The sequence below is a fragment of the Equus caballus genome, unplaced genomic scaffold, assembly GCF_041296265.1.
Source record: "Equus caballus isolate H_3958 breed thoroughbred unplaced genomic scaffold, TB-T2T haplotype2-0000440, whole genome shotgun sequence".
Lineage (NCBI taxonomy): Eukaryota > Metazoa > Chordata > Mammalia > Perissodactyla > Equidae > Equus > Equus caballus.
In genome coordinates, this window is record NW_027222395.1 from 5293146 (window position 1) to 5429326 (window position 136181).

A 136181-nucleotide genomic window follows, 5' to 3' on the forward strand; every position below is an offset into this window, starting at 1 on the left:
TGCTTGCGGTTTCATTGGCATGTGGTTCCGGCATGTCTGAGAGGTGGTTCCGCCATGCCCGGCAGGTGATTCTGGAGTGTTCGCCAAGTGGTTCTGGCGTAGCCGGCAGGTGATTTTGCATGTCCGGCAATGGTTCCGGCGAGTCGAGCCGGTGGTTCCGGCATGTCCGGCAGGTGATTCCGGCATGTCCAGCAGTTGGTTCTGAGAAGTGGATCAGGTGGTTCCGGCAGGCACGGCAGGTGATTCCGGAGTGTCCGGCATGTGATTCTGTCACCTCTGAGAGGTTGTTCTGGAATGCCCGGCAGGTGATACCACAGTGTCCGCCATTTGGTTCCGGCACCTCTGACACGTGGTTCCGGGATGCCTGGCATGTGATTCCGGAGTGTCTGCCGAGTGGTTCTGGCGTGTCCAGCAGGTGTTTCCGGTCTTTCCGGCAGGTGGTTCTGGCGTGTCCGGCACGAGGTTCTGGCACGTCTGAGAGTTGGTTCTGGCATGCCCGACAGGTGATTCCGGAGTGTCCGCCACGTGGTTCTGGCGTACCCGGCAGGTGATTTTGGCGTGTCTGGCAGGTTTTTCTTGCAAGTCGAGCATGTGGCTCAGGCATGCTCAGCAGGTGCTTCCGGCGTGTCTGGCACGTGGTTCTGGTGTGTCTGAGAGCTGGTTCTGGCATGTCCGGCAGATGATTCCGGAGTGTCCACCAAGTGGTTGTGGCACACCCGGCAGGTGATTTTAGCGTGTCAGGTAGGTCGTTCCGGCGAGTCGAGTTGGTGGTTCCGGCGTGCTCGGCAGGTGGTTCAGGCGGGTCTGGCAGGTGGTTTCGGTCTGTTCAGTGTCTGGTTCCGGCATCTCAGGCACATGGTTCTGGCACGCCTGATAGGTGGTTCCGGCCGGCCCAACAGGTGTTTCCATGGTGTCCGCCAAGTGGTTCTGGCATAGCTGGCAGGTGATGATGGCGTGACCGGCAGGTGGTTCCAGTCAGCCCGGCAGGTGATTCCGAAGTGTTCACCAAATGCTTGTGGAGTAGCCGGAAGTTGATTTTGGCATGTCCAGCAGGTGGTTTTGGCGAGTCGAGCAGGTGGTTCTGGCGTGCTCGGCAGGTGCTTCCGGTGTCATCGGCATGTGGTTCCGGCATGTCTGAGAGGTGGTTCCGCCATGCCCGGCAGGTGATTCCGGAGTGTTCCCCAAGTGGTTCTGGCATAGCCGGCAGGTGATTTTGCATGTCCGGCAATGGTTCCGGCGAGTCGAGCCGCTGGTTCCGGCATGTCCGGCAGGTGGTTCCGGCATGCCCGGCAGGTGATTCCGGAGTGTCCGGCATGTGGTTCTGGCACCTCTGAGAGGTGGTTCCGGCATGCCCGGCAGGTGGTTCCGGCGTGTCTGCCGAGTGGTTCTGGCGTAGTCGGCAGGTGATTGTGGCGTGTCCAGCAGGTGGTTCTGAGAAGTGGATCAGGTGGTTCCGGCAGGCACGGCAGGTGATTCCGGAGTGTCCGGCATGTGATTCTGTCACCTCTGAGAGTTTGTTCTGGCATGCCCGGCAGGTGATACCACAGTGACCGCATTTGGTTCTGGCACCTCTGACAGGTGGTTCCGGGATGCCTGGCATGTGATTCCGGAGTGTCTGCCGAGTGGTTCTGGCGTGTCCAGCAGGTGTTTCCGGTCTTTCCGGCAGGTGGTTCTGGCGTGTCCGGCACGAGGTTCTGGCACGTCTGAGAGTTGGTTCCGGCATGCCCGACAGGTGATTCCGGAGTGTCCGCCACGTGGTTCTGGCGTACCCGGCAGGTGATTTTGGCGTGTCTGGCAGGTGTTTCTTGCAAGTCGAGCATGTGGCTCAGGCATGATCAGCAGGTGCTTCCGGCCTGTCCGGCACGTGGTTCTGGTGTGTCTGAGAGCTGGTTCTGGCATGTCCGGCAGATGATTCCGGAGTGTCCACCAAGTGGTTGTGGCATACCCGGCAGGTGATTTTAGCGTGTCAGGTAGGTGGTTCCGGCGAGTCGAGTTGATGGTTCCGGCGTGCTCGGCAGGTGGTTCAGGCGGGTCTGGCAGGTGGTTTCGGTCTGTTCATTGTGTGGTTCCGGCATCTCAGGCACATGGTTCTGGCACGTCAGATAGGTGGTTCCGGCCGGCACGACAGGTGTTTCCATGGTGTCCGCCAAGTGGTTCTGGCATAGCAGGCAGGTGACTTTGGCGTGACCGGCAGGTGGTTCCAGCCAGCCCGGCAGGTGATTCCGAAGTTTTCACCAAATGGTTGTGGCGTAGCCGGAATCTGATTTTTGCATGTCCATCAGGTGGTTCCGGCGAGTCGAGTTGGTGGTTCTGGCGTGCTCAGCAGGTGCTTCCGGTGTCATTGGCATGTGGTTCTGGCATGTCTGAGAGGTGGTTCCGCCATGCCCGGCAGGTGATTCCGGAGTGTTCGCCAAGTGGTTCTGGCGTAGCCGGCAGGTGATTTTGCATGGCCGGCAATGGTTCCGGCGAGTCGAGCCGGTGGTTCCGGCATGTCCGGCAGGTGGTTCCGGCATGCCCGGCAGGTGATTCCGCAGTCTCCGTCATTTGGTCCTGACACCTCTGAGAGGTGGTTCAGGCATGCCCGACAGGTGATTCCGGAGTGTTCGCCAAGTGGTTCTGGCGTAGCCGGCAGGTCATTTTGCATGTCCAGCGGTGGTTCCGGCGAGTCGAGCCGGTGGTTCCGGCGTAGCCGGCAGTTGCTCTTGGCGTGTCCACTAGGTGGTTCTGGGGAGTGGATCAGCTGGTTCCGGCATACTCGGCAGGTGGTACCGGCGTGTCCAGAACATGGTTCTGGCAAGTCTGAGTGGTGGTTCCGGCACGCCCGACAGGTGATTCCGGAGCATCCGCCAAGTGTTTCTGGCGTACCCGGCAGGTGATTTTGGCACGTCCGACAGGTGTTTCTTGCGAGTCGAGCAGGTGGCTCAGGCATGCTCAGCTGGTGCTTCCGGCGTCTCTGGCACGTGGTTCTGGTGTGTCTGAGAGCTGGTTCTGGCATGTCCGGCAGATGATTCCGGAGTGTCCACCTAGTGGTTCGGGCATACCTGGCAGGTGATTTTGGCGTGTCAGGAAGGTGGTTCCGGCTAGTTGAGCAGGTGGATCAGGCGTGCTCGCCAGGGGGTTCATGCGGGTCTGGCAGGTGGTTTCGGTCTGTTCGGGGAGTGGTTCCGGCATCTCAGGCACATGGTTCTGGCACGTCTGAGAGGTGGTTCCGGCCGGCCGGAGAGGTGTTTCCGGAGTGTCCGCCAAGTGGTTCTGGCGTAGGTGAAAGTCGACGTTGGCGTGACCGGTAGGTGGTTCCAGCCAGCCCGGCAGGTGATTCCAGAGTGTGTGCCGTGTGGTTCTGGCGTAGCTGGCAGGTGATTTTGGCGTGTCCAGCAGGTGGTTCCGGCGATATCGGCAGGTGGTACCAGCGTGTCCGGAACATGGTTCTGGCACGGCTGAGAGATGGTTCCGTCATGCCCGGCAGGTGAATCCGGAGTGTCCGGCATGTGGTTCTGGCACCTCTGAGATGTGGTTCCCCCATGCCCGGCAGGTGATTCCGGAGTGTTCGGCATGTGGTTCTGGCACCTCTGAGAGGTGGTTCCGGCATGCCCGGCAGGTGGTTCCGGAGTGTCTGCCTAGTGGTTCTGGCGTAGTCAGCAGGTGATTCTGGCGTGTCCAGCAGGTGGTTCTGGGGAGTGGATCAGGTGGTTCCGGCATTCTCGGCGGGTGGTACCGGCGTGTCCGGAACATGGTTCTGGCAAGTCTGAGAGGCGGTTCCAGCATGCCCGACAGGTGATTCCGGAGTGTTCGCCAAGTGGTTCCGGCGTAGCCGGCAGGTCATTTTGCATGTCCGGCGGTGGTTCCGCGAGTCGAGCTGGTGGTTCCGGTGTGTCTGGCAGGTGGTTCTGGCGTGACCGGCACGAGGTTCTGGCACGTCTGAGAGTTGGTTCCGGCATGCCCAATAGGTGATTCCGGAGTGTCCGCCACGTGGTTCTGGCGTACCCGGCAGGTGATTTTGGCGTGTCTGGCAGGTGTTTCTTGCAAGTCGAGCATTTGGCTCAGGCATGCTCAGCAGGTGCTTCCGGCGTGTCTGGCAGGTGGTTCTGGTGTGTCTGAGAGCTGGTTCTGGCATGTCTGGCAGATGATTCCGGAGTGTCCACCAAGTGGTTGTGGCATACCCGGCAGGTGATTTTAGCGTGTCAGCTAGGTGGTTCCAGCGAGTCGAGTAGGTGGTTCCGGTGTGCTCGGCAGTTGGTTCAGGCGGGTCTGGCAGGTGGTTTCGGTCTGTTCGGGGAGTGGTTCCGGCATCTCAGGCACATGGTTCTGGCACGCCTGATAGGTGGTTCCGGCCGGCCCAACAGGTGTTTCCATGGTGTCCGCCAAGTGGTTCTGGCATAGCTGGCAGGTGATGCTGGCGTGACCGGCAGGTGGTTCCAGTCAGCCCGGCAGGTGATTCCGAAGTGTTCACCAAATGCTTGTGGAGTAGCCGGAAGTTGATTTTGGCATGTCCAGCAGGTGGTTTTGGCGAGTCGAGCAGGTGGTTCTGGCGTGCTCGGCAGGTGCTTCTGGTGTCATCGGCATGTGGTTCCGGCATGTCTGAGAGGTGGTTCCGCCATGCCCGGCAGGTGATTCCGGAGTGTTCCCCAAGTGGTTCTGGCATAGCCGGCAGGTGATTTTGCATGTCCGGCAATGGTTCCGGCGAGTCGAGCCGCTGGTTCCGGCATGTCCGGCAGGTGGTTCCGGCATGCCCGGCATGTGATTCCTTAGTGTCCGGCATGTGGTTCTGGCACCTCTGAGAGGTGGTTCCGGCATGCCCGGCAGGTGGTTCCGGCGTGTCTGCCGAGTGGTTCTGGCGTAGTCGGCCGGTGATTGTGGCGTGTCCAGCAGGTGGTTCTGAGGAGTGCATCAGGTGGTTCCGGCATACTCTGCAGGTGGTACCGGCGTGTCCGGAACATGGTTCTGGCAAGTCTGAGAGGTGGTTCCGGCATGCCCGACAGGTGATTCCGGAGTGTTCGCCAAGTGGTTCTGGCGTAGCCGGCAGGTCATTTTGCATGTCCGGCGGTGGTTCCGGCGAGTCGAGCCGGTGGTTCTGGCGTGTCCGGCAGGTGGTTCTGGCGTGACCGGCACGAGGTTCTGGCACGTCTGAGAGTTGGTTCCGGCATGCCCGACAGGTGATTCCGGAGTGTCCGCCACGTGGTTCTGGCGTACCCGGCAGGTGATTTTGGCGTGTCTGGCAGGTGTTTCTTGCAAGTCGAGCATTTGGCTCAGGCATGCTCAGCAGGTGCTTCCGGCGTGTCTGGCACATGGTTCTGGTGTGTCTGAGAGCTGGTTCTGGCATGTCTGTCAGATGATTCCAGAGTGTCCAGCTAGTGGTTGTGGCATACCTGGCAGGTGATTTTAGCGTGTCAGGTATGTGGTTCCAGCGAGTCGAGTAGGTGGTTCCGGAGTGCTCGGCAGGTGGTTCAGGCGGGTCTGGCAGGTGGTTTCGGTCTGTTCGGGGTGTGGTTCCGGCGTCTCAGGCACATGGTTCTGGCACGTCTGATAGGTGGTTCCGGCCGGCCCGACAGGTGTTTCCATGGTGTCCGCCAAGTGGTTCTGGCATAGCTGGCAGGTGATGTTTGTGTGACCGGCACGTGGTTCCAGAAAGCCCGGCAGGTGATTCCGAAGAGTTCACCAAATGGTTGTGGCCTAGCCGTCAGGTGATTTCGGCGTGTCCTGCAGGTGGTTTTGGCGAGTCAAGCAGGTCGTTCTGGCGTGCTCGGCAGGTGCTTCCGGTGTCATTGGCATGTGGTTCCGGCATGTCTGAGAGGTGGTTCCGCCATGCCCGGCAGGTGATTCTGGAGTGTTCGCCAAGTGGTTCTGGCGTAGCCGGCAGGTGATTTTGCATGTCCGGCAATGGTTCCGGCGAGTCGAGCCGGTGGTTCCGGCATGTCCGGCATGTGATTCCGGCATGTCCAGCAGGTGGTTCTGAGAAGTGGATCAGGTGGTTCCGGCAGGCACGGCAGGTGATTCCGGAGTGTCCGGCATGTGATTCTGTCACCTCTGAGAGGTTGTTCTGGCATGCCCGGCAGGTGATACCACAGTGTCCGCCATTTGGTTCTGGCACCTCTGACAGGTGGTTCCGGGATGCCTGGCATGTGATTCCGGAGTGTCTGCCGAGTGGTTCTGGCGTGTCCAGCAGGTGTTTCCGGTCTTTCCGGCAGGTGGTTCTGGCGTGTCCGGCACGAGGTTCTGGCACGTCTGAGAGTTGGTTCTGGCATGCCCGACAGGTGATTCCGGAGTGTCCGCCACGTGGTTCTGGCGTACCCGGCAGGTGATTTTGGCGTGTCTGGCAGGTTTTTCTTGCAAGTCGAGCATGTGGCTCAGGCATGCTCAGCACGTGCTTCTGGCGTGTCTGGCACGTGGTTCTGGTGTGTCTGAGAGCTGGTTCTGGCATGTCCGGCAGATGATTCCGGAGTGTCCACCAAGTGGTTGTGGCACACCCGGCAGGTGATTTTAGCGTGTCAGGTAGGTGGTTCCGGCGAGTCGAGTTGGTGGTTCCGGCGTGCTCGGCAGGTGGTTCAGGCGGGTCTGGCAGGTGGTTTCGGTCTGTTCATTGTGTGGTTCCGGCATCTCAGGCACATGGTTCTGGCACGTCAGATAGGTGCTTCCGGCCGGCACGACAGGTGTTTCCATGGTGTCCGCCAAGTGGTTCTGGCATAGCAGGCAGGTGACTTTGGCGTGACCCGCAGGTGGTTCCAGCCAGCCCGGCAGGTGATTCCGAAGTTTTCACCAAATGGTTGTGGCGTAGCCGGAATCTGATTTTTGCATGTCCATCAGGTGGTTCCGGCGAGTCGAGTTGGTGGTTCTGGCGTGCTCGGCAGGTGCTTCCGGTGTCATTGGCATGTGGTTCTGGCATGTCTGAGAGGTGGTTCCGCCATGCCCGGCAGGTGATTCCGGAGTGTTCGCCAAGTGGTTCTGGCGTAGCCGGCAGGTGATTTTGCATGGCCGGCAATGGTTCCGGCGAGTCGAGCCGGTGGTTCCGGCATGTCCGGCAGGTGGTTCCGGCATGCCCGGCAGGTGATTCCGCAGTCTCCGTCATTTGGTCCTGGCACCTCTGAGAGGTGGTTCAGGCATGCCCGACAGGTGATTCCGGAGTGTTCGCCAAGTGGTTCTGGCGTAGCCGGCAGGTCATTTTGCATGTCCAGCGGTGGTTCCGGCGAGTCGAGCCGGTGGTTCCGGCGTAGCCGGCAGTTGCTCTTGGCGTGTCCACTAGGTGGTTCTGGGGAGTGGATCAGCTGGTTCCGGCATACTCGGCAGGTGGTACCGGCGTGTCCAGAACATGGTTCTGGCAAGTCTGAGTGGTGGTTCCGGCACGCCCGACAGGTGATTCCGGAGCGTCCGCCAAGTGTTTCTGGCGTACCCGGCAGGTGATTTTGGCACGTCCGACAGGTGTTTCTTGCGAGTCGAGCAGGTGGCTCAGGCATGCTCAGCTGGTGCTTCCGGCGTCTCTGGCACGTGGTTCTGGTGTGTCTGAGAGCTGGTTCTGGCATGTCCGGCAGATGATTCCGGAGTGTCCACCTAGTGGTTCGGGCATACCTGGCAGGTGATTTTGGCGTGTCAGGAAGGTGGTTCCGGCTAGTTGAGCAGGTGGATCAGGCGTGCTCGCCAGGGGGTTCATGCGGGTCTGGCAGGTGGTTTCGGTCTGTTCGGGGAGTGGTTCCGGCATCTCAGGCACATGGTTCTGGCACGTCTGAGAGGTGGTTCCGGCCGGCCGGAGAGGTGTTTCCGGAGTGTCCGCCAAGTGGTTCTGGCGTAGGTGAAAGGCGACGTTGGCGTGACCGGTAGGTGGTTCCAGCCAGCCCGGCAGGTGATTCCAGAGTGTGTGCCGTGTGGTTCTGGCGTAGCTGGCAGGTGATTTTGGCGTGTCCAGCAGGTGGTTCCGGCGAGATCGGCAGGTGGTACCAGCGTGTCCGGAACATGGTTCTGGCACGGCTGAGAGATGGTTCCGTCATGCCCGGCAGGTGAATCCGGAGTGTCCGGCATGTGGTTCTGGCACCTCTGAGATGTGGTTCCCCCATGCCCGGCAGGTGATTCCGGAGTGTTCGGCATGTGGTTCTGGCACCTCTGAGATGTGGTTCCGGCATGCCCGGCAGGTGGTTCCGGAGTGTCTGCCTAGTGGTTCTGGCGTAGTCAGCAGGTGATTCTGGCGTGTCCAGCAGGTGGTTCTGGGGAGTGGATCAGGTGGTTCCGGCATTCTCGGCGGGTGGTACCGGCGTGTCCGGAACATGGTTCTGGCAAGTCTGAGAGGCGGTTCCAGCATGCCCGACAGGTGATTCCGGAGTGTTCGCCAAGTGGTTCTGGCGTAGCCGGCAGGTCATTTTGCATGTCCGGCGGTGGTTCCGCGAGTCGAGCTGGTGGTTCCGGTGTGTCCGGCAGGTGGTTCTGGCGTGACCGGCACGAGGTTCTGGCACGTCTGAGAGTTGGTTCCGGCATGCCCGAAAGGTGATTCCGGAGTGTCCGCCACGTGGTTCTGGTGTAGCCGGCAGGTGATTTTGGTGTGTCTGGCAGGTGTTTCTTGCAAGTCGAGCATTTGGCTCAGGCATGCTCAGCAGGTGCTTCCGGCGTGTCTTGCACGTGGTTCTGGTGTGTCTGAGATCTGGTTCTGGCATGTCCGGCAGATGATTCCGGATTGTCCACCAAGTGGTTGTGGCATACCCGGCCGGTGATTTTAGCGTGTCAGGTAGGTGGCTCCAGCGAGTCGAGAAGGTGGTTCCAGTGTGCTCGGCAGGTGGTTCAGGCGGGTCTGGCAGGTGGTTTCGGTCTGTTCGGGGTGTGGTTCCAGCATCTCAGGCACATGGTTCTGGCACGTCAGATAGGTGGTTCCGGCCTGCCCGACAGGTGTTTCCATGGTGTCCGCCAAGTGGTTCTGGCATAGCTGGCAGGTGATGTTGGCGTGACCGGCAGGTGGTTCCAGCCAGCCCGGCAGGTGATTCCGAAGTGTTCACCAAATGGTTGTGGCGTAGCCGGAAGGTGATTTTGGCGTGTCCAGAAGGTGGTTTTGGCGAGTCGAGCAGGTGATTCTGGAGTGCTCGGCAGGTGCTTCCGGTGTCATTGGCATGTGGTTCCGGCATGTGTGAGAGGTGGTTCCGCCATGCCCGGCAGGTGATTCCGGAGTGTTCCCCAAGTGGTTCTGGCATAGCCGGCAGGTGATTTTGCATGTCCGGCAATGGTTCCGGCGAGTCGAGCCGGTGGTTCCGGCAAGTCCGGCAGGTGATTCCGGCATGTCCAGCAGGTTGTTCCGGCATGCCCGGCAGGTGATACCGGAGTGTCCGGCATTTGGTTCTGGCTCCTCTGAGAGGTGGTTCCGGATGCCTGGCATGTGATTCCGGAGTGTCTGCCGATTGGTTCTGGCATAACCGGCAGTTGATTTTGGCGTGTCCAGGAGGTGGTTCTCGGGAGTGGATCAGGCGGTTCCGGCATACTCGGCAGGTGGTACCGGCGTGTCACGAACATGGTTCTGGCAAGTCTGAGAGGTGGTTCTGGGATGCCCGACAGGTGATTCTGGAGTGTTCGCCAAGTGCTTCTGGCGTAGACGACATGTCATTTTGCATGTCCGGCGGTGGTTCCGGCGAGTCGAGCCGGTGGTGCCGGCGTGTCCAGCAGGTGTTTCTGGTCTGTCCGGCAAGTGGTTCTGGCGTGTCCGGCACGAGGTTCTGGCACGTCTGAGAGTTGCTTCCAGCAAACCCGGCAGGTGATTCCGAAGAGTTCACCAAATGGTTGTGGCGTAGCCGGCAGGTGATTTTGGCGTGTCCAGCAGGTGGTTTTGGCGAGTCGAGCAGGTGGTTCTGGCATGCACGGCCGGTGCTTCCGGTGTCATTGACATGTGGTTCCGGCATGTCTGAGAGGTGGTTCCGGCATGCCCGGCAGGTGGTTCCGGAGAGTCTGCCGAGTGGTTCTGGAGCCAGCCCAGCAGGTGATTCTGAAGAGTTCACCAAATGGTTGTGGCGTAGCCGGCAGGTGATTTTGGCATGTCAGGAAGGTGGTTCCAGCTAGTTGAGCAGGTGGATCAGGCGTGCTCGCCAGTGGGTTCAGGCGGGTCTGGCAGGTGGTTTCGGTCTGTTCGGGGAGTGGTTCCGGCATCTCAGGCACATGGTTCTGACATGTCTGAGAGGTGTTTCCGGCCGGCCGGAGAGGTGTTTCCGGAGTGTCCGCCATGTCGTTCTGGCGTAGCTGAAAGGTGATGTTGGCGTGACCGGCAGGTGGTTCCAGCCAGCCCGGCAGGTGATTCCGGAGTGTCTGCCTTGAGGTTCTGGCGTAGCTGGCAGGTGATTTTGGCGTGTCCAGCAGGTGGTTCTGGCGAGCTCGGCAGGTGGTACCAGCCTGTCCGGAACATGGTTCTGGCACGTCTGAGAGATGGTTCTGGCATGCCTGGCAGGTGATTCCGGAGTGTCCGGCATGTGGTTCTGGCACCTCTGAGAGGTGGTTCCGGCATGCCCGGCAGGTGGTTCCGGAGTGTCTGCCGAGTGGTTCTGGCGTAGTCGGCAGGTGATTCTGGCGTGTCCTGCAGGTGGTTCTGGGGAGAGGATCAGGTGGTTCCGGCATATTCGGCAGGTGGTACCAGCGTGTCCGGAACATGGTTCTGGCAAGTCTGAGAGGCGGTTCCGGCACGCCCGACAGGTGATTCCGGAGTGTTCGCCAAGTGGTTCTGGCGTAGCCGGCAAATCATTTTGCATGTCCGGCGGTGGTTCCGGCGAGTCGATCCGGTGGTTCCGTCATGCCCGGCAGGTGCTTCCGGCGTGTCCGGCACGTGGTTCTGGTGTGTCACAGGGCTGGTTCTGGCATTTCCGGCAGATGATTCCGGAGTGTCCAGCATGTGGTTCTGGCACCTCTGAGAGGTGGTTCCGGCATGCCCGGCAGGTGATACCGGAGTGTCCGGAATGTGGTTCTGGCACCTCTGAGAGGTGGTTCCGGCATGCCCGACAGGTGATGCCGGAGTGTTCGCCAAGTGGTTCTGGCGTAGCCGGCAGGTCATTTTGCATGTCCGGCGGTGGTTCCGGCGAGTCGAGCCGGTGGTTCCGGCGTGTCCAGCAGGTGTTTCCGGGGTGTCCAGCAGGTGGTTCTGGCGTGTCCGGCACGAGGTTCTGGCACGTCTGAGAGTTGGTTCCGGCATGCCCGAAAGGTGATTCCGGAGTGTCCGCCACGTGGTCCTGGCGTACCCGGCAGGTGATTTTGGCGTGTCTGGCAGGTGTTTCTGGCAAGTCGAGCATTTGGCTCAGGCATGATCAGTAGGTGCATCCGGCGTGTCTGGCACGTGGTTCTGGTGTGTCTGAGAGCTGGTTCTGGCATGTCCGGCAGATGATTCCGGAGTGTCCACCAAGTGGTTGTGGCATACCCGGCAGGTGATTTTTGCGTGTCAGGTAGGTGGTTCCGGCGAGTCGAGTAGGTGGTTCCGCCGTGCTCGTCAGGTGGTTCAGGCGGGTCTGGCAGGAGGTTTCGGTCTTTTCAGTGTGTGGTTCCGGCATCTCAGGCACATGATTCTGGCACGTCTGAGAGGTGGTTCCGGCATGCCCGGCAGGTGATTCCGGAGTGTCCGGCATGCGGTTCTGGCAAATCTGAGAGGCTGTTCCGGCATGCCCGACAGGTGATTCCAGAGTGTTCGCCAAGTGGTTCTGGCGTAGCCGGCAGGTCAATTTGCGTGTCCGGCGGTGGTTCCGGCGAGTCGAGGCGGTGGTTCCGGAGTGTCCGGCAGGTGGTTCTGGCGTGACCGGCACGAGGTTCTGGCACGTCTGAGAGTTGTTTCCTGCATGCCCGACAGGTGATTCCGGAGTGTTCGCCAAGTGGTTCTGGCGTAGCCGGCAGGTGATTTTGCATGTCCGGCAATGGTTCCGGCGAGTCGAGCCGGTGGTTCCGGCATGTCCAGCAGGTGGTTCCGGTATGACCGGCAGGTGATTCCGGAGTGTCCGGCATGTGGTTTTGGTACCTCTGAGACGTGGTTCCGGCATGCCCGGCAGGTGATTCCGGAGTGTCCGGAATGTGGTTCTGGCACCTCTGAGAGGTGGTTCCGGCAAGCCCGGCAGTCGGTTACGGAGTTTCTGCCGAGTGGTTCTGGAGTAGCCGGCAGGTGATTCTGGCGTATCCAGCAGGTGGTTCTGGGGAGTGGATCAGGTGTTTCCGGCATACTCGGCAGGTGGTACCGGCGTGTCCGGAACATGGTTCTGGCAAGTCTGAGACGTGGTACCGGCATGCCCGACAGGTGATTCCGGAGTGTTCGCCAAGTGGTTCTGGCGTAGCCGGCAGGTCATTTTGCATGTCCGGCGGAGGTTCCGGCGAGTCGAGCCGGTGGTTGCGGCGTATCCAGCAGGTGTTTCCGGACTGTCCGGCAGGTGATTCTGGCGTGACCGGCACGAGGTTCTGGCACGTCTGAGAGTTGGTTCCGGCATGCCCGACAGGTGATTCCAGAGTGTCCGCCACGTGGTTCTGGCATACCCGGCAGGTGATTTTGGCGTGTCTGGCAGGTGTTTCAGGCAAGTCGAGCATTTGGCTCAGGCATGCACAGCAGGTGCTTCCGGCGTGTCTGGCACGTGGTTCTGGTGTTTCTGAGAGCTGGTTGTGGCATGTCCGGCAGATGATTCCGGAGTGTCCACCAAGTGGTTGTGGCATACCCGGCAGATGATTTTAGCGTGTCATGTAGCTGGATCCGGCGAGTCGAGTAGGTGGTTCCGGCGTGCTCGGCAGGTGGTTCAGGCGGGTCTGGCAGGTGGTTTCGGTCTCTTCGGGGTGTGGTTCCGGCATCTCAGGAACATGGTTCTGGCACGTCTGATAGGTGGTTCCGGCCGGCCCGACAGGTGTTTCCATGGTGTCCGCCAAGTGGTTCTGGCATAGCTGGCAGGTGATGTTGGCGTGACCGGCAGGTGGTTCCAGCAAGCAAAGCAGGTGATTCCAAAGTGTTCACCAAATGGTCGTGGCGTAGCCGGAAGGTGATTTTGGCGTGTCCAGCAGGTGGTTTTGGCGAGTCGAGCAGGTGGTTCTGGCGTGCTCGGCAGGTGCTTCCGGTGTCATTGTCATGCGGTTCCGGCATGTCTGAGAGGTGGTTCCGCCATGTCCGGCAGGTGATTCCGGATTGTTCGCCAAGTGGTTCAGGAGTAGCCGGCAGGTGATTTTGCATGTCCGGCAATGGTTCCGGCGAGTCGAGCCGGTGGTTCCGGAATGTCCGGCAGGTGGTTCCGGCATGTCCGGCAGGTGGTTCCGGCATGCCCGGCAGGTGATTCCGGAGTGTCCGGCATGTGGTTGTGGCACCTCTGAGAGGTGGCTCCGGCAGGCCCGGCAGGTGATACCGGACTGTTCGCCAAGTGGTTCTGGCATAGCCGGCTGGTGATTTTGCATGTCCGGCAATGGTTCCGGCGCGTCGAGCCGGTGGTTCCGGAATGTCCGGCAGGTGGTTCCGGCATATCCGGCAGGTGGTTCCGGCATGTCCAGCACGTGGTTCCAGCATGCCCGGAAGGTGATACCAGACTCTCCGGCATTTGGTTCTGGCACCTCTGAGAGGTGGTTCCGGAATGCCTGGCCTGTGATTCTGGAGTGTCTGCCGAGTGGTTCTGGCGTAGCCGGCAGTTGATCTTGGCGTGTCCACTAGGTGGTTCTGGGGAGTGGATCAGCTGGTTCCGGCATACTCGGCAGGTGGTACCGGCGTCTCCAGAACATGGTTCTGGCAAGTCTGAGAGGTGGTTCCGGCACGCCCGACAGGTGATTCCGGAGCGACCGCCAAGTGTTTCTGGCGTACCCGGCAGGTGATTTTGGCATGTCCGACAGGTGTTTCTTGCGAGTCGAGCAGGTGGATCAGGCATGGTCAGCTGGTGCTTCCGGCGTCTCTGGCACGTGGTTCTTTTGTGTCTGAGAGCTGGTTCTGGCATGTGCGCCAGATGATTCCGGAGTGTCCACCAAGTCGTTCTGGTATACCTGGCAGGTGATTGTGGCGTGTCAGGAAGGTGGTTCCGGCTAGTTGAGCAGGTGGATCAGGCGTGCTCGCCAGGGGGTTCAGGCGGGTCTGGCAGGTGGTTTCGGTCTCTTTGGGGAGTGGTTCCGGCATCTCAGGCACATGGTTCTGGGACGTCTGAGAGGTGGTTCCGGTCGGCCCGACAGGTGTTTCCGGAGTGTCTGCCAAGTGGTTCTGGTGTAGCTGAAAGTGATGTTGGCATGACCGGCAGGTGGTTCCAGCCAGCTCGGCAGGTGATTCCGGAGTGTCTGCCACGTGGTTCTGGCGTAGCCGGCAGGTGATTTTGGCGTGTCCAGCAGGTGGTTCCGGCGAGCTCGGCAGGTGGTACCAGCGTGTCCGGAACATGGTTCTGGCACGTCTTAGAGATGGTTCCGGCATGCCCGGCAGGTGATTCTGGGGTGTCCGGCATGTGGATCTGGCGTAGGTGAAAGGCCACGTTGGCGTGACCGGTAGGTGGTTCCAGTCAGCCCGGCAGGTGATTCCGGAGTGTCTGCCGTGTGGTTCTGGCGTAGCTGGCAGGTGATTTTGGCGTGTCCAGCAGGTGGTTCCGGCGAGATCGGCAGGTGGTACCAGCGTGTCCGGAACATGGTTCTGGCACGGCTGAGAGATGGTTCCGTCATGCCCGGCAGGTGAATCCAGAGTGTCCGGCATGTGGTTCTGGCACCTCTGAGATGTGGTTCCCCCATGCCCGGCAGGTGATTCCGGAGTGTTCGGCATTTGGTTCTGGCACCTCTGAGAGGTGGTTCCGGCATGCCCGGCAGGTGGTTCCGGAGTGTGTGCCTAGTGGTTCTGGCGTAGTCGGCAGGTGATTCTGGCGTGTCCAGCAGGTGGTTTTGGCGAGTCGAGCAGGTGGTTCTGGCGTGCTCGGCAGGTGCTTCCGGTGTCATCGGCATGTGGTTCCGGCATGTCTGAGAGGTGGTTCCGCCATGCCCGGCAGGTGATTCCGGAGTGTTCCCCAAGTGGTTCTGGCATAGCCGGCAGGTGATTTTGCATGTCCGGCAATGGTTCCGGCGAGTCGAGCTGCTGGTTCCGGCATGTCCGGCAGGTTGTTCCGGCATGCCCGGCAGGTGATTCCGGAGTGTCCGGCATGTGGTTCTGGCACCTCTGAGAGGTGGTTCCGGCATGCCCGGCAGGTGGTTCCGGCGTGTCTGCCGAGTGGTTCTGGCGTAGTCGGCAGGTGATTGTGGCGTGTCCAGCAGGTGGTTCTGAGGAGTGGATCTGGTGGTTCCGGCATACTCTGCAGGTGGTACCGGCGTGTCCGGAACATGGTTCTGGCAAGTCTGAGTGGTGGTTCCGGCATGCCCGACAGGTGATTCCGGAGTGTTCGCCAAGTGGTTCTGGCGTAGCCGGCAGGTCATTTTGCATGTCCGGCGGTGGTTCCGGCGAGTCGAGCCGGTGGTTCTGGCGTGTCCGGCAGGTGGTTCTGGCGTGACCGGCACGAGGTTCTGGCACGTCTGAGAGTTGGTTCCGGCATGCCCGACAGGTGATTCCGGAGTGTCCGCCACGTGGTTCTGGCGTACCCGGCAGGTGATTTTGGCGTGTCTGGCAGGTGTTTCTTGCAAGTCGAGCATTTGGCTCAGGCATGCTCAGCAGGTGCTTCCGGCGTGTCTGGCACATGGGTCTGGTGTGTCTGAGAGCTGGTTCTGGCATGTCCGGCAGATGATTCCGGAGTGTCCACCAAGTGGTTGTGGCATACCGGGCAGGTGATTTTAGCGTGTCAGGTAGGTGGTTCCAGCGAGTCGAGTAGGTGGTTCCGGCGTGCTCGGCAGGTGGTTCAGGCGGGTCTGGCAGGTGGTTTCGGTCTGTTCGGGGTGTGGTTCCGGCGTCTCAGGCACATCGTTCTGGCACGTCTGATAGGTGGTTCCGGCCGGCCCGACAGGTGTTTCCATGGTGTCCGCCAAGTGGTTCTGGCATAGCTGGCAGGTGATGTTTGTGTGACCGGCACGTGGTTCCAGAAAGCCCGGCAGGTGATTCCAAAGAGTTCACCAAATGGTTGTGGCCTAGCCGGCAGGTGATTTCGGCGTGTCCTGCAGGTGGTTTTGGCGAGTCAAGCAGGTCGTTCTGGCGTGCTCGGCAGGTGCTTGCGGTTTCATTGGCATGTGGTTCGGGCATGTCTGAGAGGTGGTTCCGCCATGCCCGGCAGGTGATTCCGGAGTGTTCGCCAAGTGGTTCTGGCGTAGCCGGCAGGTGATTTTGCATGTCCGGCAATGGTTCCGGCGAGTCGAGCCGGTGGTTCCGGCATGTCCGGCAGGTGATTCCGGCATGTCCAGCAGGTGGTTCTGAGAAGTGGATCAGGTGGTTCCGGCAGGCACGGCAGGTGATTCCGGAGTGTCCGGCATGTGATTCTGTCACCTCTGAGAGGTTGTTCTGGCATGCCCGGCAGGTGATACCACAGTGTCCGGCATTTGGTTCTGGCACCTCTGACAGGTGGTTCCGGGATGCCTGGCATGTGATTCCGGAGTGTCTGCCGGGTGGTTCTGGCGTGTCCAGCAGGTGTTTCCGGTCTTTCCGGCAGGTGGCTCTGGCGTGTCCGGCACGAGGTTCTGGCACGTCTGAGAGTTGGTTCCGGCATGCCCGACAGGTGATTCCGGAGTGTCCGCCACGTGGTTCTGGCGTACCCGGCAGGTGATTTTGGCGTGTCTGGCAGGTGTTTCTTGCAAGTCGAGCATGTGGCTCAGGCATGATAAGCAGGTGCTTCCGGCCTGTCCGGCACGTGGTTCTGGTGTGTCTGAGAGCTGGTTCTGGCATGTCCGGCAGATTATTCCGGAGTGTCCACCAAGTGGCTGTGGCATACCCGGCAGGTGATTTTAGCGTGTCAGGTAGGTGGTTCCGGCGAGTCGAGTTGGTGGTTCCGGCGTGCTCGGCAGGTGGTTCAGGCGGGTCTGCCAGGTGGTTTCGGTCTGTTCGGTGTGTGGTTCCGGCATCTCAGGCACATGGTTCTGGCACGTCTGATAGGTGGTTCCGGCCGGCCCGACAGGTGTTTCCTTGGTGTCCGCCAAGTAGTTCTGGCATAGCAGGCAGGTGGCGTTGGCGTGACCGGCAGGTGGTTCCAGCCAGCCCGGCAGGTGATTCCGAAGTTTTCACCAAATGGTTGTGGCGTAGCCGGAATCTGATTTTTGCATGTCCAGCAGGTGGTTTTGGCGAGTCGAGCAGGTGGTTCTGGCGTGCTCGGCAGGTGCTTCCGGTGTCATTGGCATGTGGTTCCGGCATGTCTGAGAGGTGGTTCCGCCATGCCCGGCAGGTGATTCCGGAGTGTTCGCCAAGTGGTTCTGGCGTAGCCGGCAGGTGATTTTGCATGGCCGGCAATGGTTCCGGCGAGTCGAGCCGGTGGTTCCGGCATGTCCGGCAGGTGGTTCCGGCATGCCCGGCAGGTGATTCCGCAGTCTCCGTCATTTGGTCCTGGCACCTCTGAGAGGTGGTTCAGGCATGCCCGACAGGTGATTCCGGAGTGTTCGCCAAGTGGTTCTGGCGTAGCCGGGAGGTCATTTTGCATGTCCAGCGGTGGTTCCGGCGAGTCGAGCCGGTGGTTCCGGCGTAGCCGGCAGTTGCTCTTGGCGTGTCCACTAGGTGGTTCTGGGGAGTGGATCAGCTGGTTCCGGCATACTCGGCAGGTGGTACCGGCGTGTCCAGAACATGGTTCTGGCAAGTCTGAGAGGTGGTTCCGGCACGCCCGACAGTGATTCCGGAGCGTCCGCCAAGTGTTTCTGGCGTACCCGGCAGGTGATTTTGGCATGTCCGACAGGTGTTTCTTGCGAGTCGAGCAGGTGGCTCAGGCATGCTCATCTGGTGCTTCCGGCGTCTCTGGCACGTGGTTCTGCTGTGTCTGAGAGCTGGTTCTGGCATGTCCGGCAGATGATTCCGGAGTGTCCACCAAGTGGTTCTGGTATACCTGGCAGGTGATTTTGGCGTGTCAGGAAGGTGGTTCCGGCTAGTTGAGCAGGTGGATCAGGCGTGCTCGCCAGGGTGTTCATGCGGGTCTGGCAGGTGGTTTCGGTCTGTTCGGGGAGTGGTTCCGGCATCTCAGGCACATGGTTCTGGCACGTCTGAGAGGTGGTTCCGGCCGGCCGGAGAGGTGTTTCCGGAGTGTCCGCCAAGTGGTTCTGGCGTAGGTGAAAGGCGACTTTGGCGTGACCGGTAGGTGGTTCCAGCCAATCCGGCAGGTGATTCCGGAGTGTCTGCCGTGTGGTTCTGGCGTAGCTGGCAGGTGGTTTTGGCGTGTCCAGCATGTGGTTCCGGCGAGATCGGCAGGTGGTACCAGCGTGTCCGGAACATGGTTCTGGCACGGCTGAGAGATGGTTCCGTCATGCCCGGCAGGTGAATCCGGAGTGTCCGGCATGTGGTTCTGGCACCTCTGAGATGTGGTTCCCCCATGCCCGGCAGGTGATTCCGGAGTGTTCGGCATGTGGTTCTGGCACCTCTGAGAGGTGGTTCCAGCATGCCCGGCAGGTGGTTCCGGAGTGTCTGCCTAGTGGTTCTGGCGTAGCCGGCAGGTGATTCTGGCGTGTCCAGCAGGTGGTTCTGGGGAGTGGATCAGGTGGTTCCGGCATTCTCGGCAGGTGGTACCGGCGTGTCCGGAACATGGTTCTGGCAAGTCTGAGATGCGGTTCCGGCATGCCCGACAGGTGATTCCGGAGTGTTCGCAAAGTGGTTCTGGCGTAGCCGGCAGGTCATTTTGCATGTCCGGCGGTGGTTCCACGAGTCGAGCCGGTGGATCCGGTGTGTCCGGCAGGTGGTTCTGGCGTGACCGGCACGAGGTTCTGGCACGTCTGAGAGTTGGTTCCGGCGTGCCCGACAGGTGATTCCGGAGTGTCCGCCACGTGGTTCTGGCGTGCTCGGCAGGTGCTTCCGGTGTCATCGGCATGTGGTTCCGGCATGTCTGAGAGGTGGTTCCGCCATGCCCGGCAGGTGATTCCGGAGTGTTCCCCAAGTGGTTCTGGCACCTCTGAGAGGTGGTTCCAGCATGCCCGGCAGGTGGTTCCGGCGTGTCTGCCGAGTGGTTCTGGCGTAGTCGGCAGGTGATTGTGGCGTGTCCAGCAGGTGGTTGTGAGGAGTGGATCAGGTGGTTCCGGCATACTCTGCAGGTGGTACCGGCGTGTCCGGAACATGGTTCTGGCAAGTCTGAGAGGTGGTTCCGGCATGCCTGACAGGTGATTCCGGAGTGTTCGCCAAGTGGTTCTGGCGTAGCCGGCAGGTCATTTTGCATGTCCGGTGGTGGTTCCGCGAGTCGAGCCGGTGGTTCTGGTGTGTCCGGCAGGTGGTTCTGGCGTGACCGGCACGAGGTTCTGGCACGTCTGAGAGTTGGTTCCGGCGTGCCCGACAGGTGATTCCGGAGTGTCCGGCATTTGGTTCTGGCACCTCTGAGAGGTGGTTCCGGCATGCCCGGCAGGTGGTTCCGGCGTGTCTGCCGAGTAGTTCTGGCGTAGTCGGCAGGTGATTGTGGCGTGTCCAGCAGGTGGTTCTGAGGAGTGGATCAGGTGGTTCCGGCATACTCTGCAGGTGGTACCGGCGTGTCCGGAACATGGTTCTGGCAAGTCTGAGAGGTGGTTCCGGCATGCCCGACAGGTGATTCCGGAGTGTTCGCCAAGTGGTTCTGGCGTAGCCGGCAGGTCATTTTGCATGTCCGGCGGTGGTTCCGGCGAGTCGAGCCGGTGGTTCTGGCGTGTCCGACAGGTGGTTCTGGCGTGACCGGCACGAGGTTCTGGCACGTCTGAGAGTTGGTTCCGGCATGCCCGACAGGTGATTCCGGAGTGTCCGCCACCCGGTTCTGGCATACCCGGCAGGTGATTTTGGCGTGTCTGGCAGGTGTTTCTTCCAAGTCGAGCATTTGGTTCAGGCATGCTCAGCAGGTGCTTCCGGCGTGTCTGGCACGTGGTTCTGGTGTGTCTGAGAGCTGGTTCTGGCATGTCCGGCAGATGATTCCGGAGTGTCCACCAAGTGGTTGTGGCATACCCGGCAGGCGATTTTAGCGTGTCAGGTAGGTGGTTCCGGCGAGTCGAGTAGGTGGTTCTGGCGGGCACGGCAGGTGGTTCAGGCGGGTCTGGCAGGTGGTTTCAGTCTGTTCGGGGTGTGGTTCCGGCATCTCAGGCACATGGTTCTGGCACGTCTGAGAGGTGGTTCCGGCCGGCCCTACAGGTGTTTCCGGAGTGTCCGCCAAGTGGTTCCGGCGTAGCTGAAAGGTCATGTTGGTGTGACCGGCATGTGGTTCCAGCCAGCCCAGCAGGTGATTCCGGAGTGTCTGCTGAATGGTTCTGGAGTAGCCGGCAGCTGATTTTGGCGTGTCCAGCAGGTCGTTCCGGCGAGCTCGGCAGGTGCTTCCGGTGTCATTGGCATGTGGTTCCGGCATGTCTGAGAGGTGGTTCCGCCATGCCCGGCAGGTGATTCCGGAGTGTTCGCCAAGTGGTTCTGGCGTAGCCGGGAGGTGATTTTGCATGTCCGGCAATGGTTCCGGCGAGTCGAGCCGGTGGTTCCGGCATGTCCAGCAGGTGGTTCCGGCATGCCCGGCATGTGATTCCGGAGTGTCCGGCATGTGGTTCTGGCACCTCTGAGACGTGGTTCCGGCATGCCCGGCAGGTGATACAGGAGTGTCCGGCATTTGGTTCTGGCACCTCTGAGAGGTGGTTCCGGAATGCCTGGCATGTGATTCCCGAGTGACTGCCGAGTGGTTCTGGCGTAGCCGGCAGGTGATTTTGGCGTGTCCAGCAGGTGGTTCCCCCGAGCTCGGCAGGTGGTTCCGGCATTTCCGGAACATGGTTCTGGCAAATCTGAGAGATGGTTCCGGCATGCCCGGCAGGTGATTCCGGAGTGTCTGCTGAATGGTTCTGGCGTACCCGGCAGGTGATTTTGGCGTGTCTGACAGACGTTTCTTGCAAGTCGAGCATTAGGCTCAGGCATGCTCAGCAGGTGCTTCCGGCGTGTCTGGCACGTGGTTCTGCTGTGTCTGAGAGCTGGTTCTGGCATGTCCGGCAGATGATCCCGGAGTGTCCAACAAGTGGTTGTGGCATACCCGGCAGGTGATTTTAGCGTGTCAGGTAGGTGGTTCCGGCGAGTCGAGTAGGCGGTTCCGGCGTGCTCGGCAGGTGGTTCAGGCGGGTCTGGCAGGAGGTTTCGGTCTGTTCGGGGAGTGGTTCCGGCATCTCAGGCACATGGTTCTGGCACGTCTGAGAGTTGGTTCCGGCATGCCGACAGGTGATTCCGGCGTGTCCGCCACGTGGTTCTTGCGTACCCGGCCGGTGATTTTGGCGTGTCCACTAGGTGGTTCTGGGGAGTGGATCAGCTGGTTCTGGCATTCTCGGCAGGTGGTACCGGCGTGTCCAGAACATGGTTCTGGCAAGTCTGAGAGGTGGTTCCGGCACGCCCGACAGGTGATTCCGGAGCGTCCGCCAAGTGTTTCTGTCGTGCCCGGTAAGTGATTTACGCCTGTCCGAGAGGTGTATCTTGCGAGTCGAGCAGGTGGCTCAGGCATGCTCAGCTGGTGCTTCCGGCGTCTCTGGCACGTGGTTCTGCTGTGTCTGAGAGCTGGTTCTGGCATGTCCGGCAGAGGATTCCGGAGTGTCCACCAAGTGGTTCTGGTATACCTGGCAGGTGATTTTGGCGTGTCAGGAAGGTGGTTCCGGGTAGTTGAGCAGGTGGATCAGGCGTGCTCGCCAGGGTGTTCATGCGGGTCTGGCAGGTGGTTTCGGTCTGTTCGGGGAGTGGTTCCGGCATCTCAGGCACATGGTTCTGGCACGTCTGAGAGGTGGTTCCGGCACGCCCGACAGGTGATTCCGGAGCGTCCGCCAAGTGTTTCTGTCGTGCCCGGTAGGTGATTTACGCCTGTCCGAGAGGTGTATCTTGCGAGTCGAGCAGGTGGCTCAGGCATGCTCAGCTGGTGCTTCCGGCGTCTCTGGCACGTGGTTCTGCTGTGTCTGAGAGCTGGTTCTGGCATGTCCGGCAGAGGATTCCGGAGTGTCCACCAAGTGGTTCTGGTATACCTGGCAGGTGATTTTGGCGTGTCAGGAAGGTGGTTCCGGCTAGTTGAGCAGGTGGATCAGGCGTGCTCGCCAGGGTGTTCATGCGGGTCTGGCAGGTGGTTTCGGTCTGTTCGGGGAGTGGTTCCGGCATCTCAGGCACATGGTTCTGGCACGTCTGAGAGGTGGTTCCGGCCGGCCGGAGAGGTGTTTCCGGAGTGTCCGCCAAGTGGTTCTGGCGTAGGTGAAAGCCGACGTTGGCGTGACCGGTAGGTGGTTCCAGCCAATCCGGCAGGTGATTCCGGAGTGTCTGCCGTGTGGTTCTGGCGTAGCTGGCAGGTGGTTTTGGCGTGTCCAGCATGTGGTTCCGGCGAGATCGGCAGGTGGTACCAGCGTGTCCGGAACATGGTTCTGGCACGGCTGAGAGATGGTTCCGTCATGCCCGGCAGGTGAATCCGGAGTGTCCGGCATGTGGTTCTGGCACCTCTGAGATGTGGTTCCCCCATGCCCGGCAGGTGATTCCGGAGTGTTCGGCATGTGGTTCTGGCACCTCTGAGAGGTGGTTCCAGCATGCCCGGCAGGTGGTTCCGGAGTGTCTGCCTAGTGGTTCTGGCGTAGCCGGCAGGTGATTCTGGCGTGTCCAGCAGGTGGTTCTGGGGAGTGGATCAGGTGGTTCCGGCATTCTCGGCAGGTGGTACCGGCGTGTCCGGAACATGGTTCTGGCAAGTCTGAGATGCAGTTCCGGCATGCCCGACAGGTGATTCCGGAGTGTTCGCCAAGTGGTTCTGGCGTAGCCGGCAGGTCATTTTGCATGTCCGGCGGTGGTTCCGCGAGTCGAGCCGGTGGATCCGGTGTGTCCGGCAGGTGGTTCTGGCGTGACCGGCACGAGGTTCTGGCACGTCTGAGAGTTGGTTCCGGCGTGCCCGACAGGTGATTCCGGAGTGTCCGCCACGTGGTTCTGGCGTGCTCGGCAGGTGCTTCCGGTGTCATCGGCATGTGGTTCCGGCATGTCTGAGAGGTGGTTCCGCCATGCCCGGCAGGTGATTCCGGAGTGTTCCCCAAGTGGTTCTGGCATAGCCGGCAGGTGATTTTGCATGTCCGGCAATGGTTCCGGCGAGTCGAGCCGCTGGTTCCGGCATGTCCGGCAGGTGGTTCCCGCATGCCCGGCAGGTGATTCCGGAGTGTCCGGCATGTGGTTCTGGCACCTCTGAGAGGTGGTTCCAGCATGCCCGGCAGGTGGTTCCGGCGTGTCTGCCGAGTAGTTCTGGCGTAGTCGGCAGGTGATTGTGGCGTGTCCAGCAGGTGGTTCTGAGGAGTGGATCAGGTGGTTCCGGCATACTCTGCAGGTGGTACCGGCGTGTCCGGAACATGGTTCTGGCAAGTCTGAGAGGTGGTTCCGGCACGCCCGACAGGTGATTCCGGAGCGTCCGCCAAGTGTTTCTGTCGTGCCCGGTAGGTGATTTACGCCTGTCCGAGAGGTGTATCTTGCGAGTCGAGCAGGTGGCTCAGGCATGCTCAGCTGGTGCTTCCGGCGTCTCTGGCACGTGGTTCTGATGTGTCTCAGAGCTGGTTCTGGCATCTCCGGCAGATGATTCCGGAGTGTCCACCAAGTGGTTCTTGTATAACTGGCAGGTGATTTTGGCGTGTCAGGAAGTTGGTTCCGGCTAGTTGAGCAGGTGGATCAGGCGTGCTCACCAGGGGGTTCAGGCGGGTCTGGCAGGTGGTTTTGGTCTGTTCGGGGAGTGGTTCTGGCATCTCAGGCTCATGGTTCTGGCATGTCTGAGAGGTGGTTCCGGCCGGCCCGACAGGTGTTTCCATCGTGTCCGCCAAGTGGTTCTGGCATAGCTGGCAGGTGATGTTGGCGTGACCGGCAGGTGGTTCCAGCAAGCCCGGCAGGTGACTCCGAAGTGTTCACCAAATGGTTGTGGCGTAGCCGGCAGGTGATTTTGGCGTGTCCAGCAGGTGGTTTTGGCGAGTCGAGTAGGTGGTTCTCGGGTGCTCTGCAGGTGCTTCCGGTGTCATTGGCATGTGGTTCCGGCATGTCTGAGAGGTGGTTCCGGCATGCCCGGTAGGTGGTTCCGAAGTGTCTGCCGAGTGGTTCTGGAGCCAGCCCGGCAGGTGATTCCTAAGAGTTCACCAAATGGTTGAGACGTAGCCGGCAGGTTATTTTGGCGTGTCAGGAAGGTGGTTCCGGCTAGTTGAGCAGATGGATCAGGCGTGCTCTCCAGGCGGTTCAGGTGGGTCTGGCAGGTGGTTTCGGTCTGTTCGGGGAGTGGTTCCGGCATCTCAGGCACATGGTTCTGGCACGTCTGGGAGGTGGTTACGGCCGGCCCGACAGGTGTTTCCGGAGTGTCCGCCAAGTGGTTCTGGCGAAGCCGGCAGGTGATTTTGCATGTCCGGCAATGGTTCCGGCGAGTCGAGCCGGTGGTTCCGGCATGTCCGGCAGGTGGTTCCGGCATGCCCGGCAGGTGATACCGGAGTCCGGCATTTGGTTCTGGCACCTCTGAGAGGTGGTTCCGGCATGCCCGGCAGGTGGTTCCGGAGTGTCTGCCGAGTGGTTCTGGAGCTAGCCCGTCAGGTGATTCCGAAGAGTTCACCAAATGGTTGCCGCGTAGCAGGCAGTTGCTTTTGGCGTGTCAGGAAGGTGGTTCCGGCTAGTTGAGCAGGTGGATCAGGCGTGCTCGCCAGGTGGTTCATGCGGGTCTGGCAGGTGGTTCCGGTCTGTTCGGGGAGTGGTTCCGGCATCTCAGGCACATGGTTCTGGCACGTCTGGGAGGTGGTTACGGCCGGCCCGACAGGTGTTTCCGGAGTGTCCGCCAAGTGGTTCTGGCGAAGCCGGCAGGTGATTTTGCATGTCCGGCAATGGTTCCGGCGAGTCGAGCCGGTGGTTCCGGCATGTCCGGCAGGTGGTTCCGGCATGCCCGGCAGGTGATACCGGAGTCCGGCATTTGGTTCTGGCACCTCTGAGAGGTGGTTCCGGCATGCCCGGCAGGTGGTTCCGGAGTGTCTGCCGAGTGGTTCTGGAGCCAGCCCGTCAGGTGATTCCGAAGAGTTCACCAAATGGTTGCCGCGTAGCAGGCAGTTGCTTTTGGCGTGTCAGGAAGGTGGTTCCGGCTAGTTGAGCAGGTGGATCAGGCGTGCTCGCCAGGTGGTTCATGCGGGTCTGGCAGGTGGTTCCGGTCTGTTCGGGGAGTGGTTCCGGCATCTCAGGCACATGGTTCTGGCACGTCTGAGAGGTGGTTCCGGCCGGCCGGAGAGGTGTTTCCGGAGTGTCCGCCAAGTGGTTCTGGCGTAGGTGAAAGGCGACGTTGGCGTGACCGGCAGGTGGTTCCAGCCAGCACGGCAGGTGATTCCGGAGTGTCTGCCGTGTGGTTCTGGCGTAGCTGGCAGGTGATTTTGGCGTGTCCAGCAGGTGGTTCCGGCGAGATCGGCAGGTGGTACCAGCGTGTCCGGAACATGGTTCTGGCACGGCTGAGAGATGGTTCCGTCATGCCCGGCAGGTGAATCCGGAGTGTCCGGCATGTGGTTCTGGCACCTCTGAGATGTGGTTCCCCCATGCCCGGCAGGTGATTCCGGAGTGTTCAGCATGTGGTTCTGGCACCTCTGAGAGGTGGTTCCGGCATGCCCGGCAGGTGATTCCGGAGTGTCCGGCATGTGGTTCTGGCACCTCTGAGAGGTGGTTCCGGCAAGCCCGGCAGTTGGTTACGGAGTGTCTGCCGAGTGGTTCTGCAGTAGCCGGCATGTGATTCTGGCGTATCCAGCAGGTGGTTCTGTGGAGTGGATCAGGTGGTTCCGGCATACTCGGCAGGTGGTACCGGCGTGTCCGGAACATGGTTCTGGCAAGTCTGAGAGGTGGTACCGGCATGCCCGACAGGTGATTCCGGAGTGTTCGCCAAGTGGTTCTTGCGTAGCCGGCAGGTCATTTTGCATGTCCGGCGGTGGTTCCGCGAGTCGAGCCGGTGGTTCCGGTGTGTCCGGCAGGTGGTTCTGGCGTGACCGGCACGAGGTTCTGGCACGTCTGAGAGTTGGTTCCGGCATGCCTGACAGGTGATTCCGGAGTGTCCGCCACGTGGTTCTGGCGTACCCGGCAGGTGATTTTGGCGTGTCTGGCAGGTGTTTCTTGCAAGTCGAGCATTTGGCTCAGGCATGCTCAGCAGGTGCTTCCGGCGTGTCTGGCAGGTGGTTCTGGTGTGTCTGAGAGCTGGTTCTGGCGTGTCTGGCAGATGATTCCGGAGTGTCCACCAAGTGGTTGTGGCATACCCGGCAGGTGATTTTAGCGTGTCAGGTAGGTGGTTCCGGCGAGTAGAGTAGGTGGTTCCGGCGTGCTCGGCAGGTGGTTCAGGTGGGTCTGGCAGGTGGTTTCGGTCTGTTCGGGGAGTGGTTCAGGCATCTCAGGCACACGGTTCTGGCACGTCTGATAGGTGGTTCCGGCCGGCCCGACAGGTGTTTCCATGGTGTCCGCCAAGTGGTTCTGGCATAGCTGGCAGGTGATGTTGGCGTGACCGGCAGGTGGTTCCAGTCAGCCCGGCATGTGATTCCGAATGTTCACCAAATGCTTGTGGAGTAGCCGGAAGTTGATTTTGGCATGTCCAGCAGGTGGTTTTGGCGAGTCGAGCAGGTGGTTCTGGCGTGCTCGGCAGGTGCTTCCTGTGTCATCGGCATGTGGTTCCGGCATGTCTGAGAGGTGGTTCCGCCATGCCCGGCAGGTGATTCCGGAGTGTTCCCCAAGTGGTTCTGGCATAGCCGGCAGGTGATTTTGCATGTCCGGCAATGGTTCCGGCGAGTCGAGCCGCTGGTTCCGGCATGTCCGGCAGGTGGTTCCGGCATGCCCGGCAGGTGATTCCGGAGTGTCCGGCATGTGGTTCTGGCACCTCTGAGAGGTGGTTCCGGAATGCCCGGCAGGTGGTTCCGGCGTGTCTGCCGAGTGGTTCTGGCGAGGCCGGCAGGTGATTTTGCATGTCCGGCAATGGATCCGGCGAGTCGAGCTGGTGGTTCCGGAATGTCCGGCAGGTGGTTCCGGCATGTCCGGCAGGTGGTTCCGGCATGTCCAGAACGTGGTTCCAGCATGCCCGGCAGGTGATTCCGGAGTGTCCGGCATTTGGTTCTGGCACCTCTGAGAGGTGGTTCCGGAATGCCTGTCATGTGATTCCGGAGTGTCTGCCGAGTGGTTCTGGCGTAGCCGGCAGTTGATTTTGGCGTGTCCAAGAGTTGGTTCTGGGGAGTGGATCAGCTGGTTCTGGCATACTCGGCAGGTGGTACCGGCGTGTCCAGAACTTGGTTCTGGCAAGTCTGAGAGGTGGTTCCGGCCGGCCCGACAGGTGTTTCCGGAGTGTCCTCCAAGTGGTTCTGGCGTAGGTGAAATGTGATGTTGGCGTGACCGACAGGTGGTTCCAGCCAGACGGGCAGGTGATTCCGGAGTGTCTGCCGAGTGGTTCTGGCGTAGCCGGCGAGTGATTTTGGCGTGTCCAGCGGGTGGTTTTGGCGAGTCAAGCAGGTGGTTCTGTCGTGCTCGGCAGGTGCTTCCGGTGTCATTGGCATGCGGTTCCGGCATGTCTGAGAGGTGGTTCCGCCATGCCCGGCAGGTGATTCCGGAGTGTTCGCCAAGTGGTTCTGGCGTAGCCGGCAGGTTCTTTTGCCTGTCCGGCACTGGTTCCGGCGAGTCGAGCCGGTGGTTCTGGCATTTCCAGCAGGTGGTTCCGGTATGCCCGGCAGGTGATTCCGGATTGTCCGGCATGTGGTTTTGGCACCTCTGAGAGGTGGTTCCGGCATCCCCGGCAGGTGATTCCGGAGTGTCCGGCATGTGGTTCTGGCACCTCTGAGAGTTGGTTCCGGCAAGCCCGGCAGTTGGTTACGGAGTGTCTGCCGAGTGGTTCTGGAGTAGCCGGCAGGTGATTCTGGCGTATCCAGCAGGTGGTTCTGTGGAGTGGATCAGGTGGTTCCGGCATACTCGGCAGGTGGTACTGGCGTGTCCGGAACATGGTTCTGGCCAGTCTGAGAGGTGGTACCGGCATGCCCGACAGGTGATTCCGGAGTGTTCGCCAAGTGGTTCTGGCGTAGCCGGCAGGTCATTTTGCATGTCCGGCGGTGGTTCCGGCGAGTCGAGCCTGTGGTTGCGGCGTATCCAGCAGGTGTTTCCGGTCTGTCCGGCAGGTGATTCTGGTGTGACCGGCACGAGGTTCTGGCACGTCGGAGAGCTGGTTCCGGCATGCCCGACAGGTGATTCCAGAGTGTCCGACATGTGGTTCTGGCGTACCCGGCAGGTGATTTTGGCGTGTCTGGCAGGTGTTTCTGGCAAGTCGAGCATTTGGCTCAGGCATGCTCAGCAGGTGCTTCCGGCGTGTCTGGCACGTGGTTCTGGTGTGTCTGAAAGCTGGTTCTGGCATGTCCGGCAGATGATTCCGGAGTGTCCACCAAGTGGTTGTGGCATACCCGGCAGGTGATTTTAGCGTGTCATGTAGCTGGATCCGGCGAGTCGAGTAGGTGGTTCCGGCGTGCTCGGCAGGTGGTTCAGGCGGGTCTGGCAGGTGGTTTCGGTCTGTTCAGGGTGTGGTTCCGGCATCTCAGGCACATGGTTCTGGCACGTCTGATAGGTGGTTCCGGCCGGCCCGACAGGTGTTTCCATGGTGTCCGCCAAGTGGTTCTGGCATAGCTGGCAGGTGATGTTGGCGTGACCCGCAGGTGGTTCCAGCCAGCCAAGCAGGTGATTCCAAAGAGTTCACCAAATGTTTGTGGCGTAGCCGGCAGGTGATTTTGGCGTGTCCAGCAGGTGGTTTTGGCGAGTCGAGCAGGTGGTTCTGGCGTGCTCGGCAGGTGCTTCCGGTGTCATTGGCATGAGGTTCTGGCATGTCTGAGAGGTGGTTCCGCCATGCCCGGCAGGTGATTCCGGAGTGTTCGCCAAGTGGTTCTGGCGTAGCCGGCAGGTGATTTTGCATGTCCGGCAATGGTTCCGGCGAGTCGAGCCGGTGGTTCTGGAATGTCCGGCAGGTGGTTCCGGCATGTCCGGCAGGTGGTTCCGGCATGTCCAGCACGTGGTTCCAGCATGCCTGGCAGGTGATTCCGGAGTGTCCGGCATGTGGTTCTGGCACCTCTGAGAGGTGGTTCCGGCATGCCCGGCAGGTGATACCAGAGTGTCCGGCATTTGGTTCTGGCACCTCTGAGAGGTGGTTCCGGAATACCTGGCCTGTGATTCCGGAGTGTCTGCCGAGTGGTTCTGGCGTAGCCGGCAGTTGATTTTGGCGTGTCCACTAGTTGGTTCTGGGGAGTGGATCAGCTGGTTCCGGCATACTCGGCAGCTGGTACCGGCGTGTCCACAACATGGTTCTGGCAAGTCTGAGAGGTGGTTCCGGCACGCCCGACAGGTGATTCCGGAGCGTCTGCCAAGTGTTTCTGGCGTACCCGGCGGGTGATTTACGCCTGTCCGACAGGTGTATCTTGCGAGTCGAGCAGGTGGCTCAGGCATGCTCAGCTGGTGCTTCCGGCGTCTCTGGCACGTGGTTCTGGTGTGTCTGAGAGCTGGTTCTGGCATGTCCGGCAGATGATTCCGGAGTGTCCACCAAGTGGTTGTGGCATACCTGGCAGGTGATTTTAGCGTGTCAGGTAGGTGGTTCCAGCGAGTCGAGTAGGTGGTTCCGGCGTGCTCGGCAGGTGGTTCAGGCGGGTCTGGCAGGTGGTTTCGGTCTGTTCGGGGTGTGGTTCCGGCGTCTCAGGCACATGGTTCTGGCACGTCTGATAGGTGGTTCCGGCCGGCCCGACAGGTGTTTCCATGGTGTCCGCCAAGTGGTTCTGGCATAGCTGGCAGGTGATGTTTGTGTGACCGGCACGTTGTTCCAGAAAGCCCGGCAGGTGATTCCGAACAGTTCACCAAATTGTTGTGGCCTAGCCGGCAGGTGATTTTGGCGTGTCCAGCAGGTGGTTTTGGCAAGTCAAGCAGGTTGTTCTGGCGTGCTCGGCGGGTGCTTCAGGTGTCATTAGCATGTGGTTCCGGCATGTCTGAGAGGTGGTTCCGCCATGCCCGGCAGGTGATTCCGGAGTGTTCGCCAAGTGGTTCTGGCGTAGCCGGCAGGTGATTTTGCATGTCCGGTAATGGTTCCGGTGAGTCGAGCCGGTGGTTCCGGCATGTCCGGCAGGTGGTTCCGGCATGACCGGCAGGTGATACCGGAGTGTTCGCCAAGTGGTTCTGGCGTAGCCGGCAGGTGATTTTGCATGTCCGGCAATGGATCCGGCGAGTCGATCCGGTGGTTCCGGAATGTCCGGCAGGTGGTTCCGGCATGTCCGGCAGGTGGTTCCGGCATGTCCAGAACGTGGTTCCAGCATGCCCGGCAGGTGATTCCGGAGTGTCCGGCATGTGGTTCTGGAACCTCTGAGAGGTGGTTCCGGCATGCACGGCAGGTGATACCGGAGTCTCCGGCATTTGGTTCTGGCACCTCCGAGAGGTGGTTCCGGAATGCCTGTCATGTGATTCCGGAGTGTCTGCCGAGTGGTTCTGGCGTAGCCGGCAGTTGATTTTGGCGTGTCCACTAGCTGGTTATGGGGAGTGGATCAGCTGGTTCTGGCATACTCGGCAGGTGGTACCGGCGTGTCCAGAACTTGGTTCTGGCAAGTCTGAGAGGTGGTTCCGGCACGCCCGACAGGTGATTCCGGAGCGTCCGCCAAGTGTTTCTGGCATACCCGGCGGGTGATTTTCGCCTGTCCGACAGGTGTATCTTGCGAGTCAAGCAGGTGGGTGAGGCATGCTCAGCTGGTGCTTCCGGCGTCTCTGGCACGTGGTTCTGGTGTGTCTGAGAGCTGGTTCTGGCATGTCCGGCAGATGATTCCGGAGTGTCCACCAAGTGGTTCTGGTATACCTGGAAGGTGATTTTGGCGTGTCAGGAAGGTGGTTCCGGCTAGTTGAGCAGGTGGATCAGGCGTGCTCGACAGGGGGTTCAGGCGGGTCTGGCAGGTGGTTTCGGTCTGTTCGGGGAGTGGTTCCGGCATCTCAGGCACATGGTTCTGGCACGTCTGAGAGGTGGTTCTGGCCGGCCCGACAGGTGTTTCCGGAGTGTCCTCCAAGTGGTTCTGGCGTAGGTGAAAGGTGATGTTGGCGTGACCGACAGGTGGTTCCAGCCAGACCGGCAGGTGATTCCGGAGTGTCTGACGAGTGGTTCTGGCGTAGCCGGCAGATGATTTTGGCGTGTCCAGCGGGTGGTTTTGGCGAGTCAAGCAGGTGGTTCTGTCGTGCTCGGCAAGTGCTTCCGGTGTCATTGGCATGCGGTTCCGGCATGTCTGAGAGGTGGTTCCGCCATGCCCGGCAGGTGATTCCGGAGTGTTCGCCAAGTGGTTCTGGCGTAGCCGGCAGGTTCTTTTGCCTGTCCGGCACTGGTTCCGGCGAGTCCAGCCGGTGGTTCTGGCATGTCCAGCAGGTGGTTCCGGTATGCCCGGCAGGTGATTCCGGATTGTCCGGCATGTGGTTTTGGCACCTCTGAGAGGTGGTTCCGGCATCCCCGGCAGGTGATTCCGGAGTGTCCGGCATGTGGTTCTGGCACCTCTGAGAGGTGGTTCCGGCAAGCCCGGCAGTTGGTTACGGAGTGTCTGCCGAGTGGTTCTGGAGTAGCCTGCAGGTGATTCTGGCGTATCCAGCAGGTGGTTCTGTGGAGTGGATCGGGTGGTTCCGGCATACTCGGCAGGTGGTACCGGCGTGTCCGGAACATGGTTCTGGCAAGTCTGAGAGGTGGTTCCGGCACGCCCGACAGGTGATTCCGGAGCGTCTGCCAAGTGTTTCTGGCGTACCCGGCGGGTGATTTACGCCTGTCCGACAGGTGTATCTTGCGAGTCGAGCAGGTGGCTCAGGCATGCTCAGCTGGTGCTTCCGGCGTCTCTGGCACGTGGTTCTGGTGTGTCTGAAAGCTGGTTCTGGCATGTCCGGCAGATGATTCCGGAGTGTCCACCAAGTGGTTGTGGCATACCTGGCAGGTGATTTTAGCGTGTCAGGTAGGTGGTTCCAGCGAGTAGAGTAGGTGGTTCCGGCGTGCTCGGCAGGTGGTTCAGGCGGGTCTGGCAGGTGGTTTCGGTCTGTTCGGGGTGTGGTTCCGGCGTCTCAGGCACATGGTTCTGGCACGTCTGATAGGTGGTTCCGGCCGGCCCGACAGGTGTTTCCATGGTGTCCGCCAAGTGGTTCTGGCATAGCTGGCAGGTGATGTTTGTGTGACCGGCACGTGGTTCCAGAAAGCCCGGCAGGTGATTCCGAAGAGTTCACCAAATGGTTGTGGCCTAGCCGGCATGTGATTTTGGCGTGTCCAGCAGGTGGTTTTGGCGAGTCAAGCAGGTTGTTCTGGCGTGCTCGGCGGGTGCTTCAGGTGTCATTAGCATGTGGTTCCGGCATGTCTGAGAGGTGGTTCCGCCATGCCCAGCAGGTGATTCCGGAGTGTTCGCCAAGTGGTTCTGGCGTAGCCGGCAGGTGATTTTGCATGTCCGGCAATGGTTCCGGCGAGTCGAGCCGGTGGTTCCGGCATGTCCGGCAGGTGGTTCCGGCATGACCGGCAGGTGATACCGGAGTGTTCGCCAAGTGGTTCTGGCGTAGCCGGCAGGTGATTTTGCATGTCCGGCAATGGATCCGGCGAGTCGATCCGGTGGTTCCGGAATGTCCGGCAGGTGGTTCCGGCATGACCGGCAGGTGGTTCCGGCATGTCCAGAACGTGGTTCCAGCATGCCCGGCAGGTGATTCCGGAGTGTCCGGCATGTGGTTCTGGAACCTCTGAGAGGTGGTTCCGGCATGCACGGCAGGTGATACCGGAGTCTCCGGCATTTGGTTCTGGCACCTCCGAGAGGTGGTTCCGGAATGCCTGTCATGTGATTCCGGAGTGTCTGCCGAGTGGTTCTGGCGTAGCCGGCAGTTGATTCTGGCGTATCCAGCAGGTGGTTCTGTGGAGTGGATCAGGTGGTTCCGGCATACTCGGCAGGTGGTACCGGCGTGTCCGGAACATGGTTCTGGCAAGTCTGAGAGGTGGTACCGGCATGCCCGACAGGTGATTCCGGAGTGTTCGCCAAGTGGTTCTGGCGTAGCCGGCAGGTCATTTTGCATGTCCGGCGGTGGTTCCGGCGAGTCGAGCCGGTGGTTGCAGCGTATCCAGCAGGTGTTTCCGGTCTGTCCGGCAGGTGATTCTGGTGTGACCGGCACGAGGTTCTGGCACGTCGGAGAGCTGGTTCCGGCATGCCCGACAGGTGATTCCAGAGTGTCCGACATGTGGTTCTGGCGTACCCGGCAGGTGATTTTGGCGTGTCTGGCAGGTGTTTCTTGCAAGTCGAGCATTTGGCTCAGGCATGCTCAGCAGGTGCTTCCGGCGTGTCTGGCACGTGGTTCTGGTGTGTCTGAAAGCTGGTTCTGGCATGTCCGGCAGATGATTCCGGAGTGTCCACCAAGTGGTTGTGGCATACCCGGCAGGTGATTTTAGCGTGTCATGTAGCTGGATCCGGCGAGTCGAGTAGGTGGTTCCGGCGTGCTCGACAGGTGGTTCAGGCGGGTCTGGCAGGTGGTTTCGGTCTGTTCAGGGTGTGGTTCCGGCATCTCAGGCACATGGTTCTGGCACGTCTGATAGGTGGTTCCGGCCGGCCCGACAGGTGTTTCCATGGTGTCCGCCAAGTGGTTCTGGCATAGCTGGCAGGTGATGTTTGTGTGACCGGCACGTTGCTCCAGAAAGCCCGGCAGGTGATTCCGAAGAGTTCACCAAATGGTTGTGGCCTAGCTGGCAGGTGATTTCGGCGTGTCCTGCAGGTGGTTTTGGCGAGTCAAGCAGGTCGTTCTGGCGTGCTCGGCAGGTGCTTGCGGTTTCATTGGCATGTGGTTCCGGCATGTCTGAGAGGTGGTTCCGGCATGTCCGGCAGGTGATTCCGGCATGTCCAGCAGGTGGTTCTGAGATGTGGATCAGGTGGTTCCGGCAGGCACGGCAGGTGATTCCGGAGTGTCCGGCATGTGATTCTGTCACCTCTGAGAGGTTGTTCTGGCATGCCGGGCAGGTGATACCACAGTGTCCGGCATTTGGTTCTGGCACCTCTGACAGGTGGTTCCGGGATGCCTGGCATGTGATTCCGGAGTGTCTGCCGAGTGGTTCTGGCGTGTCCAGCAGGTGTTTCCGGTCTTTCCGGCAGGTGGTTCTGGCGTGTCCGACACGTGGTTCTGGTGTGTCTGAGAGCTGGTTCTGGCATGTCCGGCAGATGATTCCGGAGTGTCCACCAAGTGGTTGTGGCATACCCGGCAGGTGATTTTAGCGTGTCAGGTAGGTGGTTCCGGCGAGTCGAATTGGTGGTTCCGGCGTGCTCGGCAGGTGGTTCAGGCGGTTCTGGCAGGTGGTTTCGGTCTGTTCGGTGTGTGGTTCCGGCATCTCAGGCACATGGTTCTGGCACGTCTGATAGGTGGTTCCGGCCGGCCCGACAGGTGTTTCCATGGTGTCCGCCAAGTGGTTCTGGCATAGCAGGCAGGTGACGTTGGCGTGACCGGCAGGTGGTTCCAGCCAGCCCGGCAGGTGATTCCGAAGTTTTCACCAAATGGTTGTGGCGTAGCCGGAATCTGATTTTTGCATGTCCAGCAGGTGGTTTTGGCGAGTCGAGCAGGTGGTTCTGGCGTGCTCGGCAGGTGCTTCCGGTGTCATTGGCATGTGGTTCCGGCATGTCTGAGAGGTGGTTCCGCCATGCCCGGCAGGTGATTCCGGAGTGTTCGCCAAGTGGTTCTGGCGTAGCTGGCAGGTGATTTTGCATGGCCGGCAATGGTTCCGGCGAGTCGAGCCGGTGGTTCCGGCATGTCCGGCAGGTGGTTCCGGCATGCCGGCAGGTGATTCCGCAGTGTCCGGCATTTGGTCCTGGCACCTCTGAGAGGTGGTTCCGGCATGCCCGACAGGTGATTCCGGAGTGTTCGCCAAGTGGTTCTGGCGTAGCCGGCAGGTCATTTTGCATGTCCAGCGGTGGTTCCGGCGAGTCGAGCCGGTGGTTCCGGCGTAGCCAGCAGTTGCTCTTGGCGTGTCCACTAGGTGGTTCTGGGGAGTGGATCAGCTGGTTCCGGCATACACGGCAGGTGGTACCTGTGTGTCCAGAACATGGTTCTGGCAAGTCTGAGAGGTGGTTCCGGCACGCCCGACAGGTGATTCCGGAGCGTCCGCCAAGTGTTTCTGGCGTACCCGGCAGGTGATTTTGGCATGTCCGACAGGTGTTTCTTGTGAGTCGAGCAGGGGGCTAAGGCATGCTCAGCAGGTGCTTCCGGCGTCTCTGGCACGTGGTTCTGGTGTGTCTGAGAGCTGGTTCTGGCATGTCCGGCAGATGATTCCGGAGTGTCCACCAAGTGGTTCTTGTATACCTGGCAGGTGATTTTGGCGTGTCAAGAAGGTGGTTCCGGCTAGTTGAGCAGGTGGATCAGGCGTGCTCGCCACGGGGTTCATGCGGGTCTGGCAGGTGGTTTCGGTCTGTTCGGGGAGTGGTTCCGGCAGCTCAGGCACATGGTTCTGGCACGTCTGAGAGGTGGTTCCGGCCGGCCGGAGAGGTGTTTCCGGAGTGTCCGCCAAGTGGTTCTGGCGTAGGTGAAAGGCGCCGTTTGCGTGACCTGTAGGTGGTTCCAGCCAGCCCGGCAGGTGATTCCAGAGTGTCTGCCGTGTGGTTCTGGCGTAGCTGGCAGGTGATTTTGTCGTGTCCAGCAGGTGGTTCCGGCGAGATCGGCAGGTGGTACCAGCGTGTCCGGAACATGGTTCTGGCACGGCTGAGAGATGGTTCCGTCATGCCCGGCAGGTGAATCCGGAGTGTCCGGCATGTGGTTCTGGCACTTCTGAGATGTGGTTCCCCCATGCCCGGCAGGTTATTCCGGAGTGTTCGGCATGTGGTTCTGGCACCTCAGAGAGGTGGTTCCGGCATGCACGGCAGGTGGTTCCGGAGTGTCTGCCTAGTGGTTCTGGCGTAGTCGGCAGGTGATTCTGGCGTGTCCAGCAGGTGGTTCTGGGGAGTGGATCAGGTGGTTCCGGCATTCTCGGCAGGTGGTACCGGCGTGTCCGAAACATGGTTCTGGCAAGTCTGAGAGGCGGTTCCGGCATGCCCGACAGGTGATTCCGGAGTGTTCGCCAAGTGGTTCTGGCGTAGCCGGCAGGTCATTTTGCATGTCCGGCGGTGGTTCCGCGAGTCGAGCTGGTGTTCCGGTGTGTCCGGCAGGTGGTTCTGGCGTGACCGGCACGAGGTTCTGGCACGTCTGAGAGTTGGTTCCGGCGTGCCCGACAGGTGATTCTGGAGTGTCCGCCACGTGGTTCTGACGTACCCGGCAGGTGATTTTGGCGTGTCTGGCAGGTGTTTCTTGCAAGTCGAGCATTTGGCTCAGGCATGCTCAGCAGGTGCTTCCGGCGTGTCTTGCAGGTGGTTCTGGTGTGTCTGAGAGCTGGTTCTGGCATCTTTGGCATATGATTCCGGAGTGTCCACCAAGTGGTTGTGGCATACCCGGCAGGTGATTTTAGCATGTCAGGTAGGTGGTTCCAGCGAGTCGAGTAGGTGGTTCCGGCGTGCTCGGCAGGAGGTTCAGGCGGGTCTGGCAGGTGGTTTCGGTCTGTTCGGGGTGTGGTTCCGGCGTCTCAGGCACATGGTTCTGGCACGTCTGATAGGTGGTTCCGGCCGGCCCGACAGGTGTTTCCATGGTGTCCGCCAAGTGGTTCTGGCATAGCTGGCAGGTGATGTTTGTGTGACCGGCACGTTGCTCCAGAAAGCCCGGCAGGTGATTCCGATGAGTTCACCAAATGGTTGTGGCCTAGCTGGCAGGTGATTTCGGCGTGTCCTGCAGGTGGTTTTGGCGAGTCAAGCAGGTCGTTCTGGCGTGCTCGGCAGGTGCTTGCGGTTTCATTGGCATGTGGTTCCGGCATGTCTGAGAGGTGGTTCCGGCATGTCCGGCAGGTGATTCCGGCATGTCCAGCAGGTGGTTCTGAGATGTGGATCAGGTGGTTCCGGCAGGCACGGCAGGTGATTCCGGAGTGTCCGGCATGTGATTCTGTCACCTCTGAGAGGTTGTTCTGGCATGCCCGGAAGGTGATACCACAGTGTCCGGCATTTGGTTCTGGCACCTCTGACAGGTGGTTCCGGGATGCCTGGCATGTGATTCCGGAGTGTCTGCCGAGTGGTTCTGGCGTGTCCAGCAGGTGTTTCCGGTCTTTCCGGCAGGTGGTTCTGGCGTGTCCGGCACGTGGTTCTGGTGTGTCTGAGAGCTGGTTCTGGCATGTCCGGCAGATGATTCCGGAGTGTCCACCAAGTGGTTGTGGCATACCCGGCAGGTGATTTTAGCGTGTCAGGTAGGTGGTTCCGGCGAGTCGAGTTGGTGGTTCCGGCGTGCTCGGCAGGTGGTTCAGGCGGTTCTGGCAGGTGGTTTCGGTCTGTTCGGGGAGTGGTTCCGGCATCTCAGGCACATGGTTCTGGCATGTCTGATAGGTGGTTCCGGCCGGCCCGACAGGTGTTTCCATGGTGTCCGCCAAGTGGTTCTGGCATAGCTGGCAGGTGATGTTGGCGTGACCGGCAGGTGGTTCCAGTCAGCCCGGCAGGTGATTCCGAAGTGTTCACCAAATGCTTGTGGAGTAGCCGGAAGTTGATTTTGGCATGTCCAGTAGTTGGTTTTGGCGAGTCGAGCAGGTGGTTCTGGCGTGCTCGGCAGGGGCTTCCGTTGTCATCGGCATGTGGTTCCGGCATGTCTGAGAGGTGGTTCCGCCATGCCCGGCAGGTGATTCCGGAGTGTTCCCCAAGTGGTTCTGGCATAGCCGGCAGGTGATTTTGCATGTCCGGCAATGGTTCCGGCGAGTCGAGCCGCTGGTTCCGGCATGTCCGACAGGTGGTTCCGGCATGCCCGGCAGGTGATTCCGGAGTGTCCGGCATGTGGTTCTGGCACCTCTGAGAGGTGGTTCCGGCATGCCCGGCAGGTGGTTCCGGCGTGTCTGCCGAGTGGTTCTGGCATAGTCGGCAGGTGATTGTGGCGTGTCCAGCAGGTGGTTCTGAGGAGTGGATCAGGTGGTTCCGGCATACTCTGCAGGTGGTACCGGCGTGTCCGGAACATGGTTCTGGCAAGTCTGAGAGGTGGTTGCGGCATGCCTGACAGGTGATTCCGGAGTGTTCGCCAAGTGGTTCTGGCGTAGCCTGCAGGTCATTTTGCATGTCCGGCGGTGGTTCCGGCGAGTCGAGCCGGTGGTTCTGGCGTGTCCGGAAGGTGGTTCTGGCGTGACCGGCACGAGGTTCTGGCACGTCTGAGAGTTGGTTCCGGCATGCCCGACAGGTGATTCCGGAGTGTCCGCCACGTGGTTCTGGCGTACCCGGCAGGTGATTTTGGCGTGTCTGGCAGGTGTTTCTTGCAAGTCGAGCATTTGGCTCAGGCATGCTCAGCAGGTGCTTCCGGCGTGTCTGGCACATGGTTCTGGTGGTTCTGAGAGCTGGTTCTGGCATGTCCGGCAGATTACTCCGGAGTGTCCACCAAGTGGTTGTGGCATGCCCGGCAGGTGATTTTAGCGTGTCACGTAGGTGGTTCCGGCGAGTCGAGTTGGTGGTTCCGGCGTGCTCGGCAGGTGGTTCAGGCGAGTCTGGCAGGGGGTTTCGGTCTGTTCGGTGTGTGGTTCCGGCCTCTCAAGCACATGGTTCTGGCACGTCTGATAGGTGGTTCCGGCCGGCCCGACAGGTGTTTCCATGGTGTCCGCCAAGTGGTTCTGGCATAGCAGGCAGGTGACGTTGGCGTGACCGGCAGGTGGTTCCAGCCAGCCCGGCAGGTGATTCCGAAGTTTTCACCAAATGGTTGTGGCGTAGCCGGAATCTGATTTTTACATGTCCAGCAGGTGGTTTTGGCGAGTCGAGCAGGTGGTTCTGGCGTGCTCGGCAGGTGCTTCCGGTGTCATTGGCATGTGGTTCCGGCATGTCTGAGAGGTGGTTCCGCCATGCCCGGCAGGTGATTCCGGAGTGTTCGCCAAGTGGTTCTGGCGTAGCCGGCAGGTCATTTTGCATGTCCGGCGGTGGTTCCGGCGAGTCGAGCCGGTGGTTCCGGCGTGTCCGGCAGGTATTTCCGGGCTGTCCGGCAGGTGGTTCTGGCGTGTCCGGCATGAGGTTCTGGCACGTCTGAGAGTTGGTTCCGGCATGCCCGAATGGTGATTCCGGAGTGTCTGGCATGTGGTTCTGGCACGTCTGAGAGGTGGTCCTGGCATGCCCGGCAGGTGATACCGGAGTGTTCGCCAAGTGGTTCTGGCGTAGCCGGCAGGTGATTTTGGCGTGTCCAGCAGGTGGTTTTGGCGAGTCGAGCAGGTGGTTCTGGCATGCTCGGCTGGTGCTTCCGGTGTCATTGGCATGTGGTAACGGCATGTCTGAGAGGTGGTTCCGGCATGCCCGGCAGGTGGTTCCGAAGAGTTCACCAAATGGTTGCGGCGTAGCAGGCAGTTGCTTTTGGCGTGTCAGGAAGGTGGTTCCGGCTAGTTGAGCAGGTGGATCAGGCGTGCTCGCCAGGGGGTTCATGCGGGTCTGGCAGGTGGTTTCGGTCTGTTCGGGGAGTGGTTCCGACATCTCAGGCACATGGTTCTGGCACGTCTGAGAGGTGGTTCCGGCCGGCCGGAGAGGTGTTTCCGGAGTGTCCGCCAAGTGGTTCTGGCGTAGGTGAAAGGCGACGTTGGCGTGACCGGTAGGTGGTTCCAGCCAGCCCGGCAGGTGATGCCGGAGTGTCTGCCGTGTGGTTCTGGCGTAGCTGGCAGGTGATTTTGGCGTGTCCAGCAGGTGGTTCCGGCGAGATCGGCAGGTGGTACCAGCGTGTCCGGAACATGGTTCTGGCACGGCTGAGAGATGGTTCCGTCATGCCCGGCAGGTGAATCCGGAGTGTCCGGCATGTGGTTCTGGCACCTCTGAGATGTGGTTCCCCCATGCCCGGCAGGTGATTCCGGAGTGTTCGGCATGTGTTTCTGGCACCTCTGCGAGGTGGTTCCAGCATGCCCGGCAGGTGGTTCCGGAGTGTCTGCCTAGTGGTTCTGGCGTAGTCGGCAGGTGATTCTGGCGTGTCCAGCAGGTGGTTCTGGGGAGTGGATCAGGTGGTTCCGGCATTCTCGGCAGGTGGTACCGGCGTGTCCGGAACATGGTTCTGGCAAGTCTGAGATGCGGTTCCGGCATGCCCGACAGGTGATTCCGGAGTGTTCGCCAAGTGGTTCTGGCGTAGCCGGCAGGTCATTTTGCATGTCCGGCGGTGGTTCCGCGAGTCGAGCCGGTGGTTCCGGTGTGTCCGGCAGGTGGTTCTGGCGTGACCGGCACGAGGTTCTGGCACGTCTGAGAGTTGGTTCCGGCATGCCCGACAGGTGATTCCGGAGTGTCCGCCACGTGGTTCTGGCGTACCCGGCAGGTGATTTTGGCGTGTCTGGCAGGTGTTTCTTGCAAGTCGAGCATTTGGCTCAGGCATGCTCAGCAGGTGCTTCCGGCGTGTCTGGCAGGTGGTTCTGGTGTGTCTGAGAGCTGGTTCTGGCGTGTCTGGCAGATGATTCCGGAGTGTCCACCAAGTGGTTGTGGCATACCCGGCAGATGATTTTAGCGTGTCAGGTAGGTGGTTCCAGCGAGTCGAGTAGGTGGTTCCGGCGTGCTCGGCAGGTGGTTCAGGTGGGTCTGGCAGGTGGTTTCGGTCTGTTCGGGGAGTGGTTCCGGCATCTCAGGCACATGGTTCTGGCACGTCTGATAGGTGGTTCCGGCCGGCCCGACAGGTGTTTCCATGGTGTCCGCCAAGTGGTTCTGGCATAGCTGGCAGGTGATGTTGGCGTGACCGGCAGGTGGTTCCAGTCAGCCCGGCATGTGATTCCGAATGTTCACCAAATGCTTGTGGAGTAGCCGGAAGTTGATTTTGGCATGTCCAGCAGGTGGTTTTGGCGAGTCGAGCAGGTGGTTCTGGCGTGCTCGGCAGGTGCTTCCTGTGTCATCGGCATGTGGTTCCGGCATGTCTGAGAGGTGGTTCCGCCATGCCCGGCAGGTGATTCCGGAGTGTTCCCCAAGTGGTTCTGGCATAGCCGGCAGGTGATTTTGCATGTCCGGCAATGGGTCCGGCGAGTCGAGCCGCTGGTTCCGGCATGTCCGGCAGGTGGTTCCGGCATGCCCGGCAGGTGATTCCGGAGTGTCCGGCATGTGGTTCTGGCACCTCTGAGAGGTGGTTCCGGCATGCCCGGGAGGTGGTTCCGGCGTGTCTGCCGAGTGGTCCTGGCGTAGTCGGCAGGTGATTGTGGCGTGTCCAGCAGGTGGTTCTGAGGAGTGGATCAGGTGGTTCCGGCATACTCTGCAGGTGGTACCGGCGTGTCCGGAACATGGTTCTGGCAAGTCTGAGAGGTGGTTCCGGCATGCCTGACAGGTGATTCCGGAGTGTTCGCCAAGTGGTTCTGGCGTAGCCGGCAGGTCATTTTGCATGTCCGGCGGTGGTTCCGCGAGTCGAGCCGGTGGTTCCGGTGTGTCCGGCAGGTGGTTCTGGCGTGACCGGCACGAGGTTCTGGCACGTCTGAGAGTTGGTTCCGGCATGCCCGACAGGTGATTCCGGAGTGTCCGCCACGTGGTTCTGGCGTACCCGGCAGGTGATTTTGGCGTGTCTGGCAGGTGTTTCTTGCAAGTCGAGCATTTGGCTCAGGCATGCTCAGCAGGTGCTTCCGGCGTGTCTGGCACGTGGTTCTGGTGTGTCTGAGAGCTGGTTCTGGCATGTCTGGCAGATGATTATTGAGTGTCCACCAAGTGGTTGTGGCATACCCGGCAGGTGATTTTAGCGTGTCAGGTAGGTGGTTCCAGCGAGTCGAGTTGGTGGTTCCGGCGTGCTCGGCAGGTGGTTCAGGCGGGTCTGGCAGGTGGTTTCGGACTGTTCGGGGAGTGGTTCCGGCTTCTCAGGCACATGGTTCTGGCACGTCTGATAGGTGGTTACGGCCGGCCCGACAGGTGTTTCCATGGTGTCCGCCAAGTGGTTCTGGCATAGCAGGCAGGTGACGTTGGCGTGACCGGCAGGTGGTTCCAGCCAGCCCGGCAGGTGATTCCGAAGTTTTCACCAAATGGTTGTGGCGTAGCCGGAATCTGATTTTTGCATGTCCAGCAGGTGGTTCTGGCGTGCTCGGCAGGTGCTTCCGGTGTCATTGGCATGTGGTTCCGGCATGTCTGAGAGGTGGTTCCGCCATGCCCGACAGGTGATTCCGGAGTGTTCGCCAAGTGGTTCTGGCGTAGCCGGCAGGTCATTTTGCATGTCCAGCTGTGGTTCCGGCGAGTCGAGCCGGTGGTTCCGGCGTAGCCGGCAGTTGCTCTTGGCGTGTCCACTAGGTGGTTCTGGGGAGTGGATCAGCTGGTTCCGGGATACTCGGCAGGTGGTACCGGCGTGTCCAGAACATGGTTCTGGCAAGTCTGAGAGGTGGTTCCGGCACGCCCGACAGTGATTCCGGAGCGTCCGCCAAGTGTTTCTGGCGTACCCGGCAGGTGATTTTGGCATGTCCGACAGGTGTTTCTTGCGAGTCGAGCAGGTGGCTCAGGCATGCTCAGCTGGTGCTTCCGGCGTCTCTGGCACGTGGTTCTGGTGTGTCTGAGAGCTGGTTCTGGCATGTCCGGCAGATGATTCCGGAGTGTCCACCAAGTGGTTCTGGTATACCTGGCAGGTGATTTTGGCGTGTCAGGAAGGTGGTTCCGGCTAGTTGAGCAAGTGGATCAGGCGTGCTCGCCAGGGGGTTCATGCGGGTCTGGCAGGTGGTTTCGGTCTGTTCGGGGAGTGGTTCCGGCATCTCAGGCACATGGTTCTGGCACGTCTGAGAGGTGGTTCCGGCCGGCCGGAGAGGTGTTTCCAGAGTGTCCGCCAAGTGGTTCTGGCGTAGGTGAAAGGCGACGTTGGCGTGACCGGTAGGTGGTTCCAGCCAGCCCGAAGGTGATTCCAGAGTGTCTGCGGTGTGGTTCTGGCGTAGCTGGCAGGTGATTTTGGCGTGTCCAGCAGGTGGTTCCGGCGAGATCGGCAGGTGGTACCAGCGTGTCCGGAACATGGTTCTGGCACGGCTGAGAGATGGTTCCGTCATGCCCGGCAGGTGAATCCGGAGTGTCCGGCATGTGGTTCTGGCACCTCTGAGATGTGGTTCCCCCATGCCCGGCAGGTGATTCCGGAGTGTTCGGCATGTGGTTCTGGCACCTCTGAGAGGTGGTTCCAGCATGCCCGGCAGGTGTTTCCGGAGTGTCTGCCTAGTGGTTCTGGCGTAGTCGGCAGGTGATTCTGGCGTGTCCAGCAGGTGGTTCTGTGGAGTGGATCAGGTGGTTCCGGCATTCTCGGCAGGTGGTACCGGCGTGTCCGGAACATGGTTCTGGCAAGTCTGAGATGCGGTTCCGGCATGCCCGACAGGTGATTCCGGAGTGTTCGCCAAGTGGTTCTGGCGTAGCCGGCAGGTCATTTTGCATGTCCGGCGGTGGTTCCGCGAGTCGAGCCGGTGGTTCCGGTGTGTCCGGCAGGTGGTTCTGGCGTGACCGGCACGAGGTTCTGGCACGTCTGAGAGTTGGTTCCGGCGTGCCCGACAGGTGATTCCGGAGTGTCCGCCACGTGGTTCTGGCGTACCCGGCAGGTGATTTTGGCGTGTCTGGCAGGTGTTTCTTGCAAGTCGAGCATTTGGCTCAGGCATGCTCAGCAGGTGCTTCCGGCGTGTCTGGCAGGTGGTTCTGGTGTGTCTGAGAGCTGGTTCTGGCATGTCTGGCAGATGATTCCGGAGTGTCCACCAAGTGGTTGTGGCATACCCGGCAGGTGATTTTAGCGTGTCAGGTAGGTGGTTCCAGCGAGTCGAGTAGGTGGTTCCGGCGTGCTCGGCAGGTGGTTCAGGCGGGTCTAGCAAGTGGTTTCGGTCTGTTCGGGGAGTGGTTCCGGCATCTCAGGCACATGGTTCTGGCACGTGTGATAGGTGGTTCCGGCCGGCCTGACAGGTGTTTCCATGGTGTCCGCCAAGTGGTTCTGGCATAGCTGGCAGGTGATTTTGGCGTGACCGGCAGGTGGTTCCAGACAGCCCGGCAGGTGATTCCGAAGTGTTCACCAAATGCTTGTGGAGTAGCCGGAAGTTGATTTTGGCATGTCCAGCAGGTGGTTTTGGCGAGTCGAGCAGGTGGTTCTGGCGTGCTCGGCAGGTGCTTCCTGTGTCATCGGCATGTGGTTCCGGCATGTCTGAGAGGTGGTTCCGCCATGCCCGGCAGGTGATTCCGGAGTGTTCCCCAAGTGGTTCTGGCATAGCCGGCAGGTGATTTTGCATGTCCGGCAATGGTTCCGGCGAGTCGAGCCGCTGGTTCCGGCATGTCCGGCAGGTGGTTCCGGCATGCCCGGCAGGTGATTCCGGAGTGTCCGGCATGTGGTTCTGGCACCTCTGAGAGGTGGTTCCGGCATGCCCGGCAGGTGGTTCCGGCGTGTCTGCCGAGTGGTTCTGGCGTAGTCGGCAGGTGATTGTGGCGTGTCCAGCAGGTGGTTCTGAGGAGTGGATCAGGTGGTTCCGGCATACTCTGCAGGTGGTACCGGCGTGTCCGGAACATGGTTCTGGCAAGTCTGAGAGGTGGTTCCGGCATGCCCGACAGGTGATTCCGGAGTGTTCGCCAAGTGGTTCTGGCGTAGCCGGCAGGTCATTTTGCATGTCCGGCGGTGGTTCCGCGAGTCGAGCCGGTGGTTCCGGTGTGTCCGGCAGGTGGTTCTGGCGTGACCGGCACGAGGTTCTGGCACGTCTGAGAGTTGGTTCCGGCATGCCCGACAGGTGATTCCGGAGTGTCCGGCATGTGGTTTTGGCACCTCTGAGAGGTGGTTCCGGCATGCCCGGCAGGTGATACCGGAGTGTCCGGCATGTGGTTCTGGCACCTCTGAGAGGTGGTTCTTGCAAGCCCGGCAGTTGGTTACGGAGTGTCTGCCGAGTGGTTCTGGAGTAGCCGGCAGGTGATTCTGGCGTATCTAGCAGGTGGTCCTGTGGAGTGGATCAGGTGGTTCCGGCATACTCGGCAGGTGGTACCGGCGTGTCCGGAACATGGTTCTGGCAAGTCTGAGAGGTGGTACCGGCATGCCCGACAGGTGATTCCGGAGTGTTCGCCAAGTGGTTCTGGCGTAGCCGGCAGGTCATTTTGCATGTCCGGCGGTGGTTCCGGCGAGTCGAGCCGGTTGTTGCGGCGTATCCAGCAGGTGTTTCCGGTGTGTCCGGCAGGTGATTCTGGCGTGACCGGCACGAGGTTCTGGCACGTCGGAGAGCTGGTTCCGGCATGCCCGACAGGTGATTCCGGAGCGTCCGCCAAGTGTTTCTGGCGTACCCGGCGGGTGATTTACGCCTGTCCGACAGGTGTATCTTGCGAGTCGAGCAGGTGGCTCAGGCATGCTCAGCAGGTGCTTCCGGCGTGTCTGGCACATGGTTCTGGTGTGTCTGAGAGCTGGTTCTGGCATGTCCGGCAGATGATTCCGGAGTGTCCACCAAGTGGTTGTGGCATACCCGGCAGGTGATTTTAGCGTGTCATGTAGCTGGATCCGGCGAGTCGAGTAGGTGGTTCCGGCGTGCTTGGCAGGTGGTTCAGGCGGGTCTGGCAGGTGGTTTCGGTCTGTTCGGGGTGTGGTTCCGGCATCTCAGGCACATGGTTCTGGCACGTCTGATAGGTGGTTCCGGCCGGCCCGACAGGTGTTTCCATGGTGTCCGACAAGTGGTTCTGGCATAGCTGGCAGGTGATGTTGGCGTGACACGCAGGTGGTTCCAGCCAGCCAAGCAGGTGATTCCAAAGAGTTCACCAAATGTTTGTGGCGTAGCCGGCTGGTGATTTTGGCGTGTCCAGCAGGTGGTTTTGGCGAGTCGAGCAGGTGGATCTGGCGGGCTCGGCAGGTGCTTCCGGTGTCATTGGCATGTGGTTCTGGCATGTCTGAGAGGTGGTTCCGCCATGCCCGGCAGGTGATTACGGAGTGTTCGCCAAGTGGTTCTGGCGTAGCCGGCAGGTGATTTTGCATGTCCGGCAATAGTTCCGGCGAGGCGAGCCGGTGGTTCTGGAATGTCCGGCAGGTGGTTCCGGCATGTCCGGCAGGTGGTTCCGGCATGTCCAGCACGTGGTTCCAGCATGCCTGGCAGGTGATTCCGGAGTGTCCGGCATGTGGTTCTGGCACCTCTGAGAGGTGGTTCCGGCATGCCCGGCAGGTGATACCGGAGTGTCCGGCATTTGGTTCTGGCACCTCTGAGAGGTGGCTCCGGAATGCGTGGCCTGTGATTCCGGAGTGTCTGCCGAGTGGTTCTGGCGTAGCCGGCAGTTGATTTTGGCGTGTCCACTAGGTGGTTCTGGGGAGTGGATCAGCTGGTTCCGGCATACTCGGCAGGTGGTACCGGCGTGTCCAGAACATGGTTCTGGCAAGTCTGAGAGGTGGTTCCGGCACGCCCGACAGGTGATTCCGGAGCGTCCGCCAAGTGTTTCTGGCGTACCCGGCGGGTGATTTACGCCTGTCCGACAGGTGTATCTTGCGAGTCGAGCAGGTGGCTCAGGCATGCTCAGCTGGTGCTTCCGGCGTCTCTGGCACGTGGTTCTGGTGTGTCTGAGAGCTGGTTCTGGCATCTCCGGCAGATGATTCCGGAGTGTCCACCAAGTGGTTCTTGTATACCTGGCAGGTGATTTTGGCGTGTCAGGAAGGTGGTTCCGGCTAGTTGAGCAGGTGGATAAGGCGTGCTCGCCAGGGGGTTCAGGCGGGTCTGGCAGGTGGTTTTGGTCTGTTCGGGGAGTGGTTCCGGCATCTCAGGCACATGGTTCTGGCACGTCTGAGAGGTGGTTCCGGCCGGCCCGACAGGTGTTTCCATGGTGTCCGCCAAGTGGTTCTGGCATAGCTGGCAGGTGGTGTTGGCGTGTAAAGCAGGTGGTTTTGGCGAGTCGAGCAGGTGGTTCTGGCGTGCTCGGCAGGTGCTTCCGGTGTCATTGGCATGTGGTAACGGCATGTCTGAGAGGTGGTTCCGGCATGCCCGGCAGGTGGTTCCGAAGAGTTCACCAAATGGTTGCGGCATAGCAGGCAGTTGCTTTTGGCGTGTCAGGAAGGTGGTTCCGGCTAGTTGAGCAGGTGGATCAGGCGTGCTCGCCAGGGGGTTCATGCGGGTCTGGCAGGTGGTTTCGGTCTGTTCGGGGAGTGGTTCCGGCATCTCAGGCACATGGTTCTGGCACGTCTGAGAGGTGGTTCCGGCCGGCCGGAGAGGTGTTTCCGGAGTGTCCGCCAAGGGGTTCTGGCGTAGGTGAAATGTGACGGTGGCGTGACCGGTAGGTGGTTCCAGCCAGCCCGGCAGGTGATTCCGGAGTGTCTGCCGTGTGGTTCTGGCGTAGCTGGCAGGTGATTTTGGCGTGTCCAGCAGGTGGTTCCGGCGAGATCGGCAGGTGGTACCAGCGTGTCCGGAACATGGTTCTGGCACGGCTGAGAGATGGTTCCGTCATGCCCGGCAGGTGAATCCGGAGTGTCCGGCATGTGGTTCTGGCACCTCTGAGATGTGGTTCCCCCATGCCCGGCAGGTGATTCCGGAGTGTTCGGCATGTGGTTCTGGCACCTCTGAGAGTTGGTTCCAGAATGCCCGGCAGGTGTTTCCGGAGTGTCTGCCTAGTGGTTCTGGCGTAGTATGCAGGTGATTCTGGCGTGTCCAGCAGGTGGTACTGGGGAGTGGATCAGGTGGTTCCGGCATTCTCGGCAGGTGGTACCGGCGTGTCCGCAACATGGTTCTGGCAAGTCTGAGAGGCGGTTCCGGCATGCCCGACAGGTGATTCCGGAGTGTTCGCCAAGTGGTTCTGGCGTAGCCGGCAGGTCATTTTGCATGTCCGGCGGTGGTTCCGCGAGTCGAGCCGGTGGTTCCGGTGTGTCGGGCAGGTGGTTCTGGCGTGACCGGCACGAGGTTCTGGCACGTCTGAGAGTTGGTTCCGGCATGCCCGACAGGTGATTCCGGAGTGTCCGCCACGTGGTTCTGGCGTACCCGGCAGGTGATTTTGGCGTGTCTGGCAGGTGTTTCTTGCAAGTCGAGCATTTGGCTCAGGCATGCTCAGCAGGTGCTTCCGGCGTGTCTGGCAGGTGGTTCTGGTGTGTCTGAGAGCTGGTTCTGGCGTGTCTGGCAGATGATTCCGGAGTGTCCACCAAGTGGTTGTGGCATACCCGGCAGGTGATTTTAGCGTGTCAGGTAGGTGGTTCCAGCGAGTCGAGTAGGTGGTTCCGGCGTGCTCAGCAGATGGTTCAGGTGGGTCTGGCAGGTGGTTTCGGTCTGTTCGGGGAGTGGTTCCGGCATCTCAGGCACATGGTTCTGGCACGTCTGATAGGTGGTTCCGGCCGGCCCGACAGGTGTTTCCATGGTGTCCGCCAAGTGGTTCTGGCATAGCTGGCAGGTGATGTTGGCGTGACCGGCAGGTGGTTCCAGTCAGCCCGGCATGTGATTCCGAATGTTCACCAAATGCTTGTGGAGTAGCCGGAAGTTGATTTTGGCATGTCCAGCAGGTGGTTTTGGCGAGTCGAGCAGGTGGTTCTGGCGTGCTCGGCAGGTGCTTCCTGTGTCATCGGCATGTGGTTCCGGCATGTCTGAGAGGTGGTTCCGCCATGCCCGGCAGGTGATTCCGGAGTGTTCCCCAAGTGGTTCTGGCATAGCCGGCAGGTGATTTTGCATGTCCGGCAATGGTTCCGGCGAGTCGAGCCGGTGGTTCCGGCATGTCCGGCAGGTGGTTCCGGCATGCCCGGCAGGTGATTCCGGAGTGTCCGGCATGTGGTTCTGGCACCTCTGAGAGGTGGTTCCGGCATGCCCGGCAGGTGGTTCCGGCGTGTCTGCCGAGTGGTTCTGGCGTAGTCGGCAGGTGATTGTGGCGTGTCCAGCAGGTGGTTCTGAGGAGTGGATCAGGTGGTTCCGGCATACTCTGCAGGTGGTACCGGCGTGTCCGGAACATGGTTCTGGCAAGTCTGAGAGGTGGTTCCGGCATGCCCGACAGGTGATTCCGGAGTGTTCGCCAAGTGGTTCTGGCGTAGCCGGCAGGTCATTTTGCATGTCCGGCGGTGGTTCCGGCGAGTCGAGCCGGTGGTTCTGGCGTGTCCGGCAGGTGGTTCTGGCGTGACCGGCAGGTGGTTCCAGCCAGCCCGGCAGGTGATTCCGAAGTTTTCACCAAATGGTTGTGGCGTAGCCGGAATCTGATTTTTGCATGTCCAGCAGGTGGTTTTGGCGAGTCGAGCAGGTGGTTCTGGCGTGCTCGGCAGGTGCTTCCGGTGTCATTGGCATGTGGTTCCGGCATGTCTGAGAGGTGGTTCCGCCATGCCCGGCAGGTGATTCCGGAGTGTTCGCCAAGTGGTTCTGGCGTAGCCGGCAGGTGAATTGCATGGCCGGCATTGGTTCCGGCGAGTCGAGCCGGTGGTTCCGGCATGTCCGGCAGGTGGTTCCGGCATGCCCGGCAGGTGATTCCGCAGTCTCCGTCATTTGGTCCTGGCACCTCTGAGAGGTGGTTGAGGCATGCCCGACAGGTGATTCCGGAGTGTTCGCCAAGTGGTTCTGGCGTAGCCGGCAGGTCATTTTGCATGTCCAGCGGTGGTTCCGGCGAGTCGAGCCGGTGGTTCCGGCGTAGCCGGCAGTTGCTCTTGGCGTGTCCACTAGGTGGTTCTGGGGAGTGGATCAGCTGGTTCCGGCATACTCGGCAGGTGGTACCGGCGTGTCCAGAACATGGTTCTGGCAAGTCTGAGAGGTGGTTCCGGCACGCCCGACAGTGATTCCGGAGCGTCCGCCAAGTGTTTCTGGCGTACCCGGCAGGTGATTTTGGCATGTCCGACAGGTGTTTCTTGCGAGTCGATCAGGTGGCTCAGGCATGCTCAGCTGGTGCTTCCGGCGTCTCTGGCACGTGGTTCTGGTGTGTCTGAGAGCTGGTTCTGGCATGTCCGGCAGATGATTCCGGAGTGTCCACCAAGTGGTTCTGGTATACCTGGCAGGTGATTTTGGCGTGTCAGGAAGGTGGTTCCGGCTAGTTGAGCAGGTGGATCGGGCGTGCTCGCCAGGGGGTTCATGCGGGTCTGGCAGGTGGTTTCGGTCTTTTCGGGGAGTGGTTCCGGCATCTCAGGCACATGGTTCTGGCACGTCTGAGAGGTGGTTCCGGCCGGCCGGAGAGGTGTTTCCAGAGTGTCCGCCAAGTGGTTCTGGCGTAGGTGAAAGGCGACGTTGGCGTGAGCGGTAGATGGTTCCAGCCAGCCCGAAGGTGATTCCAGAGTGTCTGCGGTGTGGTTCTGGCGTAGCTGGCAGGTGATTTTGGGGTGTCCAGCAGGTGGTTCCGGCGAGAACGGCAGGTGGTACCAGCGTGTCCGGAACATGGTTCTGGCACGGCTGAGAGATGGTTCCGTCATGCCCGGCAGGTGAATCCGGAGTGTCCGGCATGTGGTTCTGGCACCTCTGAGTTGTGGTTCCCCCATGTCCGGCAGGTGATTCCGGAGTGTTCGGCATGTGGTTCTGGCACCTCTGAGAGGTGGTTCCAGCATGCCCGGCAGGTGTTTCCGGAGTGTCTGCCTAGTGGTTCTGGCGTAGTCGGCAGGTGATTCTGGCGTGTCCAGCAGGTGGTTCTGTGGAGTGGATCAGGTGGTTCAGGCATTCTCAGCAGGTGGTACCGGCGTGTCCGGAACATGGTTCTGGCAAGTCTGAGATGCGGTTCCGGCATGCCCGACAGGTGATTCCGGAGTGTTCGCCAAGTGGTTCTGGCGTAGCCGGCAGGTCATTTTGCATGTCCAGCGGTGGTTCCGCGAGTCGAGCCGGTGGTTCCGGTGTGTCCGGCAGGTGGTTCTGGCGTGACCGGCACGAGGTTCTGGGACGTCTGAGAGTTGGTTCCGGCGTGCCCGACAGGTGATTCCGGAGTGTCCGCCACGTGGTTCTGGCATACCCGGCAGGTGATTTTGGCGTGTCTGGCAGGTGTTTCTTGCAAGTCGAGCATTTGGCTCAGGCATGCTCAGCAGGTGCTTCCGGCGTGTCTGGCACGTGGTTCTGGTGTGTCTGAGAGCTGGTTCTGGCATGTCCGGCAGATGATTCCGGAGTGTCCACCAAGTGGTTGTGGCACACCCGGCAGGTGATTTTAGCGTGTCAGGTAGGTGGTTCCGGCGAGTCGAGTTGGTGGTTCCGGCGTGCTCGGCAGGTGGTTCAGGCGGGTCTGGCAGGTGGTTTCGGTCTGTTCGGTGTCTGGTTCCGGCATCTCAGGCACATGGTTCTGGCACGCCTGATAGGTGGTTCCGGCCGGCCCGACAGGTGTTTCCATGGTGTCCGCCAAGTGGTTCTGGCATAGCTGGCAGGTGATGTTGGCGTGACCGGCAGGTGGTTCCAGACAGCCCGGCAGGTGATTCCGAAGTGTTCACCAAATGCTTGTGGAGTACCCGGAAGTTGATTTTGGCATGTCCAGCAGGTGGTTTTGGCGAGTCGAGCAGGTGGTTCTGGCGTGCTCGGCAGGTGCTTCCGGTGTCATCGGCATGTGGTTCCGGCATGTCTGAGAGGTGGTTCTGCCATGCCCGGCAGGTGATTCCGGAGTGTTCCCCAAGTGGTTCTGGCATAGCCGGCAGGTGATTTTGCATGTCCGGCAATGGTTCCGGCGAGTCGAGCCGCTGGTTCCGGCATGTCCGGCAGGTGGTTCCGGCATGCCCGGCAGGTGATTCCGGAGTGTCCGGCATGTGGTTCTGGCACCTCTGAGAGGTGGTTCCGGCATGCCCGGCAGGTGGTTCCGGCGTGTCTGCCGAGTGGTTCTGGCGTAGTCGGCAGGTGATTGTGGCGTGTCCAGCAGGTGGTTCTGAGGAGTGGATCAGGTGGTTCCGGCATACTCTGCAGGTGGTACCGGCGTGTCCGGAACATGGTTCTGGCAAGTCTGAGAGGTGGTTCCGGCATGCCCGACAGGTGATTCCGGAGTGTTCGCCAAGTGGTTCTGGCGTAGCCGGCAGGTCATTTTGCATGTCCGGCGGTGGTTCCGGCGAGTCGAGCCGGTGGTTCTGGCGTGTCCGGCAGGTGGTTCTGGCGTGACCGGCACGAGGTTCTGGCACGTCTGAGAGTTGGTTCCGGCATGCCCGACAGGTGATTCCGGAGTGTCCGCCACGTGGTTCTGGCGTACCCGGCAGGTGATTTTGGCGTGTCTGGCAGGTGTTTCTTGCAAGTCGAGCATTTGGCTCAGGCATGCTCAGCAGGTGCTTCCGGCGTGTCTGGCAGGTGGTTCTGGTGTGTCTGAGAGCTGGTTCTGGCATGTCTGGCAGATGATTCCGGAGTGTCCACCAAGTGGTTGTGGCATACCCGGCAGGTGATTTTGGCATGTCCGACAGGTGTTTCTTGCGAGTCGAGCAGGTGGCTCAGGCATGCTCAGCTGGTGCTTCCGGCGTCTCTGGCACGTGGTTCTGGTGTGTCTGAGAGCTGGTTCTGGCATGTCCGGCAGATGATTCCGGAGTGTCCACCAAGTGGTTCTGGTATACCTGGCAGGTGATTTTGGCGTGTCAGGAAGGTGGTTCCGGCTAGTTGAGCAGGTGGATCGGGCGTGCTCGCCAGGGGGTTCATGCGGGTCTGGCAGGTGGTTTCGGTCTTTTCGGGGAGTGGTTCCGGCATCTCAGGCACATGGTTCTGGCACGTCTGAGAGGTGGTTCCGGCCGGCCGGAGAGGTGTTTCCAGAGTGTCCGCCAAGTGGTTCTGGCGTAGGTGAAAGGCGACGTTGGCGTGAGCGGTAGATGGTTCCAGCCAGCCCGAAGGTGATTCCAGAGTGTCTGCGGTGTGGTTCTGGCGTAGCTGGCAGGTGATTTTGGGGTGTCCAGCAGGTGGTTCCGGCGAGAACGGCAGGTGGTACCAGCGTGTCCGGAACATGGTTCTGGCACGGCTGAGAGATGGTTCCGTCATGCCCGGCAGGTGAATCCGGAGTGTCCGGCATGTGGTTCTGGCACCTCTGAGTTGTGGTTCCCCCATGTCCGGCTTGTGATTCCGGAGTGTTCGGCATGTGGTTCTGGCACCTCTGAGAGGTGGTTCCAGCATGCCCGGCAGGTGTTTCCGGAGTGTCTGCCTAGTGGTTCTGGCGTAGTCGGCAGGTGATTCTGGCGTGTCCAGCAGGTGGTTCTGTGGAGTGGATCAGGTGGTTCCGGCATTCTCAGCAGGTGGTACCGGCGTGTCCGGAACATGGTTCTGGCAAGTCTGAGATGCGGTTCCGGCATGCCCGACAGCTGATTCCGGAGTGTTCGCCAAGTGGTTCTGGCGTAGCCGGCAGGTCATTTTGCATGTCCAGCGGTGGTTCCGCGAGTCGAGCCGGTGGTTCCGGTGTGTCCGGCAGGTGGTTCTGGCGTGACCGGCACGAGGTTCTGGCACGTCTGAGAGTTGGTTCCGGCGTGCCCGACAGGTGATTCCGGAGTGTCCGCCACGTGGTTCTGGCGTACCCGGCAGGTGATTTTGGCGTGTCTGGCAGGTGTTTCTTGCAAGTCGAGCATGCGGCTCAGGCATGATCAGCAGGTGCTTCCGGCCTGTCCGGCACGTGGTTCTGGTGTGTCTGAGAGCTGGTTCTGGCATGTCCGGCAGATTATTCCGGAGTGTCCACCAAGTGGTTGTGGCACACCCGGCAGGTGATTTTAGCGTGTCAGGTAGGTGGTTCCGGCAAGTCGAGTTGGTGGTTCCGGCGTGCTCGGCAGGTGGTTCAGGCGGGTCTGGCAGGTGGTTTCGGTCTGTTCGGTGTCTGGTTCCGGCATCTCAGGCACATGGTTCTGGCACGCCTGATAGGTGGTTCCGGCCGGCCCGACAGGTGTTTCCATGGTGTCCGCCAAGTGGTTCTGGCATAGCTGGCAGGTGATGTTGGCGTGACCGGCAGGTGGTTCCAGACAGCCCGGCAGGTGATTCCGAAGTGTTCACCAAATGCTTGTGGAGTAGCCGGAAGTTGATTTTGGCATGTCCAGCAGGTGGTTTTGGCGAGTCGAGCAGGTGGTTCTGGCGTGCTCGGCAGGTGCTTCCGGTGTCATCGGCATGTGGTTCCGGCATGTCTGAGAGGTGGTTCTGCCATGCCCGGCAGGTGATTCCGGAGTGTTCCCCAAGTGGTTCTGGCATAGCCGGCAGGTGATTTTGCATGTCCGGCAATGGTTCCGGCGAGTCGAGCCGCTGGTTCCGGCATGTCCGGCAGGTGGTTCCGGCATGCCCGGCAGGTGATTCCGGAGTGTCCGGCATGTGGTTCTGGCACCTCTGAGAGGTGGTTCCGGCATGCCCGGCAGGTGGTTCCGGCGTGTCTGCCGAGTGGTTCTGGCGTAGTCGGCAGGTGATTGTGGCGTGTCCAGCAGGTGGTTCTGAGGAGTGGATCAGGTGGTTCCGGCATACTCTGCAGGTGGTACCGGCGTGTCCGGAACATGGTTCTGGCAAGTCTGAGAGGTGGTTCCGGCATGCCCGACAGGTGATTCCGGAGTGTTCGCCAAGTGGTTCTGGCGTAGCCGGCAGGTCATTTTGCATGTCCGGCGGTGGTTCCGGCGAGTCGAGCCGGTGGTTCTGGCGTGTCCGGCAGGTGGTTCTGGCGTGACCGGCACGAGGTTCTGGCACGTCTGAGAGTTGGTTCCGGCATGCCCGACAGGTGATTCCGGAGTGTCCGCCACGTGGTTCTGGCGTACCCGGCAGGTGATTTTGGCGTGTCTGGCAGGTGTTTCTTGCAAGTCGAGCATTTGGCTCAGGCATGCTCAGCAGGTGCTTCCGGCGTGTCTGGCAGGTGGTTCTGGTGTGTCTGAGAGCTGGTTCTGGCATGTCTGGCAGATGATTCCGGAGTGTCCACCAAGTGGTTGTGGCATACCGGGCAGGTGATTTTAGCGTGTCAGGTAGGTGGTTCCAGCGAGTCGAGTAGGTGGTTCCGGCGTGCTCGGCAGGTGGTTCAGGCGGGTCTGGCAGGTGGTTTCGGTCTGTTCGGGGTGTGGTTCCGGCGTCTCAGGCACATGGTTCTGGCACGTCTGATAGGTGGTTCCGGCCGGCCCGACAGGTGTTTCCATGGTGTCCGCCAAGTGGTTCTGGCATAGCTGGCAGGTGATGTTTGTGTGACCGGCACGTGGTTCCAGAAAGCCCGGGAGGTGATTCCGAAGAGTTCACCAAATGGTTGTGGCCTAGCCGGCAGGTGATTTCGGCGTGTCCTGCATGTGGTTTTGGCGAGTCAAGCAGGTCGTTCTGGCGTGCTCGGCAGGTGCTTGCGGTTTCATTGGCATGTGGTTCCGGCATGTCTGAGAGGTGGTTCCGCCATGCCCGGCAGGTGATTCCGGAGTGTTCCCCAAGTGGTTCTGGCGTAGCCGGCAGATGATTTTGCATGTCCGGCAATGGTTCCGGCGAGTCGAGCCGGTGGTTCCGGCATGTCCGGCAGGTGATTCCGGCATGTCCAGCAGGTGGTTCTGAGAAGTGGATCAGGTGGTTCCGGCAGGCACGGCAGGTGATTCCGGAGTGTCCGGCATGTGATTCTGTCACCTCTGAGAGTTTGTTCTGGCATGCCCGGCAGGTGATACCACAGTGTCCGGCATTTGGTTCTGGCACCTCTGACAGGTGGTTCCGGGATGCCTGGCATGTGATTCCGGAGTGTCTGCCGAGTGGTTCTGGCGTGTCCAGCAGGTGTTTCCGGTCTTTCCGGCAGGTGGTTCTGGCGTGTCCGGCACGAGGTTCTGGCACGTCTGAGAGTTGGTTCCGGCATGCCCGACAGGTGATTCCGGAGTGTCCGCCACGTGGTTCTGGCGTACCCGGCAGGTGATTTTGGCGTGTCTGGCAGGTGTTTCTTGCAAGTCGAGCATGTGGCTCAGGCATGATCAGCAGGTGCTTCCGGCCTGTCTGGCACGTGGTTCTGGTGTGTCTGAGAGCTGGTTCTGGCATGTCCGGCAGATTATTCCGGAGTGTCCACCAAGTGGTTGTGGCATACCCGGCAGGTGATTTTAGCGTGTCAGGTAGGTGGTTCCGGCGAGTCGAGTTGGTGGTTCCGGCGTGCTCGGCAGGTGGTTCAGGCGGGTCTGGCAGGTGGTTTCGGTCTGTTCGGGGAGTGGTTCCGGCATCTCAGGCACATGGTTCTGGCACGTCTGATAGGTGGTTCCGGCCGGCCCGACAGGTGTTTCCATGGTGTCCGCCAAGTGGTTCTGGCATAGCAGGCAGGTGACGTTGGCGTGACCAGCAGGTGGTTCCAGCCAGCCCGGCAGGTGATTCCGAAGTTTTCACCAAATGATTGTGGCGTAGCCGGAATCTGATTTTTGCATGTCCAGCAGGTGGTTTTGGCGAGTCGAGCAGGTGGTCCTGGCGTGCTCGGCAGGTGCTTCCGGTGTCATTGGCATGTGGTTCCGGCATGTCTGAGAGGTGGTTCCGCCATTCCCGGCAGGTGATTCCGGAGTGTTCGCCAAGTGGTTCTGGCGTAGCCGGCAGGTGATTTTGCATGGCCGGCAATGGTTCCGGCGAGTCGAGCCGGTGGTTCCGGCATGTCCGGCAGGTGGTTCCGGCATGCCCGGCAGGTGATTCCGCAGTCTCCGTCATTTGGTCCTGGCACCTCTGAGAGGTGGTTCCGGCATGCCCGACAGGTGATTCCGGAGTGTTCGCCAAGTGGTTCTGGCGTAGCCGGCAGGTCATTTTGCATGTCCAGCGGTGGTTCCGGCGACTCGATCCTGTGGTGCCGGCGTAGCCGGCAGTTGCTCTTGGCGTGTCAACTAGGTGGTTCTGGGGAGTGGATCAGCTGGTTCCGGCATACTCGGCAGGTGGTACCGGCGTGTCCAGAACATGGTTCTGGCAAGTCTGAGAGGTGGTTCCGGCACGCCAGACAGTGATTCCGGAGCGTCCGCCAAGTGTTTCTGGCGAACCCGGCAGGTGATTTTGGCATGTCCGACAGGTGTTTCTTGCGAGTCGAGCAGGTGGCTCAGGCATGCTCAGCTGGTGCTTCCGGCGTCTCTGGCACGTGGTTCTGGGGTGTCTGAGAGCTGGTTCTGGCATGTCCGGCAGATGATTCCGGAGTGTCCAGCAAGTGGTTCTGGTATACCTGGCAGGTGATTTTGGCGTGTCAGGAAGGTGGTTCCGGCTAGTTGATCAGGTGGATCAGGCGTGCTCGCCAGGGGGTTCATGCGGGTCTGGAAGGTGGTTTCGGTCTGTTCGGGGAGTGGTTCCGGCATCTCAGGCACATGGTTCTGGCACGTCTGAGAGGTGGTTCCGGCCGGCCGGAGAGGTGTTTCCGGAATCTCCTCCAAGTGGTTCTGGCGTAGGTGAAAGGCCACGTTGGCGTGACCGGTAGGTGGTTCCAGCCAGCCCGGCAGGTGATTCCAGAGTGTCTGCGGTGTGGTTCTGGCGTAGCTGGCAGGTGATTATGGCGTGTCCAGCAGGTGGTTCCGGCGAGATCGGCAGGTGGTACCAGCGTGTCCGGAACATGGTTCTGGCACGGCTGATGGATGGTTCCGTCATGTCCGGCAGGTGAATCCGGAGTGTCCGGCATGTGGTTCTGGCACCTCTGAGATGTGGTTCCCCCATGCCCGGCAGGTGATTCCGGAGTGTTCGGCATGTGGTTCTGGCACCTCTGAGAGGTGGTTCCGGCATGCCCGGCAGGTGTTTGCGGAGTGTCTGCCTAGTGGTTCTGGCGTAGTCGGCAGGTGATTCTGGCGTGTCCAGCAGGTGGTTCTGGGGAGTGGATCAGGTGGTTCCGGCATTCTCGGCAGGTGGTACCGGCGTGTCCCGAACATGGTTCTGGCAAGTCTGAGAGGCGGTTCCGGCATGCCCGACGGCTGATTCCGGAGTGTTCACCAAGTGGTTATGGCGTAGCAGGCAGGTCATTTTGCATGTCCGGCGGTGGTTCCGCGAGTCGAGCTGGTGGTTCCGGTGTGTCCGGCAGGTGGTTCTGGCGTGACCGGCACGAGGTTCTGGCACCTCTGAGAGTTGGTTCTGGCATGCCCGACAGGTGATTCCGGAGTGTCCGCCACGTGGTTCTGGCGTACCCGGCAGGTGATTTTGGCGTGTCTGGCAGGTTTTTCTTGCAAGTCGAGCATGTGGCTCAGGCATGCTCAGCAGGTGCTTCCGGCGTGTCTGGCACGTGGTTCTGGTGTGTCTGAGAGCTGGTTCTGGCATGTCCGGCAGATGATTCCGGAGTGTCCACCAAGTGGTTGTGGCATACGTGGCAGGTGATTTTAGCGTGTCAGGTAGGTGGTTCCAGCGAGTCGAGTAGGTGGTTCCGGCGTGCTCGGCAGGTGGTTCAGGCGGGTCTGGCAGGTGGTTTCGGTCTGTTCGGGGTGTGGTTCCGGCGTCTCAGGCACATGGTTCTGGCACGTCTGATAGGTGGTTCCGGCCGGCCCGACAGGTGTTTCCATGGTGTCCGCCAAGTGGTTCTGGCATAGCTGGCAGGTGATGTTTGTGTGACCGGCACGTGGTTCCAGAAAGCCCGGCAGGTGATTCCGAAGAGTTCACCAAATGGTTGTGGCCTAGCCGGCAGGTGATTTCGGCGTGTCCTGCAGGTGGTTTTGGCGAGTCAAGCAGGTCGTTCTGGCGTGCTCGGCAGGTGCTTGCGGTTTCATTGGCATGTGGTTCCGGCATGTCTGAGAGGTGGTTCCGCAATGCCCGGCAGGTGATTCCGGAGTGTTCGCCAAGTGGTTCTGGCGTAGCCGGCAGGTGATTTTGCATGTCCGGCTATGGTTCCGGCGAGTCGAGCCGGTGGTTCCGGCATGTCCGGCAGGTGATTCCGGCATGTCCAGCAGGTGGTTCTGAGAAGTGGATCAGGTGGTTCCGGCAGGCACGGCAGGTGATTCCGGAGTGTCCGGCATGTGATTCTGTCACCTCTGAGAGTTTGTTCTGGCATGCCCGGCAGGTGATACCACAGTGTCCGGCATTTGGTTCTGGCACCTCTGACAGGTGGTTCCGGGATGCCTGGCATGTGATTCCGGAGTGTCTGCCGAGTGGTTCTGGCGTGTCCAGCAGGTGTTTCCGGTCTTTCCGGCAGGTGGTTCTGGCGTGTCCGGCACGAGGTTCTGGCACGTCTGAGAGTTGGTTCCGGCATGCCCGACAGGTGATTCCGGAGTGTCCGCCACGTGGTTCTGGCGTACCCGGCAGGTGATTTTGGCGTGTCTGGCAGGTGTTTCTTGCAAGTCGAGCATGCGGCTCAGGCATGATCAGCAGGTGCTTCCGGCCTGTCCGGCACGTGGTTCTGGTGTGTCTGAGAGCTGGTTCTGGCATGTCCGGCAGATTATTCCGGAGTGTCCACCAAGTGGTTGTGGCATACCCGGCAGGTGATTTTAGCGTGTCAGGTAGGTGGTTCCGGCGAGTCGAGTTGGTGGTTCCGGCGTTCTCGGCAGGTGGTTCAGGCGGGTCTGGCAGGTGGTTTCGGTCTGTTCGGTGTGTGGTTCCGGCATCTCAGGCACATGGTTCTGGCACGTCTGATAGGTGGTTCCGGCCGGCCCGACAGGTGTTTCCATGGTGTCCGCCAAGTGGTTCTGGCATAGCAGGCAGGTGACGTTGGCGTGACCGGCAGGTGGTTCCAGCCAGCCCGGCAGGTGATTCCGAAGTTTTCACCAAATGGTTGTGGCGTAGCCGGAATCTGATTTTTGCATGTCCAGCAGGTGGTTTTGGCGAGTCGAGCAGGTGGTTCTGGCGTGCTCGGCAGGTGCTTCCGGTGTCATTGGCATGTGGTTCCGGCATGTCTGAGAGGTGGTTCCGCCATGCCCGGCAGGTGATTCCGGAGTGTTCGCCAAGTGGTTCTGGCGTAGCCGGCAGGTGATTTTGCATGTCCGGCAATGGTTCCGGCGAGTCGAGCCGGTGGTTCCGGCATGTCCGGCAGGTGGTTCCGGCATGCCCGGCAGGTGATTCCGGAGTGTCCGGCATGTGGTTCTGGCACCTCTGAGAGGTGGTTCCGGCATGCCCGGCAGGTGATACCGGAGTGTTCGCCAAGTGGTTCTGGCATAGCCGGTAGGTGATTTTGCATGTCCAGCAATGGTTCCGGCGAGTCGAGCCGGTGGTTCCGGAATGTCCGGCAGGTGGTTCCGGCATGTCCGTCAGGTGGTTCCGGCATGTCCAGCACGTGTTTCCAGCATGCCCGGCAGGTGATTCCAGAGTGTCCGGCATGTGGTTCTGGCACCTCTGAGAGGTGGTTCCGGCATGCCCGGCAGGTGATACCGGAGTCTCCGGCATTTGGTTCTGGCATCTCTGAGAGGTGGTTCCGGAATGCCAGGCCTGTGATTCCGGAGTGTCTGCCGAGTGGTTCTGGCGTAGCCGGCAGTTGATTTTGGCGTGTGCAGCAGGTGGTTTTGGCGAGTCGAGCAGGTGGTTCTGGCGTGCTTGGCAGGTGCTTCAGGTGTCATTGGCATGTGGTTCCGGCATGTCTGAGAGGTGGTTCCGGCATGCCCGGCAGATGGTTCTGGAGAGTCTTCCGAGTGGTTCTGGAGCCAGCACGGCAGGTGATTCCGAAGAGTTCACCAAATGGTTGTGGCGTACCGGCAGGTTATTTTGGCCTGTCAGGAAGTTGGTTCGGGCTAGTTGAGCAGGTGGATCAGGCGTTCTCGCCAGGGGGTTCAGGCGGGTCTGGCAGGTGGTTTCGGTCTGTTCGGGGAGTGGTTCCGGCATCTCAGGCACATGGTTCTGGCACGTCTGACAGGTGGTTCCGGCCAACCGGAGAGGTGTTTCCGGAGTGTCCGCCATGTGGTTCTGGCGTAGCTGAAAGGTGATGTTGGCGTGAGTGGCAGGTGGTTCCAGCCAGCCCGGCATGTGATTCCGGAGTGTCTGCCGTGTGGTTCTGGCGTAGCCGGCAGGTGATTTTGGCGTGTCCAGCAGGTGGTTCCGGCGAGCTCGGCAGGTGGTAGCGGCGCGTCCGGAACATGGTTCTGGCACATCTGAGAGATGGTTCCGGCATGCCCGGCAGGTGATTCCGGAGTGTCCGGCATGTGGTTCTGGCACCTCTGAGAGGTGGTTCCGGCATGCCCGGCAGGTGGTTCCGGAGTGTCTGCCGAGTGGTTCTGGCGTAGCCGGCAGGTGATTCTGGCGTGTCCAGAAGGTGGTTCTGGGGAGTGGATCAGCTGGTTCCGGCATACTCGGCAGGTGGTACCGGCGTGTCCGGAACATGGTTCTGGCAAGTCTGAGAGGTGGTTCCGGCACGCCCGACAGGTGATTCCGGAGCGTCCGCCAGGTGTTTCTGGCGTACCCGTCAGGTGATTTTCGCCTGTCGGACAGGTGTATCTTGCGAGTCGAGCAGGTGGCTCAGGCATGCTCAGCTGGTGCTTCCGGCGTCTCTGGCACGTGGTTCTGGTGTGTCTGAGAGCTGGTTCTGGCATCTCCGGCAGATGATTCCGGAGTGTCCACCAAGTGGTTCTGGTATACCTGGCAGGTGATTTTGGCGTGTCAGGAAGGTGGTTCCGGCTAGTTGAGCAGGTGGATCAGGCGTGCACGCCAGGGGGTTCAGGCGGGTCTGGCAGGTGGTTTCGGTCTGTTCTGGGAGTGGTTCCGGCATCTCAGGCTCATGGTTCTGGCACGTCTGAGAGGTGGTTCCGGCCGGCCCGACAGGTGTTTCCATGGTGTCCGCCAAGTGGTTCTGGCGTAGCCGGCAGTTGATTTTGGCGTGTCCACTGGGTGGTTCTGGGGAGTGGATCAGCTGGTTCCGGCATACTCTGCAGGTGGTACCGGCGTGTCCAGAACATGGTTCTGGCAAGTCTGAGAGGAGGTTCCGGCACGCCCGACAGGTGATTCCAAGCGTCGGCCAAGTGTCTCTGGCATACCCGGCAGGTGATTATGGCATGTCCGACAGGTGATTCTTGCGAGTAGAGCAGGTGGCTCAGGCATGCTCAGCTGGTGCTTCCGGTGTCTCTGGCACGTGGTTCCGGTGTGTCTGAGAGCTGGTTCTGGCATGTCCGGCAGATGATTCCGGAGTGTCCACAAAGTGGTTCTGGTATACCTGGCAGGTGATTTTGGCGTGTCAGGAAGTTGGTTCCAGCTAGTTGAGCAGGTGGATCAGGCGTGCTCGCCAGGGGGTTCAGTCGGGTCTGGCAGGTGGTTTCGGTGTGTTCGGGGTGTGGTTCCGGCATCTCAGGCTCATGGTTCTGGCACGTCTGAGAGGTGGTTCCGGCCGACCCGACAGCTGTTTCCATGGTGTCCACCAAGTGGTTCTGGCATAGCTGGCAGGTGATGTTGGCGTGACCGGCAGGTGGTTCCAGCAAGCCCGGCAGGTGATTCCGAAGAGTTCACCAAATGGTTGTGGCGTAGCCGGCAGGTGATTATGGCGTGTCAGGAAGTTGGTTCCGGCTAGTTGAGCAGGTGGATCAGGCGTGCTTGCCAGGGGGTTCAGGCGGGTCTGGCAGGTGGTTTCGGTCTGTTCGGGGAGTGGTTCCGGCATCTCAGGCACATGGATCTGGCACATCTGAGACGTGGTTCCGGCCGGCCGGAGAGGTGTTTCCGGAGTGTCCTCCAAGTGGTTCTGGCGTAGGTGAAAGGCGACGTTGGCGTGACCGGTAGGTGGTTCCAGCCAGCCCGGCAGGTGATTCCAGAGTGTCTGCGGTGTGGTTCTGGCGTAGCTGGCAGGTGATTATGGCGTGTCCAGCAGGTGGTTCCGGCGAGATCGGCAGGTGGTACCAGCGTTTCCGGAACATGGTTCTGGCACGGCTGAGAGATGGTTCCGTCATGCCCGACAGGTGATTCCGGAGCGTCCGCCAAGTGTTTCTGGCGTACCCGGCGGGTGATTTACGCCTGTCCGACAGGTGTATCTTGTGAGTCGAGCAGGTGGCTCAGGCATGCTCAGCTGGTGCTTCCGGCGGTTCTGGCACGTGGTTCTGGTGTGTCTGAGAGCTGGTTCAGGCATCTCCGGCAGACGATTCCGGAGTGTCCACCAAGCGGTTCTTGTATACCTGGCAGGTGATTTTGGCGTGTCAGGAAGGTGGTTCCGGCTAGTTGAGCAGGTGGATAAGGCGTGCTCGCCAGGGGGTTCAGGCGGGTCTGGCAGGTGGTTTTGGTCTGTTCGGGGAGTGGTTCCGACATCTCAGGCTCATGGTTCTGGCACGTCTGAGAGGTGGTTCCGGCCGGCCCGACAGGTGTTTCCATGGTGTCCGCCAAGTGGTTCTGGCATAGCTGGCAGGTGATGTTGGCGTGACCAGCAGGTGGTTCCAGCAAGCCCGGCAGGTGATTCCGAAGAGTTCACCAAATGGTTGTGGCGTAGCCGGCAGGTGATTTTGGCGTGTCCAGCAGGTGGTTCTGGCGTGCTCGGCAGGTGCTTCCGGTGTCATTGGCATGTGGTAACGGCATGTCTGAGAGGTGGTTCCGGCATGCCCGGCAGGTGGTTCCGAAGAGTTCACCAAATGGTTGCGGCATAGCAGGCAGTTGCTTTTGGCGTGTCAGGAAGGTGGTTCCGGCTAGTTGAGCAGGTGGATCAGGCGTGCTCGCCAGGGGGTTCATGCGGGTCTGGCAGGTGGTTTCGGTCTGTTCGGGGAGTGGTTCCGGCATCTCAGGCACATGGTTCTGGCACGTCTGAGAGGTGGTTCCGGCCGGCCGGAGAGGTGTTTCCGGAGTGTCCGCCAAGGGGTTCTGGCGTAGGTGAAAGGCGACGTTGGCGTGACCGGTAGGTGGTTCCAGCCAGCCCGGCAGGTGATGCCGGAGTGTCTGCCGTGTGGTTCTGGCGTAGCTGGCAGGTGATTTTGGCGTGTCCAGCAGGTGGTTCCGGCGAGATTGGCAGGTGGTACCAGCGTGTCCGGAACATGGTTCTGGCACGGCTGAGAGATGGTTCCGTCATGCCCGGCAGGTGAATCCGGAGTGTCCGGCATGTGGTTCTGGCACCTCTGAGATGTGGTTCCCCCATGCCCGGCAGGTGATTCCGGAGTGTTCGGCATGTGGTTCTTGCACCTCTGAGAGGTGGTTCCGGCATGCCCGGCAGGTGGTTCCGGAGTGTCTGCCTAGTGGTTCTGGCGTAGTCGGCAGGTGATTCTGGCGTGTCCAGCAGGTGGTTCTGGGGAGTGGATCAGGTGGTTCCGGCATTCTCGGCAGGTGGTACCGGCGTGTCCGGAACATGGTTCTGGCAAGTCTGAGAGGCGGTTCCGGCATGCCCGACAGGTGATTCCGGAGTGTTCGCCAAGTGGTTCTGGCGTAGCCGGCAGGTCATTTTGCATGTCCGGCGGTGGTTCCGCGAGTCGAGCCGGTGGTTCCGGTGTGTCCGGCAGGTGGTTCTGGCGTGACCGGCACGAGGTTCTGGCACGTCTGAGAGTTGGTTCCGGCATGCCCGACAGGTTTTTGCGAGTCAAGCAGGTCGTTCTGGCGTGCTCGGCAGGTGCTTGCGGTTTCATTGGCATGTGGTTCCGGCATGTCTGAGAGGTGGTTCCGCCATGCCCGGCAGGTGATTCCGGAGTGTTCGCCAAGTGGTTCTGGCGTAGCCGGCAGGTGATTTTGCATGTCCGGCAATGGTTCCGGCGAGTCGAGCCGGTGGTTCCGGCATGTCCGGCAGGTGATTCCGGCATGTCCAGCAGGTGGTTCTGAGAAGTGGATCAGGTGGTTCCGGCAGGCACGGCAGGTGATTCCGGAGTGTCCGGCATGTGATTCTGTCACCTCTGAGAGTTTGTTCTGGCATGCCCGGCAGGTGATACCACAGTGTCCGGCATTTGGTTCTGGCACCTCTGACAGGTGGTTCCGGGATGCCTGGCATGTGATTCCGGAGTGTCTGCCGAGTGGTTCTGGCGTGTCCAGCAGGTGTTTCCGGTCTTTCCGGCAGGTGGTTCTGGCGTGTCCGGCACGAGGTTCTGGCACGTCTGAGAGTTGGTTCCGGCATGCCCGACAGGTGATTCCGGAGTGTCCGCCACGTGGTTCTGGCGTACCCGGCAGGTGATTTTGGCGTGTCTGGCAGGTGTTTCTTGCAAGTCGAGCATGCGGCTCAGGCATGATCAGCAGGTGCTTCCGGCCTGTCCGGCACGTGGTTCTGGTGTGTCTGAGAGCTGGTTCTGGCATGTCCGGCAGATGATTCCGGAGTGTCCACCAAGTGGTTGTGGCATACCCGGCAGGTGATTTTAGCGTGTCAGGTAGGTGGTTCCGGCGAGTCGAGTTGGTGGTTCCGGCGTTCTCGGCAGGTGGTTCAGGCGGGTCTGGCAGGTGGTTTCGGTCTGTTCGGTGTGTGGTTCCGGCATCTCAGGCACATGGTTCTGGCACGTCTGAGAGGTGGTTCCGGTCGGCCCGACAGGTGTTTCCATGGTGTCCGCCAAGTGGTTCTGGCATAGCAGGCAGGTGACGTTGGCGTGACCGGCAGGTGGTTCCAGCCAGCCCGGCAGGTGATTCCGAACTTTTCACCAAATGGTTGTGGCATAGCCGGAATCTGATTTTTGCATGTCCAGCAGGTGGTTTTGGCGAGTCGAGCAGGTGGTTCTGGCGTGCTCGGCAGGTGCTTCCGGTGTCATTGGCATGTGGTTCCGGCATGTCTGAGAGGTGGTTCCGCCATGCCCGGCAGGTGATTCCGGAGTGTTCGCCAAGTGGTTCTGGCGTAGCCGGCAGGTGATTTTGCATGTCCGGCAATGGTTCCGGCGAGTCGAGCCGGTGGTTCCGGCATGTCCGGCAGGTGGTTCCGGCATGCCCGGCAGGTGATTCCGGAGTGTCCGGCATGTGGTTCTGGCACCTCTGAGAGGTGGTTCCGGCATGCCCGGCAGGTGATACCGGAGTGTTCGCCAAGTGGTTCTGGCATAGCCGGTAGGTGATTTTGCATGTCCAGCAATGGTTCCGGCGAGTCGAGCCGGTGGTTCCGGAATGTCCGGCAGGTGGTTCCGGCATGTCCGTCAGGTGGTTCCGGCATGTCCAGCACGTGTTTCCAGCATGCCCGGCAGGTGATTCCGGAGTGTCCGGCATGTGGTTCTGGCACCTCTGAGAGGTGGTTCCGGCATGCCCGGCAGGTGATACCGGAGTCTCCGGCATTTGGTTCTGGCATCTCTGAGAGGTGGTTCCGGAATGCCTGGCCTCTGATTCCGGAGTGTCTGCCGAGTGGTTCTGGCGTAGCCGGCAGTTGATTTTGGCGTGTGCAGCAGGTGGTTTTGGCGAGTCGAGCAGGTGGTTCTGGCGTGCTTGGCAGGTGCTTCAGGTGTCATTGGCATGTGGTTCCGGCATGTCTGAGAGGTGGTTCCGGCATGCCCGGCAGATGGTTCTGGAGAGTCTTCCGAGTGGTTCTGGAGCCAGCACGGCAGGTGATTCCGAAGAGTTCACCAAATGGTTGTGGCGTACCGGCAGGTTATTTTGGCCTGTCAGGAAGTTGGTTCGGGCTAGTTGAGCAGGTGGATCAGGCGTTCTCGCCAGGGGGTTCAGGCGGGTCTGGCAGGTGGTTTCGGTCTGTTCGGGGAGTGGTTCCGGCATCTCAGGCACATGGTTCTGGCACGTCTGACAGGTGGTTCCGGCCAACCGGAGAGGTGTTTCCGGAGTGTCCGCCATGTGGTTCTGGCGTAGCTGAAAGGTGATGTTGGCGTGAGTGGCAGGTGGTTCCAGCCAGCCCGGCATGTGATTCCGGAGTGTCTGCCGTGTGGTTCTGGCGTAGCCGGCAGGTGATTTTGGCGTGTCCAGCAGGTGGTTCCGGCGAGCTCGGCAGGTGGTAGCGGCGCGTCCGGAACATGGTTCTGGCACATCTGAGAGATGGTTCCGGCATGCCCGGCAGGTGATTCCGGAGTGTCCGGCATGTGGTTCTGGCACCTCTGAGAGGTGGTTCCGGCATGCCCGGCAGGTGGTTCCGGAGTGTCTGCCGAGTGGTTCTGGCGTAGCCGGCAGGTGATTCTGGCGTGTCCAGAAGGTGGTTCTGGGGAGTGGATCAGCTGGTTCCGGCATACTCGGCAGGTGGTACCGGCGTGTCCGGAACATGGTTCTGGCAAGTCTGAGAGGTGGTTCCGGCACGCCCGACAGGTGATTCCGGAGCGTCCGCCAGGTGTTTCTGGCGTACCCGTCAGGTGATTTTCGCCTGTCGGACAGGTGTATCTTGCGAGTCGAGCAGGTGGCTCAGGCATGCTCAGCTGGTGCTTCCGGCGTCTCTGGCACGTGGTTCTGGTGTGTCTGAGAGCTGGTTCTGGCATCTCCGGCAGATGATTCCGGAGTGTCCACCAAGTGGTTCTGGTATACCTGGCAGGTGATTTTGGCGTGTCAGGAAGGTGGTTCCGGCTAGTTGAGCAGGTGGATCAGGCGTGCACGCCAGGGGGTTCAGGCGGGTCTGGCAGGTGGTTTCGGTCTGTTCTGGGAGTGGTTCCGGCATCTCAGGCTCATGGTTCTGGCACGTCTGAGAGGTGGTTCCGGCCGGCCCGACAGGTGTTTCCATGGTGTCCGCCAAGTGGTTCTGGCGTAGCCGGCAGTTGATTTTGGCGTGTCCACTGGGTGGTTCTGGGGAGTGGATCAGCTGGTTCCGGCATACTCTGCAGGTGGTACCGGCGTGTCCAGAACATGGTTCTGGCAAGTCTGAGAGGAGGTTCCGGCACGCCCGACAGGTGATTCCAAGCGTCGGCCAAGTGTCTCTGGCATACCCGGCAGGTGATTATGGCATGTCCGACAGGTGATTCTTGCGAGTAGAGCAGGTGGCTCAGGCATGCTCAGCTGGTGCTTCCGGTGTCTCTGGCACGTGGTTCCGGTGTGTCTGAGAGCTGGTTCTGGCATGTCCGGCAGATGATTCCGGAGTGTCCACAAAGTGGTTCTGGTATACCTGGCAGGTGATTTTGGCGTGTCAGGAAGTTGGTTCCAGCTAGTTGAGCAGGTGGATCAGGCGTGCTCGCCAGGGGGTTCAGTCGGGTCTGGCAGGTGGTTTCGGTGTGTTCGGGGTGTGGTTCCGGCATCTCAGGCTCATGGTTCTGGCACGTCTGAGAGGTGGTTCCGGCCGACCCGACAGCTGTTTCCATGGTGTCCACCAAGTGGTTCTGGCATAGCTGGCAGGTGATGTTGGCGTGACCGGCAGGTGGTTCCAGCAAGCCCGGCAGGTGATTCCGAAGAGTTCACCAAATGGTTGTGGCGTAGCCGGCAGGTGATTATGGCGTGTCAGGAAGTTGGTTCCGGCTAGTTGAGCAGGTGGATCAGGCGTGCTCGCCAGGGGGTTCAGGCGGGTCTGGCAGGTGGTTTCGGTCTGTTCGGGTAGTGGTTCCGGCATCTCAGGCACATGGATCTGGCACATCTGAGACGTGGTTCCGGCCGGCCGGAGAGGTGTTTCCGGAGTGTCCTCCAAGTGGTTCTGGCGTAGGTGAAAGGCGACGTTGGCGTGACCGGTAGGTGGTTCCAGCCAGCCCGGCAGGTGATTCCAGAGTGTCTGCGGTGTGGTTCTGGCGTAGCTGGCAGGTGATTATGGCGTGTCCAGCAGGTGGTTCCGGCGAGATCGGCAGGTGGTACCAGCGTGTCCGGAACATGGTTCTGGCACGGCTGAGAGATGGTTCCGTCATGCCCGACAGGTGATTCCGGAGCGTCCGCCAAGTGTTTCTGGCGTACCCGGCGGGTGATTTACGCCTGTCCGACAGGTGTATCTTGTGAGTCGAGCAGGTGGCTCAGGCATGCTCAGCTGGTGCTTCCGGCGGTTCTGGCACGTGGTTCTGGTGTGTCTGAGAGCTGGTTCAGGCATCTCCGGCAGACGATTCCGGAGTGTCCACCAAGCGGTTCTTGTATACCTGGCAGGTGATTTTGGCGTGTCAGGAAGGTGGTTCCGGCTAGTTGAGCAGGTGGATAAGGCGTGCTCGCCAGGGGGTTCAGGCGGGTCTGGCAGGTGGTTTTGGTCTGTTCGGGGAGTGGTTCCGACATCTCAGGCTCATGGTTCTGGCACGTCTGAGAGGTGGTTCCGGCCGGCCCGACAGGTGTTTCCATGGTGTCCGCCAAGTGGTTCTGGCATAGCTGGCAGGTGATGTTGGCGTGACCAGCAGGTGGTTCCAGCAAGCCCGGCAGGTGATTCCGAAGAGTTCACCAAATGGTTGTGGCGTAGCCGGCAGGTGATTTTGGCGTGTCCAGCAGGTGGTTTTGGCGAGTCGAGCAGGTGGTTCTAGCGTGCTCGGCAGGTGCTTCCGGTGTCATTGGCATGTGGTAACGGCATGTCTGAGAGGTGGTTCCGGCATGCCCGGCAGGTGGTTCCGAAGAGTTCACCAAATGGTTGCGGCATAGCAGGCAGTTGCTTTTGGCGTGTCAGGAAGGTGGTTCCGGCTAGTTGAGCAGGTGGATCAGGCGTGCTCGCCAGGGGGTTCATGCGGGTCTGGCAGGTGGTTTCGGTCTGTTCGGGGAGTGGTTCCGGCATCTCAGGCACATGGTTCTGGCACGTCTGAGAGGTGGTTCCGGCCGGCCGGAGAGGTGTTTCCGGAGTGTCCGCCAAGGGGTTCTGGCGTAGGTGAAAGGCGACGTTGGCGTGACCGGTAGGTGGTTCCAGCCAGCCCGGCAGGTGATGCCGGAGTGTCTGCCGTGTGGTTCTGGCGTAGCTGGCAGGTGATTTTGGCGTGTCCAGCAGGTGGTTCCGGCGAGATTGGCAGGTGGTACCAGCGTGTCCGGAACATGGTTCTGGCACGGCTGAGAGATGGTTCCGTCATGCCCGGCAGGTGAATCCGGAGTGTCCGGCATGTGGTTCTGGCACCTCTGAGATGTGGTTCCCCCATGCCCGGCAGGTGATTCCGGAGTGTTCACCAAATGCTTGTGGAGTAGGGGGAAGTTGATTTTGGCATGTCCGGCAGGTGGTTTTGGCGATTCGAGCAGGTGGTTCTGGCGTGCTCGGCAGGTGCTTCCGGTGTCATCGGCATGTGGTTCCGGCATGTCTGAGAGGTGGTTCCGCCATGCCCGGCAGGTGATTCCGGAGTGTTCCCCAAGTGGTTCTGGCATAGCCGGCAGGTGATTTTGCATGTCCGGCAATGGTTCCGGCGAGTCGAGCCGCTAGTTCCGGCATGTCCGGCAGGTGGTTCCGGCATGCCCGGCAGGTGATTCCGGAGTGTCCGGCATGTGGTTCTGGCACCTCTGAGAGGTGGTTCCGGCATGCCCGGCAGGTGGTTCCGGCGTGTCTGCCGAGTGGTTCTGGCGTAGTCGGCAGGTGATTGTGGCGTGTCCAGCAGGTGGTTCTGAGGAGTGGATCAGGTGGTTCCGGCATATTCTGCAGGTGGTACCGGCGTGTCCGGAACATTGTTCTGGCAAGTCTGAGAGGTGGTTCCGGCATGCCCGACAGGTGATTCCGGAGTGTTCGCCAAGTGGTTCTGGCGTAGCCGGCAGGTCATTTTGCATGTCCGGCGGTGGTTCCGGCGAGTCGAGCCGGTGGTTCTGGCGTGTCCGGCAGGTGGTTCTGGCGTGACCGGCACGAGGTTCTGGCACGTCTGAGAGTTGGTTCCGGCATGCCCGACAGGTGATTCCGGAGTGTCCGCCACGTGGTTCTGGCGTACCCGGCAGGTGATTTTGGCGTGTCTGGCAGGTGTTTCTTGCAAGACGAGCATGTGGCTCAGGCATGATCAGCAGGTGCTTCCGGCCTGTCCGGCACGTGGTTCTGGTGTGTCTGAGAGCTGGTTCTGGCATGTCCGGCAGATTATTCCGGAGTGTCCACCAAGTGGTTGTGGCATACCCGGCAGGTGATTTTAGCGTGTCAGGTAGGTGGTTCCGGCGAGTCGAGTTGGTGGTTCCGGCGTGCTCGGCAGGTGGTTCAGGCGGGTCTGGCAGGTGGTTTCGGTCTGTTCGGTGTGTGGTTCCGGCATCTCAGGCACATGGTTCTGGCACGTCTGATAGGTGGTTCCGGCCGGCCCGACAGGTGTTTCCATGGTGTCCGCCAAGTGGTTCTGGCATAGCAGGCAGGTGACGTTGGCGTGACCGGCAGGTGGTTCCAGCCAGCCCGGCAGGTGATTCCGAAGTTTTCACCAAATGGTTGTGGCGTAGCCGGAATCTGATTTTTGCATGTCCTGCAGGTGGTTTTGGCGAGTCGAGCAGGTGGTTCTGGCGTGCTCGGCAGGTGCTTCCGGTGTCATTGGCATGTGGTTCTGGCATGTCTGAGAGGTGGTTCAGCCATGCCCGGCAGGTGATTCCGGAGTGTTCGCCAAGTGGTTCTGGCGTAGCTGGCAGGTGATTTTGCATGGCCGGCAATGGTTCCGGCGAGTCGAGCCTGTGGTTCCGGCATGTCCGGCAGGTGATTCCGCAGTCTCCGTCATTTGTTCCTGGCACCTCTGAGAGGTGGTTCAGGCATGCCCGACAGGTGATTCCGGAGTGTTCGCCAAGTTGTTCTGGCGTAGCCGGCAGGTCATTTTGCATGTCCAGCGGTGGTTCCGGCGAGTCGAGCCGGTGGTTCCGGCGTAGCCGGCAGTTGCTCTTGGCGTGTCCACTAGATGGTTCTGGGGAGTGGATCAGCTGGTTCTGCCATACTCGGCAGGTGGTACCGGCGTGTCCAGTACATGGTTCTGGCAAGTCTGAGAGGTGGTTCCGGAACGCCCGACAGGTGATTCCGGAGCGTCCGCCAAGTGTTTCTGGCGTACCCGGCAGGTGATTTTGGCATGTCCGACAGGTGTTTCTTGCGAGTCGAGCAGGTGGCTCAGGCATGCTCAGCTGGTGCTTCCGGCGTCTCTGGCACGTGGTTCTGGTGTGTCTGAGAGCTGGTTCTGGCATGTCCGGCAGATGATTCCGGAGTGTCCACCAAGTGGTTCTGATATACCTGGCAGGTGATTTTGGCGTGTCAGGAAAGTGGTTCCGGCTAGGTGAGCAAGTGGATCAGGCGTGCTCGCCAGGGGGTTCATGCGGGTCTGGCAGGTGGTTTCGGTCTGTTCGGGGAGTGGTTCCGGCATCTCAGGCACATGGTTCTGGCACGTCTGAGAGGTGGTTCCGGCCGGCCGGAGAGGTGTTTCCGGAGTGTCCGCCAAGTGGTTCTGGCGTAGGTGAAAGGCGACTTTGGCGTGACCGGTAGGTGGTTCCAGCCAGCCCGGAGGTGATTCCAGAGTGTCTGCGGTGTGGTTCTGGCGTAGCTGGCAGGTGATTTTGGCGTGACCAGCAGGTGGTTTTGGCGAGTCAAGCAGGTTTTCTGGCGTGCTCGGCGGGTGCTTCAGGTGTCATTAGCATGTGGTTCCGGCATGTCTGAGAGGTGGTTCCGCCATGCGCGGCAGGTGATTCCGGAGTGTTCGCCAAGTGGTTCTGGCGTAGCCGGCAGGTGATTTTGCATGTCCGGCAATGGTTCCGGCGAGTCGAGCCGGTGGTTCCGGAATGTCCGGCAGGTGGTTCCGGCATGTCCGGCAGGTGGTTCCGGCATGTCCAGCACGTGGTTCCAGCATGCCCGGCAGGTGATTCCGGATTGTCCGGCATGTGGTTTTGGCACCTCTGAGAGGTGGTTCTGGCATGCCCGGCAGGTGATTCCGGAGTGTCCGGCATGTGGTTCTGGCACCTCTGAGTGGTGGTTCCGGCAAGCCCGGCAGTTGGTTACGGAGTGTCTGCCGAGTGGTTCTGGAGTAGCCGGCAGGTGATTCCAGCGTATCCAGCAGGTGGTTCTGTGGAGTGGATCAGGTGGTTCCGGCACACTCGGCAGGTGGTACCGGCGTGTCCGGAACATGGTTCTGGCAAGTCTGAGAGGTGGTACCGGCATGCCCGACAGGTGATTCCGGAGTGTTCGCCAAGTGGTTCTGGCGTAGCCGGCAGGTCATTTTGCATGTCCGGCGGTGGTTCCGGCGAGTCGAGCCGGTGGTTGCGGCGTATCCAGCAGGTGTTTCCGGTCTGTCCGGCAGGTGATTCTGGGGTGACCGGCACGAGGTTCTGGCACGTCGGAGAGCTGGTTCCGGCATGCCCGACAGGTGATTCCGGAGTGTCCGCCACGTGGTTCTGGCGTACCCGGCAGGTGATTTTGGCGTGTCTGGCAGGTGTTTCTGGCAAGTCGAGCATTTGGCTCAGGCATGCTCAGCAGGTGCTTCCGGCGTGTCTGGCACGTGGTTCTGGTGTGTCTGAGAGCTGGTTCTGGCATGTCCGGCAGATGATTCCGGAGTGTCCACCAAGTGGTTGTGGCATACCCGGCAGGTGATTTTAGCGTGTCATGTAGCTGGATCCGGCGAGTCGAGTAGGTGGTTCCGGCATGCTCGGCAGGTGGTTCAGGCGGGTCTGGCAGGTGGTTTCGGTCTGTTCGGGGTGTGGTTCCGGCATCTCAGGCACATGGTTCTGGCACGTCTGATAGGTGGTTCCGGCCGGCCCGACAGGTGTTTCCATGGTGTCCGACAAGTGGTTCTGGCATAGCTGGCAGGTGATGTTGGCGTGACCCGCAGGTGGTTCCAGCCAGCCAAGCAGGTGATTCCAAAGAGTTCACCAAATGATTGTGGCGTAGCCGGCAGGTGATTTTGGCGTGTCCAGCAGGTGGTTTTGGCGAGTCGAGCAGGTGGATCTGGCGGGCTGGGCAGGTGCTTCCGGTGTCATTGGCATGTGGTTCTGGCATGTCTGAGAGGTGGTTCCGCCATGCCCGGAAGGTGATTCCGGAGTGTTCGCCAAGTGGTTCTGGCGTAGCCGGCAGGTGATTTTGCATGGCCGGCAATGGTTCCGGCGAGTCGAGCCGGTGGTTCCGGCATGTCCGGCAGGTGGTTCCGGCATGCCCGGCAGGTGATACCGGAGTGTTCGCAAAGTGGTTCTGGCGTAGCCGGCAGGTGATTTTGCATGTCCGGCAATGGATCCGGCGAGTCGAGCCGGTGGTTCCGGAATGTCCGGCAGGTGGTTCCGGCTTGTCCGGCAGGTGGTTCCGGCATGTCCAGCACGTGGTTCCAGCATGCCCGGCAGGTGATTCCGGAGTGTCCGGCATGTGGTTCTGGCACCTCTGAGAGGTGGTTCCGGCATGCCCGGCAGGTGATTCCGGCATGTCCAGCAGGTGGTTCTGAGAAGTGGATCAGGTGGTTCCGGCAGGCACGGCAGGTGATTCCGGAGTGTCCGGCATGTGATTCTGTCACCTCTGAGAGGTTGTTCTGGCATGCCCGGCAGGTGATACCACAGTGTCCGCCATTTGGTTCTGGCACCTCTGACAGGTGGTTCCGGGATGCCTGGCATGTGATTCCGGAGTGTCTGCCGAGTGGTTCTGGCGTGTCCAGCAGGTGTTTCCGGTCTTTCCGGCAGGTGGTTCTGGCGTGTCCGGCACGAGGTTCTGGCACGTCTGAGAGTTGGTTCTGGCATGCCCGACAGGTGATTCCGGAGTGTCCGCCACGTGGTTCTGGCGTACCCGGCAGGTGATTTTGGCGTGTCTGGCAGGTTTTTCTTGCAAGTCGAGCATGTGGCTCAGGCATGCTCAGCAGGTGCTTCCGGCGTGTCTGGCACGTGGTTCTGGTGTGTCTGAGAGCTGGTTCTGGCATGTCCGGCAGATGATTCCGGAGTGTCCACCAAGTGGTTGTGGCACACCCGGCAGGTGATTTTAGCGTGTCAGGTAGGTGGTTCCGGCGAGTCGAGTTGGTGGTTCCGGCGTGCTCGGCAGGTGGTTCAGGCGGGTCTGGCAGGTGGTTTCGGTCTGTTCAGTGTCTGGTTCCGGCATCTCAGGCTCATGGTTCTGGCACGCCTGATAGGTGGTTCCGGCCGGCCCAACAGGTGTTTCCATGGTGTCCGCCAAGTGGTTCTGGCATAGCTGGCAGGTGATGATGGCGTGACCGGCAGGTGGTTCCAGTCAGCGCGGCAGGTGATTCCGAAGTGTTCACCAAATGCTTGTGGAGTAGCCGGAAGTTGATTTTGGCATGTCCAGCAGGTGGTTTTGGCGAGTCGAGCAGGTGGTTCTGGCGTGCTCGGCAGGTGCTTCCGGTGTCATCGGCATGTGGTTCCGGCATGTCTGAGAGGTGGTTCCGCCATGCCCGGCAGGTGATTCCGGAGTGTTCCCCAAGTGGTTCTGGCATAGCCGGCAGGTGATTTTGCATGTCCGGCAATGGTTCCGGCGAGTCGAGCCGCTGGTTCCGGCATGTCCGGCAGGTGGTTCCGGCATGCCCGGCAGGTGATTCCGGAGTGTCCGGCATGTGGTTCTGGCACCTCTGAGAGGTGGTTCCGGCATGCCCGGCAGGTGGTTCCGGCGTGTCTGCCGAGTGGTTCTGGCGTAGTCGGCAGGTGATTGTGGCGTGTCCAGCAGGTGGTTCTGAGAAGTGGATCAGGTGGTTCCGGCAGGCACGGCAGGTGATTCCGGAGTGTCCGGCATGTGATTCTGTCACCTCTGAGAGTTTGTTCTGGCATGCCCGGCAGGTGATACCACAGTGACCGCATTTGGTTCTGGCACCTCTGACAGGTGGTTCCGGGATGCCTGGCATGTGATTCCGGAGTGTCTGCCGAGTGGTTCTGGCGTGTCCAGCAGGTGTTTCCGGTCTTTCCGGCAGGTGGTTCTGGCGTGTCCGGCACGAGGTTCTGGCACGTCTGAGAGTTGGTTCCGGCATGCCCGACAGGTGATTCCGGAGTGTCCGCCACGTGGTTCTGGCGTACCCGGCAGGTGATTTTGGCGTGTCTGGCAGGTGTTTCTTGCAAGTCGAGCATGTGGCTCAGGCATGATCAGCAGGTGCTTCCGGCCTGTCCGGCACGTGGTTCTGGTGTGTCTGAGAGCTGGTTCTGGCATGTCCGGCAGATTATTCCGGAGTGTCCACCAAGTGGTTGTGGCATACCCGGCAGGTGATTTTAGCGTGTCAGGTAGGTGGTTCCGGCGAGTCGAGTTGATGGTTCCGGCGTGCTCGGCAGGTGGTTCAGGCGGGTCTGGCAGGTGGTTTCGGTCTGTTCATTGTGTGGTTCCGGCATCTCAGGCACATGGTTCTGGCACGTCAGATAGGTGGTTCCGGCCGGCACGACAGGTGTTTCCATGGTGTCCGCCAAGTGGTTCTGGCATAGCAGGCAGGTGACTTTGGCGTGACCGGCAGGTGGTTCCAGCCAGCCCGGCAGGTGATTCCGAAGTTTTCACCAAATGGTTGTGGCGTAGCCGGAATCTGATTTTTGCATGTCCATCAGGTGGTTCCGGCGAGTCGAGTTGGTGGTTCTGGCGTGCTCAGCAGGTGCTTCCGGTGTCATTGGCATGTGGTTCTGGCATGTCTGAGAGGTGGTTCCGCCATGCCCGGCAGGTGATTCCGGAGTGTTCGCCAAGTGGTTCTGGCGTAGCCGGCAGGTGATTTTGCATGGCCGGCAAGGGTTCCGGTGAGTCGAGCCGGTGGTTCCGGCATGTCCGGCAGGTGGTTCCGGCATGCCCGGCAGGTGATTCCGCAGTCTCCGTCATTTGGTCCTGACACCTCTGAGAGGTGGTTCAGGCATGCCCGACAGGTGATTCCGGAGTGTTCGCCAAGTGGTTCTGGCGTAGCCGGCAGGTCATTTTGCATGTCCAGCGGTGGTTCCGGCGAGTCGAGCCGGTGGTTCCGGCGTAGCCGGCAGTTGCTCTTGGCGTGTCCACTAGGTGGTTCTGGGGAGTGGATCAGCTGGTTCCGGCATACTCGGCAGGTGGTACCGGCGTGTCCAGAACATGGTTCTGGCAAGTCTGAGAGGTGGTTCCGGCACGCCCGACAGGTGATTCCGGAGCATCCGCCAAGTGTTTCTGGCATACCCGGCAGGTGATTTTGGCACGTCCGACAGGTGTTTCTTGCGAGTCGAGCAGGTGGCTCAGGCATGCTCAGCTGGTGCTTCCGGCGTCTCTGGCACGTGGTTCTGGTGTGTCTGAGAGCTGGTTCTGGCATGTCCGGCAGATGATTCCGGAGTGTCCACCTAGTGGTTCGGGCATACCTGGCAGGTGATTTTGGCGTGTCAGGAAGGTGGTTCCGGCTAGTTGAGCAGGTGGATCAGGCGTGCTCGCCAGGGGGTTCATGCGGGTCTGGCAGGTGGTTTCGGTCTGTTCGGGGAGTGGTTCCGGCATCTCAGGCACATGGTTCTGGCACGTCTGAGAGGTGGTTCCGGCCGGCCGGAGAGGTGTTTCCGGAGTGTCCGCCAAGTGGTTCTGGCGTAGGTGAAAGGCGACGTTGGCGTGACCGGTAGGTGGTTCCAGCCAGCCCGGCAGGTGATTCCAGAGTGTGTGCCGTGTGGTTCTGGCGTAGCTGGCAGGTGATTTTGGCGTGTCCAGCAGGTGGTTCCGGCGATATCGGCAGGTGGTACCAGCGTGTCCGGAACATGGTTCTGGCACGGCTGAGAGATGGTTCCGTCATGCCCGGCAGGTGAATCCGGAGTGTCCGGCATGTGGTTCTGGCACCTCTGAGATGTGGTTCCCCCATGCCCGGCAGGTGATTCCGGAGTGTTCGGCATGTGGTTCTGGCACCTCTGAGATGTGGTTCCGGCATGCCCGGCAGGTGGTTCCGGAGTGTCTGCCTAGTGGTTCTGGCGTAGTCAGCAGGTGATTCTGGCGTGTCCAGCAGGTGGTTCTGGGGAGTGGATCAGGTGGTTCCGGCATTCTCGGCGGGTGGTACCGGCGTGTCCGGAACATGGTTCTGGCAAGTCTGAGAGGCGGTTCCAGCATGCCCGACAGGTGATTCCGGAGTGTTCGCCAAGTGGTTCTGGCGTAGCCGGCAGGTCATTTTGCATGTCCGGCGGTGGTTCCGCGAGTCGAGCTGGTGGTTCCGGTGTGTCCGGCAGGTGGTTCTGGCGTGACCGGCACGAGGTTCTGGCACGTCTGAGAGTTGGTTCCGGCATGCCCAATAGGTGATTCCGGAGTGTCCGCCACGTGGTTCTGGCGTACCCGGCAGGTGATTTTGGCGTGTCTGGCAGGTGTTTCTTGCAAGTCGAGCATTTGGCTCAGGCATGCTCAGCAGGTGCTTCCGGCGTGTCTGGCAGGTGGTTCTGGTGTGTCTGAGAGCTGGTTCTGGCATGTCTGGCAGATGATTCCGGAGTGTCCACCAAGTGGTTGTGGCATACCCGGCAGGTGATTTTAGCGTGTCAGCTAGGTGGTTCCAGCGAGTCGAGTAGGTGGTTCCGGCGTGCTCGGCAGGTGGTTCAGGCGGGTCTGGCAGGTGGTTTCGGTCTGTTCCGGGAGTGGTTCCGGCATCTCAGGCACATGGTTCTGGCACGCCTGATAGGTGGTTCCGGCCGGCCCAACAGGTGTTTCCATGGTGTCCGCCAAGTGGTTCTGGCATAGCTGGCAGGTGATGTTGGCGTGACCGGCAGGTGGTTCCAGTCAGCCCGGCAGGTGATTCCGAAGTGTTCACCAAATGCTTGTGGAGTAGCCGGAAGTTGATTTTGGCATGTCCAGCAGGTGGTTTTGGCGAGTCGAGCAGGTGGTTCTGGCGTGCTCGGCAGGTGCTTCTGGTGTCATCGGCATGTGGTTCCGGCATGTCTGAGAGGTGGTTCCGCCATGCCCGGCAGGTGATTCCGGAGTGTTCCCCAAGTGGTTCTGGCATAGCCGGCAGGTGATTTTGCATGTCCGGCAATGGTTCCGGCGAGTCGAGCCGCTGGTTCCGGCATGTCCGGCAGGTGGTTCCGGCATGCCCGGCAGGTGATTCCGGAGTGTCCGGCATGTGGTTCTGGCACCTCTGAGAGGTGGTTCCGGCATGCCCGGCAGGTGGTTCCAGCGTGTCTGCCGAGTGGTTCTGGCGTAGTCGGCCGGTGATTGTGGCGTGTCCAGCAGGTGGTTCTGAGGAGTGCATCAGGTGGTTCCGGCATACTCTGCAGGTGGTACCGGCGTGTCCGGAACATGGTTCTGGCAAGTCTGAGAGGTGGTTCCGGCATGCCCGACAGGTGATTCCGGAGTGTTCGCCAAGTGGTTCTGGCGTAGCCGGCAGGTCATTTTGCATGTCCGGCGGTGGTTCCGGCGAGTCGAGCCGGTGGTTCTGGCGTGTCCAGCAGGTGGTTCTGGCGTGACCGGCACGAGGTTCTGGCACGTCTGAGAGTTGGTTCCGGCATGCCCGACAGGTGATTCCGGAGTGTCCGCCACGTGGTTCTGGCGTACCCGGCAGGTGATTTTGGCGTGTCTGGCAGGTGTTTCTTGCAAGTCGAGCATTTGGCTCAGGCATGCTCAGGAGGTGCTTCCGGCGTGTCTGGCACATGGTTCTGGTGTGTCTGAGAGCTGGTTCTGGCATGTCTGGCAGATGATTCCAGAGTGTCCAGCAAGTGGTTGTGGCATACCTGGCAGGTGATTTTAGCGTGTCAGGTATGTGGTTCCAGCGAGTCGAGTAGGTGGTTCCGGAGTGCTCGGCAGGTGGTTCAGGCGGGTCTGGCAGGTGGTTTCGGTCTGTTCGGGGTGTGGTTCCGGCGTCTCAGGCACATGGTTCTGGCACGTCTGATAGGTGGTTCCGGCCGGCCCGACAGGTGTTTCCATGGTGTCCGCCAAGTGGTTCTGGCATAGCTGGCAGGTGATGTTTGTGTGACCGGCACGTGGTTCCAGAAAGCCCGGCAGGTGATTCCGAAGAGTTCACCAAATGGTTGTGGCCTAGCCGGCAGGTGATTTCGGCGTGTCCTGCAGGTGGTTTTGGCGAGTCAAGCAGGTCGTTCTGGCGTGCTCGGCAGGTGCTTCCGGTGTCATTGGCATGTGGTTCCGGCATGTCTGAGAGGTGGTTCCGCCATGCCCGGCAGGTGATTCTGGAGTGTTCGCCAAGTGGTTCTGGCGTAGCCGGCAGGTGATTTTGCATGTCCGGCAATGGTTCCGGCGAGTCGAGCCGGTGGTTCCGGCATGTCCGGCAGGTGATTCCGGCATGTCCAGCAGGTGGTTCTGAGAAGTGGATCAGGTGGTTCCGGCAGGCACGGCAGGTGATTCCGGAGTGTCTGGCATGTGATTCTGTCACCTCTGAGAGGTTGTTCTGGCATGCCCGGCAGGTGATACCACAGTGTCCGGCATTTGGTTCTGGCACCTCTGACAGGTGGTTCCGGGATGCCTGGCATGTGATTCCGGAGTGTCTGCCGAGTGGTTCTGGCGTGTCCAGCAGGTGTTTCCGGTCTTTCCGGCAGGTGGTTCTGGCGTGTCCGGCACGAGGTTCTGGCACGTCTGAGAGTTGGTTCTGGCATGCCCGACAGGTGATTCCGGAGTGTCCGCCACGTGGTTCTGGCGTACCCGGCAGGTGATTTTGGCGTGTCTGGCAGGTTTTTCTTGCAAGTCGAGCATGTGGCTCAGGCATGCTCAGCACGTGCTTCCGACGTGTCTGGCACGTGGTTCTGGTGTGTCTGAGAGCTGGTTCTGGCATGTCCGGCAGATGATTCCGGAGTGTCCACCAAGTGGTTGTGGCACACCCGGCAGGTGATTTTAGCGTGTCAGGTAGGTGGTTCCGGCGAGTCGAGTTGGTGGTTCCGGCGTGCTCGGCAGGTGGTTCAGGCGGGTCTGGCAGGTGGTTTCGGTCTGTTCGGTGTGTGGTTCCGGCATCTCAGGCACATGGTTCTGGCACGTCAGATAGGTGGTTCCGGCCGGCACGACAGGTGTTTCCATGGTGTCCGCCAAGTGGTTCTGGCATAGCAGGCAGGTGACTTTGGCGTGACCGGCAGGTGGTTCCAGCCAGCCCGGCAGGTGATTCCGAAGTTTTCACCAAATGGTTGTGGCGTAGCCGGAATCTGATTTTTGCATGTCCATCAGGTGGTTCCGGCGAGTCGAGTTGGTGGTTCTGGCGTGCTCGGCAGGTGCTTCCGGTGTCATTGGCATGTGGTTCTGGCATGTCTGAGAGGTGGTTCCGCCATGCCCGGCAGGTGATTCCGGAGTGTTCGCCAAGTGGTTCTGGCGTAGCCGGCAGGTGATTTTGCATGTCCGGCAATGGTTCCGGCGAGTCGAGCCGGTGGTTCCGGCATGTCCGGCAGGTGGTTCCCTGCATGCCCGGCAGGTGATTCCGCAGTCTCCGTCATTTGGTCCTGGCACCTCTGAGAGGTGGTTCAGGCATGCCCGACAGGTGATTCCGGAGTGTTCGCCAAGTGGTTCTGGCGTAGCCGGCAGGTCATTTTGCATGTCCAGCGGTGGTTCCGGCGAGTCGAGCCGGTGGTTCCGGCGTAGCCGGCAGTTGCTCTTGGCGTGTCCACTAGGTGGTTCTGGGGAGTGGATCAGCTGGTTCCGGCATACTCGGCAGGTGGTACCGGCGTGTCCAGAACATGGTTCTGGCAAGTCTGAGAGGTGGTTCCGGCACGCCCGACAGGTGATTCCGGAGCGTCCGCCAAGTGTTTCTGGCGTACCCGGCAGGTGATTTTGGCACGTCCGACAGGTGTTTCTTGCGAGTCGAGCAGGTGGCTCAGGCATGCTCAGCTGGTGCTTCCGGCGTCTCTGGCACGTGGTTCTGGTGTGTCTGAGAGCTGGTTCTGGCATGTCCGGCAGATGATTCCGGAGTGTCCACCTAGTGGTTCGGGCATACCTGGCAGGTGATTTTGGCGTGTCAGGAAGGTGGTTCCGGCTAGTTGAGCAGGTGGATCAGGCGTGCTCGCCAGGGGGTTCATGCGGGTCTGGCAGGTGGTTTCGGTCTGTTCGGGGAGTGGTTCCGGCATCTCAGGCACATGGTTCTGGCACGTCTGAGAGGTGGTTCCGGCCGGCCGGAGAGGTGTTTCCGGAGTGTCCGCCAAGTGGTTCTGGCGTAGGTGAAAGGCGACGTTGGCGTGACCGGTAGGTGGTTCCAGCCAGCCCGGCAGGTGATTCCAGAGTGTGTGCCGTGTGGTTCTGGCGTAGCTGGCAGGTGATTTTGGCGTGTCCAGCAGGTGGTTCCGGCGAGATCGGCAGGTGGTACCAGCGTGTCCGGAACATGGTTCTGGCACGGCTGAGAGATGGTTCCGTCATGCCCGGCAGGTGAATCCGGAGTGTCCGGCATGTGGTTCTGGCACCTCTGAGATGTGGTTCCCCCATGCCCGGCAGGTGATTCCGGAGTGTTCGGCATGTGGTTCTGGCACCTCTGAGATGTGGTTCCGGCATGCCCGGCAGGTGGTTCCGGAGTGTCTGCCTAGTGGTTCTGGCGTAGTCAGCAGGTGATTCTGGCGTGTCCAGCAGGTGGTTCTGGGGAGTGGATCAGGTGGTTCCGGCATTCTCGGCGGGTGGTACCGGCGTGTCCGGAACATGGTTCTGGCAAGTCTGAGAGGCGGTTCCAGCATGCCCGACAGGTGATTCCGGAGTGTTCGCCAAGTGGTTCTGGCGTAGCCGGCAGGTCATTTTGCATGTCCGGCGGTGGTTCCTCGAGTCGAGCTGGTGGTTCCGGTGTGTCCGGCAGGTGGTTCTGGCGTGACCGGCACGAGGTTCTGGCACGTCTGAGAGTTGGTTCCGGCATGCCCGAAAGGTGATTCCGGAGTGTCCGCCACGTGGTTCTGGTGTAGCCGGCAGGTGATTTTGGTGTGTCTGGCAGGTGTTTCTTGCAAGTCGAGCATTTGGCTCAGGCATGCTCAGCAGGTGCTTCCGGCGTGTCTTGCACGTGGTTCTGGTGTGTCTGAGATCTGGTTCTGGCATGTCCGGCAGATGATTCCGGATTGTCCACCAAGTGGTTGTGGCATACCCGGCCGGTGATTTTAGCGTGTCAGGTAGGTGGCTCCAGCGAGTCGAGAAGGTGGTTCCAGTGTGCTCGGCAGGTGGTTCAGGCGGGTCTGGCAGGTGGTTTCGGTCTGTTCGGGGTGTGGTTCCAGCATCTCAGGCACATGGTTCTGGCACGTCAGATAGGTGGTTCCGGCCTGCCCGACAGGTGTTTCCATGGTGTCCGCCAAGTGGTTCTGGCATAGCTGGCAGGTGATGTTGGCGTGACCGGCAGGTGGTTCCAGCCAGCCTGGCAGGTGATTCCGAAGTGTTCACCAAATGGTTGTGGCGTAGCCGGAAGGTGATTTTGGCGTGTCCAGAAGGTGGTTTTGGCGAGTCGAGCAGGTGATTCTGGAGTGCTCGGCAGGTGCTTCCGGTGTCATTGGCATGTGGTTCCGGCATGTCTGAGAGGTGGTTCCGCCATGCCCGGCAGGTGATTCCGGAGTGTTCCCCAAGTGGTTCTGGCATAGCCGGCAGGTGATTTTGCATGTCCGGCAATGGTTCCGGCGAGTCGAGCCGGTGGTTCCGGCAAGTCCGGCAGGTGATTCCGGCATGTCCAGCAGGTTGTTCCGGCATGCCCGGCAGGTGATACCGGAGTGTCCGGCATTTGGTTCTGGCTCCTCTGAGAGGTGGTTCCGGATGCCTGGCATGTGATTCCGGAGTGTCTGCCGATTGGTTCTGGCGTAACCGGCAGTTGATTTTGGCGTGTCCATGAGGTGGTTCTCGGGAGTGGATCAGGCGGTTCCGGCATACTCGGCAGGTGGTACCGGCGTGTCACGAACATGGTTCTGGCAAGTCTGAGAGGTGGTTCTGGGATGCCCGACAGGTGATTCTGGAGTGTTCGCCAAGTGCTTCTGGCGTAGACGACATGTCATTTTGCATGTCCGGCGGTGGTTCCGGCGAGTCGAGCCGGTGGTGCCGGCGTGTCCAGCAGGTGTTTCTGGTCTGTCCGGCAAGTGGTTCTGGCGTGTCCGGCACGAGGTTCTGGCACGTCTGAGAGTTGCTTCCAGCAAACCCGGCAGGTGATTCCGAAGAGTTCACCAAATGGTTGTGGCGTAGCCGGCAGGTGATTTTGGCGTGTCCAGCAGGTGGTTTTGGCGAGTCGAGCAGGTGGTTCTGGCATGCACGGCCGGTGCTTCCGGTGTCATTGACATGTGGTTCCGGCATGTCTGAGAGGTGGTTCCGGCATGCCCGGCAGGTGGTTCCGGAGAGTCTGCCGAGTGGTTCTGGAGCCAGCCCAGCAGGTGATTCTGAAGAGTTCACCAAATGGTTGTGGCGTAGCCGGCAGGTGATTTTGGCATGTCAGGAAGGTGGTTCCAGCTAGTTGAGCAGGTGGATCAGGCGTGCTCGCCAGTGGGTTCAGGCGGGTCTGGCAGGTGGTTTCGGTCTGTTCGGGGAGTGGTTCCGGCATCTCAGGCACATGGTTCTGACATGTCTGAGAGGTGTTTCCGGCCGGCCGGAGAGGTGTTTCCGGAGTGTCCGCCATGTCGTTCTGGCGTAGCTGAAAGGTGATGTTGGCGTGACCGGCAGGTGGTTCCAGCCAGCCCGGCAGGTGATTCCGGAGTGTCTGCCTTGAGGTTCTGGCGTAGCTGGCAGGTGATTTTGGCGTGTCCAGCAGGTGGTTCTGGCGAGCTCGGCAGGTGGTACCAGCCTGTCCGGATCATGGTTCTGGCACGTCTGAGAGATGGTTCTGGCATGCCTGGCAGGTGATTCCGGAGTGTCCGGCATGTGGTTCTGGCACCTCTGAGAGGTGGTTCCGGCATGCCCGGCAGGTGGTTCCGGAGTGTCTGCCGAGTGGTTCTGGCGTAGTCGGCAGGTGATTCTGGCGTGTCCTGCAGGTGGTTCTGGGGAGAGGATCAGGTGGTTCCGGCATATTCGGCAGGTGGTACCAGCGTGTCCGGAACATGGTTCTGGCAAGTCTGAGAGGCGGTTCCGGCACGCCCGACAGGTGATTCCGGAGTGTTCGCCAAGTGGTTCTGGCGTAGCCGGCAAATCATTTTGCATGTCCGGCGGTGGTTCCGGCGAGTCGATCCGGTGGTTCCGTCATGCCCGGCAGGTGCTTCCGGCGTGTCCGGCACGTGGTTCTGGTGTGTCACAGGGCTGGTTCTGGCATTTCCGGCAGATGATTCCGGAGTGTCCAGCATGTGGTTCTGGCACCTCTGAGAGGTGGTTCCGGCATGCCCGGCAGGTGATACCGGAGTGTCCGGAATGTGGTTCTGGCACCTCTGAGAGGTGGTTCCGGCATGCCCGACAGGTGATGCCGGAGTGTTCGCCAAGTGGTTCTGGCGTAGCCGGCAGGTCATTTTGCATGTCCGGCGGTGGTTCCGGCGAGTCGAGCCGGTGGTTCCGGCGTGTCCAGCAGGTGTTTCCGGGGTGTCCAGCAGGTGGTTCTGGCGTGTCCGGCACGAGGTTCTGGCACGTCTGAGAGTTGGTTCCGGCATGCCCGAAAGGTGATTCCGGAGTGTCCGCCACGTGGTCCTGGCGTACCCGGCAGGTGATTTTGGCGTGTCTGGCAGGTGTTTCTGGCAAGTCGAGCATTTGGCTCAGGCATGATCAGTAGGTGCATCCGGCGTGTCTGGCACGTGGTTCTGGTGTGTCTGAGAGCTGGTTCTGGCATGTCCGGCAGATGATTCCGGAGTGTCCACCAAGTGGTTGTGGCATACCCGGCAGGTGATTTTTGCGTGTCAGGTAGGTGGTTCCGGCGAGTCGAGTAGGTGGTTCCGCCGTGCTCGTCAGGTGGTTCAGGCGGGTCTGGCAGGAGGTTTCGGTCTTTTCAGTGTGTGGTTCCGGCATCTCAGGCACATGGTTCTGGCACGTCTGAGAGGTGGTTCCGGCTGGACCGACAGGTGTTTCCATGGTGTCCGCCAAGTGGTTGTGGCATAGCTGGCAGGTGATGTTGGCGTGACCGGCAGGTGGTTCCAGCCAGCCCGGCAGGTGATTCCGGAGTGTCTGCCGAGTTGTTCTGGCGTAGCCGGCAGGTGATTTTGGCGTGTCCAGCAGGCGGTTTTGGCGAGTCGAGCAGGTGGTTCTGGCGTGCTCGGCAGGTGCTTCCGGTGTCATTGGCATGTGGTTCCGGCATGTCTGAGAGGTGGTTCCGCCATGCCCGGCAGGTGATTCTGGAGTGTTCGCCAAGTGGTTCTGGCGTAGCCGGCAGGTGATTTAGCATGTCCGGCAATGGTTCCAGCGAGTCGAGCCCGTGGTTCCGGCATGTCCAGCAGGTGTTTCCGGCATGCCCAGCAGGTGGTTCCGTAGTGTCTGCCGAGTGGTTCTGGCGTAGCCGGCAGGTGATTCTGGGGTGTCCAGCAGATGGTTCTGGGGAGTGGATCAGCTGGTTCTGGCATACTCGGCAGGTGGTACCGGTGTGTCCGGAACATGGTTCTGGCAAGTCTGAGAGGTGGTTCCGGCATGCCCCGCAGGTGATTCCGGAGTGTCCAGCATGTGGTTCTGGCACCTCTGAGAGGTGGTTCCGGCATGCCCGGCAGGTGATACCGGAGTTTCCGGCATGTGGTTCTGGCACCTCTGAGAGGTGGTTCCGGCATGCCCGTCAGGTGATTCCGGAGCGTCCGCCAAGTGTTTCTGGCGTACCCGGCAGGTGATTTGGCATGTCCGACAGGTGTTTCTTGTACGTCGAGCAGGTGGCTGAGGCATGCTCAGCTGGTGCTTCCGGCGTCTCTGGCACGTGGTTCTGGTGTGTCTGAGAGCTGGTTCTGGCATGTCCGGCAGATGATTCCGGAGTGTCCACCAAGTGGTTCTGGTATATCTGGCAGGTGATTTTTGCGTGTCAGGAAGTTGGTTCCAGCTAGTTGAGCAGGTGGATCAGGCGTGCTCGCCAGGGGTTTCAGGCGGGTCTGGCAGGTGGTTTCGGTCTGTTCGGGGAGTGGTTCCGGCATCTCAGGCACATGGTTCTGCCACGTCTGATAGGTGGTTCCGGCCGGCCCGACAGGTGTTTCCGGAGTGTCCGCCAAGTGGTTCTGGCGTAGGTGAAAGGTGATGTTGGCGTGACCGGCATGAGGTTCCAGACAGCCCGGCAGGTGATTCCGGAGTGTCTGCCGAGTGGTTCTGGCGTAGCCGGCAGGTGATTTTGGTGTGTCCAGTGGGTGGTTTTGGCGAGTCGAGCAGGTGGTTCTGGCGTGCTCGGCAGGTGCTTCCGTTGTCATTGGCATGTGGTTCCGGCATGTCTGAGAGGTGGTTCCGCCATGCCCGGCAGGTGATTCCGGAGTGTTCGCCAAGTGGTTCTGGCGTAGCTGGCAGGTGATTTTGGTGTGTCCAGCAGGTGGTTCCGGCGAGCTCGGCAGGTGGTACCAGCGTGTCCGGAACTTGGTTCTGTCACGTCTGAGAGATGGTTCCGGCATGCCCGGCAGGTGATTCCGGAGTGTCCGGCATGTGGTTATGGCACCTCTGATAGGTGGTTCCGGCATGCCCGGCAGGTGATTCCGGAGTGTCCGGCATGCGGTTCTGGCAAATCTGAGAGGCTGTTCCGGCATGCCCGACAGGTGATTCCAGAGTGTTCGCCAAGTGGTTCTGGCGTAGCCGGCAGGTCAATTTGCGTGTCCGGCGGTGGTTCCGGCGAGTCGAGGCGGTGGTTCCGGAGTGTCCGGCAGGTGGTTCTGGCGTGACCGGCACGAGGTTCTGGCACGTCTGAGAGTTGTTTCCTGCATGCCCGACAGGTGATTCCGGAGTGTTCGCCAAGTGGTTCTGGCGTAGCCGGCAGGTGATTTTGCATGTCCGGCAATGGTTCCGGCGAGTCGAGCCGGTGGTTCCGGCATGTCCAGCAGGTGGTTCCGGTATGACCGGCAGGTGATTCCGGAGTGTCCGGCATGTGGTTTTGGTACCTCTGAGACGTGGTTCCGGCATGCCCGGCAGGTGATTCCGGAGTGTCCGGAATGTGGTTCTGGCACCTCTGAGAGGTGGTTCCGGCAAGCCCGGCAGTCGGTTACGGAGTTTCTGCCGAGTGGTTCTGGAGTAGCCGGCAGGTGATTCTGGCGTATCCAGCAGGTGGTTCTGGGGAGTGGATCAGGTGGTTCCGGCATACTCGGCAGGTGGTACCGGCGTGTCCGGAACATGGTTCTGGCAAGTCTGAGACGTGGTACCGGCATGCCCGACAGGTGATTCCGGAGTGTTCGCCAAGTGGTTCTGGCGTAGCCGGCAGGTCATTTTGCATGTCCGGCGGAGGTTCCGGCGAGTCGAGCCGGTGGTTGCGGCGTATCCAGCAGGTGTTTCCGGACTGTCCGGCAGGTGATTCTGGCGTGACCGGCACGAGGTTCTGGCACGTCTGAGAGTTGGTTCCGGCATGCCCGACAGGTGATTCCAGAGTGTCCGCCACGTGGTTCTGGCATACCCGGCAGGTGATTTTGGCGTGTCTGGCAGGTGTTTCAGGCAAGTCGAGCATTTGGCTCAGGCATGCTCAGCAGGTGCTTCCGGCGTGTCTGGCACGTGGTTCTGGTGTTTCTGAGAGCTGGTTGTGGCATGTCCGGCAGATGATTCCGGAGTGTCCACCAAGTGGTTGTGGCATACCCGGCAGGTGATTTTAGTGTGTCATGTAGCTGGATCCGGCGAGTCGAGTAGGTGGTTCCGGCGTGCTCGGCAGGTGGTTCAGGCGGGTCTGGCAGGTGGTTTCGGTCTCTTCGGGGTGTGGTTCCGGCATCTCAGGAACATGGTTCTGGCACGTCTGATAGGTGGTTCCGGCCGGCCCGACAGGTGTTTCCATGGTGTCCGCCAAGTGGTTCTGGCATAGCTGGCAGGTGATGTTGGCGTGACCGGCAGGTGGTTCCAGCAAGCAAAGCAGGTGATTCCAAAGTGTTCACCAAATGGTCGTGGCGTAGCCGGAAGGTGATTTTGGCGTGTCCAGCAGGTGGTTTTGGCGAGTCGAGCAGGTGGTTCTGGCGTGCTCAGCAGGTGCTTCCGGTGTCATTGGCATGCGGTTCCGGCATGTCTGAGAGGTGGTTCCGCCATGCCCGGCAGGTGATTCCGGATTGTTCGCCAAGTGGTTCAGGAGTAGCCGGCAGGTGATTTTGCATGTCCGGCAATGGTTCCGGCGAGTCGAGCCGGTGGTTCCGGAATGTCCGGCAGGTGGTTCCGGCATGTCCGGCAGGTGGTTCCAGCATGCCCGGCAGGTGATTCCGGAGTGTCCGGCATGTGGTTGTGGCACCTCTGAGAGGTGGCTCCGGCAGGCCCGGCAGGTGATACCGGACTGTTCGCCAAGTGGTTCTGGCATAGCCGGCTGGTGATTTTGCATGTCCGGCAATGGTTCCGGCGCGTCGAGCCGGTGGTTCCGGAATGTCCGGCAGGTGGTTCCGGCATATCCGGCAGGTGGTTCCGGCATGTCCAGCACGTGGTTCCAGCATGCCCGGAAGGTGATACCAGAGTCTCCGGCATTTGGTTCTGGCACCTCTGAGAGGTGGTTCCGGAATGCCTGGCCTGTGATTCTGGAGTGTCTGCCGAGTGGTTCTGGCGTAGCCGGCAGTTGATCTTGGCGTGTCCACTAGGTGGTTCTGGGGAGTGGATCAGCTGGTTCCGGCATACTCGGCAGGTGGTACCGGCGTCTCCAGAACATGGTTCTGGCAAGTCTGAGAGGTGGTTCCGGCACGCCAGACAGGTGATTCCGGAGCGACCGCCAAGTGTTTCTGGCGTACCCGGCAGGTGATTTTGGCATGTCCGACAGGTGTTTCTTGCGAGTCGAGCAGGTGGATCAGGCATGGTCAGCTGGTGCTTCCGGCGTCTCTGGCACGTGGTTCTTTTGTGTCTGAGAGCTGGTTCTGGCATGTGCGCCAGATGATTCCGGAGTGTCCACCAAGTCGTTCTGGTATACCTGGCAGGTGATTGTGGCGTGTCAGGAAGGTGGTTCCGGCTAGTTGAGCAGGTGGATCAGGCGTGCTCGCCAGGGGGTTCAGGCGGGTCTGGCAGGTGGTTTCGGTCTGTTTGGGGAGTGGTTCCGGCATCTCAGGCACATGGTTCTGGGACGTCTGAGAGGTGGTTCCGGTCGGCCCGACAGGTGTTTCCGGAGTGTCTGCCAAGTGGTTCTGGTGTAGCTGAAAGTGATGTTGGCATGACCGGCAGGTGGTTCCAGCCAGCTCGGCAGGTGATTCCGGAGTGTCTGCCACGTGGTTCTGGCGTAGCCGGCAGGTGATTTTGGCGTGTCCAGCAGGTGGTTCCGGCGAGCTCGGCAGGTGGTACCAGCGTGTCCGGAACATGGTTCTGGCACGTCTTAGAGATGGTTCCGGCATGCCCGGCAGGTGATTCTGGAGTGTCCGGCATGTGGATCTGGCGTAGGTGAAAGGCCACGTTGGCGTGACCGGTAGGTGGTTCCAGCCAGCCCGGCAGGTGATTCCGGAGTGTCTGCCGTGTGGTTCTGGCGTAGCTGGCAGGTGATTTTGGCGTGTCCAGCAGGTGGTTCCGGCGAGATCGGCAGGTGGTACCAGCGTGTCCGGAACATGGTTCTGGCACGGCTGAGAGATGGTTCCGTCATGCCCGGCAGGTGAATCCAGAGTGTCCGGCATGTGGTTCTGGCACCTCTGAGATGTGGTTCCCCCATGCCCGGCAGGTGATTCCGGAGTGTTCGGCATTTGGTTCTGGCACCTCTGAGAGGTGGTTCCGGCATGCCCGGCAGGTGGTTCCGGAGTGTGTGCCTAGTGGTTCTGGCGTAGTCGGCAGGTGATTCTGGCGTGTCCAGCAGGTGGTTTTGGCGAGTCGAGCAGGTGGTTCTGGCGTGCTCGGCAGGTGGTTCAGGCGGGTCTGGCAGGTGGTTTCGGTCTGTTCGGGGTGTGGTTCCGGCGTCTCAGGCACATCGTTCTGGCACGTCTGATAGGTGGTTCCGGCCGGCCCGACAGGTGTTTCCATGGTGTCCGCCAAGTGGTTCTGGCATAGCTGGCAGGTGATGTTTGTGTGACCGGCACGTGGTTCCAGAAAGCCCGGCAGGTGATTCCAAAGAGTTCACCAAATGGTTGTGGCCTAGCCGGCAGGTGATTTCGGCGTGTCCTGCAGGTGGTTTTGGCGAGTCAAGCAGGTCGTTCTGGCGTGCTCGGCAGGTGCTTGCGGTTTCATTGGCATGTGGTTCGGGCATGTCTGAGAGGTGGTTCCGCCATGCCCGGCAGGTGATTCCGGAGTGTTCGCCAAGTGGTTCTGGCGTAGCCGGCAGGTGATTTTGCATGTCCGGCAATGGTTCCGGCGAGTCGAGCCGGTGGTTCCGGCATGTCCGGCAGGTGATTCCGGCATGTCCAGCAGGTGGTTCTGAGAAGTGGATCAGGTGGTTCCGGCAGGCACGGCAGGTGATTCCGGAGTGTCCGGCATGTGATTCTGTCACCTCTGAGAGGTTGTTCTGGCATGCCCGGCAGGTGATACCACAGTGTCCGGCATTTGGTTCTGGCACCTCTGACAGGTGGTTCCGGGATGCCTGGCATGTGATTCCGGAGTGTCTGCCGAGTGGTTCTGTCGTGTCCAGCAGGTGTTTCCGGGCTTTCCGGCAGGTGGCTCTGGCGTGTCCGGCACGAGGTTCTGGCACGTCTGAGAGTTGGTTCCGGCATGCCCGACAGGTGATTCCGGAGTGTCCGCCACGTGGTTCTGGCGTACCCGGCAGGTGATTTTGGCGTGTCTGGCAGGTGTTTCTTGCAAGTCGAGCATGTGGCTCAGGCATGATAAGCAGGTGCTTCCGGCCTGTCCGGCACGTGGTTCTGGTGTGTCTGAGAGCTGGTTCTGGCATGTCCGGCAGATTATTCCGGAGTGTCCACCAAGTGGCTGTGGCATACCCGGCAGGTGATTTTAGCGTGTCAGGTAGGTGGTTCCGGCGAGTCGAGTTGGTGGTTCCGGCGTGCTCGGCAGGTGGTTCAGGCGGGTCTGGCAGGTGGTTTCCGTCTGTTCGGTGTGTGGTTCCGGCATCTCAGGCACATGGTTCTGGCACGTCTGATAGGTGGTTCCGGCCGGCCCGACAGGTGTTTCCTTGGTGTCCGCCAAGTAGTTCTGGCATAGCAGGCAGGTGGCGTTGGCGTGACCGGCAGGTGGTTCCAGCCAGCCCGGCAGGTGATTCCGAAGTTTTCACCAAATGGTTGTGGCGTAGCCGGAATCTGATTTTTGCATGTCCAGCAGGTGGTTTTGGCGAGTCGAGCAGGTGGTTCTGGCGTGCTCGGCAGGTGCTTCCGGTGTCATTGGCATGTGGTTCCGGCATGTCTGAGAGGTGGTTCCGCCATGCCCGGCAGGTGATTCCGGAGTGTTCGCCAAGTGGTTCTGGCGTAGCCGGCAGGTGATTTTGCATGGCCGGCAATGGTTCCGGCGAGTCGAGCCGGTGGTTCCGGCATGTCCGGCAGGTGGTTCCGGCATGCCCGGCAGGTGATTCCGCAGTCTCCGTCATTTGGTCCTGGCACCTCTGAGAGGTGGTTCAGGCATGCCCGACAGGTGATTCCGGAGTGTTCGCCAAGTGGTTCTGGCGTAGCCGGCAGGTCATTTTGCATGTCCAGCGGTGGTTCCGGCGAGTCGAGCCGGTGGTTCCGGCGTAGCCGGCAGTTGCTCTTGGCGTGTCCACTAGGTGGTTCTGGGGAGTGGATCAGCTGGTTCCGGCATACTCGGCAGGTGGTACCGGCGTGTCCAGAACATGGTTCTGGCAAGTCTGAGAGGTGGTTCCGGCACGCCCGACAGTGATTCCGGAGCGTCCGCCAAGTGTTTCTGGCGTACCCGGCAGGTGATTTTGGCATGTCCGACAGGTGTTTCTTGCGAGTCGAGCAGGTGGCTCAGGCATGCTCATCTGGTGCTTCCGGCGTCTCTGGCACGTGGTTCTGCTGTGTCTGAGAGCTGGTTCTGGCATGTCCGGCAGATGATTCCGGAGTGTCCACCAAGTGGTTCTGGTATACCTGGCAGGTGATTTTGGCGTGTCAGGAAGGTGGTTCCGGCTAGTTGAGCAGGTGGATCAGGCATGCTCGCCAGGGTGTTCATGCGGGTCTGGCAGGTGGTTTCGGTCTGTTCGGGGAGTGGTTCCGGCATCTCAGGCACATGGTTCTGGCACGTCTGAGAGGTGGTTCCGGCCGGCCGGAGAGGTGTTTCCGGAGTGTCCGCCAAGTGGTTCTGGCGTAGGTGAAAGGCGACGTTGGCGTGACCGGTAGGTGGTTCCAGCCAATCCGGCAGGTGATTCCGGAGTGTCTGCCGTGTGTTTCTGGCGTAGCTGGCAGGTGGTTTTGGCGTGTCCAGCATGTGGTTCCGGCGAGATCGGCAGGTGGTACCAGCGTGTCCGGAACATGGTTCTGGCACGGCTGAGAGATGGTTCCGTCATGCCCGGCAGGTGAATCCGGAGTGTCCGGCATGTGGTTCTGGCACCTCTGAGATGTGGTTCCCCCATGCCCGGCAGGTGATTCCGGAGTGTTCGGCATGTGGTTCTGGCACCTCTGAGAGTTGGTTCCAGCATGCCCGGCAGGTGGTTCCGGAGTGTCTGCCTAGTGGTTCTGGCGTAGCCGGCAGGTGATTCTGGCGTGTCCAGCAGGTGGTTCTGGGGAGTGGATCAGGTGGTTCCGGCATTCTCGGCAGGTGGTACCGGCGTGTCCGGAACATGGTTCTGGCAAGTCTGAGATGCGGTTCCGGCATGCCCGACAGGTGATTCCGGAGTGTTCGCCAAGTGGTTCTGGCGTAGCCGGCAGGTCATTTTGCATGTCCGGCGGTGGTTCCGCGAGTCGAGCCGGTGGATCCGGTGTGTCCGGCAGGTGGTTCTGGCGTGACCGGCACGAGGTTCTGGCATGTCTGAGAGTTGGTTCCGGCGTGCCCGACAGGTGATTCCGGAGTGTCCGCCACGTGGTTCTGGCGTGCTCGGCAGGTGCTTCCGGTGTCATCGGCATGTGGTTCCGGCATGTCTGAGAGGTGGTTCCGCCATGCCCGGCAGGTGATTCCGGAGTGTTCCCCAAGTGGTTGTGGCATAGCCGGCAGGTGATTTTGCATGTCCGGCAATGGTTCCGGCGAGTCGAGCCGCTGGTTCCGGCATGTCCGGCAGGTGGTTCCGGCATGCCCGGCAGGTGATTCCGGAGTTTCCGGCATGTGGTTCTGGCACTTCTGAGAGGTGGTTCCAGCATGCCCGGCAGGTGGTTCCGGCGTGTCTGCCGAGTGGTTCTGGCGTAGTCGGCAGGTGATTGTGGCGTGTCCAGCAGGTGGTTGTGAGGAGTGGATCAGGTGGTTCCGGCATACTCTGCAGGTGGTACCGGCGTGTCCGGAACATGGTTCTGGCAAGTCTGAGAGGTGGTTCCGGCATGCCTGACAGGTGATTCCGGAGTGTTCGCCAAGTGGTTCTGGCGTAGCCGGCAGGTCATTTTGCATGTCCGGTGGTGGTTCCGCGAGTCGAGCCGGTGGTTCTGGCGTGTCCGACAGGTGGTTCTGGCGTGACCGGCACGAGGTTCTGGCACGTCTGAGAGTTGGTTCCGGCATGCCCGACAAGTGATTCCGGAGTGTCCGCCACCCGGTTCTGGCATACCCGGCAGGTGATTTTGGCGTGTCTGGCAGGTGTTTCTGGCAAGTCGAGCATTTGGCTCAGGCATGCTCAGCAGGTGCTTCCGGCGTGTCTGGCACGTGGTTCTGGTGTGTCTGAGAGCTGGTTCTGGCATGTCCGGCAGATGATTCCGGAGTGTCCACCAAGTGGTTGTGGCATACCCGGCAGGCGATTTTAGCGTGTCAGGTAGGTGGTTCCGGCGAGTCGAGTAGGTGGTTCCGGCGGGCACGGCAGGTGGTTCAGGCGGGTCTGGCAGGTGGTTTCAGTCTGTTCGGGGTGTGGTTCCGGCATCTCAGGCACATGGTTCTGGCACCTCTGAGAGGTGGTTCCGGCCGGCCCTACAGGTGTTTCCGTAGTGTCCGCCAAGTGGTTCCGGCGTAGCTGAAAGGTCATGTTGGTGTGACCGGCATGTGGTTCCAGCCAGCCCAGCAGGTGATTCCGGAGTGTCTGCTGAATGGTTCTGGAGTAGCCGGCAGCTGATTTTGGCGTGTCCAGCAGGTCGTTCCGGCGAGCTCGGCAGGTGCTTCCGGTGTCATTGGCATGTGGTTCCGGCATGTCTGAGAGGTGGTTCCGCCATGCCCGGCAGGTGATTCCGGAGTGTTCGCCAAGTGGTTCTGGCGTAGCCGGCAGGTGATTTTGCATGTCCGGCAATGGTTCCGGCGAGTCGAGCCGGTGGTTCCGGCATGTCCAGCAGGTGGTTCCGGCATGCCCGGCATGTGATTCCGGAGTGTCCGGCATGTGGTTCTGGCACCTCTGAGACGTGGTTCCGGCATGCCCGGCAGGTGATACAGGAGTGTCCGACATTTGGTTCTGGCACCTCTGAGAGGTGGTTCCGGAATGCCTGGCATGTGATTCCCGAGTGACTGCCGAGTGGTTCTGGCGTAGCCGGCAGGTGATTTTGGCGTGTCCAGCAGGTGGTTCCCCCGAGCTCGGCAGGTGGTTCCGGCATGTCCGGAACATGGTTCTGGCAAATCTGAGAGATGGTTCCGGCATGCCCGGCAGGTGATTCCGGAGTGTCTGCTGAATGGTTCTGGCGTACCCGGCAGGTGATTTTGGCGTGTCTGACAAACGTTTCTTGCAAGTCGAGCATTAGGCTCAGGCATGCTCAGCAGGTGCTTCCGGCGTGTCTGGCACGTGGTTCTGCTGTGTCTGAGAGCTGGTTCTGGCATGTCCGGCAGATGATCCCGGAGTGTCCAACAAGTGGTTGTGGCATACCCGGCAGGTGATTTTAGCGTGTCAGGTAGGTGGTTCCGGCGAGTCGAGTAGGCGGTTCCGGCGTGCTCGGCAGGTGGTTCAGGCGGGTCTGGCAGGAGGTTTCGGTCTGTTCGGGGAGTGGTTCCGGCATCTCAGGCACATGGTTCTGGCACGTCTGAGAGTTGGTTCCGGCATGCCGACAGGTGATTCCGGCGTGTCCGCCACGTGGTTCTTGCGTACCCGGCCGGTGATTTTGGCGTGTCCACTAGGTGGTTCTGGGGAGTGGATCAGCTGGTTCTGGCATTTTCGGCAGGTGGTACCGGCGTGTCCAGAACATGGTTCTGGCAAGTCTGAGAGGTGGTTCCGGCACGCCCGACAGGTGATTCCGGAGCGTCCGCCAAGTGTTTCTGTCGTGCCCGGTAGGTGATTTACGCCTGTCCGAGAGGTGTATCTTGCGAGTCGAGCAGGTGGCTCAGGCATGCTCAGCTGGTGCTTCCGGCGTCTCTGGCACGTGGTTCTGCTGTGTCTGAGAGCTGGTTCTGGCATGTCCGGCAGAGGATTCCGGAGTGTCCACCAAGTGGTTCTGGTATACCTGGCAGGTGATTTTGGCGTGTCAGGAAGGTGGTTCCGGCTAGTTGAGCAGGTGGATCAGGCGTGCTCGCCAGGGTGTTCATGCGGGTCTGGCAGGTGGTTTCGGTCTGTTCGGGGAGTGGTTCCGGCATCTCAGGCTCATGGTTCTGGCATGTCTGAGAGGTGGTTCCGGCCGGCCCGACAGGTGTTTCCATCGTGTCCGCCAAGTGGTTCTGGCATAGCTGGCAGGTGATGTTGGCGTGACCGGCAGGTGGTTCCAGCAAGCCCGGCAGGTGACTCCGAAGTGTTCACCAAATGGTTGTGGCGTAGCCGGCAGGTGATTTTGGCGTGTCCAGCAGGTGGTTTTGGCGAGTCGAGTAGGTGGTTCTCGGGTGCTCTGCAGGTGCTTCCGGTGTCATTGGCATGTGGTTCCGGCATGTCTGAGAGGTGGTTCCGGCATGCCCGGTAGGTGGTTCCGAAGTGTCTGCCGAGTGGTTCTGGAGCCAGCCCGGCAGGTGATTCCTAAGAGTTCACCAAATGGTTGAGACGTAGCCGGCAGGTTATTTTGGCGTGTCAGGAAGGTGGTTCCGGCTAGTTGAGCAGATGGATCAGGCGTGCTCTCCAGGCGGTTCAGGTGGGTCTGGCAGGTGGTTTCGGTCTGTTCGGGGAGTGGTTCCGGCATCTCAGGCACATGGTTCTGGCACGTCTGGGAGGTGGTTACGGCCGGCCCGACAGGTGTTTCCGGAGTGTCCGCCAAGTGGTTCTGGCGAAGCCGGCAGGTGATTTTGCATGTCCGGCAATGGTTCCGGCGAGTCGAGCCGGTGGTTCCGGCATGTCCGGCAGGTGGTTCCGGCATGCCCGGCAGGTGATACCGGAGTCCGGCATTTGGTTCTGGCACCTCTGAGAGGTGGTTCCGGCATGCCCGGCAGGTGGTTCCGGAGTGTCTGCCGAGTGGTTCTGGAGCCAGCCCGTCAGGTGATTCCGAAGAGTTCACCAAATGGTTGCCGCGTAGCAGGCAGTTGCTTTTGGCGTGTCAGGAAGGTGGTTCCGGCTAGTTGAGCAGGTGGATCAGGCGTGCTCGCCAGGTGGTTCATGCGGGTCTGGCAGGTGGTTCCGGTCTGTTCGGGGAGTGGTTCCGGCATCTCAGGCACATGGTTCTGGCACGTCTGAGAGGTGGTTCCGGCCGGCCGGAGAGGTGTTTCCGGAGTGTCCGCCAAGTGGTTCTGGCGTAGGTGAAAGGCGACGTTGGCGTGACCGGCAGGTGGTTCCAGCCAGCACGGCAGGTGATTCCGGAGTGTCTGCCGTGTGGTTCTGGCGTAGCTGGCAGGTGATTTTGGCGTGTCCAGCAGGTGGTTCCGGCGAGATCGGCAGGTGGTACCAGCGTGTCCGGAACATGGTTCTGGCACAGCTGAGAGATGGTTCCGTCATGCCCGGCAGGTGAATCCGGAGTGTCCGGCATGTGGTTCTGGCACCTCTGAGATGTGGTTCCCCCATGCCCGGCAGGTGATTCCGGAGTGTTCGGCATGTGGTTCTGGCACCTCTGAGAGGTGGTTCCGGCATGCCCGGCAGGTGATTCCGGAGTGTCCGGCATGTGGTTCTGGCACCTCTGAGAGGTGGTTCCGGCAAGCCCGGCAGTTGGTTACGGAGTGTCTGCCGAGTGGTTCTGCAGTAGCCGGCATGTGATTCTGGCGTATCCAGCAGGTGGTTCTGTGGAGTGGATCAGGTGGTTCCGGCATACTCGGCAGGTGGTACCGGCGTGTCCGGAACATGGTTCTGGCAAGTCTGAGAGGTGGTACCGGCATGCCCGACAGGTGATTCCGGAGTGTTCGCCAAGTGGTTCTGGCGTAGCCGGCAGGTCATTTTGCATGTCCGGCGGTGGTTCCGCGAGTCGAGCCGGTGGTTCCGGTGTGTCCGGCAGGTGGTTCTGGCGTGACCGGCACGAGGTTCTGGCACGTCTGAGAGTTGGTTCCGGCATGCCTGACAGGTGATTCCGGAGTGTCCGCCACGTGGTTCTGGCGTACCCGGCAGGTGATTTTGGCGTGTCTGGCAGGTGTTTCTTGCAAGTCGAGCATTTGGCTCAGGCATGCTCAGCAGGTGCTTCCGGCGTGTCTGGCAGGTGGTTCTGGTGTGTCTGAGAGCTGGTTCTGGCGTGTCTGGCAGATGATTCCGGAGTGTCCACCAAGTGGTTGTGGCATACCCGGCAGGTGATTTTAGCGTGTCAGGTAGGTGGTTCCGGCGAGTAGAGTAGGTGGTTCCGGCGTGCTCGGCAGGTGGTTCAGGCGGGTCTGGCAGGTGGTTTCGGTCTGTTCGGGGAGTGGTTCAGGCATCTCAGGCACATGGTTCTGGCACGTCTGATAGGTGGTTCCGGCCGGCCCGACAGGTGTTTCCATGGTGTCCGCCAAGTGGTTCTGGCATAGCTGGCAGGTGATGTTGGCGTGACCGGCAGGTGGTTCCAGTCAGCCCGGCATGTGATTCCGAATGTTCACCAAATGCTTGTGGAGTAGCCGGAAGTTGATTTTGGCATGTCCAGCAGGTGGTTTTGGCGAGTCGAGCAGGTGGTTCTGGCGTGCTCGGCAGGTGCTTCCTGTGTCATCGGCATGTGGTTCCGGCATGTCTGAGAGGTGGTTCCGCCATGCCCGGCAGGTGATTCCGGAGTGTTCCCCAAGTGGTTCTGGCATAGCCGGCAGGTGATTTTGCATGTCCGGCAATGGTTCCGGCGAGTCGAGCCGCTGGTTCCGGCATGTCCGGCAGGTGGTTCTGGCATGCCCGGCAGGTGATTCCGGAGTGTCCGGCATGTGGTTCTGGCACCTCTGAGAGGTGGTTCCGGAATGCCCGGCAGGTGGTTCCGGCGTGTCTGCCGAGTGGTTCTGGCGAGGCCGGCAGGTGATTTTGCATGTCCGGCAATGGATCCGGCGAGTCGAGCTGGTGGTTCCGGAATGTCCGGCAGGTGGTTCCGGCATGTCCGGCAGGTGGTTCCGGCATGTCCAGAACGTGGTTCCAGCATGCCCGGCAGGTGATTCCGGAGTGTCCGGCATTTGGTTCTGGCACCTCTGAGAGGTGGTTCCGGAATGCCTGTCATGTGATTCCGGAGTGTCTGCCGAGTGGTTCTGGCGTAGCCGGCAGTTGATTTTGGCGTGTCCAAGAGTTGGTTCTGGGGAGTGGATCAGCTGGTTCTGGCATACTCGGCAGGTGGTACCGGCGTGTCCAGAACTTGGTTCTGGCAAGTCTGAGAGGTGGTTCCGGCACGCCCGACAGGTGATTCCGGAGCGTCCGCCAAGTTTTTCTGGCGTACCCGGCGGGTGATTTTCGCCTGTCCGACAGGTGTATCTTGCGAGTCAAGCAGGTGGCTGAGGCATGCTCAGCTGGTGCTTCCGGCGTCTCTGGCACGTGGTTCTGGTGTGTCTGAGAGCTGGTTCTGGCATGTCCGGCAGATGATTCCGGAGTGTCCACCAAGTGGTTCTGGTATACCTGGAAGGTGATTTTGGCGTGTCAGGAAGGTGGTTCCGGCTAGTTGAGCACGTGGATCAGGCGTGCTCGACAGGGGGTTCAGGCGGGTCTGGCAGGTGGTTTCGGTCTGTTCGGGGAGTGGTTCCGGCATCTCAGGCACATGGTTCTGGCACGTCTGAGAGGCGGTTCTGGCCGGCCGACAGGTGTTTCCGGAGTGTCCTCCAAGTGGTTCTGGCGTAGGTGAAATGTGATGTTGGCGTGACCGACAGGTGGTTCCAGCCAGACGGGCAGGTGATTCCGGAGTGTCTGCCGAGTGGTTCTGGCGTAGCCGGCGAGTGATTTTGGCGTGTCCAGCGGGTGGTTTTGGCGAGTCAAGCAGGTGGTTCTGTCGTGCTCGGCAGGTGCTTCCGGTGTCATTGGCATGCGGTTCCGGCATGTCTGAGAGGTGGTTCCGCCATGCCCGGCAGGTGATTCCGGAGTGTTCGCCAAGTGGTTCTGGCGTAGCCGGCAGGTTCTTTTGCCTGTCCGGCACTGGTTCCGGCGAGTCGAGCCGGTGGTTCTGGCATGTCCAGCAGGTGGTTCCGGTATGCCCGGCAGGTGATTCCGGATTGTCCGGCATGTGGTTTTGGCACCTCTGAGAGGTGGTTCCGGCATCCCCGGCAGGTGATTCCGGAGTGTCCGGCATGTGGTTCTGGCACCTCTGAGAGGTGGTTCCGGCAAGCCCGGCAGTTGGTTACGGAGTGTCTGCCGAGTGGTTCTGGAGTAGCCGGCATGTGATTCTGGCGTATCCAGCAGGTGGTTCTGTGGAGTGGATCAGGTGGTTCCGGCATACTCGGCAGGTGGTACCGGCGTGTCCGGAACATGGTTCTGGCAAGTCTGAGAGGTGGTACCGGCATGCCCGACAGGTGATTCCGGAGTGTTCGCCAAGTGGTTCTGGCGTAGCCGGCAGGTCATTTTGCATGTCCGGCGGTGGTTCCGGCGAGTCGAGCCTGTGGTTGCAGCGTATCCAGCAGGTGTTTCCGGTCTGTCCGGCAGGTGATTCTGGTGTGACCGGCACGAGGTTCTGGCACGTCGGAGAGCTGGTTCCGGCATGCCCGACAGGTGATTCCAGAGTGTCCGACATGTGGTTCTGGCGTACCCGGCAGGTGATTTTGGCGTGTCTGGCAGGTGTTTCTGGCAAGTCGAGCATTTGGCTCAGGCATGCTCAGCAGGTGCTTCCGGCGTGTCTGGCACGTGGTTCTGGTGTGTCTGAAAGCTGGTTCTGGCATGTCCGGCAGATGATTCCGGAGTGTCCACCAAGTGGTTCTGGCATACCCGGCAGGTGATTTTAGCGTGTCATGTAGCTGGATCCGGCGAGTCGAGTAGGTGGTTCCGGCGTGCTCGGCAGGTGGTTCAGGCGGGTCTGGCAGGTGGTTTCGGTCTGTTCAGGGTGTGGTTCCGGCATCTCAGGCACATGGTTCTGGCACGTCTGATAGGTGGTTCCGGCCGGCCCGACAGGTGTTTCCATGGTGTCCGCCAAGTGGTTCTGGCATAGCTGGCAGGTGATGTTGGCGTGACCCGCAGGTGGTTCCAGCCAGCCAAGCAGGTGATTCCAAAGAGTTCACCAAATGTTTGTGGCGTAGCCGGCAGGTGATTTTGGCGTGTCCAGCAGGTGGTTTTGGCGAGTCGAGCAGGTGGATCTGGCGGGCTCGGCAGGTGCTTCCGGTGTCATTGGCATGAGGTTCTGGCATGTCTGAGAGGTGGTTCCGCCATGCCCGGCAGGTGATTCCGGAGTGTTCGCCAAGTGGTTCTGGCGTAGCCGGCAGGTGATTTTGCATGTCCGGCAATGGTTCCGGCGAGTCGAGCCGGTGGTTCTGGAATGTCCGGCAGGTGGTTCCGGCATGTCCGGCAGGTGGTTCCGGCATGTCCAGCACGTGGTTCCAGCATGCCTGGCAGGTGATTCCGGAGTGTCCGGCATGTGGTTCTGGCACCTCTGAGAGGTGGTTCCGGCATGCCCGGCAGGTGATACCAGAGTGTCCGGCATTTGGTTCTGGCACCTCTGAGAGGTGGTTCCGGAATACCTGGCCTGTGATTCCGGAGTGTCTGCCGAGTGGTTCTGGCGTAGCCGGCAGTTGATTTTGGCGTGTCCACTAGGTGGTTCTGGGGAGTGGATCAGCTGGTTCCGGCATACTCGGCAGGTGGTACCGGCGTGTCCAGAACATGGTTCTGGCAAGTCTGAGAGGTGGTTCCGGCACGCCCGACAGGTGATTCCGGAGCGTCTGCCAAGTGTTTCTGGCGTACCCGGCGGGTGATTTACGCCTGTCCGACAGGTGTATCTTGCGAGTCGAGCAGGTGGCTCAGGCATGCTCAGCTGGTGCTTCCGGCGTCTCTGGCACGTGGTTCTGGTGTGTCTGAGAGCTGGTTCTGGCATGTCCGGCAGATGATTCCGGAGTGTCCACCAAGTGGTTGTGGCATACCTGGCAGGTGATTTTAGCGTGTCAGGTAGGTGGTTCCAGCGAGTCGAGTAGGTGGTTCCGGCGTGCTCGGCAGGTGGTTCAGGCGGGTCTGGCAGGTGGTTTCGGTCTGTTCGGGGTGTGGTTCCGGCGTCTCAGGCACATGGTTCTGGCACGTCTGATAGGTGGTTCCGGCCGGCCCGACAGGTGTTTCCATGGTGTCCGCCAAGTGGTTCTGGCATAGCTGGCAGGTGATGTTTGTGTGACCGGCACGTGGTTCCAGAAAGCCCGGCAGGTGATTCCGAAGAGTTCACCAAATTGTTGTGGCCTAGCCGGCAGGTGATTTTGGCGTGTCCAGCAGGTGGTTTTGGCGAGTCAAGCAGGTTGTTCTGGCGTGCTCGGCAGGTGCTTCAGGTGTCATTAGCATGTGGTTCCGGCATGTCTGAGAGGTGGTTCCGCCATGCCCGGCAGGTGATTCCGGAGTGTTCGCCAAGTGGTTCTGGCGTAGCCGGCAGGTGATTTTGCATGTCCGGCAATGGTTCCGGTGAGTCGAGCTGGTGGTTCCGGTATGTCCGGCAGGTGGTTCCGGCATGACCGGCAGGTGATACCGGAGTGTTCGCCAAGTGGTTCTGGCGTAGCCGGCAGGTGATTTTGCATGTCCGGCAATGGATCCGGCGAGTCGATCCGGTGGTTCCGGAATGTCCGGCAGGTGGTTCCGGCATGTCCGGCAGGTGGTTCCGGCATGTCCAGAACGTGGTTCCAGCATGCCCGGCAGGTGATTCCGGAGTGTCCGGCATGTGGTTCTGGAACCTCTGAGAGGTGGTTCCGGCATGCACGGCAGGTGATACCGGAGTCTCCGGCATTTGGTTCTGGCACCTCCGAGAGGTGGTTCCGGAATGCCTGTCATGTGATTCCGGAGTGTCTGCCGAGTGGTTCTGGCGTAGCCGGCAGTTGATTTTGGCGTGTCCACTAGGTGGTTATGGGGAGTGGATCAGCTGGTTCTGGCATACTCGGCAGGTGGTACCGGCGTGTCCAGAACTTGGTTCTGGCAAGTCTGAGAGGTGGTTCCGGCACGCCCGACAGGTGATTCCGGAGCGTCCGCCAAGTGTTTCTGGCATACCCGGCGGGTGATTTTCGCCTGTCCGACAGGTGTATCTTGCGAGTCAAGCAGGTGGCTGAGGCATGCTCAGCTGGTGCTTCCGGCGTCTCTGGCACGTGGTTCTGGTGTGTCTGAGAGCTGGTTCTGGCATGTCCGGCAGATGATTCCGGAGTGTCCACCAAGTGGTTCTGGTATACCTGGAAGGTGATTTTGGCGTGTCAGGAAGGTGGTTCCGGCTAGTTGAGCACGTGGATCAGGCGTGCTCGACAGGGGGTTCAGGCGGGTCTGGCAGGTGGTTTCGGTCTGTTCGGGGAGTGGTTCCGGCATCTCAGGCACATGGTTCTGGCACGTCTGAGAGGTGGTTCTGGCCGGCCCGACAGGTGTTTCCGGAGTGTCCTCCAAGTGGTTCTGGCGTAGGTGAAAGGTGATGTTTGCGTGACCGACAGGTGGTTCCAGCCAGACCGGCAGGTGATTCCGGAGTGTCTGACGAGTGGTTCTGGCGTAGCCGGCAGGTGATTTTGGCGTGTCCAGCGGGTGGTTTTGGCGAGTCAAGCAGGTGGTTCTGTCGTGCTCGGCAGGTGCTTCCGGTGTCATTGGCATGCGGTTCCGGCATGTCTGAGAGGTGGTTCCGCCATGCCCGGCAGGTGATTCCGGAGTGTTCGCCAAGTGGTTCTGGCGTAGCCGGCAGGTTCTTTTGCCTGTCCGGCACTGGTTCCGGCGAGTCGAGCCGGTGGTTCTGGCATGTCCAGCAGGTGGTTCCGGTATGCCCGGCAGGTGATTCCGGATTGTCCGGCATGTGGTTTTGGCACCTCTGAGAGGTGGTTCCGGCATCCCCGGAAGGTGATTCTGGAGTGTCCGGCATGTGGTTCTGGCACCTCTGAGAGGTGGTTCCGGCAAGCCTGGCAGTTGGTTACGGAGTGTCTGCCGAGTGGTTCTGGAGTAGCCGGCAGGTGATTCTGGCGTATCCAGAAGGTGGTTCTGTGGAGTGGATCAGGTGGTTCCGGCATACTCGGCAGGTTGTACCGGCGTGTCCGGAACATGGTTCTGGCAAGTCTGAGAGGTGGTACCGGCATGCCCGACAGGTGATTCCGGAGTGTTCGCCAAGTGGTTCTGGCGTAGCCGGCAGGTCATTTTGCATGTCCGGCGGTGGTTCCGGCGAGTCGAGCCGGTGGTTGCGGCGTATCCAGCAGGTGTTTCCGGTCTGTCCGGCAGGTGATTCTGGCGTGACCGGCACGAGGTTCTGGCACGTCTGAGAGCTGGTTCCGGCATGCCCGACAGGTGATTCCAGAGTGTCCGACACGTGGTTCTGGCGTACCCGGCAGGTGATTTTGGCGTGTCTGGCAGGTGTTTCTGGCAAGTCGAGCATTTGGCTCAGGCATGCTCAGCAGGTGCTTCCGGCGTGTCTGGCACGTGGTTCTGGTGTGTCTGAAAGCTGGTTCTGGCATGTCCGGCAGATGATTCCGGAGTGTCCACCAAGTGGTTGTGGCATACCCGGCAGGTGATTTTAGCGTATCATGTAGCTGGATCCGGCGAGTCGAGTAGGTGGTTCCGGCGTGCTCGGCAGGTGGTTCAGGCGGGTCTGGCAGGTGGTTTCGGTCTGTTCAGGGTGTGGTTCCGGCATCTCAGGCACATGGTTCTGGCACGTCTGATAGGTGGTTCCGGCCGGCCCGACATGTGTTTCCATGGTGTCCGCCAAGTGGTTCTGGCATAGCTGGCAGGTGATGTTGGCGTGACCCGCAGGTGGTTCCAGCCAGCCAAGCAGGTGATTCCAAGAGTTCACCAAATGTTTGTGGCGTAGCCGGCAGGTGATTTTGGCGTGTCCAGCAGGTGGTTTTGGCGAGTCGAGCAGGTGGATCTGGCGGGCTCGGCAGGTGCTTCCGTTGTCATTGGCATGAGGTTCTGGCATGTCTGAGAGGTGGTTCCGCCATGCCCGGCAGGTGATTCCGGAGTGTTCGCCAAGTGGTTCTGGCGTAGCCGGCAGGTGATTTTGCATGTCCGGCAATGGTTCCGGCGAGTCGAGCCGGTGGTTCTGGAATGTCCGGCAGGTGGTTCCGGCATGTCCGGCAGGTGGTTCCGGCATGTCCAGCACGTGGTTCCAGCATGTCTGGCAGGTGATTCCGGAGTGTCCGGCATGTGGTTCTGGCACCTCTGAGAGGTGGTTCCGGCATGCCCGGCAGGTGATACCGGAGTGTCCGGCATTTGGTTCTGGCACCTCTGAGAGGTGGTTCCGGAATACCTGGCCTGTGATTCCGGAGTGTCTGCCGAGTGGTTCTGGCGTAGCCGGCAGTTGATTTTGGCGTGTCCACTAGGTGGTTCTGGGGAGTGGATCAGCTGGTTCCGGCATACTCGGCAGGTGGTACCGGCGTGTCCAGAACATGGTTCTGGCAAGTCTGAGAGGTGGTTCCGGCACGCCCGACAGGTGATTCCGGAGCGTCTGCCAAGTGTTTCTGGCGTACCCGGCGGGTGATTTACGCCTGTCCGACAGGTGTATCTTGCGAGTCGAGCAGGTGGCTCAGGCATGCTCAGCTGGTGCTTCCGGCGTCTCTGGCACGTGGTTCTGGTGTGTCTGAGAGCTGGTTCTGGCATCTCCGGCAGATGATTCCGGAGTGTCCACCAAGCGGTTCTTGTATACCTGGCAGGTGATTTTGGCGTGTCAGGAAGGTGGTTCCGGCTAGTTGAGCAGGTGGATCAGGCGTGCTCGCCATGGGGTTCAGGCGGGTCTGGCAGGTGGTTTTGGTCTGTTCGGGGAGTGGTTCCGGCATCTCAGGCTCATGGTTCTGGCACGTCTGAGAGGTGGTTCCGGCCGGCCCGACAGGTGTTTCCATGGTGTCCGCCAAGTGGTTCTGGCATAGCTGGCAGGTGATGTTGGCGTGACCAGCAGGTGGTTCCAGCAAGCCCGGCAGGTGATTCCGAAGAGTTCACCAAATGGTTGTGGCGTAGCCGGCAGGTGATTTTGGCGTGTCCAGCAGGTGGTTTTGGCGAGTCGAGCAGGTGGTTCTGGCGTGCTCGGCAGGTGGTTCAGGCGGGTCTGGCAGGTGGTTTCGGTCTGTTCGGGGAGTGGTTCCGGCAGCTCAGGCACATGGTTCTTTCACGTCTGATAGGTGGTTCTGGCCGGCCCGACAGGTGTTTCCATGGTGTCCGCCAAGTGGTTCTGGCATAGCTGGCATTTGATGTTGGCGTAACCGGCAGGTGGTTCCAGACAGCCCGGCAGGTGATTCCGAAGTGTTCACCAAATGCTTGTGGAGTAGCCGGAAGTTGATTTTGGCATGTCCGGCAGGTGGTTTTGGCGAGTCGAGCAGGTGGTTCTGGCGTGCTCGGCAGGTGCTTCCGGTGTCATCAGCATGTGGTTCCGGCATGTCTGAGAGGTGGTTCCGCCATGCCCGGCAGGTGATTCTGGAGTGTTCCCCAAGTGGTTCTGGCATAGCCGGCAGGTGATTTTGCATGTCCGGCAATGGTTCCGGCGAGTCGAGCCGCTGGTTCCGGCATGTCCGGCAGGTGGTTCCGGCATGCCCAGCAGGTGATTCCGGAGTGTCCGGCATGTGGTTCTGGCACCTCTGAGAGGTGGTTCCGGCATGCCCGGCAGGTGGTTCCGGCGTGTCTGCCGAGTGGTTCTGGCGTAGTCTGCAGGTGATTGTGGCGTTTCCAGCAGGTGGTTTTGGCGAGTCAAGCAGGTCGTTCTGGCGTGCTCGGCAGGTGCTTGCGGTTTCATTGGCATGTGGTTCCGGCATGTCTGAGAGGTGGTTCCGGCATGTCCGGCAGGTGATTCCGGCATGTCCAGCAGGTGGTTCTGAGATGTGGATCAGGTGGTTCCGGCAGGCACGGCAGGTGATTCCGGAGTGTCCGTCATGTGATTCTGTCACCTCTGAGAGGTTGTTCTGGCATGCCCGGCAGGTGATACCACAGTGTCCGCCATTTGGTTCTGGCACCTCTGACAGGTGGTTCCGGGATGCCTGGCATGTGATTCCGGAGTGTCTGCCGAGTGGTTCTGGCGTGTCCAGCAGGTGTTTCCGGTCTTTCCGGCAGGTGGTTCTGGCGTGTCCGGCACGTGGTTCTGGTGTGTCTGAGAGCTGGTTCTGGCATGTCCGGCAGATGATTCCGGAGTGTCCACCAAGTGGTTGTGGCATACCCGGCAGGTGATTTTAGCGTGTCAGGTAGGTGGTTCCGGCGAGTCGAATTGGTGGTTCCGGCGTGCTCGGCAGGTGGTTCAGGCGGTTCTGGCAGGTGGTTTCGGTCTGTTCGGTGTGTGGTTCCGGCATCTCAGGCACATGGTTCTGGCACGTCTGATAGGTGGTTCCGGCCGGCCCGACAGGTGTTTCCATGGTGTCCGCCAAGTGGTTCTGGCATAGCAGGCAGGTGACGTTGGCGTGACCGGCAGGTGGTTCCAGCCAGCCCGGCAGGTGATTCCGAAGTTTTCACCAAATGGTTGTGGCGTAGCCGGAATCTGATTTTTGCATGTCCAGCAGGTGGTTTTGGCGAGTCGAGCAGGTGGTTCTGGCGTGCTCGGCAGGTGCTTCCGGTGTCATTGGCATGTGGTTCCGGCATGTCTGAGAGGTGGTTCCGCCATGCCCGGCAGGTGATTCCGGAGTGTTCGCCAAGTGGTTCTGGCGTAGCCGGCAGGTGATTTTGCATGGCCGGCAATGGTTCCGGCGAGTCGAGCCGGTGGTTCCGGCATGTCCGGCAGGTGGTTCCGGCATGCCCGGCAGGTGATTCCGCAGTCTCCGGCATTTGGTCCTGGCACCTCTGAGAGGTGGTTCCGGCATGCCCGACAGGTGATTCCGGAGTGTTCGCCAAGTGGTTCTGGCGTAGCCGGCAGGTCATTTTGCATGTCCAGCGGTGGTTCCGGCGAGTCGAGCCGGTGGTTCCGGCGTAGCCAGCAGTTGCTCTTGGCGTGTCCACTAGGTGGTTCTGGGGAGTGGATCAGCTGGTTCCGGCATACTCGGCAGGTGGTACCGGCGTGTCCAGAACATGGTTCTGGCAAGTCTGAGAGGTGGTTCCGGCACGCCCGACAGGTGATTCCGGAGCGTCCGCCAAGTGTTTCTGGCGTACCCGGCAGGTGATTTTGGCATGTCCGACAGGTGTTTCTTGTGAGTCGAGCAGGGGGCTACGGCATGCTCAGCAGGTGCTTCCGGCGTCTCTGGCACGTGGTTCTGGTGTGTCTGAGAGCTGGTTCTGGCATGTCCGGCAGATGATTCCGGAGTGTCCACCAAGTGGTTCTTGTATACCTGGCAGGTGATTTTGGCGTGTCAAGAAGTTGGTTCCGGCTAGTTGAGCAGGTGGATCAGGCGTGCTCGCCACGGGGTTCATGCGGGTCTGGCAGGTGGTTTCGGTCTGTTCGGGGAGTGGTTCCGGCAGCTCAGGCACATGGTTCTGGCACGTCTGAGAGGTGGTTCAGGCCGGCCGGAGAGGTGTTTCCGGAGTGTCCGCCAAGTGGTTCTGGCGTAGGTGAAAGGCGACGTTTGCGTGACCTGTAGGTGGTTCCAGCCAGCCCGGCAGGTGATTCCAGAGTGTCTGCCGTGTGGTTCTGGCGTAGCTGGCAGGTGATTTTGTCGTGTCCAGCAGGTGGTTCCGGCGAGATCGGCAGGTGGTACCAGCGTGTCCGGAACATGGTTCTGGCACGGCTGAGAGATGGTTCCATCATGCCCGGCAGGTGAATCCGGAGTGTCCGGCATGTGGTTCTGGCACTTCTGAGATGTGGTTCCCCCATGCCCGGCAGGTTATTCCGGAGTGTTCGGCATGTGGTTCTGGCACCTCAGTGAGGTGGTTCCGGCATGCACGGCAGGTGGTTCCGGAGTGTCTGCCTAGTGGTTCTGGCGTAGTCGGCAGGTGATTCTGGCGTGTCCAGCAGGTGGTTCTGGGGAGTGGATCAGGTGGTTCCGGCATTCTCGGCAGGTGGTACCGGCGTGTCCGAAACATGGTTCTGGCAAGTCTGAGAGGCGGTTCCGGCATGCCCGACAGGTGATTCCGGAGTGTTCGCCAAGTGGTTCTGGCGTAGCCGGCAGGTCATTTTGCATGTCCGGCGGTGGTTCCGCGAGTCGAGCTGGTGTTCCGGTGTGTCCGGCAGGTGGTTCTGGCGTGACCGGCACGAGGTTCTGGCACGTCTGAGAGTTGGTTCCGGCGTGCCCGACAGGTGATTCCGGAGTGTCCGTCACGTGGTTCTGACGTACCCGGCAGGTGATTTTGGCGTGTCTGGCCGGTGTTTCTTGAAAGTCGAGCATTTGGCTCAGGCATGCTCAGCAGGTGCTTCCGGCGTGTCTTGCAGGTGGTTCTGGTGTGTCTGAGAGCTGGTTCTGGCATCTTTGGCATATGATTCCGGAGTGTCCACCAAGTGGTTGTGGCATACCCGGCAGGTGATTTTAGCGTGTCAGGTAGGTGGTTCCAGCGAGTCGAGTAGGTGGTTCCGGCATGCTCGGAGGAGGTTCAGGCGGGTCTGGCAGGTGGTTTCGGTCTGTTCGGGGTGTGGTTCCGGCGTCTCAGGCACATGGTTCTGGCACGTCTGATAGGTGGTTCCGGCCGGCCCGACAGGTGTTTCCATGGTGTCCGCCAAGTGGTTCTGGCATAGCTGGCAGGTGATGTTTGTGTGACCGGCACGTTGCTCCAGAAAGCCCGGCAGGTGATTCCGAAGAGTTCACCAAATGGTTGTGGCCTAGCTGGCAGGTGATTTCGGCGTGTCCTGCAGGTGGTTTTGGCGAGTCAAGCAGGTCGTTCTGGCGTGCTCGGCAGGTGCTTGCGGTTTCATTGGCATGTGGTTCCGGCATGTCTGAGAGGTTGTTCCGGCATGTCCGGCAGGTGATTCCGGCATGTCCAGCAGGTGGTTCTGAGATGTGGATCAGGTGGTTCCGGCAGGCACGGCAGGTGATTCCGGAGTGTCCGGCATGTGATTCTGTCACCTCTGAGAGGTTGTTCTGGCATGCCCGGAAGGTGATACCACAGTGTCCGGCATTTGGTTCTGGCACCTCTGACAGGTGGTTCCGGGATGCCTGGCATGTGATTCCGGAGTGTCTGCCGAGTGGTTCTGGCGTGTCCAGCAGGTGTTTCCGGTCTTTCCGGCAGGTGGTTCTGGCGTGTCCGGCACGTGGTTCTGGTGTGTCTGAGAGCTGGTTCTGGCATGTCCGGCAGATGATTCCGGAGTGTCCACCAAGTGGTTGTGGCATACCCGGCAGGTGATTTTAGCGTGTCAGGTAGGTGGTTCCGGCGAGTCGAGTTGGTGGTTCCGGCGTGCTCGGCAGGTGGTTCAGGCGGTTCTGGCAGGTGGTTTCGGTCTGTTCGGGGAGTGGTTCCGGCATCTCAGGCACATGGTTCTGGCATGTCTGATAGGTGGTTCCGGCCGGCCCGACAGGTGTTTCCATGGTGTCCGCCAAGTGGTTCTGGCATAGCTGGCAGGTGATGTTGGCGTGACCGGCAGGTGGTTCCAGTCAGCCCGGCAGGTGATTCCGAAGTGTTCACCAAATGCTTGTGGAGTAGCCGGAAGTTGATTTTGGCATGTCCAGTAGTTGGTTTTGGCGAGTCGAGCAGGTGGTTCTGGCGTGCTCGGCAGGGGCTTCCGTTGTCATCGGCATGTGGTTCCGGCATGTCTGAGAGGTGGTTCCGCCATGCCCGGCAGGTGATTCCGGAGTGTTCCCCAAGTGGTTCTGGCATAGCCGGCAGGTGATTTTGCATGTCCGGCAATGGTTCCGGCGAGTCGAGCCGCTGGTTCCGGCATGTCCGACAGGTGGTTCCGGCATGCCCGGCAGGTGGTTCCGGCGTGTCTGCCGAGTGGTTCTGGCGTAGTCGGCAGGTGATTGTGGCGTGTCCAGCAGGTGGTTCTGAGGAGTGGATCAGGTGGTTCCGGCATACTCTGCAGGTGGTACCGGCGTGTCCGGAACATGGTTCTGGCAAGTCTGAGAGGCGGTTGCGGCATGCCCGACAGGTGATTCCGGAGTGTTCGCCAAGTGGTTCTGGCGTAGCCTGCAGGTCATTTTGCATGTCCGGCGGTGGTTCCGGCGATTCGAGCCGGTGGTTCCGGCGTGTCCGGAAGGTGGTTCTGGCGTGACTGGCACGAGGTTCTGGCACGTCTGAGAGTTGGTTCCGGCATGCCCGACAGGTGATTCCGGAGTGTCCGCCACGTGGTTCTGGCGTACCCGGCAGGTGATTTTGGCGTGTCTGGCAGGTGTTTCTTGCAAGTCGAGCATTTGGCTCAGGCATGCTCAGCAGGTGCTTCCGGCGTGTCTGGCACATGGTTCTGGTGGTTCTGAGAGCTGGTTCTGGCGTGTCTGGCAGATGATTCCGGAGTGTCCACCAAGTGGTTGTGGCATACCCGGCAGGTGATTTTAGCGTGTCAGGTAGGTGGTTCCAGCGAGTCGAGTAGGTGGTTCCGGCGTGCTCGGCAGGTGGTTCAGGCGGGTCTGGCAGGTGGTTTCGGTCTGTTCGGGGAGTGGTTCCGGCTTCTCAGGCACATGGTTCTGGCACGTCTGATAGGTGGTTCCGGCCGGCCCGACAGGTGTTTCCATGGTGTCCGCCAAGTGGTTCTGGCATAGCAGGCAGGTGACGTTGGCGTGACCGGCAGGTGGTTCCAGCCAGCCCGGCAGGTGATTCCGAAGTTTTCACCAAATTGTTGTGGCGTAGCCGGAATCTGATTTTTGCATGTCCAGCAGGTCGTTTTGGCGAGTCGAGCAGGTGGTTCTGGCGTGCTCGGCAGGTGCTTCCGGTGTCATTGGCATGTGGTTCCGGCATGTCTGAGAGGTGGTTCCGCCATGCCCGACAGGTGATTCCGGAGTGTTCGCCAAGTGATTCTGGCGTAGCCGGCAGGTCATTTTGCATGTCCAGCGGTGGTTCCGGCGAGTCGAGCCGGTGGTTCCGGCGTAGCCGGCAGTTGCTCTTGGCGTGTCCACTAGGTGGTTCTGGGGAGTGGATCAGCTGGTTCCGGGATACTCGGCAGGTGGTACCGGCGTGTCCAGAACATGGTTCTGGCAAGTCTGAGAGGTGGTTCCGGCACGCCCGACAGTGATTCCAGAGCGTCCGCCAAGTGTTTCTGGCGTACCCGGCAGGTGATTTTGGCATGTCCGACAGGTGTTTCTTGCGAGTCGAGCAGGTGGCTCAGGCATGCTCAGCTGGTGCTTCCGGCGTCTCTGGCACGTGGTTCTGGTGTGTCTGAGAGCTGGTTCTGGCATGTCCGGCAGATGATTCCGGAGTGTCCACCAAGTGGTTCTGGTATACCTGGCAGGTGATTTTGGCGTGTCAGGAAGGTGGTTCCGGCTAGTTGAGCAGGTGGATCAGGCGTGCTCGCCAGGGGGTTCATGCGGGTCTGGCAGGTGGTTTCGGTCTGTTCGGGGAGTGGTTCCGGCATCTCAGGCACATGGTTCTGGCACGTCTGAGAGGTGGTTCCGGCCGGCCGGAGAGGTGTTTCCAGAGTGTCCGCCAAGTGGTTCTGGCGTAGGTGAAAGGCGACGTTGGCGTGACCGGTAGGTGGTTCCAGCCAGCCCGATGGTGATTCCAGAGTGTCTGCGGTGTGGTTCTGGCGTAGCTGGCAGGTGATTTTGGCGTGTCCAGCAGGTGGTTCCGGCGAGATCGGCAGGTGGTACCAGCGTGTCCGGAACATGGTTCTGGCACGGCTGAGAGATGGTTCCGTCATGCCCGGCAGGTGAATCCGGAGTGTCCGGCATCTGGTTCTGGCACCTCTGAGATGTGGTTCCCCCATGCCCGGCAGGTGATTCCGGAGTGTTCGGCATGTGGTTCTGGCACCTCTGAGAGGTGGTTCCAGCATGCCCGGCAGGTGTTTCCGGAGTGTCTGCCTAGTGGTTCTGGCGTAGTCGGCAGGTGATTCTGGCGTGTCCAGCAGGTGGTTCTGTGGAGTGGATCAGGTGGTTCCGGCATTCTCGGCAGGTGGTACCGGCGTGTCCGGAACATGGTTCTGGCAAGTCTGAGATGCGGTTCCGGCATGCCCGACAGGTGATTCCGGAGTGTTCGCCAAGTGGTTCTGGCGTAGCCGGCAGGTCATTTTGCATGTCCGGCGGTGGTTCCGCGAGTCGAGCCGGTGGTTCCGGTGTGTCCGGCAGGTGGTTCTGGCGTGACCGGCACGAGGTTCTGGCACGTCTGAGAGTTGGTTCCGGCGTGCCCGACAGGTGATTCCGGAGTGTCCGCCACGTGGTTCTGGCGTACCCGGCAGGTGATTTTGGCGTGTCTGGCAGGTGTTTCTTGCAAGTCGAGCATTTGGCTCAGGCATGCTCAGCAGGTGCTTCCGGCGTGTCTGGCAGGTGGTTCTGGTGTGTCTGAGAGCTGGTTCTGGCATGTCTGGCAGATGATTCCGGAGTGTCCACCAAGTGGTTGTGGCATACCCGGCAGGTGATTTTAGCGTGTCAGGTAGGTGGTTCCAGCGAGTCGAGTAGGTGGTTCCGGCGTGCTCGGCAGGTGGTTCAGGCGGGTCTAGCAAGTGGTTTCGGTCTGTTCGGGGAGTGGTTCCGGCATCTCAGGCACATGGTTCTGGCACGTCTGATAGGTGGTTCCGGCCGGCCTGACAGGTGTTTCCATGGTGTCCGCCAAGTGGTTCTGGCATAGCTGGCAGGTGATTTTGGCGTGACCGGCAGGTGGTTCCAGACAGCCCGGCAGGTGATTCCGAAGTGTTCACCAAATGCTTGTGGAGTAGCCGGAAGTTGATTTTGGCATGTCCAGCAGGTGGTTTTGGCGAGTCGAGCAGGTGGATCTGGCGTGCTCGGCAGGTGATTCCGGTGTCATTGGCATGCGGTTCCGGCATGTCTGAGAGGTGGTTCCGCCATGCCCGGCAGGTGATTCCGGAGTGTTCGCCAAGTGGTTCTGGCGTAGCCGGCAGGTGATTTTGCATGTCCGGCAATGGTTCCGGCGAGGCGAGCCGGTGGTTCTGGAATGTCCGGCAGGTGGTTCCGGCATGTCCGGCAGGTGGTTCCGGCATGTCCAGCACGTGGTTCCAGCATGCCTGGCAGGTGCTTCCGGAGTGTCCAGCATGTGGTTCTGGCACCTCTGAGAGGTGGTTCCGGCATGCCCGGCAGGTGATACCGGAGTGTCCGGCATTTGGTTCTGGCACCTCTGAGAGGTGGTTCCGGAATGCGTGGCCTGTGATTCCGGAGTGTCTGCCGAGTGGTTCTGGCGTAGCCGGCAGTTGATTTTGGCGTGTCCACTATGTGGTTCTGTGGAGTGGATCAGCTGGTTCCGGCATACTCGGCAGGTGGTACCGGCGTGTCCAGAACATGGTTCTGGCAAGTCTGAGAGGTGGTTCCGGCACGCCCGACAGGTGATTCCGGAGCGTCCGCCAAGTGTTTCTGGCGTACCCGGCGGGTGATTTACGCCTGTCCGACAGGTGTATCTTGCGAGTCGAGCAGGTGGCTCAGGCATGCTCAGCTGGTGCTTCCGGCGTCTCTGGCACGTGGTTCTGGTGTGTCTGAGAGCTGGTTCTGGCATGTCCGTCAGATGATTCCGGAGTGTCCACCAAGCGGTTCTTGTATACCTGGCAGGTGATTTTGGCGTGTCAGGAAGGTGGTTCCGGCTAGTTGAGCAGGTGGATAAGGCGTGCTCGCCAGGGGGTTCAGGCGGGTCTGGCAGGTGGTTTTGGTCTGTTCGGGGAGTGGTTCCGGCATCTCAGGCTCATGGTTCTGGCACGTCTGAGAGGTGGTTCCGGCCGGCCCGACAGGTGTTTCCATGGTGTCCGCCAAGTGGTTCTGGCATAGCTGGCAGGTGATGGTTGCGTGACCAGCAGGTGGTTCCAGCAAGCCCGGCAGGTGATTCCGAAGAGTTCACCAAATGGTTGTGGCGTAGCCGGCAGGTGATTTTGGCGTGTCCAGCAGGTGGTTTTGGCGAGTCGAGCAGGTGGTTCTGGCGTGCTCGGCAGGTGCTTCCGGTGTCATTGGCATGTGGTAACGGCATGTCTGAGAGGTGGTTCCGGCATGCCCGGCAGGTGGTTCCGAAGAGTTCACCAAATGGTTGCGGCGTAGCAGGCAGTTGCTTTTGGCGTGTCAGGAAGGTGGTTCCGGCTAGTTGAGCAGGTGGATCAGGCGTGCTCGCCAGTGGGTTCATGCGGGTCTGGCAGGTGGTTTCGGTCTGTTCGGGGAGTGGTTCCGGCATCTCAGGCACATGGTTCTGGCACGTCTGAGAGGTGGTTCCGGCCGGCCGGAGAGGTGTTTCCGGAGTGTCCGCCAAGTGGTTCTGGCGTAGGTGAAAGGCGACGTTGGCGTGACCGGTAGGTGGTTCCAGCCAGCCCGGCAGGTGATGCCGGAGTGTCTGCCGTGTGGTTCTGGCGTAGCTGGCAGGTGATTTTGGCGTGTCCAGCAGGTGGTTCCGGCGAGATCGGCAGGTGGTACCAGCGTGTCCGGAACATGGTTCTGGCACGGCTGAGAGATGGTTCCGTCATGCCCGGCAGGTGAATCCGGAGTGTCCGGCATGTGGTTCTGGCACCTCTGAGATGTGGTTCCCCCATGCCCGGCAGGTGATTCCGGAGTGTTCGGCATGTGGTTCTGGCACCTCTGCGAGGTGGTTCCAGCATGCCCGGCAGGTGGTTCCGGAGTGTCTGCCTAGTGGTTCTGGCGTAGTCGGCAGGTGATTCTGGCGTGTCCAGCAGGTGGTTCTGGGGAGTGGATCAGGTGGTTCCGGCATTCTCGGCAGGTGGTACCGGCGTGTCCGGAACATGGTTCTGGCAAGTCTGAGAGGCGGTTCCGGCATGCCCGACAGGTGATTCCGGAGTGTTCGCCAAGTGGTTCTGGCGTAGCCGGCAGGTCATTTTGCATGTCCGGCGGTGGTTCCGCGAGTCGAGCCGGTGGTTCCGGTGTGTCCGGCAGGTGGTTCTGGCGTGACCGGCACGAGGTTCTGGCACGTCTGAGAGTTGGTTCCGGCATGCCCGACAGGTGATTCCGGAGTGTCCGCCACGTGGTTCTGGCGTACCCGGCAGGTGATTTTGGCGTGTCTGGCAGGTGTTTCTTGCAAGTCGAGCATTTGGCTCAGGCATGCTCAGCAGGTGCTTCCGGCGTGTCTGGCAGGTGGTTCTGGTGTGTCTGAGAGCTGGTTCTGGCGTGTCTGGCAGATGATTCCGGAGTGTCCACCAAGTGGTTGTGGCATACCCGGCAGGTGATTTTAGCGTGTCAGGTAGGTGGTTCCAGCGAGTCGAGTAGGTGGTTCCGGCGTGCTCGGCAGGTGGTTCAGGCGGGTCTGGCAGGTGGTTTCGGTCTGTTCGGGGAGTGGTTCCGGCTTCTCAGGCACATGGTTCTGGCACGTCTGATAGGTGGTTCCGGCCGGCCCGACAGGTGTTTCCATGGTGTCCGCCAAGTGGTTCTGGCATAGCAGGCAGGTGACGTTGGCGTGACCGGCAGGTGGTTCCAGCCAGCCCGGCAGGTGATTCCGAAGTTTTCACCAAATTGTTGTGGCGTAGCCGGAATCTGATTTTTGCATGTCCAGCAGGTGGTTTTGGCGAGTCGAGCAGGTGGTTCTGGCGTGCTCGGCAGGTGCTTCCGGTGTCATTGGCATGTGGTTCCGGCATGTCTGAGAGGTGGTTCCGCCATGCCCGACAGGTGATTCCGGAGTGTTCGCCAAGTGATTCTGGCGTAGCCGGCAGGTCATTTTGCATGTCCAGCGGTGGTTCCGGCGAGTCGAGCCGGTGGTTCCGGCGTAGCCGGCAGTTGCTCTTGGCGTGTCCACTAGGTGGTTCTGGGGAGTGGATCAGCTGGTTCCGGGATACTCGGCAGGTGGTACCGGCGTGTCCAGAACATGGTTCTGGCAAGTCTGAGAGGTGGTTCCGGCACGCCCGACAGTGATTCCGGAGCGTCCGCCAAGTGTTTCTGGCGTACCCGGCAGGTGATTTTGGCATGTCCGACAGGTGTTTCTTGCGAGTCGAGCAGGTGGCTCAGGCATGCTCAGCTGGTGCTTCCGGCGTCTCTGGCACGTGGTTCTGGTGTGTCTGAGAGCTGGTTCTGGCATGTCCGGCAGATGATTCCGGAGTGTCCACCAAGTGGTTCTGGTATACCTGGCAGGTGATTTTGGCGTGTCAGGAAGGTGGTTCCGGCTAGTTGAGCAGGTGGATCAGGCGTGCTCGCCAGGGGGTTCATGCGGGTCTGGCAGGTGGTTTCGGTCTGTTCGGGGAGTGGTTCCGGCATCTCAGGCACATGGTTCTGGCACGTCTGAGAGGTGGTTCCGGCCGGCCGGAGAGGTGTTTCCAGAGTGTCCGCCAAGTGGTTCTGGCGTAGGTGAAAGGCGACGTTGGCGTGACCGGTAGGTGGTTCCAGCCAGCCCGAAGGTGATTCCAGAGTGTCTGCGGTGTGGTTCTGGCGTAGCTGGCAGGTGATTTTGGCGTGTCCAGCAGGTGGTTCCGGCGAGATCGGCAGGTGGTACCAGCGTGTCCGGAACATGGTTCTGGCACGGCTGAGAGATGGTTCCGTCATGCCCGGCAGGTGAATCCGGAGTGTCCGGCATGTGGTTCTGGCACCTCTGAGATGTGGTTCCCCCATGCCCGGCAGGTGATTCCGGAGTGTTCGGCATGTGGTTCTGGCACCTCTGAGAGGTGGTTCCAGCATGCCCGGCAGGTGTTTCCGGAGTGTCTGCCTAGTGGTTCTGGCGTAGTCGGCAGGTGATTCTGGCATGTCCAGCAGGTGGTTCTGTGGAGTATATCAGGTGGTTCCGGCATTCTCGGCAGGTGGTACCGGCGTGTCCGGAACATGGTTCTGGCAAGTCTGAGATGCGGTTCCGGCATGCCCGACAGGTGATTCCGGAGTGTTCGCCAAGTGGTTCTGGCGTAGCCGGCAGGTCATTTTGCATGTCCGGCGGTGGTTCCGTGAGTCGAGCCGGTGGTTCCGGCGTGTCCGGCAGGTGGTTCTGGCGTGACCGGCACGAGGTTCTGGCACGTCTGAGAGTTGGTTCCGTCATGCCCGGCAGGTGAATCCGGAGTGTCCGGCATGTGGTTCTGGCACCTCTGATATGTGGTTCCCCCATGCCCGACAGGTGATTCCGGAGTTTCCGCCACGTGGTTCTGGCGTACCCGGCAGGTGATTTTGGCGTGTCTGGCAGGTGTTTCTTGCAAGTCGAGCATTTGGCTCAGGCATGCTCAGCAGGTGCTTCCGGCGTGTCTGGCAGGTGGTTCTGGTGTGTCTGAGAGCTGGTTCTGGCATGTCCGGCAGATGATTCCGGAGTGTCCACCAAGTGGTTGTGGCATACCCGGCAGGTGATTTTAGCGTGTCAGGTAGGTGGTTCCAGCGAGTCGAGTAGGTTGTTCCGGCGTGCTCGGCAGGTGGTTCAGGCGGGTCTGGCAGGTGGTTTCGGTCTGTTCGGGGAGTGGTTCCGGCATCTTAGGCACATGGTTCTGGCACGTCTGATAGGTGGTTCCGGCCGGCCCGACAGGTGTTTCCATGGTGTCCGCCAAGTGGTTCTGGCATAGCTGGCAGGTGATGTTGGCGTGACCGGCAGGTGGTTCCAGCCAGCCTGGCATGTGATTCCGAAGAATTCACCAAATGGTTGTGGCCTACCCGGCAGGTGATTTTGGCGTGTCCAGCAGGTGGTTTTGGCGAGTCAAGCAGGTTGTTCTGGCGTGCTCGGCGGGTGCTTCAGGTGTCATTAGCATGTGGTTCCGGCATGTCTGAGAGGTGGTTCCGCCATGCCCGGCAGGTGATTCCGGAGTGTTCGCCAAGTGGTTCTGGCATAGCCGGCAGGTGATTTTGCATGTCCGGCAATGGTTCCGGCGAGTCGAGCCGGTGGTTCCGGCATGTCCGGCAGGTGGTTCCGGCATGACCGGCAGGTGATACCGGAGTGTTCGCCAAGTGGTTCTGGCGTAGCCGGCAGGTGATTTTGCATGTCCGGCAATGGATCCGGCGAGTCGAGCCGGTGGTTCCGGAATGTCCGGCAGGTGGTTCCGGCATGTCCGGCAGGTGGTTCCGGCATGTCCAGCACGTGGTTCCAGCATGCCCGGCAGGTGATTCCGGAGTGTCCGGCATGTGGTTCTGGAACCTCTGAGAGGTGGTTCCGGCATGCACGGCAGGTGATACCGGAGTCTCCGGCATTTGGTTCTGACACCTCTGAGAGGTGGTTCCGGAATGCGTGGCCTGTGATTCCGGAGTGTCTGCCGAGTGGTTCTGGCGTAGCCGGCAGTTGATTTTGGCGTGTCCACTATGTGGTTCTGTGGAGTGGATCAGCTGGTTCCGGCATACTCGGCAGGTGGTACCGGCGTGTCCAGAACATGGTTCTGGCAAGTCTGAGAGGTGGTTCCGGCACGCCCGACAGGTGATTCCGGAGCGTCCGCCAAGTGTTTCTGGCGTACCCGGCGGGTGATTTACGCCTGTCCGACAGGTGTATCTTGCGAGTCGAGCAGGTGGCTCAGGCATGCTCAGCTGGTGCTTCCGGCGTCTCTGGCACGTGGTTCTGGTGTGTCTGAGAGCTGGTTCTGGCATCTCCGGCAGATGATTCCGGAGTGTCCACCAAGTGGTTCTTGTATACCTGGCAGGTGATTTTGGCGTGTCAGGAAGGTGGTTCCGGCTAGTTGAGCAGGTGGATAAGGCGTGCTCGCCAGGGGGTTCAGGCGGGTCTGGCAGGTGGTTTTGGTCTGTTCGGGGAGTGGTTCCGGCATCTCAGGCACATGGTTCTGGCACGTCTGAGAGGTGGTTCCGGCCGGCCCGACAGGTGTTTCCATGGTGTCCGCCAAGTGGTTCTGGCATAGCTGGCAGGTGGTGTTGGCGTGTAAAGCAGGTGGTTTTGGCGAGTCGAGCAGGTGGTTCTGGCGTGCTCGGCAGGTGCTTCCGGTGTCATTGGCATGTGGTAACGGCATGTCTGAGAGGTGGTTCCGGCATGCCCGGCAGGTGGTTCCGAAGAGTTCACCAAATGGTTGCGGCATAGCAGGCAGTTGCTTTTGGCGTGTCAGGAAGGTGGTTCCGGCTAGTTGAGCAGGTGGATCAGGCGTGCTCGCCAGGGGGTTCATGCGGGTCTGGCAGGTGGTTTCGGTCTGTTCGGGGAGTGGTTCCGGCATCTCAGGCACATGGTTCTGGCACGTCTGAGAGGTGGTTCCGGCCGGCCGGAGAGGTGTTTCCGGAGTGTCTGCCAAGGGGTTCTGGCGTAGGTGAAATGTGACGGTGGCGTGACCGGTAGGTGGTTCCAGCCAGCCCGGCAGGTGATGCCGGAGTGTCTGCCGTGTGGTTCTGGCGTAGCTGGCAGGTGATTTTGGCGTGTCCAGCAGGTGGTTCCGGCGAGATCGGCAGGTGGTACCAGCGTGTCCGGAACATGGTTCTGGCACGGCTGAGAGATGGTTCCGTCATGCCCGGCAGGTGAATCCGGAGTGTCCGGTATGTGGTTCTGGCACCTCTGAGATGTGGTTCCCCCATGCCCGGCAGGTGATTCCGGAGTGTTCGGCATGTGGTTCTGGCACCTCTGAGAGTTGGTTCCAGAATGCCCGGCAGGTGTTTCCGGAGTGTCTGCCTAGTGGTTCTGGCGTAGTATGCAGGTGATTCTGGCGTGTCCAGCAGGTGGTACTGGGGAGTGGATCAGGTGGTTCCGGCATTCTCGGCAGGTGGTACCGGCGTGTCCGCAACATGGTTCTGGCAAGTCTGAGAGGCGGTTCCGGCATGCCCGACAGGTGATTCCGGAGTGTTCGCCAAGTGGTTCTGGCGTAGCCGGCAGGTCATTTTGCATGTCCGGCGGTGGTTCCGCGAGTCGAGCCGGTGGTTCCGGTGTGTCGGGCAGGTGGTTCTGGCGTGACCGGCACGAGGTTCTGGCACGTCTGAGAGTTGGTTCCGGCATGCCCGACAGGTGATTCCGGAGTGTCCGCCACGTGGTTCTGGCGTACCCGGCAGGTGATTTTGGCGTGTCTGGCAGGTGTTTCTTGCAAGTCGAGCATTTGGCTCAGGCATGCTCAGCAGGTGCTTCCGGCGTGTCTGGCAGGTGGTTCTGGTGTGTCTGAGAGCTGGTTCTGGCGTGTCTGGCAGATGATTCCGGAGTGTCCACCAAGTGGTTGTGGCATACCCGGCAGGTGATTTTAGCGTGTCAGGTAGGTGGTTCCAGCGAGTCGAGTAGGTGGTTCCGGGGTGCTCGGCAGGTGGTTCAGGCGGGTCTGGCAGGTGGTTTCGGTCTGTTCGGGGAGTGGTTCCGGCATCTCAGGCACATGGTTCTGGCACGTCTGATAGGTGGTTCCGGCCGGCCCGACAGGTGTTTCCATGGTGTCCGCCAAGTGGTTCTGGCATAGCTGGCAGGTGATGTTGGTGTGACCGGCAGGTGGTTCCAGACAGCCCGGCAGGTGATTCCGAAGTGTTCACCAAATGCTTGTGGAGTACCCGGAAGTTGATTTTGGCATGTCCAGCAGGTGGTTTTGGCGAGTCGAGCAGGTGGTTCTGGCGTGCTCGGCAGGTGCTTCCGGTGTCATTGGCATGTGGTAACGGCATGTCTGAGAGGTGGTTCCGGCATGCCCGGCAGGTGGTTCCGAAGAGTTCACCAAATGGTTGCGGCATAGCAGGCAGTTGCTTTTGGCGTGTCAGGAAGGTGGTTCCGGCTAGTTGAGCAGGTGGATCAGGCGTGCTCGCCAGGGGGTTCATGCGGGTCTGGCAGGTGGTTTCGGTCTGTTCGGGGAGTGGTTCCGGCATCTCAGGCACATGGTTCTGGCACGTCTGAGAGGTGGTTCCGGCCGGCCGGAGAGGTGTTTCCGGAGTGTCCGCCAAGGGGTTCTGGCGTAGGTGAAATGTGACGGTGGCGTGACCGGTAGGTGGTTCCAGCCAGCCCGGCAGGTGATTCCGGAGTGTCTGCCGTGTGGTTCTGGCGTAGCTGGCAGGTGATTTTGGCGTGTCCAGCAGGTGGTTCCGGCGAGATCGGCAGGTGGTACCAGCGTGTCCGGAACATGGTTCTGGCACGGCTGAGAGATGGTTCCGTCATGCCCGGCAGGTGAATCCGGAGTGTCCGGTATGTGGTTCTGGCACCTCTGAGATGTGGTTCCCCCATGCCCGGCAGGTGATTCCGGAGTGTTCGGCATGTGGTTCTGGCACCTCTGAGAGTTGGTTCCAGAATGCCCGGCAGGTGTTTCCGGAGTGTCTGCCTAGTGGTTCTGGCGTAGTATGCAGGTGATTCTGGCGTGTCCAGCAGGTGGTACTGGGGAGTGGATCAGGTGGTTCCGGCATTCTCGGCAGGTGGTACCGGCGTGTCCGCAACATGGTTCTGGCAAGTCTGAGAGGCGGTTCCGGCATGCCCGACAGGTGATTCCGGAGTGTTCGCCAAGTGGTTCTGGCGTAGCCGGCAGGTCATTTTGCATGTCCGGCGGTGGTTCCGCGAGTCGAGCCGGTGGTTCCGGTGTGTCGGGCAGGTGGTTCTGGCGTGACCGGCACGAGGTTCTGGCACGTCTGAGAGTTGGTTCCGGCATGCCCGACAGGTGATTCCGGAGTGTCCGCCACGTGGTTCTGGCGTACCCGGCAGGTGATTTTGGCGTGTCTGGCAGGTGTTTCTTGCAAGTCGAGCATTTGGCTCAGGCATGCTCAGCAGGTGCTTCCGGCGTGTCTGGCAGGTGGTTCTGGTGTGTCTGAGAGCTGGTTCTGGCGTGTCTGGCAGATGATTCCGGAGTGTCCACCAAGTGGTTGTGGCATACCCGGCAGGTGATTTTAGCGTGTCAGGTAGGTGGTTCCAGCGAGTCGAGTAGGTGGTTCCGGGGTGCTCGGCAGGTGGTTCAGGCGGGTCTGGCAGGTGGTTTCGGTCTGTTCGGGGAGTGGTTCCGGCATCTCAGGCACATGGTTCTGGCACGTCTGATAGGTGGTTCCGGCCGGCCCGACAGGTGTTTCCATGGTGTCCGCCAAGTGGTTCTGGCATAGCTGGCAGGTGATGTTGGTGTGACCGGCAGGTGGTTCCAGACAGCCCGGCAGGTGATTCCGAAGTGTTCACCAAATGCTTGTGGAGTACCCGGAAGTTGATTTTGGCATGTCCAGCAGGTGGTTTTGGCGAGTCGAGCAGGTGGTTCTGGCGTGCTCGGCAGGTGCTTCCGGTGTCATCGGCATGTGGTTCCGGCATGTCTGAGAGGTGGTTCTGCCATGCCCGGCAGGTGATTCCGGAGTGTTCGCCAAGTGGTTCTGGCATAGCCGGCAGGTGATTTTGCATGTCCGGCAATGGTTCCGGCGAGTCGAGCCGCTGGTTCCGGCATGTCCGGCAGGTGGTTCCGGCATGCCCGGCAGGTGATTCCGGAGTGTCCGGCATGTGGTTCTGGCACCTCTGAGAGGTGGTTCCGGCATGCCCGGCAGGTGGTTCCGGCGTGTCTGCCGAGTGGTTCTGGCGTAGTCGGCAGGTGATTGTGGCGTGTCCAGCAGGTGGTTCTGAGGAGTGGATCAGGTGGTTCCGGCATACTCTGCAGGTGGTACCGGCGTGTCCGGAACATGGTTCTGGCAAGTCTGAGAGGTGGTTCCGGCATGCCCGACAGGTGATTCCGGAGTGTTCGCCAAGTGGTTCTGGCGTAGCCGGCAGGTCATTTTGCATGTCCGGCGGTGGTTCCGGCGAGTCGAGCCGGTGGTTCTGGCGTGTCCGGCAGGTGGTTCTGGCGTGACCGGCACGAGGTTCTGGCACGTCTGAGAGTTGGTTCCGGCATGCCCGACAGGTGATTCCGGAGTGTCCGCCACGTGGTTCTGGCGTACCCGGCAGGTGATTTTGGCGTGTCTGGCAGGTGTTTCTTGCAAGTCGAGCATTTGGCTCAGGCATGCTCAGCAGGTGCTTCCGGCGTGTCTGGCACATGGTTCTGGTGTGTCTGAGAGCTGGTTCTGGCATGTCCGGCAGATGATTCCGGAGTGTCCACCAAGTGGTTGTGGCATACCTGGCAGGTGATTTTAGCGTGTCAGGTAGGTGGTTCCAGCGAGTCGAGTAGGTGGTTCCGGCGTGCTCGGCAGGTGGTTCAGGCGGGTCTGGCAGGTGGTTTCGGTCTGTTCGGGGTGTGGTTCCGGCGTCTCAGGCACATGGTTCTGGCACGTCTGATAGGTGGTTCCGGCCGGCCCGACAGGTGTTTCCATGGTGTCCGCCAAGTGGTTCTGGCATAGCTGGCAGGTGATGTTTGTGTGACCGGCACGTGGTTCCAGAAAGCCCGGCAGGTGATTCCGAAGAGTTCACCAAATGGTTGTGGCCTAGCCGGCAGGTGATTTCGGCGTGTCCTACATGTGGTTTTGGCGAGTCAAGCAGGTCGTTCTGGCGTGCTCGGCAGGTGCTTGCGGTTTCATTGGCATGTGGTTCCGGCATGTCTGAGAGGTGGTTCCGCCATGCCCGGCAGGTGATTCCGGAGTGTTCCCCAAGTGGTTCTGGCGTAGCCGGCAGATGATTTTGCATGTCCGGCAATGGTTCCGGCGAGTCGAGCCGGTGGTTCCGGCATGTCCGGCAGGTGATTCCGGCATGTCCAGCAGGTGGTTCTGAGAAGTGGATCAGGTGGTTCCGGGAGGCACGGCAGGTGATTCCGGAGTGTCCGGCATGTGATTCTGTCTCCTCTGAGAGTTTGTTCTGGCATGCCCGGCAGGTGATACCACAGTGTCCGGCATTTGGTTCTGGCACCTCTGACAGGTGGTTCCGGGATGCCTGGCATGTGATTCCGGAGTGTCTGCCGAGTGGTTCTGGCGTGTCCAGCAGGTGTTTCCGGTCTTTCCGGCAGGTGGTTCTGGCGTGTCCGGCACGAGGTTCTGGCACGTCTGAGAGTTGGTTCCGGCATGCCCGACAGGTGATTCCGGAGTGTCCGCCACGTGGTTCTGGCGTACCCGGCAGGTGATTTTGGCGTGTCTGGCAGGTGTTTCTTGCAAGTCGAGCATGTGGCTCAGGCATGATCAGCAGGTGCTTCCGGCCTGTCCGGCACGTGGTTCTGGTGTGTCTGAGAGCTGGTTCTGGCATGTCCGGCAGATTATTCCGGAGTGTCCACCAAGTGGTTGTGGCATACCCGGCAGGTGATTTTAGCGTGTCAGGTAGGTGGTTCCGGCGAGTCGAGTTGGTGGTTCCGGCGTGCTCGGCAGGTGGTTCAGGCGGGTCTGGCAGGTGGTTTCGGTCTGTTCGGGGAGTGGTTCCGGCATCTCAGGCACATGGTTCTGGCACGTCTGATAGGTGGTTCCGGCCGGCCCAACAGGTGTTTCCATGGTGTCCGCCAAGTGGTTCTGGCATAGCAGGCAGGTGACGTTGGCGTGACCAGCAGGTGGTTCCAGCCAGCCCGGCAGGTGATTCCGAAGTTTTCACCAAATGGTTGTGGCGTAGCCGGAATCTGATTTTTGCATGTCCAGCAGGTGGTTTTGGCGAGTCGAGCAGGTGGTCCTGGCGTGCTCGGCAGGTGCTTCCGGTGTCATTGGCATGTGGTTCCGGCATGTCTGAGAGGTGGTTCCGCCATTCCCGGCAGGTGATTCCGGAGTGTTCGCCAAGTGGTTCTGGCGTAGCCGGCAGGTGATTTTGCATGGCCGGCAATGGTTCCGGCGAGTCGAGCCGGTGGTTCCGGCATGTCCGGCAGGTGGTTCCGGCATGCCCGGCAGGTGATTCCGCAGTCTCCGTCATTTGGTCCTGGCACCTCTGAGAGGTGGTTCCGGCATGCCCGACAGGTGATTCCGGAGTGTTCGCCAAGTGGTTCTGGCGTAGCCGGCAGGTCATTTTGCATGTCCAGCGGTGGTTCCGGCGACTCGAGCCTGTGGTGCCGGCGTAGCCGGCAGTTGCTCTTGGCGTGTCAACTAGGTGGTTCTGGGGAGTGGATCAGCTGGTTCCGGCATACTCGGCAGGTGGTACCGGCGTGTCCAGAACATGGTTCTGGCAAGTCTGAGAGGTGGTTCCGGCACGCCAGACAGTGATTCCGGAGCGTCCGCCAAGTGTTTCTGGCGAACCCGGCAGGTGATTTTGGCATGTCCGACAGGTGTTTCTTGCGAGTCGAGCAGGTGGCTCAGGCATGCTCAGCTGGTGCTTCCGGCGTCTCTGGCACGTGGTTCTGGGGTGTCTGAGAGCTGGTTCTGGCATGTCCGGCAGATGATTCCGGAGTGTCCAGCAAGTGGTTCTGGTATACCTGGCAGGTGATTTTGGCGTGTCAGGAAGGTGGTTCCGGCTAGTTGATCAGGTGGATCAGGCGTGCTCGCCAGGGGGTTCATGCGGGTCTGGAAGGTGGTTTCGGTCTGTTCGGGGAGTGGTTCCGGCATCTCAGGCACATGGTTCTGGCACGTCTGAGAGGTGGTTCCGGCCGGCCGGAGAGGTGTTTCCGGAGTCTCCTCCAAGTGGTTCTGGGGTAGGTGAAAGGCGACGTTGGCGTGACCGGTAGGTGGTTCCAGCCAGCCCGGCAGGTGATTCCAGAGTGTCTGCGGTGTGGTTCTGGCGTAGCTGGCAGGTGATTATGGCGTGTCCAGCAGGTGTTTCCGGCGAGATCGGCAGGTGGTACCAGCGTGTCCGGAACATGGTTCTGGCACGGCTGAGAGATGGTTCCGTCATGTCCGGCAGGTGAATCCGGAGTGTCCGGCATGTGGTTCTGGCACCTCTGAGATGTGGTTCCCCCATGCCCGGCAGGTGATTCCGGAGTGTTCGGCATGTGGTTCTGGCACCTCTGAGAGGTGGTTCCGGCATGCCCGGCAGGTGTTTCCGGAGTGTCTGCCTAGTGGTTCTGGCGTAGTCGGCAGGTGATTCTGGCGTGTCCAGCAGGTGGTTCTGGGGAGTGGATCAGGTGGTTCCGGCATTCTCGGCAGGTGGTACCGGCGTGTCCCGAACATGGTTCTGGCAAGTCTGAGAGGCGGTTCCGGCATGCCCGACGGCTGATTCCGGAGTGTTCACCAAGTGGTTATGGCGTAGCAGGCAGGTCATTTTGCATGTCCGGCGGTGGTTCCGCGAGTCGAGCTGGTGGTTCCGGTGTGTCCGACAGGTGGTTCTGGCGTGACCGGCACGAGGTTCTGGCACCTCTGAGAGTTGGTTCTGGCATGCCCGACAGGTGATTCCGGAGTGTCCGCCACGTGGTTCTGGCGTACCCGGCAGGTGATTTTGGCGTGTCTGGCAGGTTTTTCTTGCAAGTCGAGCATGTGGCTCAGGCATGCTCAGCAGGTGCTTCCGGCGTGTCTGGCACGTGGTTCTGGTGTGTCTGAGAGCTGGTTCTGGCATGTCCGGCAGATGATTCCGGAGTGTCCACCAAGTGGTTGTGGCATACCCGGCAGGTGATTTTAGCGTGTCAGGTAGGTGGTTCCAGCGAGTCGAGTAGGTGGTTCCGGCGTGCTCGGCAGGTGGTTCAGGCGGGTCTGGCAGGTGGTTTCGGTCTGTTCGGGGTGTGGTTCCGGCGTCTCAGGCACATGGTTCTGGCACGTCTGATAGGTGGTTCCGGCCGGCCCGACAGGTGTTTCCATGGTGTCCGCCAAGTGGTTCTGGCATAGCTGGCAGGTGATGTTTGTGTGACCGGCACGTGGTTCCAGAAAGCCCGGCAGGTGATTCCGAAGAGTTCACCAAATGGTTGTGGCCTAGCCGGCAGGTGATTTCGGCGTGTCCTGCAGGTGGTTTTGGCGAGTCAAGCAGGTCGTTCTGGCGTGCTCGGCAGGTGCTTGCGGTTTCATTGGCATGTGGTTCCGGCATGTCTGAGAGGTGGTTCCGCCATGCCCGGCAGGTGATTCCGGAGTGTTCGCCAAGTGGTTCTGGCGTAGCCGGCAGGTGATTTTGCATGTCCGGCAATGGTTCCGGCGAGTCGAGCCGGTGGTTCCGGCATGTCCGGCAGGTGATTCCGGCATGTCCAGCAGGTGGTTCTGAGAAGTGGATCAGGTGGTTCCGGCAGGCACGGCAGGTGATTCCGGAGTGTCCGGCATGTGATTCTGTCACCTCTGAGAGGTTGTTCTGGCATGCCCGGCAGGTGATACCACAGTGTCCGGCATTTGGTTCTGGCACCTCTGACAGGTGGTTCCGGGATGCCTGGCATGTGATTCCGGAGTGTCTGCCGAGTGGTTCTGGCGTGTCCAGCAGGTGTTTCCGGTCTTTCCGGCAGGTGGTTCTGGCGTGTCCGGCACGAGGTTCTGGCACGTCTGAGAGTTGGTTCCGGCATGCCCGACAGGTGATTCCGGAGTGTCCGCCACGTGGTTCTGGCGTACCCGGCAGGTGATTTTGGCGTGTCTGGCAGGTGTTTCTTGCAAGTCGAGCATGCGGCTCAGGCATGATCAGCAGGTGCTTCCGGCCTGTCCGGCACGTGGTTCTGGTGTGTCTGAGAGCTGGTTCTGGCATGTCCGGCAGATTATTCCGGAGTGTCCACCAAGTGGTTGTGGCATACCCGGCAGGTGATTTTAGCGTGTCAGGTAGGTGGTTCCGGCGAGTCGAGTTGGTGGTTCCGGCGTTCTCGGCAGGTGGTTCAGGCGGGTCTGGCAGGTGGTTTCGGTCTGTTCGGTGTGTGGTTCCGGCATCTCAGGCACATGGTTCTGGCACGTCTGATAGGTGGTTCCGGCCGGCCCGACAGGTGTTTCCATGGTGTCCGCCAAGTGGTTCTGGCATAGCAGGCAGGTGACGTTGGCGTGACCGGCAGGTGGTTCCAGCCAGCCCGGCAGGTGATTCCGAAGTTTTCACCAAATGGTTGTGGCGTAGCCGGAATCTGATTTTTGCATGTCCAGCAGGTGGTTTTGGCGAGTCGAGCAGGTGGTTCTGGCGTGCTCGGCAGGTGCTTCCGGTGTCATTGGCATGTGGTTCCGGCATGTCTGAGAGGTGGTTCCGCCATGCCCGGCAGGTGATTCCGGAGTGTTCGCCAAGTGGTTCTGGCGTAGCCGGCAGGTGATTTTGCATGTCCGGCAATGGTTCCGGCGAGTCGAGCCGGTGGTTCCGGCATGTCCGGCAGGTGGTTCCGGCATGCCCGGCAGGTGATTCCGGAGTGTCCGGCATGTGGTTCTGGCACCTCTGAGAGGTGGTTCCGGCATGCCCGGCAGGTGATACCGGAGTGTTCGCCAAGTGGTTCTGGCATAGCCGGTAGGTGATTTTGCATGTCCAGCAATGGTTCCGGCGAGTCGAGCCGGTGGTTCCGGAATGTCCGGCAGGTGGTTCCGGCATGTCCGTCAGGTGGTTCCGGCATGTCCAGCACGTGTTTCCAGCATGCCCGGCAGGTGATTCCGGAGTGTCCGGCATGTGGTTCTGGCACCTCTGAGAGGTGGTTCCGGCATGCCCGGCAGGTGATACCGGAGTCTCCGGCATTTGGTTCTGGCATCTCTGAGAGGTGGTTCCGGAATGCCTGGCCTGTGATTCCGGAGTGTCTGCCGAGTGGTTCTGGCGTAGCCGGCAGTTGATTTTGGCGTGTGCAGCAGGTGGTTTTGGCGAGTCGAGCAGGTGGTTCTGGCGTGCTTGGCAGGTGCTTCAGGTGTCATTGGCATGTGGTTCCGGCATGTCTGAGAGGTGGTTCCGGCATGCCCGGCAGATGGTTCTGGAGAGTCTTCCGAGTGGTTCTGGAGCCAGCACGGCAGGTGATTCCGAAGAGTTCACCAAATGGTTGTGGCGTACCGGCAGGTTATTTTGGCCTGTCAGGAAGTTGGTTCGGGCTAGTTGAGCAGGTGGATCAGGCGTTCTCGCCAGGGGGTTCAGGCGGGTCTGGCAGGTGGTTTCGGTCTGTTCGGGGAGTGGTTCCGGCATCTCAGGCACATGGTTCTGGCACGTCTGACAGGTGGTTCCGGCCAACCGGAGAGGTGTTTCCGGAGTGTCCGCCATGTGGTTCTGGCGTAGCTGAAAGGTGATGTTGGCGTGAGTGGCAGGTGGTTCCAGCCAGCCCGGCATGTGATTCCGGAGTGTCTGCCGTGTGGTTCTGGCGTAGCCGGCAGGTGATTTTGGCGTGTCCAGCAGGTGGTTCCGGCGAGCTCGGCAGGTGGTAGCGGCGCGTCCGGAACATGGTTCTGGCACATCTGAGAGATGGTTCCGGCATGCCCGGCAGGTGATTCCGGAGTGTCCGGCATGTGGTTCTGGCACCTCTGAGAGGTGGTTCCGGCATGCCAGGCAGGTGGTTCCGGAGTGTCTGCCGAGTGGTTCTGGCGTAGCCGGCAGGTGATTCTGGCGTGTCCAGAAGGTGGTTCTGGGGAGTGGATCAGCTGGTTCCGGCATACTCGGCAGGTGGTACCGGCGTGTCCGGAACATGGTTCTGGCAAGTCTGAGAGGTGGTTCCGGCACGCCCGACAGGTGATTCCGGAGCGTCCGCCAAGTGTTTCTGGCGTACCAGTCAGGTGATTTTCGCCTGTCGGACAGGTGTATCTTGCGAGTCGAGCAGGTGGCTCAGGCATGCTCAGCTGGTGCTTCCGGCGTCTCTGGCACGTGGTTCTGGTGTGTCTGAGAGCTGGTTCTGGCATGTCCGGCAGATGATTCCGGAGTGTCCACCAAGTGGTTCTGGTATACCTGGCAGGTGATTTTGGCGTGTCAGGAAGGTGGTTCCGGCTAGTTGAGCAGGTGGATCAGGCGTGCACGCCAGGGGGTTCAGGCGGGTCTGGCAGGTGGTTTCGGTCTGTTCTGGGAGTGGTTCCGGCATCTCAGGCTCATGGTTCTGGCACGTCTGAGAGGTGGTTCCGGCCGGCCCGACAGGTGTTTCCATGGTGTCCGCCAAGTGGTTCTGGCGTAGCCGGCAGTTGATTTTGGCGTGTCCACTGGGTGGTTCTGGGGATTGGATCAGCTGGTTCCGGCATACTCTGCAGGTGGTACCGGCGTGTCCAGAACATGTTTCTGGCAAGTCTGAGAGGAGGTTCCGGCACGCCCGACAGGTGATTCCAAGCGTCGGCCAAGTGTCTCTGGCATACCCGGCAGGTGATTATGGCATGTCCGACAGGTGATTCTTGCGAGTAGAGCAGGTGGCTCAGGCATGCTCAGCTGGTGCTTCCGGTGTCTCTGGCACGTGGTTCCGGTGTGTCTGAGAGCTGGTTCTGGCATGTCCGGCAGATGATTCCGGAGTGTCCACAAAGTGGTTCTGGTATACCTGGCAGGTGATTTTGGCGTGTCAGGAAGTTGGTTCCAGCTAGTTGAGCAGGTGGATCAGGCGTGCTCGCCAGGGGGTTCAGTCGGGTCTGGCAGGTGGTTTCGGTGTGTTCGGGGTGTGGTTCCGGCATCTCAGGCTCATGGTTCTGGCACGTCTGAGAGGTGGTTCCGGCCGACCCGACAGCTGTTTCCATGGTGTCCACCAAGTGGTTCTGGCATAGCTGGCAGGTGATGTTGGCGTGACCGGCAGGTGGTTCCAGCAAGCCCGGCAGGTGATTCCGAAGAGTTCACCAAATGGTTGTGGCGTAGCCGGCAGGTGATTATGGCGTGTCAGGAAGTTGGTTCCGGCTAGTTGAGCAGGTGGATCAGGCGTGCTCGCCAGGGGGTTCAGGCGGGTCTGGCAGGTGGTTTCGGTCTGTTCGGGGAGTGGTTCCGGCATCTCAGGCACATGGATCTGGCACATCTGAGACGTGGTTCCGGCCGGCCGGAGAGGTGTTTCCGGAGTGTCCTCCAAGTGGTTCTGGCGTAGGTGAAAGGCGACGTTGGCGTGACCGGTAGGTGGTTCCAGCCAGCCCGGCAGGTGATTCCAGAGTGTCTGCGGTGTGGTTCTGGCGTAGCTGGCAGGTGATTATGGCGTGTCCAGCAGGTGGTTCCGGCGAGATCGGCAGGTGGTACCAGCGTGTCCGGAACATGGTTCTGGCACGGCTGAGAGATGGTTCCGTCATGCCCGACAGGTGATTCCGGAGCGTCCGCCAAGTGTTTCTGGCGTACCCGGCGGGTGATTTACGCCTGTCCGACAGGTGTATCTTGTGAGTCGAGCAGGTGGCTCAGGCATGCTCAGCTGGTGCTTCCGGCGGTTCTGGCACGTGGTTCTGGTGTGTCTGAGAGCTGGTTCAGGCATCTCCGGCAGACGATTCCGGAGTGTCCACCAAGCGGTTCTTGTATACCTGGCAGGTGATTTTGGCGTGTCAGGAAGGTGGTTCCGGCTAGTTGAGCAGGTGGATAAGGCGTGCTCGCCAGGGGGTTCAGGCGGGTCTGGCAGGTGGTTTTGGTCTGTTCGGGGAGTGGTTCCGACATCTCAGGCTCATGGTTCTGGCACGTCTGAGAGGTGGTTCCGGCCGGCCCGACAGGTGTTTCCATGGTGTCCGCCAAGTGGTTCTGGCATAGCTGGCAGGTGATGTTGGCGTGACCAGCAGGTGGTTCCAGCAAGCCCGGCAGGTGATTCCGAAGAGTTCACCAAATGGTTGTGGCGTAGCCGGCAGGTGATTTTGGCGTGTCCAGCAGGTGGTTTTGGCGAGTCGAGCAGGTGGTTCTGGCGTGCTCGGCAGGTGCTTCCGGTGTCATTGGCATGTGGTAACGGCATGTCTGAGAGGTGGTTCCGGCATGCCCGGCAGGTGGTTCCGAAGAGTTCACCAAATGGTTGCGGCATAGCAGGCAGTTGCTTTTGGCGTGTCAGGAAGGTGGTTCCGGCTAGTTGAGCAGGTGGATAAGGCGTGCTCGCCAGGGGGTTCAGGCGGGTCTGGCAGGTGGTTTTGGTCTGTTCGGGGAGTGGTTCCGACATCTCAGGCTCATGGTTCTGGCACGTCTGAGAGGTGGTTCCGGCCGGCCCGACAGGTGTTTCCATGGTGTCCGCCAAGTGGTTCTGGCATAGCAGGCAGGTGACGTTGGCGTGACCGGCAGGTGGTTCCAGCCAGCCCGGCAGGTGATTCCGAAGTTTTCACCAAATGGTTGTGGCGTAGCCGGAATCTGATTTTTGCATGTCCAGCAGGTGGTTTTGGCGAGTCGAGCAGGTGGTTCTGGCGTGCTCGGCAGGTGCTTCCGGTGTCATTGGCATGTGGTTCCGGCATGTCTGAGAGGTGGTTCCGCCATGCCCGGCAGGTGATTCCGGAGTGTTCGCCAAGTGGTTCTGGCGTAGCCGGCAGGTGATTTTGCATGTCCGGCAATGGTTCCGGCGAGTCGAGCCGGTGGTTCCGGCATGTCCGGCAGGTGGTTCCGGCATGCCCGGCAGGTGATTCCGGAGTGTCCGGCATGTGGTTCTGGCACCTCTGAGAGGTGGTTCCGGCATGCCCGGCAGGTGATACCGGAGTGTTCGCCAAGTGGTTCTGGCATAGCCGGTAGGTGATTTTGCATGTCCAGCAATGGTTCCGGCGAGTCGAGCCGGTGGTTCCGGAATGTCCGGCAGGTGGTTCCGGCATGTCCGTCAGGTGGTTCCGGCATGTCCAGCACGTGTTTCCAGCATGCCCGGCAGGTGATTCCGGAGTGTCCGGCATGTGGTTCTGGCACCTCTGAGAGGTGGTTCCGGCATGCCCGGCAGGTGATACCGGAGTCTCCGGCATTTGGTTCTGGCATCTCTGAGAGGTGGTTCCGGAATGCCTGGCCTGTGATTCCGGAGTGTCTGCCGAGTGGTTCTGGCGTAGCCGGCAGTTGATTTTGGCGTGTGCAGCAGGTGGTTTTGGCGAGTCGAGCAGGTGGTTCTGGCGTGCTTGGCAGGTGCTTCAGGTGTCATTGGCATTTGGTTCCGGCATGTCTGAGAGGTGGTTCCGGCATGCCCGGCAGATGGTTCTGGAGAGTCTTCCGAGTGGTTCTGGAGCCAGCACGGCAGGTGATTCCGAAGAGTTCACCAAATGGTTGTGGCGTACCGGCAGGTTATTTTGGCCTGTCAGGAAGTTGGTTCGGGCTAGTTGAGCAGGTGGATCAGGCGTTCTCGCCAGGGGGTTCAGGCGGGTCTGGCAGGTGGTTTCGGTCTGTTCGGGGAGTGGTTCCGGCATCTCAGGCACATGGTTCTGGCACGTCTGACAGGTGGTTCCGGCCAACCGGAGAGGTGTTTCCGGAGTGTCCGCCATGTGGTTCTGGCGTAGCTGAAAGGTGATGTTGGCGTGAGTGGCAGGTGGTTCCAGCCAGCCCGGCATGTGATTCCGGAGTGTCTGCCGTGTGGTTCTGGCGTAGCCGGCAGGTGATTTTGGCGTGTCCAGCAGGTGGTTCCGGCGAGCTCGGCAGGTGGTAGCGGCGCGTCCGGAACATGGTTCTGGCACATCTGAGAGATGGTTCCGGCATGCCCGGCAGGTGATTCCGGAGTGTCCGGCATGTGGTTCTGGCACCTCTGAGAGGTGGTTCCGGCATGCCAGGCAGGTGGTTCCGGAGTGTCTGCCGAGTGGTTCTGGCGTAGCCGGCAGGTGATTCTGGCGTGTCCAGAAGGTGGTTCTGGGGAGTGGATCAGCTGGTTCCGGCATACTCGGCAGGTGGTACCGGCGTGTCCGGAACATGGTTCTGGCAAGTCTGAGAGGTGGTTCCGGCACGCCCGACAGGTGATTCCGGAGCGTCCGCCAAGTGTTTCTGGCGTACCAGTCAGGTGATTTTCGCCTGTCGGACAGGTGTATCTTGCGAGTCGAGCAGGTGGCTCAGGCATGCTCAGCTGGTGCTTCCGGCGTCTCTGGCACGTGGTTCTGGTGTGTCTGAGAGCTGGTTCTGGCATGTCCGGCAGATGATTCCGGAGTGTCCACCAAGTGGTTCTGGTATACCTGGCAGGTGATTTTGGCGTGTCAGGAAGGTGGTTCCGGCTAGTTGAGCAGGTGGATCAGGCGTGCACGCCAGGGGGTTCAGGCGGGTCTGGCAGGTGGTTTCGGTCTGTTCTGGGAGTGGTTCCGGCATCTCAGGCTCATGGTTCTGGCACGTCTGAGAGGTGGTTCCGGCCGGCCCGACAGGTGTTTCCATGGTGTCCGCCAAGTGGTTCTGGCGTAGCCGGCAGTTGATTTTGGCGTGTCCACTGGGTGGTTCTGGGGAGTGGATCAGCTGGTTCCGGCATACTCTGCAGGTGGTACCGGCGTGTCCAGAACATGTTTCTGGCAAGTCTGAGAGGAGGTTCCGGCACGCCCGACAGGTGATTCCAAGCGTCGGCCAAGTGTCTCTGGCATACCCGGCAGGTGATTATGGCATGTCCGACAGGTGATTCTTGCGAGTAGAGCAGGTGGCTCAGGCATGCTCAGCTGGTGCTTCCGGTGTCTCTGGCACGTGGTTCCGGTGTGTCTGAGAGCTGGTTCTGGCATGTCCGGCAGATGATTCCGGAGTGTCCACAAAGTGGTTCTGGTATACCTGGCAGGTGATTTTGGCGTGTCAGGAAGTTGGTTCCAGCTAGTTGAGCAGGTGGATCAGGCGTGCTCGCCAGGGGGTTCAGTCGGGTCTGGCAGGTGGTTTCGGTGTGTTCGGGGTGTGGTTCCGGCATCTCAGGCTCATGGTTCTGGCACGTCTGAGAGGTGGTTCCGGCCGACCCGACAGCTGTTTCCATGGTGTCCAGCAAGTGGTTCTGGCATAGCTGGCAGGTGATGTTGGCGTGACCGGCAGGTGGTTCCAGCAAGCCCGGCAGGTGATTCCGAAGAGTTCACCAAATGGTTGTGGCGTAGCCGGCAGGTGATTATGGCGTGTCAGGAAGTTGGTTCCGGCTAGTTGAGCAGGTGGATCAGGCGTGCTCGCCAGGGGGTTCAGGCGGGTCTGGCAGGTGGTTTCGGTCTGTTCGGGGAGTGGTTCCGGCATCTCAGGCACATGGATCTGGCACATCTGAGACGTGGTTCCGGCCGGCCGGAGAGGTGTTTCCGGAGTGTCCTCCAAGTGGTTCTGGCGTAGGTGAAAGGCGACGTTGGCGTGACCGGTAGGTGGTTCCAGCCAGCCCGGCAGGTGATTCCAGAGTGTCTGCGGTGTGGTTCTGGCGTAGCTGGCAGGTGATTATGGCGTGTCCAGCAGGTGGTTCCGGCGAGATCGGCAGGTGGTACCAGCGTGTCCGGAACATGGTTCTGGCACGGCTGAGAGATGGTTCCGTCATGCCCGACAGGTGATTCCGGAGCGTCCGCCAAGTGTTTCTGGCGTACCCGGCGGGTGATTTACGCCTGTCCGACAGGTGTATCTTGTGAGTCGAGCAGGTGGCTCAGGCATGCTCAGCTGGTGCTTCCGGCGGTTCTGGCACGTGGTTCTGGTGTGTCTGAGAGCTGGTTCAGGCATCTCCGGCAGACGATTCCGGAGTGTCCACCAAGCGGTTCTTGTATACCTGGCAGGTGATTTTGGCGTGTCAGGAAGGTGGTTCCGGCTAGTTGAGCAGGTGGATAAGGCGTGCTCGCCAGGGGGTTCAGGCGGGTCTGGCAGGTGGTTTTGGTCTGTTCGGGGAGTGGTTCCGACATCTCAGGCTCATGGTTCTGGCACGTCTGAGAGGTGGTTCCGGCCGGCCCGACAGGTGTTTCCATGGTGTCCGCCAAGTGGTTCTGGCATAGCTGGCAGGTGATGTTGGCGTGACCAGCAGGTGGTTCCAGCAAGCCCGGCAGGTGATTCCGAAGAGTTCACCAAATGGTTGTGGCGTAGCCGGCAGGTGATTTTGGCGTGTCCAGCAGGTGGTTTTGGCGAGTCGAGCAGGTGGTTCTGGCGTGCTCGGCAGGTGCTTCCGGTGTCATTGGCATGTGGTAACGGCATGTCTGAGAGGTGGTTCCGGCATGCCCGGCAGGTGGTTCCGAAGAGTTCACCAAATGGTTGCGGCATAGCAGGCAGTTGCTTTTGGCGTGTCAGGAAGGTGGTTCCGGCTAGTTGAGCAGGTGGATCAGGCGTGCTCGCCAGGGGGTTCATGCGGGTCTGGCAGGTGGTTTCGGTCTGTTCGGGGAGTGGTTCCGGCATCTCAGGCACATGGTTCTGGCACGTCTGAGAGGTGGTTCCGGCCGGCCGGAGAGGTGTTTCCGGAGTGTCCGCCAAGGGGTTCTGGCGTAGGTGAAAGGCGACGTTGGCGTGACCGGTAGGTGGTTCCAGCCAGCCCGGCAGGTGATGCCGGAGTGTCTGCCGTGTGGTTCTGGCGTAGCTGGCAGGTGATTTTGGCGTGTCCAGCAGGTGGTTCCGGCGAGATCGGCAGGTGGTACCAGCGTGTCCGGAACATGGTTCTGGCACGGCTGAGAGATGGTTCCGTCATGCCCGGCAGGTGAATCCGGAGTGTCCGGCATGTGGTTCTGGCACCTCTGAGATGTGGTTCCCCCATGCCCGGCAGGTGATTCCGGAGTGTTCGGCATGTGGTTCTGGCACCTCTGAGAGGTGGTTCCGGCATGCCCGGCAGGTGGTTCCGGAGTGTCTGCCTAGTGATTCTGGCGTGTCCAGCAGGTGGTTCTGGGGAGTGGATCAGGTGGTTCCGGCATTCTCGGCAGGTGGTACCGGCGTGTCCGGAACATGGTTCTGGCAAGTCTGA